Genomic DNA, 144,179 nt, shown 5'->3' with positions numbered 1-144,179 from the left:
TCGGACAGAGTTGGGTCAGTACAGATCTGTAACACCACAGTAGAAAGGAAGTAAGGGAAATCCAAAGAGAGAAAAGAGAAAGAAATAGAGAGAGAGAGAGGGACGTGAGGGCAGGTGCGTGTGTTGCTCCACTACGAGTCAAGCTTGACTGAGTTCAGGACACGTCCGAGTCAAGCCCAGGTAACTCCTTACCCTTCCATCTTCACCCGGTCATAGTACTGTAGTTGGGACCATTGTCGAAGCTAGGCCATGAAAGGGAATGAGATACGAACCGAAAATGACTTCTCGTTGGGCTGTGAAACCAGCTTCCTGCTGGTGTGAATAGTGGGCTGAAATCAGCCCACGTTTTGGACCAAAATCAGTCTAGAAGGGAGGGCTGAAAACACTCCTTAGTCGGGCTGAAAGCAGGCCGAGATCAGGTCATGCAATGAGCAGAAAGTAGGCCTATAAATGGCCATGAAAGGAGCTAAAATCAGGCCTTTAGTGGGTCGTAAATGGAGTTGAAAATAGGGCCTTTAGTGGGCCACAAATGGAACTGTACCAGGCCTTTAAATTGGCTTTCAACCTAGCTGAAAACATCCTTCAGCTGGCCCTCTATCTGGGCCCTGGAGTGGACTGAAAACAGACCCTTAACTGGGCACTGCAGTGGATTGAAACCAAGCTCTTAGCTGGGCTTTGCTTTGGGTAGCAATCTGGGCTGAAAACCAACCCAGAACTAGGCCAAAACCAAACCTCTATTGGCCATGCCACATGGCAACACACCACAGTGGGCCTCACCTGCAAACAGGTGGGCCGCACCCTCTAAAATCAAGTGGGCCGCACCCTGTAAAACCAAGTGGGCCACGTGTAACGCCCCGAGTCTTCAAGACCCGAGTATATGACCCGTGTCCCAAAAACCCAAGTGTTAACCGTAAAGGATGGTCAGATATAATATTTTTCTTTTATCAGAGTAAGCAAATGAGCGTAGAGTGGACAAATCAGCATAAAGGAAAATTGTAATTACATTTAGAGTATACAAGAAAGTGCCCATAATGACTTATACAAACCAATGTCTCCATTCTTACGAATACAAAATGAAATAACGTTACATGTGAAACAAAGTAAATTTGCAACAATCTTGAGCTGTGAAATCCTGCACAGCCCTTAGTAATATAATCATCCACCCTAGTCAATCATAGCCTGCTCCTCACCAATATGAATGTGAATATCATCAGGGCCACCTGTGCTACTTGTACGATTATATATTTGGTGGATGAGTGGCCAACTCAGTGTGAACTACCCTCAAGATTACACACCACCGCATTAGGTAAGAAATAGTATAAAACATCCAGGCAGCCAAAACAGAATAAATGCAGTCTTATTATATGCATGGATGCGTGAATGCAATCATTGTCCCAAGAAAAACATCTAGACGGACATTGGACTCGTCGCCCATGCAATCATTGTCCCGGGTAAAACATCCAGACGAACGTTGGGTTTAGCACCATTGCAATCATTGTCCCTGGTAAAACATCCAGACTGACATTGGGCTCGTCGCCCATGAAATCAGCGACCTGGAAAAAACATCCAGACGGTCTATGCCTAGGGTAAAGCATCCAGTCAGGCAAATATGTCGACCCGGGAAAAATATCCAGACGGTCTGTGCCTCAGGTAAAACATCCAGATAGACAAATATGTACGATGACAATATATGATGGTTTGTGCCCCGGGCAAAACATCCAGTCAGGCGAATCCGTATGTCACGAACGACAACAATAGATGTTGTTCTGTGCTATACATGCATGATTAGTCAACCCGTTATTAGTCCAATTGTAACTAGCCAATTTAAATAAGCTCACGGTCACTACAGGAAGCATATGGCCCAGCGTAGGGCAACGGCTTGGGCATAGTGTCTCATAACCACCATCCCCGGCCCATGAGACTACCATCTTAGGATGTTTAATGGAAACTCATCGATCAAGTTACATCCCAAGTAGGGGTGTACATTTATAGGTGGGGGTTTCCCACTAATGTATCAGTTTAAATTCCATAAGCAATCCACAAATAGTCCACAGGCATAAAATAAATATGCAGGATAAACATTAAGCAAGTAATATATCAATTCAATTACAACAGTTAACATATGTAATTATAGAATGGAGATATCAATTATAAATTTAAATAAAAACTATAACTTAAGCTAATGAGAAGATGGAAAGCTCAAGGGGAAGCATCATCACCTTATAGTTCGAACCGCCTACCAATGTTGCTAGAGAATGTGTGTTTTCCTTAGAACCAAACCCTACCATCAATTGTAAAGTTATACCATTAGATTCAAGCTTTATACGATATTCTTGGTCAAGGCCTTAACCTAAGGTTTAGATTGCCTTGGTTTTAGGGTTTTGATGTAGAACTAGGTTTTCATCCTAGAGTTTAGGCCTACGATAAGTTTTTAGGATGTGGATTGTAGTTGGCGTATGATAATTTACAATATTAATTTAATAATTGAAAAGTAATTGTTAGCATTAGTATATAATTAACATTAGCCAATTTAGTAATGATAATCATTATGATGCCACTAATGCTATGAGTTTACTATTAACGATCGTGCCCAAGAATGATAATTAAATGACTAACATTTAATAACGGAATTTTATTTGAAAACACTACTTATTAGCTTGATAATCTACTAACGGTTAGTGGTGTTCACAATTATTATGATAATAATAATAGCTATTAGTGGATCTAATCATGATAATAGATATTATAATCTACCATTAATGATAATATTTAAACATGATTAACAATCGCAGCAACAATAGTAATACCGATTATAATAATAAATCGAACGATTTACATAGGGAGAGGGAGTCAACTTACATAGGTTGTCTTGACAGCAAGTTGGGTTTGAAGGGTGGAACATGGTTATTTGGGCCTGCATTAGAGTGAACAGGCCCACTAGATAGTGATTTTAGCACAACCCGCTGGATTTCTCCACCCCGGAATGTGGGTTGTCTTTGGGATGATTTCAGCCCACTTTTGGGCCCAATGTAAGGTCTGATTTTTGGCCAGCTCATGACTCAGATCATGGCCCGATTTCAGGCCCTTTTTGGCCCATTCTAAGGGTCCATATAGAGGCCCTAGGTGTAGCTGTTTCTAGCTCCCCACATAGCCTGTTGCAGGCTGTTTTTGGGCCTGACTGAGGGTCCTATGGAGGGCTTTTCTCAGCCCAAGACATGGCTGATTTCAGCCCTTGATTAAAGCCCATGCAAGGACCAGGGAGGGCTTTTCTCAGCCCAAGACATGGCTGATTTCAGCCCTTGATTAAAGCCCATGCAAGGACCAGCTGCAGTCCCACTAACGGCCCAACAGGTTGGTCCCAGCACGTAAGGCGCATGATCAAGCCTGTCCAGACATTAGCCACGCCATTCAAAACAATTGACAGCCATTCATTTAATCAAACATGCATGTGGATGTTGAAAATCAGGTGGGCCACATATGTACATCAGATCCACCCCATCCACGAGGTGGGTCCCTCAACATTAGGTGGGACTAAGCAGAAACTCAGGTGACGCAATGGCTACAGCAACAGCAGCAGCGTTTCCCCACCACCTCTCTCTCCTTTCTTCTCGCCCTCTCTCTGTTTCTCTCTCTATCCGTTTCTTCCTTTTCTCCTCCTTTTCCTTCTGCATTTCTCCAAGAGCCAGGATTTCTGAGCTCGCCCTAACTCGAGCTGGCGCAGCAACTCAGCCCATTTCGAGTGAGACCGAGTCACGAATCCCAAACCCGACAGTTAGGTTTGGTGCAACAGCCGCACCACCTTCTCTCTCTCATTCTTCTTTCTTTCTGTTCTCCTTTTCTTTCACCTGCTGCAGGTCCAACGGAATCACGGGACCCCGGATTCGACCCGAATCGACTCGGTTTCGTGTGGCTCAAACGAGGAAGAAGGAGACAGCTCCAATGGCAGATCTCTCCCCATTGCTCCTCTCTTCAATCCGACGACATGGGAGTATTCTTAGGGGTCCAATAGAGCTTACGGATGCAGGAAACTGAAGGTCCAAGACCGTTTCATCGATGGGTTCGAATGGAAAAGAAACGGCTGTTTTCCCGGGTTGCTGTGGGAGATGGGGAGAGGTTACTGTTGCTCGATCCTTTGCTTCATATAGAGAGCCTTAGATGTTCTCAGGGCCGTTGGATTGGCAATAAATGAACCAGATCTGATCTAGTAGAAGTTGTTTTCAAATACAGCTGATAGAGCCAAAACTGGCCACGGCTTTGGTTTCCTGTGGGCGTAAAGCCTCTCCCACGTGGAGAGCCATTGGGTGGCTGAGATTGCTTTGGATGGACGTCTGAGATCGTGCTAGACGCCCCTCACGTGGATCGCTAAGCTGGCGTGTGGATGGAGAAACGGAGTTTCCGTTTTTGGAAACAAGTGTTAGTAGGGGTTGATTGTGTCAAGAACCGTGCGCACGCACACGTGTTTCCGCGTGCGGGAGAGTTGAGTTTTGGTCAGGACCTTGCTGCACACAAGATGGACCGTTCGGATCACCCCATAGAATCATCGTGGTGGCCCATGGATCAGAAATCATGGACGGCGTTTTTCAAACGCGTTACTGGCGGGAAACCCGCCCGTTTTTGGAAATTTCGAGTCAGTGGAGCTTTGACCACTCCTAGTAGTCTGGTGCATGTCCTGCACATTGGCTGAGGTGCACATGCACCTCAGTGTGGGGTCCATTGTGACGTTTATGAGAGATCCACTCCGTCCATGGTCCTCTGTGGGCCCATTTGGGCCATCTGACTGGAGCTGAGGTTAATACAAAGCTTAGGTGGGCCATGCCAACCAGATCTTGACCTTTAACGGACGGTTATAATTGTTCTGGTGGTCAGATTTACCCCAAATCGAACGTCAACAGTTAAAGTGCCCCTATGGGTCGTCTACATCTTCAAGACTTGTTACAACCCATATAATAACAATAATTTTATTTTATTTCATTTATTTTGTTATGTGTATATATGTATTTATATCATTTTGTATTATTATTATTATTGTATGCACACACATACATACATACATACATACATATATATATATATATATATATAAAATTCATGTTGTGGGCCACACTGTAGGTCATTAGGAGTTAGGACCATTATCTCATGGTTTAAACGATCCAACGATTGGATTGCCTAGTATTTAATTATCGATAACTCTAGGGGTCCTAATGAATGTTTAGGTGTAATTTGGGAGTTGGATAGGATGGATCTTCCTATAGGATGTTGTAGACCGATGAATGGTGGATCTTGTGATTTTGGTCCCTAAATTTGTTTCATATGGTTCGATTATACTAAATAGGCGTATGATGAGATGTCATCACGCTCAAGATTATAAAAATAAGATTTTCATTTATTTATATACGAGGTCAACCTGTGCCAGTCAAACGGACAGATTGATCTCAACTCTTATTATGATGTTGTGAGTTGTCATAGTCTAAAATCTAAGGGTTAGGATGGATAGATTAAGAGTCGTTGGATAGTAATGTGTACAGTAAATTATGTGGGTCACTACATATACGTAAGCCAATTTAGATCTACGTGGTGACACCCGAGTACAGAAAGTACGGGGTGTTACAATCTACCCCCCTTAACAGAAATCTCATCCCGAGATTTTCTATGTATATCCCTAAGTGTTAACATTACAAGCAGTAATTTCATTTTAATAGTGCATTCTATTTCTCACTTGTGCAATCACGTCCTGCACTATTAACAAGCCACATTTAAACGTACCACACCCTTAAGCATCTAGTCTTAGCATATCAATTCCTACTAAACATTTGGAACCGTCCTAGCATTAACCAATACTAAGGATTTGTTTAAAGGTTTACCTACATCAAATTTCTCATCGCACCACTAAGAGTTAGGCGACCACTAATGATAATATTTTACCTTTCTATTTATTTTCTTTTACTTCTAGTGATAGTGCCTAGCTATCCAAAGTGTATTACCAATCTCTATTTTTCAGCGTTCAGGGTAACACGAATAGATGGTCATAGTAGGTTTGAGCCCGATACATCGATCCTTTGCCTACGTAAAACAGAGGATTTTCTGTATCAATCCCTAATCCCGGTAAATCTCAATCTTCTGCCTGATCAAGGCATTGAAATCATTAGAATCTGCTAGGATGTGGGATTCGGATCAACCCGCGTACACATCGCATACACATGATTGCATCAATCCATGATCCCGATTATTCCAGACTCACGGGAAATATTATGAAATCTTCTATCCTGAAAATGAGAGCACCCGAAATCTACGTGAATAGATGTGAACGACCATCACGCTTCCAGCGCACACTCTGATCACCTAGTGTACTACCAAAGAGTTTCATGACCAAAATTTCTACGTGAAAGTTGAGTTCAACATTTTGCTAATTTTAGTTAAGATCTTAAATCTAGTTTTGATATGCTCAGCCTAGGGTTGAAATCTTACCTAAAAATTGTTCAACTTTTCTTCTAATTATTTTACGTGTTGGAAATTGTGGAAAATACTATTCCTAAGTAAAGAGACGTGTTATGAAATTCAAATTACAGTTTCTTGGAACGATTCCTTAGGTTTAGGAAGTGCGCATGGTTAATCTAATGGGTTAAGAAAATTTTCTATAATTGTAAGTTCATCTCATATGCTGGAGAATGTAATGGTGTTATTTCTAGCTAATGGAATTTTTGGAGGGTCGGGTTTTAGACTTCTTGAAATTGTTCCTTCAAGAGTCAAGTACAAGGAACGTCTTTGCCTAGTCATATGTATATCATGGTGGATATTGGTTTCCCTGCGGTACTTATGTTTAGTTTCTACGTCTAATGTCTAGACCTGAAGCTTTCAAGGGAGCCTAAGAACATTTCTAAGTTTTACAGTTATCAGAACAATTTTCTAAGGAACCTAAAATCTTGAATTCCTATATTGTCAATTTCTCTTATTCTAAGGGAATCTCACCCAAGTTCAAATGACTAAACCTAAGATGTTCAAAGGGGCCTAAGATTTTGAGTTCCTATATTCTCAATTTCTCCTAGCTACAGGGAAAGTTCACATAAGTTCAAATGGTTACTCTAATAATCTCTAAAGGGACCTATGTTTTGGTTTTTACATTCTCAAAACTCTTCTAAGTCTAAGGGAATTCACATAAGTTCAACATTCTAATTTCAAACATCCTAAATCGAGTCATTTAAGGCTTGTATAAGATCATTTCCCAAGGCCAAGTTTGTCCAAACTATGCTCTGATACCAACTGTAACGCCCCGAGTCTTCAGGACCGGAGTATATGACCCGTGTCCCAAAAACCCAAGTGTTAACCTTAAAGGATGGTCAGATATAATATTTTTCTTTTATCAGAGTAAGTAAATGAGCGAAGAGTAGACAAATCGGCATAAAGGAAAATTACAATTACATTTAGAGTATACAAGAGAGTGCCCATAATGACTTATACAAACCAATGTCTCCATTCTTACGAATATAAAATGAAATAACATTACATGTGAAACAAAGTAAATTTGCAACAATCTTGAGCTGTGAAATCCTACAGCAGCCCTTAGCAAATATAATCATGCACCCTTGTCAACCATAGCCTGCTTCTCACCAATATGAATGTGAACATTATCAAGGCCACCTGTGCTACCTGTACGGTTATATATTTGATGGATGAATGGCTAACTTAGTGTGAACTCCCCTCAAGATTACACACCGCCGCATTAGGTAAGAAATAGTATAAAACATCCAGGCAGCCAAAACAGAGTAAATGCAATCTTATTATATGCAAGGATGCGTGAATGCATTCATTGTCCTGGGAAAAACATCCGGACGGACATTGGACTCATCGCCCATGCAATCGTTATCCCAGTTAAAACATCCAGATGAACATTGGGCTTATCACCATTGCAATCCTGGTCCCGGGTAAAACATCCAGACAAACATTGGGCTCGTCGCCCACGAAATCATCGACCCGGGAAAAACATCCAGACGGTCTGTGCCTTGGGTAAAACATCCAGTCAGGCGAATACGTCAACCCAGGGAAAAATGCAGATGATATGTGCCTTAGGTAAAACATCCAGACAGGTAAATATGTACGATGACAATAGATGATGGTTTGTGCCCCGGGAAAAACATCTAATCAGGTGAATCTGTATGTCACGTACGATAGCAATAGATGTTGGTCTGTGCTATGCATGCATGATTAGCCAACCCATTATTAGTCCAATTGCAACCAGTCAATTTAAATAAGCTCACGGTCACTATGAGGAGCACATGGCCCAGTGTAGGCCAATGGCTCGGGCATAGTGTCCCATGATCACCATCCCCGGCCTATGAGACTACCATCTTAGGATGTTTAATGGAAACTCATCGATCGAGTTACATCCCAAGTATGGGTGTACATGTATAGGTGGGGGTTTCCCACTAATGTATCAGTTTAAATTCCATAAGCAATCCACAAATAGTCCATAGGCATGAAATAAATATACAGGATAAACATTAAGCATGTAATATAGCAATTCAATTCCAACAGTTAACATATGTAATTATAGAATGGAGATATCAATTATAAATTTTAATAAAAACTATAACTTAAGCTAACAAGAAAATGAAAAGCTAAAGGGGAAGAATCATCACCTTATAGTTCGAACCGCCTATCAATGTTGCTAGAGAATGCATGTTTTCCTTATAACCAAACCCTACCATCAATTGTAAAGTTATACCATCAGATTCAAGCTTTATACGATATTCTTGGTCGAGGCCTTAACCTAAGGTTTGGATTGCCTTGGTTTTAGGGTTTTGATGTAAAACTAGGTTTTCATCCTAAAGTTTAGGCCTACGATAAGTTTTTAGGATTTGGATTGTAGTTGGCGTATGATAATTTACAATACTAATTTAATAATTGAATAGTAATTGTTAGCATTAGTATTATAATTAACGTTAGCCAATTTAGTAATAATAATCATTATGATGCCACTAATGCTATGAGCTTACTATTAACGATCGTGCCCAAGAATGATAATTAAATGACTAACATTTAATAACGGAATTTTGTTTGAAAACACTACTTATTACCATGATAATCTACTAACGGTTGGTGGTGTTTAACAATCACAATTATTATGATAATAATAATAGGTATTAGTAGATCTAATCATGATAATAGATATTATAATCTACCATTAATGATAATATTTAAACATGATTAATAATCACAACAACAATAGTAATACCGATTAAAATAATAAATTGAACGATTTACATAAGGAGAGGGAGTCAACTCACATAGGTTGTCTTGACAGCAAGTTGGGTTTGAAGGGTCCCATGAACATGGTTATTTGGGCCTGCATTAGAGTGAACAGGCCCACTGGATGGTGATTTCAACCCAACCTGCTGGATTTCTCCACCCCAGAATGTGGGATGTCTTTGGGATGATTTCAGCCCACTTTTGGGCCCAATGTAAGGTCTGATTTTTGGCCAGCTCATGACTCAGATCATGGCCCGATTTCAGGCCGTTTTTGGCCCATTCCAAGGGTCCATATAGAGGCCCTAGGTGTAGCTATTTCCAGCTCCCCACATGGCCCAGTTGCAGGCTATTTTTGGGCCTGACTGACGATCCTATGGAGGGCTTTTCTCAGCCCAAGACATGGCTAATTTCAGCCCTTGATTGAAGCCCATGCAGGGACCAGCTACGGTCCCACTAATGGCCCAATAGGTTGTACCTTATTCGAATGTGGTTGGCAGTTTAATGTATACTATGGTCTGTACGAGACCAGATATTTCACAGGCAGTCGGTGCTGTGAGCAGATACATGTCAAACCCCTGCAAGCAACATTGGGAATCAGTGAAATGGTTACTTCAATACATTCGAGGTACGAAAGACTACGTCTTAACTTTTAAGAAGACAGGAGAAAAGTTAGTAGGATATGTGGATTCAGACTACGCAGGCAGTGTAGATTCCAGAAAGTCAACTTCAGGATACTTGTTTGTACTAGGTGGAGCAATTAGTTGGATGTCAAACTTCAGTATGCGGTAGCTATTTCCACAATAGAAGCAGAATATATAGTAGTGATAGAAGTGTTTAAAGAAGATGTTTGGCTCAGAGGCATGATAAATCAGTTGGGACGTCAGCAGGAGGTCGTGCCGGTTAACTATGATAGCGAGAGCGCTATCAATTTGGCTAAAAATTATGTTTATCACTCACGTACTAAACACATTGATATTTGTCACCATTTTAGCCGAAAGGTACTTGAGGAAGTATGCGTAATACTGAAAAAGATTCACACCAGCGTGAATCCAGCAGACATGCTCACCAAGGTCATTCTTACAAAGAAGTTTAAGTTCTGTGCAACTCTCTGGGCTTAGCGATGGCATAATAGAAGGACGAAGTATGCACGAGAAGCGTTGATGAAGCTATGATGCGATACAGAGATAAGATAAGAGGACAAGAAGCAGCACGTTTGAAGATTGAAGACATGATGAAAATTGTTGTTGTCAAAGATGTCTTAAATCTCATTTTGGGTTCGATAACATCAAACCAACTTCGATGTCATCGAAGCCAGTTCGATGACATTGAAGTCGGTCGATGCCATCGAGTTTTGTTCGGATTTTCTCCCCTGGTCACTGGACTGTTTTTGTCATTTTTCGATGACATCGAAGCTAGTTCGATGTCATCGAAGGTTTACGCAAATTCATTTGCGGAAATACAGATTCTGCGATTTTTGTTTCCTATTCCGGTTCAACTTGTTTCTAAAGCTATATAAAGGGTTGTATACAGAACTAGGAGGTATTCCAAGGGAATTCTAAGGCATTCTAAGGTTTCTAAAAGGTTTCTAGGGTTTCAAGGGGTGAAGACAATGAGAGGTTTGAGGATTACTAAATCCGGATAAGTCCTCTATCTTTGTAATATGTGCTTCTCATAGTGAAATTTCTGTCTTTGTGCCATGGTTTTTTCCTGCAAGGGTTTTCAACGTTAAATCTCTATATTTCTTGTGATTGCTTGGTGCTCTTGGATTGCTATCCTAGATCCATATTTGTGTAATTCTGCAACACAAATCCCAACACCGGGAGTGGAGTTGGGAAACTAAACCACTATACATGCTTGTGTTCGGGATTGTCATTTGCGCACTTATTTAATTATGCTTATATGACTAAATGTTTAAAAATATGAATGCATGATTAGATGAATGCCAGGAGTTGATAGTTCGCACATCCCACAGACACATGTATACCATCATGTTTATAGACTAGTTGCTTAATTAGTATATCATTTGTAGTCTATGTGATTGGACCATCTATCGGCTTAGAAGCCTTAAATTTGATTGACTTGCTTGGCTTAATTGTATGTTACCTTAAGTAGGCAATAGGGTATTAAAAGATGAAAATTTTTAATTGGTCCTAATCACCTCCCCTATAGGACATAACCTTCATTCTTTAGCTCCGCCAAGCTTCCACATGCGTAACCATGGTAATCCCATTACACCACTAGTGAATTTTCACGTTTCATTTAGGGAAAAGGTAACTCTGTTGATGAGTAGTTCAAAGAAAATGAGAGTGAGAAGCAGGATGAGATAGTATCTGCAACAATTGCATGAAGCATGATGAGATAATTTTTTCTATTTTCCTTATATTTGCTTACGATAAGTAACGATAATTTGACAGTTATTTTTTGTGAACTTGAATCATAATATTTGATGGGTGAATGGATATTTTCCATGTATATCAACTTATATATTTTAATTTTTTTAATATTTTTCCACTTTTCATTTATATTTTTGAATGATTTAATGTTGCTTAAATCTCCTCCAAAAGAAAATGCTTATTAGAGAAGAGACGTTGCCCCATGCATCCGCTTCCAAAACATGGGCCGAAGAAAATGCGAGACGGAATCTCCTGAGTGAGATGGTGAAGTATAGAGTTGTACATAAGTCAAGTTAGATCAGTCAGCTTGCTCGATTTGACTCAGAAAAGCTCAACTCGCCTTGGCTCGAGGTTGGATTCAGACCGAGTCGAGCTAGTTTTTGGAGCTCAAAAAAATTTTGGGCCGAGTTCGAGCTTGATCGAACCTCAACTTGAACGACTCGAATCGAATCAGTTTGGTGACTCGATTATTTTGATATTGATGTTGCGCGCAGTGTTTGACGAAATGACTCAATGAAGTGTTGGCGAGGAAGGAATGGATACGATGGGTGTTTGATTTTGATGTTGCTCGCCGGGTGTTTGATTTTGATACTACTCTTTAGATGTTTGATGAAATACTTGTAAAAATGTTGTTATTGTTTTGCATTCTTTGAGAAATTGAAGATGCATTCTACGTGTTTGAGAAAATGCCACACAGGTTTGCATTCTTTGAGAAATTGAAGATGCATTCTACGTGTTTGAGAAAATGCCACGTAGGCTCAAACTCGGCTCGAACTAGCCCAAGTTGTTGACCGAACCGAGCCGAGCTGGCCAAACAAGCTTGAGGACCGAGCTGAGCTGTAACGCCCCGAGTTTTCGGGACCCGAGTATATGACCCGTTTCCCAAAAACTCAAGTGTTAACTTATAAAGAGCCAAAGTCCACATATTTTTTTTCATCAGAGTAAGCAGATAAGCAGACAAATCAGACATAAAGGAAAATTTCATTTACATTTGGAATATACAAGAAGTTGCCCATAATGACTTATACAAACCAATGCCCCCATTCTTACAATTACAAAATGAAATAATATTACATGTGAAATAAAATAAATTACAACAATCTTGAGATGTGAAATCCTATAGCAATCTTGAGAACCGCATCGGCTCGCCCTATACCTGCATCAACTGTTATGGTTTGATAGCGTCAATGGCTATCACAGTGAGGAGCACCCTCTAAGATTACGCACTCATCATTCATAATTCAATATAGATCACAAGTCATGAAGTTAGATACATTAAACAGGGCATTTCATAGTCATACTCATACTTAAGAAAATCGCACCAATCAACAGAATTCATCACAAGCAAAATATAATGGCAGTAATAATACAAGAAAATATGTTCAAATAACCAAACAATCAAACATACGATTTTCTATTATGCCTGAAATCACATTATACGTGAACTCCACAAGATGGCTAGAAAATCGAGAAGCGAACTTCAACTCCACCCGGAAATCATGGTACAAGTAGAATTCGCAAGGTGAATAGAAAACCACCCTTTAAACCCCCACTTCATCCAGAAATTAGGTCGTACGTGAACTCCACAAGATGGCTAGAAAATCGAGAAGCGAACTTCAACTCCACCCGAAAATCATGGTACGACTGACACCGTAGATAAAGAGACAAACAACATACAAACCCTAAACCACCCAAAAATCATGTCGTACGTGAACTCCGCAAGATTGCTAGAAAATCGAGAAGCGAACTTCAACTCCACCCGAAAATCATGTACGACTGAACTCCGCAAGATGGGTAGGAAATAACGGATGTGTAAATGTAACCAGTAAACCACAAAGGGCACCAATGACACATCCAAGCCACAAAGGGCAAATGTGGACTGCAAGATCATAAGTCCAAGGTAAGTTCCATTTAGTTCATCATTCAAGCACAAGTGGTAGCATATAAATAAATTAATACATATACAATAAAGGATAGCATGTTATCATCGAACCAATCATGCATATTGTCATTTAAAAAAAACATTTATCATCCAACACATGAATTAACTATACCACAAGTTAGCATATTCTATAGTAAAGTAAGAAACTCAGTCAAGAGAATCATGCCATCATCTATATCTAGATTGATGAAATCAAGTGGGAAGCTCAAAGGGTGAGTCCTCACCTTGATTGAACGTTCCTCTTGATTTGATCCTTCCTGTAAGGTGAGTGTAAGAATTCCTAAGTCGAAGCAATGAGAATCAAATCTTATTCTAGTTCATGTAGGGACTATGGGTGACTTGAGATGGTTCTTTACTTACTTGATGTGAAATCGATTGAAGGGAAGTATTTTTCAAGGACCACAATTGTAAACAACACCTAAACAAGATCACCAAATCTCAGTGAGTTACAACCGAGTCAACTCGGTTGGGATTTTCAACTAACCAACTAGTTGAGTTGGATTCAAGTAGTTTACTATTGTAGGGTTAGATTATTGATCCATTGGATCAGATGCCTCCCAAATCATCCTCAGATGACTTTAACATCGAGTTAGCTTGACTCAGTTGGGGAAACTGGGCGAGTCAACTAGCCACCGAGTTAAGGGGTTACAAACTACCGGATGCAGAGTCTCGACCTGATCAGTGGTCGATTTGAGTGATTGAGAGGGTTTGGACGAGGAGTCCTGACTCGAGTTCGTCCAAATCAAGGACGCATAATCCTGGCCCAAACTCAGTTCGTTGGTAGCCTTAGATTTGACTCAGTTAGAATATTGGATTGAGTCACTAACGGATTGAAACAAAATGGTGACATGAAGGAGTTTTATCCTCATACCTATACTGGAGCAGGATTGTTTGCCGGTAACAAGAGGGTTTGGTTCTGACTGGCTTGAGTCGAGTCCGAGGGCTGTGACTCAGCGCTGGACTGAGTTGAACAGGGGAAGCTGATTCCAGACTTGTTTTCCAACACCTCTGAGTTAGAAGCCTGGTGCAGGTTCGGTACTAGAGAAGGTGAGCTAATTAACCTTCCAAGTAGTCAGCTGGAGGCATTCCTGGGGACATCATTCCAGCGTGTTAACACCGAGTTAGCTCGTTACTGAGCTGGTGTGGCAACGTTTGGTGCAACAGGCAGAAAGAGGACGTCGTCCTCTCCCTCTCTCACTGTCTGCTCTCTTTCTCAGTCTTCTAATATTCCTCTCTTCCTTTCTTGTTGCTTCTCTGACGGCCAGATGGGCTGTGTATTCAGCCCGAACTCGGTCCAAAAGACGCAAGTGCGGCAGCGAGTTGGTAGAAGCGGCGTCTCTGTTTTCTTCTTTTCTCTCTCTCTCTCTCTCTCTCTCTCTCTCTTTTTCTTTCGGATAGCTGCCCTAAAAGGGAGCTTTATAGGTTTTATTTCTCTTATTGTTGGTGGGTTTAAATCAAAAGCTAATCAGAGATTAGCTCACGGAGTCGGGAGTAAATCTGCGCTCAGCTTGAGATTCTCATTGGTTACTATGCTGATTTTTGCCACCTAAGCTTGTATGGTCATGATCTGGCCACGTGGACTGGCTTCTGGTAATCTCGGCCGTCGTCCGAACGACCCGGATTAACAAATGGGGTCCACATACAAGTGGTGGGTTCTTCAAACGGACGAGGAAGATGACTTCCATGTCTATGGCAGATTGTCATTGGACAGCTGAGCTTGTGATCAGCGGCGTTCTTGTGGATTTCCCCTCTGATGACTGTGGGGCCTTCCAAACGAACGGTGATTGGCGTTCTCTCAAGGCTTAGCTCCAACAGCGGCGGCGTGTTTAAACGCAAGCAACAGTGGAGAAAGCCCTACTTTAAAGGGCTTGGATTAATGATCAATGGACGGCTGAGATCCTAAGAGGAGCTTTCATGCGGATTGCCAACGTGGAAAGCAGAAAGAACGGATTTCTTTCCGTTTTAGGAATGTGGTTGTGTTTGTAGGTTGATTTACGGCTGCTTCTGTGTGCCCACACGTGTAATCCGACAGCTGAAACTGGTCATGGATTGAAGGATTTTTGGCCCTCTTTAATATGGACGGTTTGGATCAGACATGGGGTCTAAGGTGGTGGGCCACAAATCGTCCCAGATGGACATCGTCCGTCTGTCAGGCGCGGGCGGGAGATATTTTCCAAAAGGAAAATTTCTTTCCTTTCTCATATGTTGCGGGTCAGACACGGTTTGACTGGTTCCCCTGAACCAGTGCACGGCGAGTGCACGAACCCTGCGTGCACACGCATCAAGGGTGGGGCCCACTGAGGTATCTCTGACGGATCTTGCCTGTTCACCAAGTCATGTGGGTCTCTTTAGGACGTCTGATCAAAGGTGGGGTAAATCCAAGGCTCAGGTGGGCCATATCATCTGAATCATTGCCATTAAGCGCTAGTTATCATTGATTCGGGGCGGAATATGGTCCACACCCATGATCAGAACCATTCACCTAGCTAGTGAGCCACCCAGGGCCACTACCCATGTATATTTGTATCATCCCACATATAAATATGTATATATACATATATGTATTGCATTATTTTATATTTGAATATAATTACTAACATATTATATTTTATACTAATAATCATTTATCAATTTATAAGGTATTTAATTGGTAATATTATATATATATATATATATATATAAACATTAATTATTCAAAGTGATGTATATTTTACATATATAGTATAATAATATATAGTTAAAATTATAAAATGTAAGTGTTAATTAATGTACATCAATTATATGATAATGTGTTGGTATACAATTTATTTTATATATAGTTTAAATAATGTGAAATAAATAGTATACCTAATTTGAATAATTTAAGTAACATACGTATTATTTCAAATGATTTAAGTAACATATATATTATTACAAATAATTGTAAAATTATTTTGTATTATAATATATACATACAATTATATCCCATTTAAAATGAATTATTTCGTCTTCTTGGTAACACCTGAGTACTGAAAAGTACGGGGTGTTACATGAGCCGAGTTTGAACTAGGGTTAGCTATTGGTCAAGCTGTGCCAATCTTGACTCGGTTCAACTCGTGTACAACTCTACCGAGCATAGTCGCACTCCGAAAAAGGCGTCGTACTTGCTTGGATCCAGCTGTTGCTGGCCATCAGGTGAGATCACACGTGAAAAACTCATATTCCACAAAGCATGTTTTAAAGTTGTCCCTAGTACCCAACCAGGCCATCCGACGCGGATTTCTGGAAAGCCTTTTGCAGGAAGTTCCTGCTGTGGGATGCAAGGTGGTGCCCATTGTGATGTTTGTGAGAAATTCAAGTGGGCCCCACGAGAGGAAAAAGTGGGGAAAGAAATTCTTACTATTGAAACCTTCTTGGGCTCCACCTTGATATTTATATGCCATCCAAACCGTTTATAAGGTCATTCCCACTAGGATGAAGTGAAAATAGAAAAAACTTATCTTTATACGAAACTTTTGTGGCCATACAAATGTTTCAACAGTGATCACTCAATTCTCATTGTTTCCCCTCGTGTGGCTTACTTGAGTTTTGGATCCTGATCATTTTTTGTCGCATGTCCTAAAATGAGCTCACAAAATAGATGGACGGGGTGGATTTCTCACAAATATCATAATGGGCCCTACCTTGCATTCCGGCACTGGAACTTAAGGCTTTAGCAAGAAATCCCCATCCTAGACAATTCCTGAGCATACAGCCGAATCAAATTCTACCATGTCGGGTCACCAAGGATAGCTGGTCACCAAGCAATCCAGTGTCTGTACACAGTAGCTTGTACATCTGTGTGGATATCACCAAGTATATCCCTGGTAACCTTACGTAGTCAGATTTGATTGGGTCACATGCGCCCCTTGTTAGGGATGGGTCACACAAAGCATGTTTGAAAGTTGTTCGGTTGAGTAGGTAATCAACGAGACCTATCTATGATGCCGGATGACTAGGGATATTCCTCATAATTTAATCACCAAGTAATCTGCTTCCGGATGTTGATGTCCATGGGTGACTAGGGATATCCCTGGTAATTTGGTCACCAAGTAAACTGCTTCCAGATATTGATGTCCATGTGTCACAGGCTCCATTGAGGGGTCGTTTTGAGTCCATTGGCAACCCTTAAAATTCAGGATTTTGGGGCAGCTGGGAATGGAAGTTCAAGTTCTGAAACCAGTATCATAGTTGGCACCCTTGAAAGTCCTAATTTCAATTACAAACCAATTTCAAAATTCAGATTTTTGGCCGTTTTCCAAAATCTGGATTATTATTATTATTATTATTATTATTATTATTAATAAAAGCTAAGTTGCGAATTTCAGGACTTTCAATATTCTCCTGTAGCACTTGCTTGTATCAACCTATTTAATGGTCTATCATATTGCGCCCGTGGCTCGGTGTTCCTATTGTTGGTACCAAGCCCAAATAAATGAGGTTGCAATTAGATTGGCAGTCAACATCAAACTTACATCTTTACTTTTATACTCATACTAGGTTGTTCTCCAGGAACAATGCAGTTGCAACAAAACTTAAGGCTACAATGAGAAATAGGGAAGATGATGGTTTGCACCATGATGATTGGATACTAAAGCTTATATTACTGAAAAATATAAAGGTTATGCAATTAATATATGAGCCACATCATAAAAAATTGACAACCAACCATCAAATATATGAAACTTTGTTTCATTATGAAATTGGCGGGCTCATTTCTATGGGCTACAGATTGCCTTATTTTTTAGGCATGGCTAACTTACAATGGGCTTAGAACAATGATTTTTTTACATGTTGCAGATGTATATCATGCTAAAATATTTGAGACAAATTATTTAATCGCATTCATTATTCTGCGAATATACACACACTTTGCACCATGTGTTTGGAGAGCAATGCTCAACGTCCAACTAGTTTTAGAAATAAGTTACTATCCATATGGGAGATAACTTTTAACATGTTATGTTCATGTAATATCTAACCTATCTAATAGGTTGGCCACACCATGAGGATCACCTTATGCAAAAATCAGCCCATTCACACAACAGACAGACCACACTTGCATTTTGTTATTTACCAATGGCTCTAAATTATTTTCTATATCACAACCTACCTAATGAGTGTATGGGGTTAATTTTTGCACAAGGTGATCCCAATGGTGGTGCATTGAACTGGCTGGACATCACACATACACGATAGCTAGGAACTGATCTCTTGGATGGACAAATGATCCTCCAATCAATTGACAGTGAGCATTTCTCATGCTTAAATGGGAGAAAATTCGTGTAAACTGTTTACAACAATTAAAAACTTTGAACCAAAATCCACTCAACTGTTTACACTCGACAAGTTGTGTTTCAATTTGCATGTAAACTATTTACACCTCAACACTTTCTAATTCATAACAACGTTTTCCCAATACCCAAACATAGAAATTTGTTTACCTAGTAAATACTTTACCAATTAGCCAAACATGATAGGAAGAAAATATCAGACTCGGTGCTACCCATCAAACTGTTATTGATATGTGTACGTATTTATTCATTGGATCATATTGAGATTGTCCATTGTTTGAGTTTATATGTATGCATGCAATGACTTCATGATATTGTATGCACAGATTCCAGATTGGCCATTACAATGAGTGTGACCAACATTCATGGATTAAAAGCTAGGTCCTTTTCCCACATGGTGTGCTCAACTATGCAGGCATGCACAACAAAAACAATGCATATTAAAATGCATGCACATATAAAATGTACCTCCTTGATATATGAAATATGAAATGATCAGGATGAGATCCCATACAGATGGGCATTGATCAGCTCAAACCCAGTCAGATCGGTGCAAGCCCATATGTAGAAATGGAGATGGATCATTGTGTGAATTGAGCTGGACATACGGCAAAACCAATTACCTATAAGCAACTCATCAATCTTAGTCCAGTTGATATATAGGTATGTTAGTTTCATAGATGACTCGTGTCCTTTTTACTCTACCCTATGTGGCAAGGTTGCCATGAGATGGCACTACTTTTGTGTGCAGTCTCAAGGTCATGCACACAAATTCGGAGGGGTTAATAGTGGCTAGATCAAAATTGGGTCACGTAGATGGGTAAGAAGAAGATCGTAGATGCTCGCATGGTGGTGGTGATACACATGACACTTGTTGATGCTGAAATCTGGATCACCCTCCGCCGAGCTCCGCGTGCTCGGAGTGAGCCCTAGCCTTGCCCAAATGGAAGACAAATGTGACCCTGGCTAGAGCAGGGGACCCTCTGATGCCAAAGTCAGGCTAGGAAACCGAGTCTAAGTAGTGTAGAGTATGGTCAGAATATCAGATGTTGCATACTTGTTCCCGTAGAAATGTCTCCTATTTATACCTTTCATCTAAAGTAGACGTGTCCGTTATTCTCGGCACCTTATTAGGCCTCAACCACGAACAACAGAGGTCGTGCGAATGGAGATCATGCGGAAGTCGTGCAGGTGTGGGCGGTTAAGCAGTTATCCTGAGAACGCGACATCGGGGATAATCCGAGCACTGATGATGAACCGAGGTCCAACTCGAAACGGTCGTTGCGGCCAGTTCTCGCAATGGTGGCATCCAGATCGGAGGAGGTTACACCACACTGCGTAGTGCTCTACTGGCCCAAACTGCTCGAAGTATGACACGGGTTGACTCGGAGTGACATGTAAGATTTCCCATAACAGAAGCCTCCTACTCCCTGAGTCCGAGCTCAGATTTAGGGAGTACAAGACCTGGGGAAACGAACCGTCTCATTTCCTGTAACGTAGAGTCAACTTGCTCGGGTCATGCGTACGGTCGCATTTATACTGTTTCATCATGGAGGCGGCGCATTACTGCGTCCCTTCAAATACACGCATATCACCGCTGAACACGTGGCGACAGTTACAGATTCGAATCGCCAAGACCCGTGCGGGACTGCCGCGTGAACTCTCGGAGGTCGAGTCTATCACGCCCCAAACCCGGAAATCGGATTCACAGGAATCTCGATCGCCGAATCCGATGCCGACAGCCTCCACAGTACCCCATTCTCAGCTCCCAACGCCCATATGCCAGGTTTCAATCCTAGAATCTTTCAAGGAGGATTTTTCAACGTACATTTATCTCGTAAGAAGCACAACCACAAGTTTACCCAAATCAAAAAGGCGACATCATCATCACATATCCACTAATATAAACATTTGAATACAATGTTGAAAGAGAAACCAAGTATTCAATATAATGTCATAATCATACAATATCGGAAATACTGTTAAGATCATGAATTATATGATATCAGAGTAAGTAGAAATACTGACAAGTCCATAAAGATATCATCAACCCCATTCAGGATATGCGATGAAAAGACATAGCAAGCCAATGTCATATATTGAGAAAGTAATGTAAATCGGTTATGTAATGCGGAAATGTAATGAACCAGATATCAGATATCGAATATGCAATACAATATGCAATTCGGAAGAGTTACGAATACCATCAACCTCATCTAGATCATATAAATGCAAAAACATAGTAACCTAGAATGTCATATGCCGAGGATATAATGCAATATCAATATGTAATGCGAATGAAATGACCAATCTGCAGTGTGAATTCGGGATGATAGTATACGGTATCGCAGGCTATGGGGCCTATCACAAAGAACTTCTATCCAAACCAGTCTCATACCTAAATTTGGATAGATAGACTTAATGTGGTAAGCTCCTAATCTCAGGTTAGTCACGTGCCCCAACCGAAATCCTGGCCATTGCGAAAGTACACATAACGATTAGTTGCGCACCACTAGCCCAAGTGGATAGTGAAAGAATGAATGAATATAATACTGAGTATGCAACTCCTACTCCACAAATCAGTATTGTACATCTATGGGTTCATCACCGGGGTCTATTACACTCTATGCCAGCTTGTCGCCCATATCCCAGCACATGACTAGGCAAGTGGAAGAGACCTCACTATCCGCCTGCTAATATCGAGTCCGGCTCGTCGATAGTGGACCCATTCCTCAAGCTACTCAAACTCAACCTAGATATTGCCCCCTCACTTAGGCGGGTAAGGTCACACCCCCTCCCAACTGACTACGACACAGTGGGAGATGCGGCCTACTGGTATACGGCTCTCATGCACTCATATATATCCACTCGGTCTAAACGTTGGAGGGTCCTCTGGTACCAAAAGGGTTTAGAAATTTTCACCTAGGGTCATCTATGGCAGCCCGATGCTAATAACATATTTTCGGTGTCTCATCTAGCCATCCACGATATGCCTGTGGAGGATACGGCCCTGATGTCGCTAAGGCGTACAATAATTACAACACAAAATGTAATAAGCATGATTCATACAATCTAATCATGCATCAATCCTGCGTATATCGTGCGCTCATGTGAGATAACCTCTGCCTATCAGGGAGTCTCATAACAACCTGTCGAATGACATATGCAATGGTTAACCACATCTCATAACAAACATGCAGATGATGCGTATGAGCATGTATCATGATTTTATGCTGTCACATACTCATAATCGGTATCAATAACCGGCATCGACAATCGACCTCGACAATGTGGACATTTAACCAACATTGCCCCCATAAGAAATGCCCACATTAATCATAACATATAGTGGACCCATGACCTCACACAAGGGCCAAATATATAACACCATGGGCCTTACTCAAGAGCTTAATACACATCATGATGGGCCTCTCACATGGGCCTAATATACATCACAATGGGCTCCATCGCCTCGCCCTCAAATGCACCACAATGGGCCTCATCACATAGGCATCATTACATCACATTGGGCATTAAACACGGGCTGAATACACATCACAACGGGCCTCAAATACAGGCCGCATATACATCACATTGGGCATTAGACACGGGCCGAATGCACATCACAGTGGGCCTCAAATACGAGCCATATATACATCACATTGGGCCTCGACAATCGGAATCAGCCTCGATAATTGACCTCGACAATTGGCCTATACAATCGGCCTCAACAATCGGAATCAGCCTCAACAATCGGAATCAGAATCGGCCTTAATAATCGGAACCGAAATCGGCCTCAACAATCGGAATCGGTATCGACAATCAAAATCGGCCTCAATAATCAGAATCGAAATCGGCCTCGACAATGGGAATCGGAATCGGCTTCTACAATTAGAATTGGCCTCGATAATCGGAATCGGAATCAGCCTCAACATCGGCCTCGATAATCGGAATCGATATCGACAATCGGTATTGGCCTCAATAATCGGATCGGAATTGGTCTCAACGATCGGCCTCATCAATTGGAATTGAAATCGGCCTCAACAATCGGCCTCGACAATTGGAATCGGCCTCGACAATCGGAATCAACCTCGACAATTGGAATCGGTATCGATAATTGGAATCGACCTCGATAATCAGAATCAAAATCGGCTTCAATAATCGAAATCAGCCTCAACAATCGGAATCGGCCTCGACAATCGGAATCGACCTTAATAATCGAATCGAAATCGGCCTCAACAATCGACCTTGACAATTGGAATCGGTATCGACAATCGGAATTGGCCTCGATAATCGAAATCAGAATCAGGCGCAACAATCGGCCTCGACAATCGAAATCGGCCTCAATAATCGGCCTCGGCAATCGGAATCGGCCTCAACAATCGGAATCGGCCTCGACAATCGGAATCAGTATCGACAATTGAAATCAGAATCGGTGAGAATGAGCCTAACAAGGCCTAAGGGAAGGTCACAATATGGACATCCAACCATCATTGCCCATCAATGTGGGCATTCAACCAACATCGCTCCCAAGGAGTGGCCCTTATAGGGGCAAACATATAATGAGCCCATGGCTTCACACAAGGGCCTAATATACATCACACTGGGCCATAAATACATCAAATCGGGCCACATACAATCACAATGGGCCGCATGACATGGACCTGATACACATCTCAATGGGCTACTAACATGGGCCTAAAACACATCACAATGGGCCACATGACATGAGCCTAATACACATCATAATGGGTTGTATGACATGGACCTAATATACATCACAATGGGCCGCATGACATAAGCCTAATACATATCACAATGGGCAACATGACATGGGCCTAATACACATCACAATGGGCTGCATGACATGAGCTTAATACACATCACAATGGGCTGCATGACATGAGCTTAATACACATCACAATGGGCCGCATGACATGAGCCTAATACACATCACAATGGGCCTTGCCCATAGGCCACAAATACATCACAATGGGCCTTGTCCATAGGCCTCGAATACATCACAATGGGCCTTGCCCATGGGCCTCAAATTCAAGCAAGTGGGCCCCATCATATGGGCCTTAAATACAAGGGAGGTAGGCCCTATTACATGGGCCTCAAATATACATCCTATTGGCCTCATGGATGGGTCACACCAATGGGCCTCAAGTGGGCTTAGACTACACCAAAAATCATTTCAATAGTTGTCGGTGTAACATGTATATCACTGTACACTATCATTCAATGGGGCACATGGCCCACTAATGATGAACAGCACTATCCAAACATTGACCAAGTAAATCAGCACCATCCAACCACTCCCATGTAAATCAGCACCATCCAAACATTGCTTATGTAAATCAGCACCATCAAAACATTGCTTAAGTAAATCAGCACCATCCAAACATTGTCCAGCACTGTCCAGATAGTCTGTGTGGAATATCACATATATCATGGTGGGCTACACCACCATCCAAGTACGGACGGTGTGGATGGAGTTCACGCAGCGGCTAGGTCCCATATGCTACTGACGTCAATACAGCAGTTGTATAGCTTCTGTATGACACAGCAGATGCTGCTTCAAACAGCGCAGGTGGGTCCCATGTGGGGCCCACCACTTTATAATATAATATTATTTATTATTTATTATTATTATTTTATTTCTATTTTTTTTTTTTTTCACAAGCTAGCGTCTAGACCTGTGGTCTTCCTAATCTGGACGGACGGTGTGGATTATCCACATAGGGTCCATGTGATAGACGGCAGGGATGTAAGGCACGTACATTAGGTGGGTCCCATCCCACACGTGTAGCACATGTGGGATGGGCCTACGCCTCCAAATGGATGGTCGGTGGAGGACACGTACATCTCTGGTGGGGTCCATGTCCTCAGGACGTTGGGACCACAGAATTTGTTGATGTAAATGGGCAGCAGCCCCACCATCCAGAAGACGGACGACTAGGATCAACAGATACATCATGGTGGCCCCTACGTGCTACACTCCTCACGCTATCAACGTGGATCTACATGATCTGGACGGTCCAGATGGATACTCATCAAGGTGGCCCTACTATCATCAAAACGAATGGATGGTTTAGACATACAACGTATACATCAGAGTTGGGGGCCACAGAACTTGCTAACGTCCTTCTTAGCTAGTTAGCTGGCATGAGATACACCGGCCATTCCACTCCAGATGGGTGGGTCCCACGTGGGGCCCACCTCCCACATGTATATATATATATATATTAGTAATATATACTATTATATATATACACACACACACACACACACACACACACGCACACACACATGATAGAAGGGAATACATCATATGGGCCCACATCAACCTAGTATTACCATACGGTGGTACCGGTGCTACAGGAGCTCACATGTGTACGTGATGTCAAAAGTGCTTGAGCCTAATGTGGCTCAATCTAAACCGAATGCCTTTGACCTCAAGCTTCGAGATAGATGTAGACATCGTGGGTGGTCATCTATGACCAAGAACTAAGTAGTTCCCATCTATTTAACCATGTGTAAAAGGAACTAGGTGATTTGCTAAGGAGCAGATTCGTCTTTCTAATGAGTTCTTTTTCCCTTTCAACCAAAAAAACTATTTCTCACAGTGATAGCAGAGCTTGATTGATTAGAACGATGTGATAGTAGAAGGAACATAGTTGTATTTTATTTTTTTGAAGGATAGAAACTTACAAAAGAGATAATCATAGACGGTCCAACGTATCATCATAGACAGACTAAATAACACTACGAAACTAAAGTCAGTTCAGTATGGCAGCGTAAACTGACTGGATTACACCAAGCTAAGATAAGTCGTGTTAAATAAGATAAATAGGATAAGTCGTGTTGCACTGTAAAGTAAAGTTGGGTTGGGTTAGCAATGGCCCGAAGCTCTTCGATCTTCTTCCTATTTATAAAAATTTTAAACAATAGCTAAAGAGAGATCTTCGTATCCACTCCTCACAGTTGTTGATGTGAAAATAATCATTTGAGCCCATAGACGTTTGTGACTTATTATGTAACACCACGTGTTAGTCTCTTTTCATGAGTTGGCCATAAGTTGCACGCACATCTTAATAAAGCACCATGTGTAAATAATTGTTATCCACTTCTCTGCTTGAATGTGTGTAGTGGACTTTGAAAATCAGCAAATTTGGCATTGCCTTTACATTGTCACATATCTCCTCAAACAATTTTGACCGTGAAAGTTTCTATTGTGTAATATTATGGTGCATTGATCGAATCCATCACTAGTAACAATAGTATTTCTGTGGTTATCCATTGTCAACCATGACGCGATTATGATAAATAGTCAACTCTACCACGTGAGCGAGATATGTGACACATCCAGTGGCCAACTAGACTTATCCTTTTTGGGTTACTTATGACTTTTCAAATTCGGATTGAATTCAATCGGTAGGACAACTATAAAGATCATCCATTTGTCTCTTGTCGAGATTTGGCTATCACATGGCATCATTTGAGTTGCTAGATTTGACACACTCAAATCAAACATAAATAATTAAAATTCTCTTTTGGATCATCCTAGATATATGTCATTCCAAGTAGTACCATGAAGATGTGAGGCCCACATGATGTGCGAAGGCCATCCAACTTGTTCATTAGATACACCAACTCTTATCAACCCAAGGCGCCAAAAATCAGCTGGATCCAACATTCACGTGGGTCTAAACATAGGGAACAAAGTAATATGGAACGCCAGCCCTTGATTTACACGGGCCTACCTTAATTTCAAAACAGCCTGACTTTTGGCCCAACCCTTTACCCCCTTGATTCCAGACCAGATGAAGGTCTGAATGGCCTGGATTTCATATATACAACATGGTGAACCCTCAGTGCAAATCAAGGGTGGGTGTTCCCTTCTAACTCGTTCCCTGTTGTGTGGCCCTCCTGATTCACGTATCAGCCTTCGGGATCACATTTGCTGAAGTGTATGATGGACGGGTTGGATTCTTTGCATGCAACCGTGGCCCCTACATTTGCCTGGTACCACCGAGGCGTGCCCCTTTCTCTAAAGTTACACGCAACTTTTATTTATTACGATAATAGAAACAACTCAAAAGTATTATTGGTTGGTAAACATAAGATATTATTAGTTATCCACTTGGAACCAAGTTCTCTGCTAGTGCTCGCAAGATTTAAAAGGGGAAAAAAAATGTTATAAACACCCGTCTAAACAGGAAGGGTCACTCTTTAACTTGCGTTATATAAAGGAAAACAACTGTTAAATAATGGCCATCAAGTTATGGAATATGATGCTGTTTTCAGTAGAAACAAAAGATTCACCAGCCGAACCATTTATCTTTTAATGCTGGGCTATAATGCTGTGTAGCCGCTCTCTTCTGATGCTGGATTATAATTATGAACCCAAACAGTACCCCCATTTTTTTTTCTTGCTCTTTTAATGAATCATGGCCAGAATTTATTAAAAAAACTAAGAAAGGATACGACCATCCATCAAGGCAATGGATAAGTGTAGCCTTATTAAAAACACTAAGAAAGGATACGACCATCCATCGAGGCAATGGATAAGTGTAGCCTTTACAAAGAGAAGATCCATGGGGCCCCTTTCTAGCAATATTATTATTGCCCATTTCTAGCAATATTGTTGTTGTTATTATTATTATTTAATGAATGAAGGCTTTTGTACATAAGCAATGGTCTTGGACGTCACAAGGGCTGTAAATTTGAAAATCGAATCAGGTTTTTCCAAGTGATTAGGAAAAACGAAACAAACACCAAAGAAAAAGTCTCAATTTTCTTTTTCCTTTTATTCTTTAATCCCAATTTAGTTAAGGAAATTACCCAAGAAAGCATGACTTTTATGTTTTTATCTACATGTGGTCCTATAGATCAATTTCCAGTTGGGCTTCAATCTTGTTTGGACCAAATCCTATTTGCAGTCCATCATCTTAACGCTCATAATCTTTGTGGAAATCAGAATCATGTTTGAATAATATTGGAAATATTTGCAAGCTTGAGAAGGAAAGTGTCCCATACCTGATGAGAGGCTGACAGAGCAGCTAATCATCCACTCAAAAGATAACTTTGGAAGCTATGGGATGCTCACTAAGAAACAGGAATCAGTTTTGAGTCTTCAGGGAAGACTAGTGTAGAAGATTGCCTTGCCCATAGGAATCTGAAAACAGGAGGGTTCAAGAATGGCAACGGAGGTATAGTACAATCCCTTGATACAGTTTTGAAGTATACATTATATTGTATTGACATTAGTACAAAAACATTAGGATGCTAAACCTTCCTCTTGCAGATTCTTTGCTCATTCCTCGGTATAATCCAGCAAACCAACCAGAGAAGGGGGTGGGGGTGGATCATGGTAGGCTAATTAGCTTGTCTACATCATTAGATACTAATTAATATTTCATACCTTACCATTGCAAGTCCAAGTCTGTTGAGAAACTGAGAGTGTGGCATTCAAGATTCCTTATGTTCAGCTGCATAAACCAAAGGGGTAAAATGGTAAATAGAACTATTAGAATACAAAAGGTATGCAAAGAGAAGTTACAAACTTGCATGAATGAATTGTCGAGGGTAATGATCACTTTAGCAAACTAGTCTCAAAGTGAAAGAGTAGTTGGCTGTTAATAATTCAACTCTATCCATTTTGAATGGAAATCACGTAAAAATAAAATGAGAATGATCTTGCTCAAATGTTGTATACTTGGGGGCAGTGTTCGAAATATCAGTATCGCATTACACATTGCACCCTTGGGATACGGAAATGTATCGGTTATCACATGGGATATATCAGCTGCATCACGTAATGTACCGCTGTTGTTGGAACACTGCCCTAAATAGGTAGGCAGTTGATAGTCAAACTTTGCTACAATCATGAGAAAGCCGACCCTAAATAGCTGGGAAAAGGCTATGATGATGATGAATCAAGTTTTTCACAAATTTCTAAATCTAATATGAAACTCCGTCCTTTTGCAGTAGGCATGTGTCTTTTTGCAATAGGTGAGCTAGCTGGTTCCCAGGCAGGATAAAGAGGGTTGACGTCAGGTGGGCAGTTGGTAGTCAAACTTTTGACTACAATCATGAGAAAGCTGACCCCAAATTGCTGGGACAACCCTATGATGATGATGAATCAAGTCTGTCACTAATTTCTATATCTATATGAACACGTGTATTTTTGCAGTAGGCGTCTCTTTTCTTTCTTAATTCCCCTTCTCCTTCACAGAAGAAATTTTCTATGGCACCTTCTCAAAACCTTTTCTTCCTCTTCTCCCTCTGATGTTTTCTGCTAGTATTCTCCTCTTTTATTTCAACCTCCTACTTTATATCTTTCAAATATCATAGACTTGGTTTCCATTAAACTGACAGACACAATCATCTTTTGTGGAAACAACAGTTTCTTCTTCTCCTTAGACTAAAGAACTCAATGAATTTACTAATGGCTCCCTTTTACCTCCCCACCTTTTATCTTATTTCCATCCAAACCCAGAACTTCAGAAGTGGCATTTTGTGGATCAATTCATATTATCCTATACCAATGCCACCTGAGGAAGTACTTGCACATGTTATTGGTCAAACCATCTTTAAAATAGGGTGGGAGAGTAAACATCTGTTTGTGCACAACAGCTCCCCATGTCCATCTTCCAACGATCAAAGACAGCATCCACGTGATAATACATCTTGTTTATAAAACAGTAGTCCTCTTAATTTCTTGGTTAGTTTCCTTAAAATAAAGTGGTTTGTGTGAGGAAGATTACATACCACAACAGCAACTCCAGTCTCACAAAATCTAGGAATGCAGATGAGTCTCACCAACTGCCTCTCTGATCCTGCACCAAAGGAAAACCAGTATTCACTTCCCACAAACAAATCAACAGATCTTTATGAAGCCCTCTGAAGTTTAATACAAAAAATTACCCTGTAACAAGCGTGTTTCATATTTTTTCTGATTGCCAATAAAGTAAACATGGGGACAGCTTTCAATAAGGAAAGGATCCTTCTCCGAGAACGGATAACACCCTGCAGATGCAGCATAAGAAAGTTATATTAGAACTGTTCAATTGGAGTTATGATCACTCAGGTGGACTGGCTTGGCCTCATGTGTGGTCTCTTATATCATTGGGCTAAAATATGTGTTGGGGTAGAATTTAGGCCCATGGGCTTAATTTATGTAGTATTTGAGTAAAGTTGAGCAGTTTTGTAATTCTCTTTGATAATGAAAACCCTAATATAATAAGAGAGGTGAGTGGGCGTGTGAACATTTTGAGCAGCCCTTCTCCCTCCTCTCTGTCATTTTCTCTCATTGTCATTGCTTTCGCCTCCTCTTCAATTTTAAGGTAGGTGGTTCAAAATCTAAATCTTCTCTCAAAAACCCTAACCTATCAATCAGATTTTGGGGAATTTCCAAAAACCCTAAAGTGCTTTTCAAACCCTAAAAGAGAGGATCCTTCTTCATTTTTCACAGAAAACATGACGTTTTCTGCAATCATTTCAAGGAGAGTGCAGTCTTTTGCAAAGTGCAAAACTCGAACTTAGAAGATGAAAGTTTGTGAATTTTTTATATCAAGGTGATGTTGCAATTGTTATCCCTCAATTACTTTGCAGTAAAAGGCAGCTTTTTAGTAAATTTTTGTTATCCATGATCTAATCTGGATGTAATTGAGTGTGGATCTGATTATAAATCAATATTTTTCAATACTAGTTGAATCAAATTCATTAAAAGTGGGTTATGGTGCCCAAAATGTGTCATTGTTGGTTCTTCATCATTGGGTGAGAGTCCCAATTCCTCGTTTAATGCAGCATTTACATTTGTAAAACTAAATGAGCAAAACTACTTCACTCTAGACTAAATGAGCAAAACTTAATGCATCAGTCCTGCTTCCTCACGGAGACCAAACCTGAGGAATCCGATCCTCAATATAAGCAATGGATGCATGATGATGCTCAAATTAAGTCTTTGATTACTGCCAAAAGATGTGTGGGATACAATTTAACAGATGTACTCCTCAGAACATAATATTTCTCAGGTGTATGAATCGTATGAAGTATTAGTGCACTGATTTATGCACCTTATTTGTCAATCACGCAAGTCCATTGTGTCATGTAGTCAATTAAGCCCGTGGAAGCTGAAGACCGAAGACACAAGTGAAGGTGGAGCATCAAGCAACAAATAACAGGTAAATGTGGTGCTTTGGTGACCCTAACCCTCGACCTAAAACAACATAAACCTTTAGATGATTTAAACTTGATAGGTAAATCTTTTATTGATCATCCCTTAAGCCTTAGGAGCCTAAATAGATCATCCTTACATTAGCTTTAGAGGTCCCGTGTTGCTGGAAAAACTGCACAATTTCAGCAACCTTCAGGCCCACCAAACCCACCTTCAGGCCCACCAAAAACGGCTAAAATAGGACAGCGGGCTGGGGCAGAATTTTGGGTAATTCGGCTGCAACTGATTGTCACATTCGGTCTCACCGAAGACCACTTTCAATGCGACTAAAGACCATCTTCAGTGCGACTGAAAGTGCCCAAGTCTGTCTAGTGGCCCGTCCTGTCTAATTCAGTGTAACCGAATCTAAATTCGGTGCGACCGAAGACTAGCAGTTCCTACCCGTTTTATGACTGTTGGAACTCAATTTCTTTATATAGGAGATCTGGTCTTTGGGCATTTCCAAAATGTGGCATTAATTGACGCACACGATCTACGAGTGACGAGATTATAACACTTGTAACCCCGCTGAATATAAGAGTATCCCAAAAACACACACTTTATAGACTTGGGTTTAAATTTATCAGAAACATGGTCAAACTGATGTACAAAGCATATATACACCCAAAAACTTGAGGAGGAACTAAAAACGGTTGATGATCAGGATATATGACAAAAATAAATAAAATTACCACCTAAGATTGATGAAGGCATCTAGTTATGAGATAACATGCAACCAAAATTGCATCACCCCAAAACGCTTTTGGAACCTTTGGATTTAACAACAATGCCTTAGCAACCTCAAGTAAATGACGATTTTTACACCCTAAAACTCCAATCTGATGTAGTGTGTGTGCACATGATGTTTGATGAATGATGCCATAGGATAAAGGATAGGAATGAAAATAGTTCGATGTATATTCCTTAGCATTATTAGATCTTAAGATACACACTTCAATATAAAAATAAAAATGGAATCCTTCAAAACACGTAAATACATCAGAACGGTCTTTCATCAAATATAAACATGTCATTCTACAACAATCATCCACAAAGATAACAAAATATTTAAAATCCGATAAATTGAAAACATGAATTGGACCCCAAACATCTTAATGTATCAAGTAAAAGAGTTCACTACTTACTTTATCACCATGTGAAAGGAAAGATGCTCAATGATGCTTGCTTAACTCGTAAGCTTCACACTCTAGCCTAAGGGAGTGTTTGTTTTTTCATTTACACATATAATTACTGGTAAATAGATAATGATCATTTACCCATATAATTACGGCATCGTTCTCGAGGTTGACATTGACAATGAGCTTGTTTGAAGGCTTTCTATTCCAGTGCATTCAATTTGTATAATTTCCACGTATAAAAATCCTGGGGCCCACCATGATATTTGTATCTTATCCAATTCGTCCATCTGTTCTGCAAGCTCATTTAGGGCATGAGCCCAAAAACAAGGCAGATCTAAGCTCAAGTGGACCACACCATAGGAAATGGTGGGAATTGAACACCTAACGTTAAAAACTTCTAGGGGGCCTCAGAAGTTTTGGATCAAGTTGATATTTGTGTATACCTACATGCTAGTGTGATCTTCTAAATGGGTTGGGGATAATAGATACACGTTCCTGTGGGCGCTATGAAGGTTTCAATTTTGAATGGTGGACATCATTAACCCACTTGTTTCTTGTGGTGTGGTCCACTTGAGCTTCCAATCTGCCTCATTTTTGGGCTCATGCCCTATAATGAGATGGCAAAATGGATGGACAGTATAGATCACATATATACATCACTATGGGACCCACGAATTTGATGGTACCGAAGTTGTGTTGGATTTCATGCTACATGGCGTTGTTTTCTAGGCGAAATTATTGAGGTATCTCCCTGTTAAACAAACACCCTTCAAAAGTAACTATTGATTATTTACTCGTATTTACATACGTAATTGAAAAAACAAACACCCCCTAAACACATACGACAAAGGCAGGACAAGACTCAAAACTATTTAAAGATGGGTGGCCAGGTTTAGAATGCCATTGATGAGGAGAGACATTGGTCTACAGTGTGGCTCTAATTCATGTTATTCTACGATCAAGGTAATAGAATCCATTTAATTCAGGCCCTCCGCCAATCATCATCCATGTCTTTAGGTCTTGAAACTCACAATAAGAATGACAGAATTTGACAAAACAATTTAGGGCTTTAGTTAGTTTACTGACCGATAATAAACTTAAAGAAAACATTGGCATGTACAAAATTGAAGATATTGAGAAATCTGGAGTAGGACAAACAGTGCCCACCCTAGATACAAGAGTTGATGTACCATCAATTAGTGTCATATAAGAGATGGATGAGGATTGGACTAACTGAGACAGCATACTACACTCACGGGTCATATGATCGGAAGCACCAAAATCAATAATCCAAGGGACACTCTTAGAAGAAGTATAATAAGTTGTACATGACTGGGTAAAAGCCACAAAACTAACCGTAGAGAAAAAGGCATGGGCGGAGTGATCTCTCGAAAGTTTGGCACTCTTCCTCGGACATGGTAACTTTCAATTGCATGATTGTTAAGGCCACGGTGTGTGTAATGTCGATTACCACGACCAACACCAGAATCTGTGCCACGACTGTGCCCCAAGTAGTCTTTTCTCCAAACCGACCTCTCCCCAAGTCTCTACCTCCAAGCCGACCACCGCAACCACAAATGCCTCAGCTCCCCCCATCACCTCTACCAGATGCAGAGATAAATGCAGACCAATCAAATGATGAGGAACTTTGTGTGGACATACTAAGTATACACTGAACTCTGGCCAATGCCTCTGACCAATGGGATCTTCACTTCCTCTAAGAATCTGAGCTCTCACGTGTTCGAATTCAGGTTGAAGGCAAGAGAAGAATTTGGCGACATAGAATTCCTCCATCTGCCTTCATATAGTCTCAATGTTTGTTGACATCGGTTGATACACATTCAATTCTTCCTACATTCCTCATGGGGGCAGAATAGTACTCTCCCGCTCTTATCTCCCTACTAGAATGAAAATATATTTTGTAAAAGCTCATAAACATGAGTTCGGTTTTTCTCACTTGAATACATCTCTTTTAAAATTATCCCGAACTTCTTTGACAATCCTAAAGAAGATGACATTTGCATTGATATGTGGCTCCATACTGTTCCACAACAGTGCCCTAATTTGGGCATCTTCTACCACCCAATCATCATAGTTTGTCGTGGTCTCATTGGGTTTGGGCGAAATCAGATATTTCACTTTTCTTTTTCCTGTCAAGAAAACCTTTATAGATGTAGCACATTGTAGATTTTTTGTTCCATTCAATTTAGTAGATGTGATTTCCAAAGACATTGACTCAAATGGAGAAAATAATGATATTCTTTTATTCATTCGTGGTATCCATCTTGACAAAGGAAAGAACTTTGAATACACAATAAGGAAAACTTCCAACTAAATTGAAAGTCACACAAGTAGAAAAATGTATATATCCAACTAGATCATTACTTGCTTTATGGCTTTCACGCGTATACTTTTTCCAATCTGTACCATCGAAAACCTTCACACATAATTTGTCTTCAAATATGATTTTATCCCCCAAATCTAACCATGGATCCAACTATAGATGAGAGATGGCCCACTTTGACCCATCACACAGGTAGAACAAACAAGTGGGACTTGTACTCCTTTATTGAACATGATTACACCACCCACAAAGCGGTGGTACAACGAGGGAGAAGGATTAGGTTAAGTCAGCCCCAAGCATGTTAGGGTTTCCCCACAACGAAGAGAGAAAAATATAAAGAAAGAGAAAATGATATATATATATATATATATATATATAATTACATATATATATATAGAGATAGAGAGAGAGAGAGAGAGAGAGAGAGAGAGAGAGAAACAAGGTATCGGATCACTTACTCTCTAATACCATTCAGAAAATTATAGAGAAGGGAAGAAGAAAAGAAAAGAAAAGAAGTGAGAAGAAAAGGAGAAGGAGAAGGAGGAGGAGAGAGCTTAGAATGCTTCCCATGCCCCACATCTCTTTTATTATAATTAGGGAAATCATTTAATACAAGAAAATTACAATTATATCCCTCTGACTAAAAGAGAAAATAAACCAATAACTTACGGGCCTAAAGACTTTAGCCCAAACATATGAGAAAGGCCCAACATAAATCCAAACATATGAGGACCACATGAGTGGCCGTGGGACCACACATGGCTAGGGTGGCACACACGTGTGGTCATAATGCACCAACAAACTTAATTCAATTCAAGTTGTTATATAGTTGTCAATCGTGATTAGCCTCTCTTTCAGCTTGACAAAAAGAACGCTTTTCTGCATGGGAATTTGCAAGAAGAGGTGTATATGAAGCAACCTCGTGGGTATGTTGCCACGTCCTCTAAGGTATGCAAATTAAACATATTATCTATGGGCTGAAACAGCTACCTTGAGCCTGGTTTGAGAAATTCAGTAATGTGGTAATAGCATATAGTTTGAACATAAGTAAATTACTCGGATTTTTCTTGTCATACTACATTGGGTCATATTATGCTTGTTATATATGTGGATGGCATTGTAATTATAGGTGATGACTTGGTGGATACTGAAAAACTAAAGTTGTATCTTCACTCTTAGCTCCAGATTAAAGACCTTGACTTTACTATTTTTTGTATAGAATTGGTGAGGTCTAAAGTTTGGATAAATTTAGGGAAATATGTTTGTGATTTGTTAAAAAGGATGGATATATTGGGTGTCAAACCTATAGATACACCTATGGATCCCCATCTTATACTTAATACAGAATAAGGAGAGTTATTGACAGACCCTATTATGTATAGTAGACTCGTCAGCAAACTCATTTATTTAACCATTACTAGACCTGATATTGCAAGGTCAAGAATTCTCTGTAAGTTACTAGACCCTAGTAACTTAAACATTACTAGACCTGACAGACCCTAGTATTCTCTGTAAGTGTGGTTAGCCAATTTATGCAAAATCCTACAGCCCCACATTTAGTTGTAATTGTGAAGATTCTTAGATACTTGAAGTGTGCACTTGAGAAATGCATCATATATAGGTCTCATAGCCATAATAAAATGGTAGGGTACTCTGATGCAGATTATGCAATGTCAAGATTTGATAAAAGGTTGACTACAGGTTATTGTACATTTCTTAGTGGTAATGAAGTTATCTGGAAAAACGAGTAGAATATTGTTGCTAGGTCTAGTGCTGAAGCAAAATATAGATCTATGGCACATACACTTGTGAACTCTTTTGGTTGAAATCACTTTTCAAAGAGTTAGGATTTGCAGTCCAAGTTCCAATCTTTTATATTATGATAATTAAGCTGCTATGCATATAGTCAACAATCCACCATTCCATGAAAAAATCAAACCAAAACACAGAGAATTCGACTACTACTTCATTCGTGATAAGGTTTCTCATGATTAGATTGCAAATTTAGTCATCAAAGCTCTTGGGAAGTCTCCATTTGAAGAGCTTATTTCGAAGTTAGACATGTACGATATCTATGCTCCATCTTGAGGGGGAGTTGTTAAATGGACCGTTGTGATCACTCGAGTAAACTGGCTTGGGCTCATATGTCGTCTCTTCAGATAATTGGGCTAAAATATTGTTGGGGTAGATTTTAGATCCCTGGACTTAGTTTATGCAATATTTAAGTAAGGAGGGATAGTTTTGTAATTTTTTCTTTAATAATAAAAGCCCTAATATGATAAAAGAGAGATGATTGGGCGTGTGAACATACTGAGCAGCCCTTCTCCCTCTTCTCTCTCCTTCTCTCTTCTTTCCCTCCTATTTTCTTCTCATTTCTTCAGTTTAAGGTTATCTATGCTCCATCTTGAGGGGGAGTTGTTAAATGGACCGTTGTGATCACTCGAGTAAACTGGCTTGGGCTCATATGTGGTCTCTTCAGATAATTGGGCTAAAATATTGTTGGGGTAGATTTTAGGTCCCTGGACTTAGTTTATGCAATATTTAAGTAAAAAGGGATAGTTTTGTAATTTTTTTCTTTAATAATAAAAGCCCTAATATGATAAAAGAGAGATGATTGGGCGTGTGAACATACTGAGCAGCCCTTCTTCCTCTTCTCTCTCCTTTTCTCCTCTTTCCCTTCTATTTTCTTCTCATTTCTTCAGTTTAAGGTTTTACACAAACCTGCTGTAGGAAAATTGGCAGCTTGACTATTTTTCCTTGGGTTGTTGGCAGCAGTATTCGAATAATCTCCGATATTATCTTCATCTCCACCTTAGTGATACCGATAACACTGGTAGTGATACTGATAACACTAGTAGTATCAGAAATTCCAGGTATTAGTAATGTATCGCTTAGTCTCGCCAACATATCAATATCGCTAATGTAATTGCCAATATTTTTAACTACGTAAATTCTAGGTGTCGCTTGTATTGCCAATGCATTAATATCGCCAATGTATCGCCAATATTTTCGACTATGTAAATTCTAGGTAATGCTTGTATCATAAGTATATTAAGGATATTTCAATAGTAAATTTTTTCTTTCATGGGCACATGGTTGTATGTAGTATTCAATTCGTCATTAATAATATTGATAATATCTCGATATTATCGATATCACAACATGCGTGATATTGAGACCACAATCTTTCGTTTCCTTTCTAATTGTTGATGATTTCTGGGTGAAATATCATATGTTGTTGATATTTTGCAATATTGATGGATGTTTGGATGGCAGGTTAGATGGTTAAATAGATCATATGGGATGGTTGGACTAATTTCTTAAAACAGCACATGTTTTTAAGGCCCCATTAAATGGAAACTTGTTATGTTTGCATTCTTTTTGCAATTTTTTTATTTCTAAATATGCAAATATGTCCATTTTAACATCTCCTGAAGTTTCGCTGAAAATTCCACCGTTTTTCCCATGTTTCCCCGCATTTCCAGTTATTAGCGATATTATCAACAATATCGATATTGTTTCCATATCCCTGGCCAGCGGAACTTGTAGCGATACCAATACTTCAAACACCGGTTGGCAGAACATATAGATATTCCCGCCTCGCAATATATTGGAAGGAGATAACATGCAGCCTTGAGCTGAATATCTTATGGCATTTGGCTGGCCTCCCCCAGCCTAAATGCCCCCTCAAATCTTTTTTAAACTATTATTTAGTTTTCCATAAGTATCCCACTTGCAATATCGGATATGAGAAATCCCCGCACCAATAGGGCATGTCTGTATGAGATCCTCACCATTCATCATGTGGACCCTGCCATGTATGTGCCATGGCGCAAAAATAGACTGGTCTAGTCACCAAGTGGGCCAAAGTGTATTTAGGAAATGGACAGTTAATAGGAATTGATAAACAGTCTGCATTTGACATACACACGTGGTCTACACGATGACCACATTGGCATGACCTCTGGGCAGCGGTACACACACTGTGGCCCACCAGATGATGAGCCGTTGCACAAGCGTGAGTAGGACTTGAGATCCGAGCAAGTAGCGTAGTAGATTCATCCACTAATTCCAATGTGCACCAACTAACTTAATCAATGGTCAAGCACATAAGTGATATGTAAATTGAGAAAACAAGAAATAGAGAGGAAATTCTAGTGGCAGTTGAGCTTTACCAAGGGTGTTGGGTGCTGTTGGTGCCAGATGCCTCCACCTTAAAGTCCTCTCCATAAAATCAAGTTTGTCTTTTGCATCGGAATATTTCTCAAGATCATCAATGTTTTGACCAGATGTTCCAAGAAATCTGGAAAAAGCCACATGCCCATCACAGTAGTAAGCCTTCAATTGCTTCTTTATAAGAACCTCATTGACAAGACTCCAAACTTACCGAACATCATCAAGCTCAAACGAATGGGGGTTTGTACATGACATGAAAGTGTTATAAACAGATGTTCCAGGGAAAAGGCATTTATGCAAAGGCTGAAAGAAGAGAAGAACATGAGAACATAAAAACATAAAGTGGTTGTATGATCTTCTTATTTATTGAAGTGCCCAAGTATGGAGAACAGACCTGTTGAGGTAAGGAGAAGTTAGCTGGGTCACAAGGCCCTGGCATGATATCCACAGGCATAGCTGCTGCAAGCTGCAGACAAGAGGCAAATTTTCCAGATACAACAGTCAAGACAATAAATGATTGGAAACATTGAATCTACTTTATAGAACTCTCTGAGATAAATAAGAGGGAAGCTATATGAGGATCAAATACATGACAAAGTAGTAAAGCTCCAGACAGCCAACCTGTATTAATGAAATATCAAGCTCTTTGATTGGTTCAAACAGTTTGGACTGATCCTTCGAAGCCAGGCTCTGCAAGGATTCAGAAAAACACTCATTTCCATCAACAAGTATAAATCATAGTTCTAAACTCTCTGACTCGACTCGAAACTCGTCCGAGTCAGATCAAGTCAGTGAGATTCCGAGCCGAGTCACTGGGAATCTCAGAACCGGGCCTGACTCGGCCTAGACTCAAAGAGACTCGTCGAGTCAACTCAATGACTCCAGTCGACTCAACACGACTCAGCGTGACTCAAATCTCATGAGCAATTAAAAATAAAGATGGTGGGAGTGGGATTCACACACCAAACGTCAACCAAAGGAAGGAACACCCTTTTTAACCAGTGAGGTATCTGTGTTGTCGTTGGCATGAGTTACATTCCAGATTACTTATACCTATTTGAAATGTCTACTTACATTTCTAATATTTTTTATTTACAATAATTAAATATCAAGTCAAATCAGGTCGATTTTTTTAGTCAACTGAACCCAGCTGAGCATCAAGTTGAGTTTTCAGGTTTTTGATCTATGGTGTAAGTACCCACAGAAAGAATCATACAAATATCATGAATTTGCACCATACAAGGCAAGATCAAGATCCATCTCAAGAAATAAAGCTAACTTGTGACATTCCATGACAAAATATATGACCATGTTACCTGGCCAGTCAGAAATCCAACTGGAATTTCAACAGAGTTTCCAGCAATAATGACACGAACTATTTGTGATGCAATAGCTTGCTCCTGCTCAATTGATACGTCAGTTGTAACCCACATTAAAGATGCAGGTTTGAAGAGAAACCATCCATACAATTAAAAAGGCTACAAAATAGAACACCTTCTCATCACCCAAATGTCCTGTAATATGGTCTACAAGAAGCTGGAATTGCAGAGGGTTAGACTTGCTGTTCCCAACACCGAGTCCTGACACAAAAACCACATACTTGTCGTCTTCTGCAATGTAAATAAAGATAGTTTCAGAGAATAGTCATCCATGAAGAAGTGGAGCAGAACTGCACGGAAAGCCAGTACCAGGAGCAATGTTTGAAATCAAGGGATAGCAAGGCAGAAGAGCAATGTTTCTCAACTAGGGCTTACATGACTAGTTTGCACCATATTATGGTTTGCAAATGAGTTTATATTGGACTCATGGGTGGTCCAATCATAGATATGGACCATTCATCGAGTCCAACACTCTCTCCATGTGCTGTGAGCCAAAAATAACACTAATTGGATGAGTTGATCTTCTCATTAATGGCTTGCAAGATGGAGGTCCAGATCAGTTACTGCATAAAAGAGTCAGCCATCAAACCAGGCAATGCATCTGGTGAACCCCACACTTGATTACTTGTCTCTCACGTATCTTTTTTATCTGATGAATGTATGCTATAACAAAAGGCACCACTGATTGGATTCTTAGGATCATCTGATCAATGCAATTTTCACATAGGACCCATGAGAAAGGGCTGAACTGGATGGACAGTCTAGATTAATATTCTGAAGTATCCCCATATCCAATATGACTTATTTGCACCATAATATGGTGCAAGTTAGTCGCATAAGATCATTCCATATCGATAAAAAAAGGCCGAATCATAAGAATTACAGAACCTCTTCAAGCAGACAGCAGCTAAAAACTGTGGCTGATCCAAAAATCAGCGATACTAACATGAGATACAACATTCAAATCCAAAGAAAATCCAGAAAAGAGCATGTCATTATTGTGGCACATGATAGAAACTAAACAAAGTTCAAAACATTGTTATCAGTAGCTGAAGCATTCAGCTCAAAGCCTGCGACAAATGGGTGTATCAACCATAGTGGTGTCCAGTGTTTTAAATATTGACGATATCAACCGATATATCTTGTATCCCACTTGTGCGATATGAAATGCACGAGTAGTGACGATATATCCCACCTATTTGATCCAGTAAGAATTTTCAATTTTTGATACATGTTTTTGTTGTAAATCACGTTAAACAAGTGTCAAATGGTTACAAATGAATGATTCTTCACATTTTCCATGAAAAATCATGGATTGGAACTTCGATTTCGAGATTTAGGGGAGATGGGTCAAGTTTGCAGAAAATTGAGAAAAATCAAATTTTCTCAATTTCTCGCAAATCATTTGCAATGTTTGTATCCAAACACAAAATTAAACTTGTATGTAACCTGATATAGTGATTCTTCTTTTTTCTTTTGAATGTATTGCTTGTGTTGCCATACATGTCTTCTTGTTTATAAATTATATGAATAGACTTCGAATATACTTGCATCAGTTCAGTTGGAAAGCACATATATTAGGACCCCATATAAAGGAAACCCCTATTATGTGCACTTTTTTTATAATGTTTTGATTTCTAAATGTGTATTGATGTCTTTCTCAACAATCCCTAAAGTTTCATTGAAAAATTTTATCAATTTCTCAATGTTTCCATGTTTCCCAACAACAGTGATACATTACGCGATACAACTGATATATCCGATGCGATAACCGGTATGTATCCATATCCCAAGGGTGCGATACATTACGCAATAACGATATTTAAAACATTGGTGGTGCCCATAGGTGTGTGTACATGTGCGTATGAATGATGCAGGATGGATAGCCTAAACTATAATTATGCGAATGAATTAATAAACGTATTATTAAAGTAAATCAAAATACAAAATATTGCCAATCTATCACAAATCTAAAGAAATCAAGTAGTCAACTATGCTCAAATTCAATGCCAAATCACAATCCTGTAGATGGATCGTAAGATTAACGATCCAAAACAGCCCAATGGAAGGTAGAACTTCCATCTAGCATAGGATTCGATCTAAATTTGAGGATTCACATATTCTTTCTTAGGGGTTGACAGAATTAAGGTTTGAAGATTTTAAGGTTTACGGAAATTGGGAGATTATAATTTGAAATTCTAAGTTCTAAGGTTATGGGGTTATAAAGGGGAAGGATCAAGGACCAAAAAGAAGGAAAGAATGGGAAATGGGGCTGGCCGTATGGTTGTCATACGGACAGTAGGGTGGGGAGGGAAGGGTTTATGTCTAGAGGGTTTTGGGGATGGTGGGGATATGATTTGGGAGGATACAAAAGAAAAGGAAAGAAAATAGAGAGAGGGAAGAGAAGAAAAAAAGAGAGAGAAGATAGTTGGAATCACTCCATGGCTTCACACCAAACTCCAGCCACAGGAGGCTTTTCATTTGCTCAAAGCAACAAAGAAGAAAATTTTATTTTCCATCTCCCCCTAGGGCTGCACACACCCAACCCAACCCTTTAACAGTCTTTTTAGGGTGTTTTTTTAATATAAAAATACCCTTATTGCATATAAAATGTCGAAAACACCCTTATTTCAACTAAATTATAAAATAAACCAAAATACCTACAATAAATTAATAAAATAACTGAACTACGCCATCCCAATGGCTCCATCATGTCCAATGGATCCACGATCAAGATGATCCACGGTCACAATCCAATGAATGGTCCACGTGCAAAATTCAACAGGTAGGGTCTTCAAAGATGCACGATCATCTTCCTAGTGTAGGGTCTTCAAAAATGTACGATCATGCATGTGGGGTCTTCAACGAGTCTAGGAACTTAAATTGGGCCAACTAGGCACCATGCAATGATCATCTAGCCATAACGAAACTGGAGTAGCTCTCCTCCATCTCTGATAAACTCTGAACAATGCTTTAAGAGATCCGAGTCTAGTCTCTAAAGCTCGGTCTCTGTAATCCACGTACCAAGGTGTGCGGAATCGGTTACGTATCAGTCGTAACAGCTGATACATAATAGTAACGGTCGATACCGTTACGCGATACAGGGTCATAATGGTGACCTCCTGGATTTTAGAATTGTAATGGCCGTTACAGCCCATAACGGTCGTTACCCCCCAAAACATTAAAAAAAAAACGGCTTTTTTTTTTCTTTTTAAGTTATAATTTTTCTCATTTTGGCACATTTCTCTTCCAAATTCTTTTCTAAACTATTCTACTACAAATTCCGACCACTTTAGCTTGAATTTGAGGATCAAAACAAGTTATTTCAAGAATTTTGTAGAATCAAAGCTCTATGGGTTATTTTTCGAAAAATCTTCAAAAATAGGTATTTGTACCCTTTTTTTTATCCATGTCGTTATGGTTGAATATGATGTGTTATTCAAATTAGAACATAGGAACGTGCATTTTACATATTATGCAATTGATTTTATATTCTCTTTCTTTCTGGACTATTTTCAGCTGATTTTTAAAAATTAAGAAATATCATTTTTTTTTTTCAATCTTTTTCTGTTTTAATGGTTGAATATGGTGTTAATCACAGTAGAACATATCAATGCGCATTTAACATATTATGCAACTGATTTCCTTTTTTTTTGGGACTATTTTCAGCTGATTTTAAAAAAATATAAACAAAACATTTTTTTTCCAATCCTTTTCCGTTTTAATGGTTGAATATGATATGTTAATCATAGTAGAACATATCAATATGCATTTAACAGATTATGCAACAGATTTTATATTTGGTTTTAATTTTATTTTTTTTCAGATTGGTGACTTCATGTTTATATTTTCTAATTTTGGATAGGTTTTGGAGCTTCGTAGGGTTTAAAACGTAATTTCTTCTTTATTCATTAGATTTAGAAATTCGAACTTTATTTCATTAATCTATTTACACTAAGTTTCAAGATTTAATTAATTCATTCTCCTATAAAAACTGTATTTAAACTTAGAGAATCGAGTAGACTCTCACATATGCTATATCTACCTAAGAAGATGTCTGGGTCTAGCCAACAAGGAAGTGAGAATATTGGATGGCAACATTGTCAGAGAGTGAGCAGTACTAGGCACCAAATGAAGTGCAACTATTATGATAAACTAATAACTGGTGGAATTACACGACTCAAACAATATTTGGCATATCGAAAGGGTCAAGTTGCGGAATGGGAGTGCAGCTGGGAGTGCGACTGCATCTGCAAGTGACAGTAGGGGTAGGTTGGGTGGATTATGATGTATGATTGGTAGCCAACGGGAGGTATCTTCACGTGATACCCCCTGTACATGTGGAAGAAGTAAATGAGCCTAGGAGACCCTTTGTTGATCCAATCCTGTTTAGAAAAGAATCAACTAAACAAAAGAAGATATAACAAATGTGGATTAAAACTTCCATTGAGAAACTAGGTACGGCAGCAGCAAATTTATTTATACAAACCAGCATACCTCTTAACGCGGCCAATTTTCCGCATTTACAGGTGGTAATTGATACAACAGCAGAAGCGAGCAAAGGAATTAAAGCTCCCAGGGCTAGGGAGATTATGAGGAAATAGATAAGTGTAGAGTATGCGGAAGTGAAAACATACGTGGCAACCTTTAAACCCATATAGCAGGCCAGAGGATACAGGATCATGTGCGATGGTTGGACTGACCCAACCAGACGCAGCATAAATTTCATGGTGTACTGCCACTTGGGAATGGTGTACCATAAGTCAATTGATGCCTTGGCCGAAAAAAAAAAAAAAAAATGCTAATTATATTTTTTCCCTAATGGATAAAGTGGTGGATGAGATTAGAGAGGAGGATGTGGTGAAATTGTGACAGATAACGAAGCAACATATAAGGCTGCAGGACAAAAGTCAATGATAAAAAGATTATATATTTTGGTCACCATGTAATGCCTTTGCATTTGATCTTATATTGGAAGATATTGGTAAGAAGAAGATTGTTAGGGAAATGGTCGAAAGGGCAAGACAAGTGACAACATTTATGTACAACCATAATCAAGCAGTCGTAACAATGAGGAAGTTCATGAAGGGACAAGAGTTGTTGAGGCTTGCGGCGACTAGATTTGCGACAAACTTTATAGCTTTGGAGAGTTTATACCAACATAGGGAAGAGTTGAGTGAGATGTTCGCTTCCTAGGATTAACCCAACACAAAACATGAGAAGAAGATATCAAGGACACAGGTTAATGTTGTGAACACCATAAGGGATAACAAATATTGGAAGAAGGTCCAAGGAATCCTAATGGTGATGGAGTCACTAACGAGGGTACTCCGTCTTATTGAAACTGACAAAGCACCTACCACAGGCTTCCTCTACAATGCCATGGATAAGGCGAAGTTGGCAATTCAACATGATTGTACAAGCTGGGAGTCTTATTGGAAGATGATCGATAAAAGATGGGCAACATAACTCCATCACGATCTTCATGCGGCAGGTTACTACCTAAATCCTAGGTACAGATATACCCAATCATTTGTTACAGACAATGTTCGCAATATCGATACTAACAGCCGATATTATCGATATCGCTCTCTAGCGATACGAAACCATCCGAAAGATATTTAGGATTTTAAAAAAAAAAAAAATCAAGAAATTGTTGGTATCGATTGACATATCAGTAAATATCAACCGATAATACTACATATCGCACTTTTATAGCAATTTTTTTGCTACTAGAACCACCTACCTCCGTTTGTAGGTGAGTGAAATTCCTTCTCGAGCATCGAAAATGAAATCCCAAGCTTTCCGATGAGCATTTGAATGCCGATTTTCTCTGATTTGCAGGATTTGTGGGGATTTAGGGTTTCAATATCCCGAAACCCTCTCCCTACTCAGCTACTGCTTCTTCCTAAAAATAAAATGGGCTTCGACCCTTGCAATATCGATGGACGTAGACGCTATAACATCCGGCACGGCTATGATGATAAATTAGGTTCACCTTGATGTTTGTGAGAAATCCACTCCGTCCATCCATTTTTCGAGATCACTTTAGTACATGCGACAGAAAATGAGGGTTATCCAAAACTCAAGTGGGCCGCAACAGAGGAAACAGTGGGGATTCGGTCACCAACATTGATACATTTTAAAGGCCACAGAAGTTTTGTATCTGTAGTAAAGGTTTTTTGTTTTCACTTATCCCCGTGGGAATGACCTTATAAACGGGTTGGATGCCATATAAACATCATGGTAGAGCCCAAGAAGGTTTCAACGGTAGAATACTCTTTCCCTAGTTTTCCCTCTCATATGGCCCACTTGATTTTTAGATCCACCTCATTTTTTGAAGCATATCCTAAAATGATATTGGAAAACGAATGGATGGGGTGGATTACTCAAAAACATCAACGTGGACCCACCTACCAGATCAGCGCATGAACTTTGTGCGAAAGGCTTTCGCGTGCCTTTTTTACTGAAGCAGAGTGGCTGGTGTAGCGTGTATTGTACGACCAATGGTACCGAGTAATCTCTGTTGGGCCATATGTGGTTGTATTTGTCTTATCCATGCCGTCCATCCATTTTTCCAGCTCATTTTAGAATTGAGCCCAAAATTGAAGCATATCCAAAGCTCAAGTGTACCATACCACATGAAAGAGTGGGAATAATGATTTCCACCATTGAAACCTTACTAGGGCCCACAATGATATTTATTTGTCATCCAACATGTTCATAAGATCAAAATTGCATGGATGAAGGGAAAAAACAAGTATCAACTTGATCCAAAACTTCTTTGCACCCCAAGAATTTTTTCAATGGTAAACATTCAATTAATACTGCTTCATGTGGTGTAGTCCACTTAAACTTTGGATGTGCCTCATTTATAGGATAAAGAACAAAAATTATCTATTAAAATGGATGGAGGGAGTGGATAAAATACATAAATCAAGGTGGGTCCCATAGAGTTTACTCAGTACGCTTAGTACTTGAGTAAGCATACTAAGACAAAGTTACTAGTGCCAAATCCACATCCGTATGCCACACGCCACCTCTATTTAAGTCACATACCTCGAATTTTGGACCGTTAAGATTTTGGACTCACATCGTGTATGAAAATTCTCACGATAATTGGTGCGCATTGAGCATTTGGCTTCAAGGGAAATAAATAAATATTAGCTTGAACCAAAACTTATGTAGCCCCCAAATTTTTTTTAATGGTGGCCATTCAATGATCACTTTTTCGTGTGGTGTGGTCCACCTAAGATTTGGATTCACTTCATTTTTTGGCCCATACCCTAAAATGATTTGTCAAAATGAATTAATGGTGTAAATACATCATATTATGTCGAGGTGACCCCATGGTCAAGGTCCCACCATATTAGGTACCTCCTATGTTTGAAACCAATGGAATTACCGGCACATCTCAACCTTATTTTATTAAGGGAACTTTGTGGGCTCCACAATAATGTGTGTTATATCCACTCTGTGAGCCCACACAATCTGCCTCATTTTTTAGCCAATACCTAAAAAAATAAAAGTAAAGATGTTTAGGTGAGACCGGGACTCACCTGGGACGGTACAAACCTTACCGCGGGCCCACTTTATTGTATGTATTATGTATCCACGCCATTCATCCATTTTTCCAAATCATTTTAGTGTATTATCCAAAAAAAGAAGCACATCCAATTATCAAGTGGACCATACCAAAGGAAAAGGTGGTGATTGACTATTAATGGGCCACGAAAGTTCTGGATCAATCGTATATTTCTTTTTTCCTTTCATCCAGGCTTATCTGAACTTATCAATAGATTGGATGGTAAATAACACTACAAAAACATTAAGGTGAGCCCTAAGAAAGTTCTAATGGTAGGGCCTTCAATCTATATTGTTTCCTATTATTTCTTATGGCATGATCCACTAGATAATTGGATCTGCTTCATTTTTGGGATGGTGCCATAAATTAAGGTGGAAAAACAGATGGACAATGTGGATATACATGTCTTAATATATTTATAAATGTTATGCATTATATTTGAATATAGTTGCCTTAGTTCAATCAGACAATGCATAACCTAGGACCCTATACAAAGGAAACCTATTGTGTGCAGTTTTTTTTTAATGTTATGATTTAAAAGTGTGTATTAAGATCTTTTTTAACAATATCTGAAGTTTCATTGAAAAATTCAATCATTTTCCCAATGTTTCCCCATGTTTCCCAATAATTGCGATAAATTATGAGATACAAACGATATATCCCATGCAATAACCAATATGTATCTATATCCCAAGGGTGCGATACATTGCGCAATACCGATATTTCGAACACTGGTTACAGATAATGAAGTTCGTGTCAGGTTAAAGAATGTGATAAAGAGATTAAAGCCTAACTTAGATATAAAAATAAAGGCGTTGAATGAATTAGATATATTTGGAAATCGCCATAGTAGCTTTGGAAATACTCTTACAAAGCATGCAGTATCTAGGTTGTAACTGGCCGAATGGTGGATGATTTTTGAAGAGAGTACGAAGGCTCTCCAAAAAAATTACAATAAAAGTTTTAAGCCAGACATTTTTTTCTACCTGCAAAAGGAACTGGAGTTGTTTTGCACGTATTCATTCAAATAATAGGAATAGATTGTAGACTATGACGTTAGATAGACTTGTCTTCATGCACTACAATATGAGGCTAAGAATGCGGCGACTTCATAGGAGCATTACAGGCGCCGGTCACACAGACTACTGTCTAATAAACTTGGACAATATTTATGATGAGGACGACCCGCTTCTACCATGGTTGGAAGCAGGGGAAAAACATATTGAAGAGGATAGTGAAGAATTGGAAGTTAATGACCCAATAATACACACAACGCAGCAAAAGAGTTGTGCGGCTGTGATGGAGCCAGAAAAAGGGGCAGAGTTCATGCAAAGTCCAACTCAAGTTCAACGGAAGAGTACGAGCAGTAGTAGCAGTGAGACTGAGTCGGATGATCATGATGGTGGTGGTGATGACGCCCCTAATATTGGTCCCACTTCTGGTGTTGATCAACACACCATAGAGTTGTCTACAGATCGCGAGGCCGATGAACATCGACAGGGTACACAAGGTCGGACTTATGAGTGTACTGAGTCACAATACAACCAGCAAGAGGAAGCTAGGTCTAGTGGTGCACCGGGAGGTCCAAACATCAGCAAGCCCATGGTCCCGGGCATTATGATGGATATTCTTAAGGCCAATGGGATTATAGTTATACATAGCATGTTCCATCACATTCATGTTGGAGTAGTCCTCCCAATCCATGTCCATATGATTATAGATATTCAAATCCAAATCCAAGTTACTCATCACATACACATTCTCAATCTCAAAATCCTCAACAGCCTGAGTACGAGCACCAGTACGGCTACTGGACGAGCATTGGTGGATATCCTTACTCGGCATCGAAGTCGTTGCCTAGTCAGGTCAGTCGTGCTCTGGTTTCGTTAACCTAGCCTTTCCCTCTATCCCTGGATATTATGGATATGTAACACCTATTCCATAGCCGCTGCCTGATGATGACGATGACGTGGAGGTCAAGCAACCACAACAAAGCATATTTTCATTTTGGTGGTGACTCGTGAATTTTAATATGGTAAGTATATATTTTTATTATGGTATGTATTTCTATATACCCATTAGTCCATTACCCACACATTCACCAAGCAAGCACACACTTGACACTGCCGAACTTGTACTTAAAATAACTCCCCTGACAACCAATCAAGTTGCAGGGGAGTATATCAGACACTACTAACATATATATATATATATATATATATATAGAGAGAGAGAGAGAGAGAGCAGTGGTCTCCTACGAACCGTGCCGCATGAGACTTCGTGGGCACAAAGGCCGGCTTACTTAGACAGTAGGTTGAGGGTGGACCCCACCGTGATTCATTTGTGACATCCATTCCAACCATTATCTGGCTTGTTAAAATTCATGCACGGTAATGAAAAATTTATACGTATGTACTATTGATGTGACCACACCACATGAAAATGTAGTTATTGAATGCCCACCATTAAAAGAATTTTAAGGGCTACAAAAGTTTTAGAATAAGCTTGATATTTGTGTTTCCCTTCATCCAAGTCTGTATGACATAATCAACAAGTTGGATATCAAATAAACGTTATAGTGGACCCTAGGAAGTTTTTAATGGTCGGCATTTAATCACCATTGTTTTCTGTGGTGTGTTCCACCTTAGATTGGATCTAACTCATTTTTTGAGCTCATGTCATAAAATGAACTAGCAAAGTGGATAGACTTAGATAAAACACATGGATCATTGTGCGGGCCACGAGCTAGCACAACCAATAACAAGGTCCGTATTGGCGAAATTGGATTGCGTACTAAGTTACTCAGTACACTCTTATTTTACTAAGTAAACTCATTTGGGACCACCTTGAATGCATGTGGTCTATCCATGTCGTCCATCCATTTTTTTCATCTAATTTAAGGGGTTGAGCCCGAAATTGAAGCATATCCAAAGATCACGTGGATCATACCACAGGAAACGGTGGGGATAATGATTTCCACTACTGAAACCTTTCTAGATCCCGCAGTGATGTTTATTTGTCATCCAACCTGATAGTAAGATCTTAAAGACATAGATGAAGGGAAAAAAAAACAATTATAAGCTCGATCCAAAACTTACGTGGCCCTTTACAATTTTTAATGGTAGACATTCACATGCATAATGGAATCCACATCCTGCTAGTCCTGCCATCCTATGCCAATAGGATGTGTTGAGGATGCTCACCTCGATGTGTATGTGAAATCCACTCCAGCCATGAGGTGGGTGATAAAAAATTATCAGTAGGGATCAAACATCAGCATGATCCCTAATTTAGGTAGGGCACATTAATGGAAATAGTGTGGGAGGATGCTTACCATCCAAATTAATTCACTAGTTGTAGCCCACATAAATTATATATGTGCCTAATTTTTTATAACCATGCATGACTATTCATGAGACAGGCAATGGTTGGAGTGCATCACGGTGGGGCCCTTTAAAAATTCAACGGTAAGTATTCCCTTCTCCCACTTTTTCCTTTATTGTGGCCCCACCTAAATCATGAGTCTACCTGGGTTTTGAATTATGTGGCTAAATTTTCATCACAAACCTTGTGGTCATAGTAGATTTCACGATATTATTGTGTTGGGCCCACCCCTAGCCTACAAGCCAGTAAGCTGGCCTCGATGTGCATGAAGTCTCTTACGGCTTATGTGAATGCCTTAGTGCGCACGAAATCTCGTGCGGTATTGTTCGTAGGAGACCACTGCTCTCTCTCTCTCTCTCTCTCTCTCTCTCTCTCTCTCTCTCTCTCTCTCTATATATATATATATATATATATATATATATATATATATATATCTTGACTCGAGGATGACGGGATAGGAATCACAGGATAGGAGAAGTCTCTGACATGTTGAAGACTTTAAAACATAATGAACATTGTCATTTATGAAAGTCCTCACTCCGTAGGTATGTAATATAGAATAAATTATGAAAAATAATTGCAAACACCTACACACGTGAGATATTTTGATATTACATTCATTATAATATATCTATCATTGATATTTGATAGTTAGAAAATTAAATCTATGAGTTTTGTCGTCAATTCCAGGTTGTCGGGTTCATAAATTCATCGAACAGCCCGATACAACTTTCTCACCAAATAGTGGATCGTTTATACAAAACATGTTCAAAATCATAAATGAATGCATATTTGGAATATTTAGAATTTTTCAGATTTCCTGAATATTTTTTCAGATTTTTTTTATTTCCAAAAAAAAAAAAAAAAACCTTAACCGTTACAGGGCCCATATCAGCCGTATGGGCCATAACCGTATTGGTAACAGTGGGGACCATTACACCCACCATTACCGCAATGGTACACCTTGCCACGTACTATCTAACTTTGTCATGTTCTTCCACTTCACAATACACGTCTGGAATCATTTGTGTCTAGTAGAAACCACTTGTTCATCCAAGATACATTCAATCTCCTCTTCTAGCAGGTATGGATGGTAAAGAAGGCAAAGGCTAGTGAGAATAGTTTAGCAAGGACCATGGGTGGTGTGGCAGATCGGGCAAGTCGGAAGCACCACCATCTGGGAAGAATAGTCCGGACCCTTGTAAGACAGAAGATCTTCTACACTGAATGTAGAACTAATGCCCACATCAGGTGGAAGATCTACAACATACACATTGGAGCCCTATCTTTTCAATATCTTATAAGGTCCTACACTACAGGCTTGTAATTTCTTCACAACCGCTTGCGGAAACCATTCTACCCTTGTTTGAACCATCACATAATCTCCTACCTAAAATTGTTTAAACTTATGACGAGTCTGTTGGAGCATAAAAAAATATACAAACAAAGCGTAACAAATATGAAGATGGGTCTGTATTGAGGGGGAACTGACCGGATTAGGTAGAGAGCTTGTTGCGCGACCGTGCAATAGGAGTGTGATGCGCGACCGCGCAACTGATCTCCGTTGTGAGAAATTCTTTGCTCACACGTGTGGAGGCCTATAAATACCCCTCCCCTTATTATTTCATTCAGTCACAAAGTGAGGAGCTCCAGAGAAGTCAGAGGAATTTCAAAGAATCTTCAAGAGTTCGCTGCGATAGTCTGCAGGTATCTCGCGACGCGACATAGGAGAAGCAAGAAGCATGAAGAAGGAGAAGCAAGAAAAAGTGGGAGAAAGCCTTGTTGCACGGCCACGCAACAGGGACTGTTTGCGCGACCACGCAACAACCCTGCTCATATACACATATGTCGAATACTTGACGGTATCTTCCGCGAGACCCGGAATTTCCCGCGAACTAGCCTTTTATACTTATATTTTGAGCACATCAGTGCAGAACAAGGGTCTCAAACCTACACAACTCCTCTGTCATTGCGACGGACACTTCATAAGCCGAAATGCTGACGAAATCACTATTGAATTGCTTTCCTGTCTTTTCATTACATTGACGAAACGTACTTTGTTTCGAAATCAAGGGAAACATGAGGAATGTAATACGAATTCAAAATTAGTAAAATATGTGACGATGTTTGTTCTTCAATGCACCTTTGTTATTATTGAATGTAAGCATTCCAATCTGCAATACTTTATTTCTTGTCGAAACAAAGTCAGCAAATATTTTGTACTTTTCATTGCTCACATTAATCTGTTTCTTAATTTCGACGTGCAAATCATGAATGCACTATGCAAATGCATCTATAGACTCTAATGGCCAATGGGAGACTGATATAGGAATGAGAATTATAGGCTTCCTAAGTTTATAACTATGAACTACTTCAAAAGGACTCATGCCTATTGACCCATTGACTGAATTGTTATAAGCAAACTCTACGACTAGTAAACTGAATCCCAAGTCCTAACATGATCACCCACAAGACATCAGGTTTCCTAAGCTTTGATTAACCACTTTTGTTTGACCGTCAAGTTGGGAATGGTATGCTGACGAGAACTAGAGTCTCGTACCCATCATGTGCCAAAGTGTCTTCCAAAAATAACCCATGAATCTCACATCTCTATCAGACACGTCTTTTGGCAAACCATGCAACCGAACCACCTCTCCAAAGAAAAGCCAGGCATGTTGGAGGGGTATTAGACATTTTGGAACATGGGAGAAAATGGGCGATTTTCGAAAAACGGTCCACCACCACAAGGATGAAATCGTGCTTTATAATTGTCTTGGGTAGCCCAAGCACAAAATCCATACTAATAGATAATTCGATGTTTTACCTTTTCTGCTTTGCCAACTGACAAGTCGTACATTGCCCAATAATTTTTGGGCAACGTCTCACTTAAGACTAGGCCAATAAAATATATCCTTGACATGGGCAATAATCTTATCTTTACCCAAATGACTGGTTACTCCTCCAACATGAAGCTCCCAAACTAGAAAATCAAATAGGGAGGTGCAGGAAATGCGGAGTCTATCACCTTTAAATAAAAACTCATCGATTATGACAAATCCACTATCACTCCTCGACTGGTCATCCAAAAGTAGCATGTACACTATTCCAAAATCTGGGCATGCAAAATATTCTCCCTTCAATTGTTACAACCCAATGACTTCCATGTTCATGGATTGGAGTAGTGCCACTTGACAACTAAGGGCACCGCCAGGTTTGTTCTCAAACCTGGCCTTATGTTTCTGAACGAAGGTGTACTTTTGGAGAAACTCAACCCACTTGGCATGCCTTGGGTTTAATTTTTTTTAGGAGTTGAGTTATCACAAAGCCTCGTAGTTGGAAAACAAAATGAACTCTTGTGGTAGTAGGTAATGTTGCCAATGTCACAAGGATTGGACTACTGCGTAGAATTCCTTGTCATGGGTAGAGTATCGTTGCTTTGCCTCATTCAACTCCCCCTTCTTAATGCAATCCGTGATGGGAGCCATAATGGAACTAAAGCCTCGAATAAACCACCTATAAAAAGTGGTTAAACGGTTGAAGTTACACACCCATGAATGTTTTGCGGTTCAGGCCAACTTACTATAGCCTTGACTTTCTCAAGATCCACAAACATGCTCTCAGATGAAACAATGAAACCTTTTAAAAAAATAACTTTATAAGACATGAATGAACACTTCTTTAGGTTGCCATATAACTTCTCCGTTCTAAGGATCCCACAATTTTGCCTTAAATGGTGATGTTGTTCCTTGGAGGTATTATAAATAAGAATGTCATCGAAATATACCACCGGGAAATTGCCCATTAAGGGCCTCAACACCTGGGTCATTACTCTCATGAATGTACTCAGAGCGTTAGCCAAGCCAAAAGGCATGACTAGCTACTCATATAGCCCAACCTTCGTCTTGAAGGTTGTCTTCCATTCATCTCCTGAGCGAAAACGTATCTGATGATACCCACTTTTGAGGCCAATCTTGGAAAAGATTGTGGCATTGACCATCATATCCAATATGTCGTCAAGACACAGTATACGAAACCAATACTTGACCGTGATCTTGTTGATGGCCCGACTGTCCACGCACATGCACCAAGTGTCATCTTTCTTAGGCGTGAGGAGGGCTGGCACAGCACCTGGACTCAAACTCTCCTGAATAAAACCTTTTCTAAGAAGCTCATCAACTTGCTTCTTTAACTCCACATGCTCCGCGAGGTTCTAAAAGAAAGAAAGGTTTGGTAGAATCAACCCAAAGACAAGATTTATGACATACTAAATGTCCCGCATGGGTGGAAGTTCATCTAGTAGGTCCTTTGGGAAAGCATCGCTAAACTCCTCCAACACCGAAATCACTCAGGTGGCAATTCTACGCTAACCTCGGGTGTGACCTCTCTTGCCACGAGGGCATACACCATCGAATCAGACTTAGTCTCCCTTTCAAACTCTTTGGCGTTTATTATGTGAAGAGACTCAATTTGAGACTTCCTCACATCTTTTGGATCACCCTATTTAACGTCCTCGTTCTCCAGGGTGCTTTTGGGCGGAAGAGGATTTAGCTTTATTCTCTTACCTTCGTACATAAATAAACACGTATTCAAACAGCCAAATAGTGTCACATCACGATCATAAAGCCAAGGTTTGCCCAAGATGATGTAGCCTACATCCGTATGCAAAACATCACACCATAACGTGTCTTTGTAGGAAGCAAACTGAATGGGATAAGACACCGCTGAGAAACCAGTATCGAGGACGCATCAACTCATGCAACTCAATAGGGTTGGTGAGGAACGGGTTTCAAATCCAAAGGAGATATGGTGCTAGTAGAGACCACATTGGTGCAACTACCACTATCACCTTGCAGTTCTTATCACCACAGTTGACATGTGGAAAATTGAATTCATGTGTCAATCATCACTCTCTTTGCCCTGGGCTAAGGCACGTCCGACAACTGCAAGTGGCACAATCTCAACTCCTCCATCTTCTTCATCACTGGCGCTAATCTTGGTTTGATATTCTCATTCTTCGCAATCGCCCCGATCATTCGCATCCTCATCAAACTATCCAATTCTGAGGGTCTTATTTTGCTCTTTCGTAGGGCACTAGTATGCGAAATGACCATATCCTTGCCAGTAGAAACACCGTGTTTGCTCACCTCCCCTAGAGATGGTACTAGCTAGATTTTTATCATTCACATCCCTATTGATGGATTGAGTACTAATAGGGGCTCTAGAATGACTCCCAAAACTAGGCTTAGCTCCCTAAGGAGTGGTCTTAGCATTAGATTCACGAGAGCCGAATCGGCTCACGAATTGCGATTTTAGACACCGCTCAAGTTCTTGCACCACTTGAAAGGCATGCTCTAAGGTGCTGATGTCAAGAGAAATGAGCTCACATGATCTACGCTAACCCAAGTGCGGGTTTGCGAAGTATACTTAGTAAGACCGAAGTCGATCAACAGGGACTGTATGGTAAGAACACTACTAGAAAGCAATGAAAATCTAGGTTTTCCCGTTATGGCGAATTGGAAATTGCGAAGAAGGCAATAATAAATGACAACTAAGGCACTAGGGATCCACTTTTAATAAATCCTTAACATTAATTCATCAATTCAACACAATAATTCAAGTGGAATTAAATAAGGATTCCTTCCAATCGGAAAATGAAACAGTTAAACTAATCTAGAACATCCAATCAAGGCATGAATCTCAAATGATCGATTTCTCATGAAGAACTAAGTAATTGATCATGGGGAATTCCAAGCATCTATTGTACCTGGAGTTAACAACAGATCAAGGGATTTTATAGATCAAAACTTTCACCAATACTAAGAATTTAATTAAAATAATTTCAATTCATCAATCAAAACATAATCCTTGAATTAAAAACGAATTAACAATAAGAATCCACCAAAAGGTTCACCCCTTAGCCTTAGCTAAGAGATTAGCCAAGCATAGCTAACAAACTAATCTCAAAAGGAAAGAAAAACATTATTGAAAAAAAAAAAAAAAACAAACAATCAAACAAACAAACAAACTAGAACTAGAAGAAGAAGAAGAAAAACTAGAAGTCAAAGAAGATAGAGCTAGAGCTCCACCTTCGCTTTCTCTCTCATTGGAACCTTAGGTATGCTCTAATCACGTCTAGAAACCTCCTTATATAGCTTTTGCTTCCACGGACTTTGAAATCTTCATGCTTACACAACTTTTTGTGCACCGTCGATCGATACCTTCAATCGATCGAAACCAATCGATATCCTTTGATCGATAAAAACCTCCTGGTCAATCGAATCGAACATGTCCAAAACTGTCCAGCGAGCAAATTCAAAATTCCAAAGTTTTCTCAATCAATCGACATCGATCGATGGTCTCTCGATCGAATCAAAAATGTTGTCGATTGATCGAAAATCTCTGTCTTGTCTTGCAGTGCAGCTCTTGCTCGACAATCTCTTCCATGGAAAGTTTGTTGCTTCTTCATTGAGTTTCAACTTCACTTCTTCAATTCTTCAATTCCACCTTCATCTCCTTTGGGCTTTAATTCTTCATTATTAGCTCGGATTCTCTCGGATTTCCAAATTTTTCTGCATACTAAAAAATCATCTAATCGAGCCAGTTTACCATTCAAATGAAAGGGAGAAGTATGCAAATTTGATGTTAAATATGCAATATTATGCACTTATCATCATGCTAAAGTTCGAATTGGAGGCCCATTCTGAAACGAGAAAGGGTCACGAATGGGTCCTCGATGTTATAACGCATCATATATATTAATCAAACTTGGCGATGTAATCAGCCATGGGCATTGATCCCTGCCGATGGGTTTGCCACTGATCCAAAAGTTTCTGGCGGTTAGAGAGTGGAAGGTACTTCTCTTTCATCTCTACCCACAGTGAGACTGGGTCATCTCCAAACCTCTCCACCTTCCGCTCGGCATTCGTCTAAAACAACTTGGCTTAGCCCACCAACTTCATCTTAGCAAACCTCACCCGACAATGATTAGACATATCATACCGCTCAAAACAATGATCCATGTCCAAAAGCCAATCGAGGAAGTCCTTGGGGTCCAAGCGGCCATCATAACTCGGGGCCTCAATCTTCACACTCTTCATTAATCGCTCATAAGGATCATGGTGGTCTCAATATTCTCCAAGGGGTGGCTAGGTCGCACCCCACGACCATTACCTCAGCCATGAGCCCTCCTACATCCTCCAACTTGGTTTCCTCCAACTTCACCTCCTGCCTGAGATTGGTCATCTTCCCCATTGTCACGGGTTGCCTGGAGGAAAACTTCTAACTGGGTTATGCGAGTGTTAGTCATTGTAAGTTGGTTGTTGGTGGTCATACCTTGGGCCTTAAGGGTCGCAAGACGATTATTCATGGCATTGATAGCCTCAATAAGTTGTTCTAAACTCATTGTTGGGTGTACACCAAAACCAAGACCATATCGAGTGGGCATAAACTGCGGATCTGATGAGAAACCTAAGAACTAAATAGTTTATATGCAATGTGATGAAAATGGAGAGATTGCTAACCTTAAACTCGGCAATATGAAAACCTACCCTAAATACACTATAAAAACCCTCCCCTAATTTGAGGACGACACTAACCCTATGTTGAACCCTAGGCTCTAATACCAAAATTTGATGTACGACAAATAGCCTAAATTATAATTATGTGAATGAATTAATAAAAGGATTATTAGAGTAAATCAAAATATAAAACATTGTCAATCTATTACAAATCCAAAGAGATCAAGTAATCGACTATGCTCAAATTCAAGGCCACATCACGATCCCGCAAATGGATCTTAATATTATCGATCGGAAACAACCCAATGGAAGGTAGAACTTCCATCTAGCATAGGATTCGATATAAATTTGAGGATTCACATGCGCTTTCTTAGGGGTTGATAGAATTAGGGTTTGGAGATTTAAGGTTTACGGAATTTGGGAGATTGGGGTTTGGAATTCTAGTTTCTAGGGTTATAGGGTTTTAAAGGGGAAGGTTCAAGGGCCAAAAAGAGGGAGAGAATGAGGAATGGGGCTAGCCGTACAGACAAGGGGGTGGTCTGTACAGTTGGGTTGCGTTTAGGTCTAGAGGGTTTGGGGGATGGTGGGGATGGGATTTGGGAGGAAATAAATGAAAAAGAAAGAAAATAGAAAGGGGAAAGAAGAGAAAAGTGAAAAAAAAAATACCTTGAAGAGAAGATAGTCGGAATCACTCCATGGCCTCACACCAAACTCCAATCACATGAGGCTTTTTCTTTGCACAAGGCAACAAAGAAGAAAATTTTATTGTCCATCTCTCCCTAGGGCTTCACACACCCAACTCTTTAATAGTCTTTTTTGGGGTTTCTTTTTTTTACAAAAATACCCTTATTTCAACTAAATTATAAAATAAACCAAAATACCTAAAATAAATAAACAAAATAACTAAACTATGCCATCCCAATGGCTCCATCATGTCCAATGGGTCCACAATCAAGATGATCCATAGTCACAATCCAACGGTCCACGTGTGAAATTCAGTGATCCAACACTCCCAACTAAGCAATGCACATGCATCTTCCTAATGTAGGGTCTTCAAAAATGAACGATCATGCACGTAGGGTCTTCAACAAGGCTAAGTACTTAATTGGGCCAACTAGACCCCATGTAATGATCATCTAGCCATAACGAAACTGGGGTAGCTCTCCTCCATCTTTGATAAACTCTAAAAGAAGCTCTAATGTCCTCATCAAATATATATATATATATACACACACACACATACACACTCTCAGATCAATCATGAGTGATCTATGATCAGGTGCAGTAGAGACCAATGCACCGGGCAAGGTGGGAAGGCACAAAGGGACATGTGGAGGTAGTAAGAAAAGACTGATGAACCAGCTCTTAACTTAAAGTATGACCCTTGATAGAGTCGAATGGCGGAAAAGGATTCATATAGCCGACTCCAATTAGTTGGGATAAGGCTTAGATGATGATGATGATGATGATCAATCAAAAAACTGCAATCCTTTTTTTTTACTTCTTATTTATGCCTTTGCACGATATAGTTGTCGAAGCCAAACCATAAAATAGCTAAATAGCTGGTAGCACTCTTCACAAAAAGAAAAGGACAAAAAGTAATAAAAATAAAAATAAAAATTGGGACGACCTATGATGATAATGGCGTTATAATTGTCGAAATCAAGGTGACAACTCATCCTTCTCTCAAATGGAAAACTTAAAATCGACATCCAACAGCTTTTAGAAAAATGGAACTGATGTATCAATCTTAACATGGTTAAAGCTAACAGAGAGGAAAGGAATACATAAATTACCTGGAAAATACATAACAAAGACAACAACGATGAAGAGAGGAGAGGGATATGTATTCCTTCAGCCCCAGCTGAGATTGCCTCATTTAGGAGTGCCTCAGCCTTGTTTTAAGCATGATATTTAGGTGCTCTCCATATAAAATAATCCTATATCTTTTGCCTTCCAAACAATAAAAAATAAAAAATCCTATATCTTTTAATAATTCTCTTCCACCTCAAGCATGCTGTTAACATTCCACGTAAGGCATGAATCATAACTATAAATGCAAAAAAATTAACCAATCATTTTTATCCTTTAGGTCAAGCTTGGAATCTTGACCACAGTTGCGGAGTTGCGAGTAAGATGCAACTATGGGCAGATTATGGAATACTAACAGTGATGTAGTTGCTGGAGTTCTCCCAGGAAAAAATAATAGCTCTAGTAGCAAGTGAAAAATCAGCATATGAAATCCATACAAATTCCAGAAAGAGGAAAGAGCCTGATAATGCTTGAGATGACACAGCACTTCACCACACCATCAAAAGCATACCAACAATCACAAGATTAACTTCTCTTTGTATACCCAAAGAGAATAATGCACATCAGAAGCACATGCATAAACATATTCAAGAAAAGAAATCACATAAGTAGAAGGTATGGTGGTGGGACATTACTTGACCCCAGTGCCAGCGGTATCTGGGGTGGCAAACTGGCTTCCAGAATATCTTGAACCAAAAAGTCACCATCACCAGTTTCTTTTCCATGAAGAGCCACTACAATACCTATTGTTGCGAATAAACACATAGCATACCACATTGGTAAGATGCTTTCAATAGTATCTGATCAAGAAATTAAGTTTCCATCATTTAAGGGCATCAAACAGTGAAAGCCCCATGATATACATACCTGTGACAAATGCAGATGGGGCAAGCACATCACCTGCAAGTTTAACTCTTCCACTCTCATCTTCTAAAATAAGGTGATCATCAGGATGCATGAAATTGTGAGGATGAACAAGAGGGACTGCAGATCTCTGCAAGTGTATGTACTATTAGAATGGAAGGAAAAGTGTTTTCCTCTAAATAGAAATCACAATTATAGAAGAAATTCAATTCAGATGACCCTTGGAAAATGACCACCATACCTCCTTGGAGTATTCATCTAGAATGGAAGGCTTGAGCTTCATATGCTTGTACAAAGTCCCAACTATAATGCATTCTTTGCCTTGTTCAAGTCCCAAAACTGTATTTACTGCACATTGATAAAAAGTATAGAGCACATTTTCAAAGAGAGTAAAAATTTTAATTACACAATAAGTATATTCAATCTCTTGAGACAAATGTTCATGTTTCTAAAGGAGCGAAATAACTAGAGGGATTACTTCTGCCTAACTTTTAATGAAACGCATTAAAAATTTAATAGAGTCTGGTTTTACTTCTGTTGAACTCAAGAGACCATATTGCGGAAAACCTGGAGAGGAAGAAAACAGAGAAGAGAAGAAAATATTTTTCTTCATCTCTCTCCCTCTATTAGCTCTCATTAATAGACCATTTGTTATCAAAATAAATGGAAATGAGATATCAAAAGATAAACCATTACAAAGGTGAAGAAAAGAATAGGAAAGCATTAGCTGCTTAAACAATGGCAATCACAAAAAGATGTACAATGACAAGAATGCCCCTCTCACTTACAATGCAACACTCGGTGGGCTTAAAACCAAATCTAAATACATGGTTAGGCGTCATACATTAAAAGAAAATATTTGAGATCCAATGGTGGTCCACACAGTCACACGTGTGACACATACATGACATGAGAGGACCCCAAAAAGACCATCAACAACACTCCCCCTCAAACTGGAGCAAATATACCATGTATGCCCAGCTTGACAAAGAATCAATCTAGATGAGCACAACTTATAGCCTTCGTAAACATGCCTACCACCTAGTCTTGCGACTTGACGAATGACATACATATTCCCTTGCCAATGACCTACTCTCCAATGAACATGGTGTTCCGTAACGGTAATGGTGAGCGTAACAGTACCCGCCGTTAAAGATACACTGAATCGGTATAACAGGCATTACAGGAGGCGTAACAGGCGATATGCCCTTGTGTCAGTCTTTTCTTTTTCTTTTCTTTTTTCTTTTTTTCTTTTTTTTTTTTTTGCACCAAAAAATCTGGAAAAAAATCAAAAATCAAAAAATCCAGAAATTTGTAAATATTGTTTGTGGTTAATGTAACGGTCCAATCTTGGGTGAGAATGGTATATCAGGTTGTCTGATGGATTTATGAACTTGACAAACTGGAATTGACTGCAACCTTTTATATTTAATTTTCTAACTATATAATATCAATAAATTTATTATAATGAATGTAATACCAAAACATCTCATATTTGCAGATTTTACCATTATTTATAGTAATGGTGTATTACATACTTTGCACTCTCATACATTTCATTTCAATATACAGAGTCTAGGGGCTCTTATGTCATATTATGTAATTCATACACCAAACAATTTGATATCATTTCCCCCCAAAAACCTTAAGAAAAATTAAAATTAAATTTGGGTATTGTGTTGCCAATTTGGGGGACCTTCGATGCGCCAAATCGGTCTCAAATTAACGCAATCTATTGGCACTTCTTCCATTGATGGATTGGTGACCATTTATTGGACAGTGAAGAATGAAAAATATCAAATGGTCCTATTTCAAAAAAAAAAAAAAAAATGTCTGCAAATTAATGGTGAAAATTGTTCAAACAACTTAATTTTAGGATTGTGACTTGGCAACAATAGTCGCAAAATTTAATCGGTTAATTTTGAGTTGATATATGCCTCACGTACAATTTTTTAGGGCCATGTATGTGAGGCCCACTCAATGTATGTATTATATATCCTATCGTCCATCCATTTTGCCAACTCACTTTAGGGCATGGTCCAAAAATGAGGCAAATTCATATCTTAGGTGAACTACTAGTGGGTGAGGCGGGCCACCTCAATGTATTTGTATATCCATGCTGTCAATTTGTGTTGCCAAGTCATTTTAAGGCATGGTCCAAAAATTCAGGTAGATCTAAACCTCGAGTGGACCACTAGTGAGTGACGCCTTAAATGTGGAGCCTACCTCAGTGCATTTATTACATATCCATGCGGTCCATCCTTTTTGCCAACTCATTTTAGGGCAGGTCCAAAAAATGAGGCAGATCCAAATCTCAAGTGGACCGTTGACCACGCAGTAGGGTTGAATTCCCACCATTAAAAATTTATTGGGACTAATTTTTTATTTTTATTTTTTGGATCAAGTTGTTATTTGGGTTCTCCCTTCATCTAGGTCTATGTGACCTTATCAACAGGTTCAATGGCAAATAAACATTATAGTGGGCCCTAGGAAGATTTTAACGGTGGCATTCAATCCTTACTGTGGGGTCCACTTGAGATTTGGATCCCTTCATTTTAGGGACCGTGCCCTAAAATGAATAGGAAAAACTGATGGACGGACGGCATGGATATACCACACATAAATCAAGGTGGGCCCCACGCAGCAAAACAGTGCGAGCGCACTGAGCTTCACATGTTGCAGAGTATTTTAAACAAAAATTAAAAATAAAAAGTAAGTGTGTGGTTGTGAAACAGCCACACAATCCATTTGTTTTTTCTAAAGAGAGGGAATTGGAAAAAAAAAAAAAAAAGAGGGAGAGAGAGGACCGCACCACGGGGAAGAAAGAAGAAGAAGAGCACTACAGCAACCCAAGAAGAAAAGAAAAGAAAAGGGTTTTTTTTTTTTTTCTTTTGCCCCCTTTTTCTTTAACGTTGTTGTGCGTAACAACTGTTACAGGACCATAACAACCGTTATGCCCTATAACGACCGTTACGGCCTTGTAACAGCCATTACCATCCAAAAAGCTAAGGGTCCCCTTTTCGGACCCATTACGTATCCGTTGTTACGGCCGATACATAACCGTTTTTGCACACCTTGTTGATGAAGTGCAATCTACTTCAATGCGGCTCGGCTCGTACTTTCTTGGTAGACTGTATTATTTGCAACGTGAGTCACAACTTGATTATCACAATACAATCTCATAGGTGTATCAACCATGAACCCAAGTTTGCACGTTAATGTCTTCAACGAAATGAATTCACATGTCGTGTGGGTCATTTCTTTGTATTCCGCTTCTACGTTTGACCGTGCAACTACACTTCTTGTGTTTCCATGTAACTAGATTACCTCCAATGAAAGTACAATAACCTGGGGTAGACCATCTGTAAGAAGGGAAGCTAGCCCAATCCACATTTGAATATCCTTGTACTCTCTACATGCCCATTCTGTTTATAGAGAATACAATGGCTAGGTGCTCCTTTTAAATATCCGAAGATGCAAAGAACAACCTCCATATGGGAAGTATGAGTAGCCTGCATGAACTGACTAACGACACTGATTGAATAAATGATGTCTGGTCATGTAATCTTCAAGTAAATTAGTTTTCTAACAAGTTTGCAATACCTCCCGGGATCATCGAATAATTCTCCTTGACCTACATCCAGCTTCTAATTTATATCATGGGAGTTTCATCGGGCTTAGCTCCTGGAAGACTTGTCTCTTCCAGCAAATCCAACACATACTTACGTTGCAACAAATAAGTTTCCATCCTTGATCTTGCAACCTCAATACCTAAATGATATCGAAGATAACCTAAACCTTTGGTATAGGAGTGCTGCTGTAAAATTTTCTTCAACTCAGAAATACAAGCACCGCCACTTTCGGTAACAATGATGTCATCTACATATGCAACTAGCACAATGGTACCTACCTATGTTGCACAAAGACAGAATGGTTGGCCTAGTTACGCTTCATTCCAAACTCAAGCACCACATTACTAAATTTATCGAACCAAGTTCAAGGAGACTTTTAAACCATAGATCGATTTCTTCAAGAGACATACTTTGTTAGACTCCCCCTGAGCAACAAAGCTAAGTCGTTGCTCCATAAAAACTTCTTCAATAAGCTCTCCATAAAAAAAAATAAAAAATAAAAAATAAAAAAAATAAAGGCATTCTTCACATCAAGCTCAACATCCAATCAAGATTCGCAACAAGAGAAATGATAACATAGAGTAAAGTTTGGCCACATGGGAGAAAGTCTCTGAGTAGTCAACCCCTAAGGTTTAAGAATATACTTTTGCAACAAGACAAGCTTTTAAATGGTCAATTGAACCATCAGGGTTATCCTTGACTGTGTACACCCATAGGCACCCAACAAAATATTTTCTTGCAGGTAACTCAACAATTATCTAAGTTTTATTTTGACGAAGAGCGGAATCTCTTCCTCCATAACTCGCTTCCATTCATCACTATCAAGAGCTTCCTAGAAAGAGTGGGAAACAAATATGGACAACAAAGACAAAGCAAATTTTCGAAACAAATGAGATAAGCCATCAAAGGAAACAACGTTGGACATACGATGTTGAATACAAAAACGTATGTCCTTACAAAGAGCAATGGGAAAATCACCTTCAATCAAAGACATTGGGAAAGACTACAAAGAATGATGTTTAGACGGGATAGAAGGATTGATAGAGGACATGTTGGTAGGCACCCCATCTCCTGTTTTGGAACGTCTTGAGTAGACCTACAGGGGCAGATTTGCACGATGCACAAGGCCTTCTCCATGAATGAAGTTGTTAAAAAAACGTAATAACAACTGACACATAACATCTACAAGTCGGTTGTACATCTATAACCCCATTGAGTGAAGGAATAACCAAGAAACATGCACTTCATAGCTTTTGGTTCAAATTTGTCGGACGAAGCACACACAAACAAATACCTTAAGAGGGAATGGAAAATTTTGATGTTGGGGGTATAGAACAGAAAAAGGAGACTAACCATGTAAGACTGATGAAGGCATCCAATTTATCAAATAAAATGCACTTAGAACTTCATCACTCTAAAAAAAATTCTGGCACCTTCATATTTAACAACAATGCTCTAGTGACCTCAAGCAAATGACAATTTTTATGCTCTGCTACCAACATATTCAAAATCAGTTACGTAACGGCCGTCACATAACGGTAACGATCATAACCATTACGCGTTACAGGGTTGAAACGGCCGTAACGGCCGTTACAGAAAAAACAGGCCGTAACGGTCCCGTAACTGTCTTGTAACAGTTTTTTCAAAAAATAAAAAAGGGTGGTAATGGCCAATATAGGAGGCATAACGGCCGTTACGGCCCATATCATAAACCGTTACCGTTTTGGAACACCTTGTCTGTTACTCCATTCTATTGTGGTGTGAGAGCACATGAAGCTTGGTGAATGATGTCGTAGGATAGGAAATAGAAATCAAAGTCATTTAATATGTGTTTCATAGCATTATCTGACCTCAAAATATACACTATTTTATCACTTATTTTATCCTCGAGAGGAAGGAATGACACTCTATAATGGTTGCTTAACTCACAAGCCTCACAATCTAGCCTAAAGGCATAAGACAAAAAGGGGAAAAGACTTTTTAAACTATTTAAGGATGGCTAAAACAACGAGGGAACAAGACTCTTTAAACTATTTAAGGATGACCAAGCCTGAAATGCCATTGATGAGGAGAAACCTCAAACCACAATCTAGTTTCAACTCTGGATATTCTACTATTGAGATAATAGAGCCCATTCATTTCATGTCCTCCACCAATCATCCTCCCCATATTTAGATCCTGAAATTCACAATGGGATGGATGGAATTTGACATAACAATTTAAAGATTTAGTTTGCTTTCTAATAATAAACTCAGAGGAAACTTAAGAATGTACGATATTGTTGATAATGAAAGAGTTAGAGTATGGGGAAAAATATCCAACCCATAGACCCGAGTGAAATACCATCGGTTAATGTTACGGAAGAAATGGGTGAAGACTAGACTAACTAAGACACACTATGCTTATCAATTTGTGATTGGAAGCACCAGAATCAATTACCCAATGAACATACTCAGAGAAGTGAAATAAGTTATACCTACCCAAGCATAAGTAATTGTAGAGGATGAAGGCTAAGTGGAACGATCTTTCAAAATCTTGGCATACTCTTCCTTGGACAATAATTGTGTCACTTGCGATACTCAACTCAATATGGGCAAAAACAAACTTGGAGCCATGACCTTTAAAACCATCATCCGACGAGCAAACCTCAATCCCCCAAGCTAGCCTTCCACCAAGATCCCAACATGTGTCAACTGTATGATTGGTGAGGCCACAATGTGTACACGGTCGATTACCGCGGCCACATTTACGACTACCTCCAAGGATCTGAGCTCTTACAGGCTTAAACTCAAGGTAGAGGCCAAAGACGAATTTAGCCACACAAAATTCCTCTCTTTGTAGTCGCATAATCTCATAATCTATCGACAACGATTAATACCATTTAGTTCCTCCGATATGCCTCGCAAGGCAACGTAGTATTCTGCCTCAATCTTATCTCCCTGCTGAAAGGAGAATATTTTGGAGTAATTCATAAAGGTGGGTCAAGTTCTTCTCACCCAAATACATCTCCTTCAAGTTCTCCTAGATTTCTTTTGCAATCTTGAAGAAGATGACATTCGCACTGATATGTGGTTCCATACTGTTCCACAACAATGCTTTAATCTGATCATCTTTAGCCACTTAGTCTTCATACTCTATTGAAGTTTCTATAAGTATTGGGGAAGTTAAATACTTTTAACTTTCTCTTTCCCGTAAGAAAGACTTCTACAAATGTGGCCTAATGTAAGTACTTTGCCCCACCAAGTTTTGTTGATGTTATATGCAGAGCCATCGACTTAGATGGGGAAAATGCCCATCTCACTTGGCAATCGCTGAAAGATGTACAATGATATTATTAAAAAAAAAAAATGCCCCTCTCACTTACAATGCAACAACCCAAGGGCTTTAAACCAAATCTAAGTACATTCTTAGGCCCCATACATAAAAACAAAGTATATAAGATCCAAGGGTGGTCCACATGGTCACACCTGTGCCACATATGTGATAACTATCGACCCCGGAAAGACCACCAACAACAATTTCCAAGGATACGGTGCACTATAGGACAACTGAATATATGTGTACTCCAGCACTCAAATACACTACGCATGTACCCTAAAAACTATGTACTCTAAGGGGTTGTTTGATTTTACAAAGCAAAGGTGAAATTGTCGTATCTAACCCTGTCAGTGACTTTCCGCCGTTTGAATTTTACTGCAGGATTTACTGCAATACACAGGCGTGAAGTGATGTCTTTCCCTCCTGCAAACGGAAGGAAATCAACCATGTAAACGACCACCTGGGATATTTCGTAGCACCGCATGGGGTCCACCGTGATCAACACAGGAGATCCGCACCATCCATCCATTTTACAGGCTGATTTCATGGGTTGACCCCGGACGGTTTGGCTGTCCACAGTTGGGTCTATCATCTCCTTCAATGGTGGCAGTGGCGTATAATGGTCTTCTCTGTGTTGTGATCCACTTGGTACACTATGAAGCTTCATTTTTGGGTTGAACGCCTAAATCTTTATTACGGCAAAACTGGTTGGTGTGGACTGTGCTAAACACATGTATGGTGGGCCAAACTAAGATCACATGGTCCGTTTTATACGTTACAGCTACCATCCGCACTCGGCAAAATCGCCGTCTATCTTCCATAGGCATCATAACACCTATGACAGCGGATGGATGGGTTGAAATCCACCTTGTGTTCCACATGACTACAAAAATAGTATACCTTCAACCGCTACATGTTTATAAAAACTTCTGTGGTCCGTTTCAACCATCAGCTTTCCTGAATTGAGTTTCTGGTAGGTGATCCTGTCTTTTACTTTTCTAAGCTACTGGATAACAACGGCATATGACATCATCATCTTCTAATCCTTTTTCGTTTGAACAGGTAGAACGAGTTGGTGCAATCTACAGTTCTTCATCTTCTTAGAACGGTGCTGATATTTTGTGTTTTCTCTTTTTCCATGTGTTTTTTTAACAATATCAACAGGTTGGATTTTAAATGATCATTATAATGGGCCTTAGGATAGTTTCAACGGCTTGGATTCCAAAGATCATCTGGACCACCCAGGTGGGGCCCACCGTGATGTTTGTGATCCACCTGTCGCTTATCGTGCTCCTGCAGGTCATGTGCAAGTTGGAAAACAAACAGCAGCCCGTAAGTAATGACTGTATTTATGGTGCTCATGGAAGGAAACCAAACACGATCACCCAAGTACTATTTCCGCCGACAGTCTTGCAGGCGGAAATACAAATAATGATTAAAAACATTTACATGTATTTACCCCTAAGAAACGGAAATCAAACAGCCCCTAACACTCCCTCAAGCTGGAGTATGTTATCATACATGCCAAGCTTGCCGATGATTCTGAAGACCGCGGGAGAGGCTGACTGCACTTCTGATGGATATGGTGGCTAAGATTTGAATCGTAAGCACTTCCGGTGACTGGGATGTGACTCATGAGAATTTCCGGTGTTTGCAAAAGGACAAATTCTTTTGGCAGTTGTATTATGCAACAGCACTTCCGATGGTGGGATAACATTCCAACAACACTTTTAATGGCTGAATGATAATCCAGCAGCACTTTTGGTAGTTGGACGAAGTTCTGGTGGCACTTCCAATGGCTCGATGATGATCCGACAACACTTCTGGTGGTTGTCAACACTCGACAGGGAATGAAAAACGATAGAGAATGGAAAGAAGAAAGGTATTGTCCCTATAGCATGTTAAACTCAAGAGATTACATTGTCGAACACATGCAGAGGAAGAAAAGAGGGAACAGAAGAGAATATTTTTCTTCATATCCCCCTACCACTAGTAGCTCTTACTTATAGATTATTTATTACAATTGATAAGCTCAAAATAAATACAAATGAAATCTAAAAGGTACACCATTGTCTCTAAGGATATAGTGCACCACAAGACAACCAAATATGTGTACTCTCCCACTTACAACTTTTTAACTTTATAAGGTCATATGTATTGACTTCTAAAGCGACTCTTTTAACCATGGGATAACTCTCATATGCTCTCTTTGTGGTGAGACTCACATACTTATCCCCAATTTTCCTTTTTTTATATATATTATTGACTGCTTCTATCAGAGTGATTAATGCATGATTGAGAGCTTGAGGCATTGTAGTGGAAATTTTGTTCAAGTTCATAAGTATAATATTATTCTTCATGAAGATTTGAATTCCATCTTTGATTGTTTTATCAAATTGGTACCAAAGCAAGTTGTTCTTGGGAATTTGATTATTTTTTCTTCTTCTTTTCCAAAATTTGCCCATTACACATAAGGCCAAAATCTTAACCTAACCATAAGACTAGCTCTAAATCCACCCGAAACCCTAGCCTCAACCAAAATCCATTCCCAAACCCTAACTTTAGTTGCACGAAGAGGGAAGCGAAGCGGCAACAAATTCGGGTGCAGGAGTGGGGAAGCGTCCCTCTCAAAATTTAAACAAGTATAAATAAGTAAGAAGCAGGAGCAAGAGTGAGATCTCGAACCAGGGAGTTGAAGCGGGAGCGGTGCTAGTTAGAACGATCCTACAACTAAGGTCCTAATCGCATCCCTTCCTACATTAAAAACTCTAATTGTAGCCATTGTTCGTTAAAAAAAAAAAAAACAAACAAACAAACAAAAACAAAAAACCAACCGGGAACCTCAACCAATGCAAATAACCAAATTGCAACCCTCATTCACCCTCAAATACCTAAACTTACCCAAATCCAACCTTAATTACCAAGAACCCTAACCCTAATCCCATTAAAGCTTAACTAACGGCTTTGCTTAAACCCGAATCCTAAACCGTAATTCCTATAGCACCCCTACACTCAATCGTAAGCCTTATCAAGACTACACCCCAAAACACCAACCACAACCCTCATAAACATACAACTTCCAACCAACCATACATGTTCGGATAAGAGGTTGCAAATCAAGGACTTGTGCAAGAAGTCCAAAACTGAAATGTTAGCTCTCCAAGAAACTAAAATGGATGTTGCGGACCAAAAGCCGATGGGGCCTCATTATGGTGGGGTCGATGAAAGGATCGGGTCACATCACAAAAAAATTGGAGTTTTCCAATTGGATCATAAGTAACGAGATGGTAGATCTACCTATGAGGAAGGTGAAATTTACTTGATCAAATGGACAATCAAAAGTGGCAAAATTCAAGAAAGACCGGTTTTTGAACTCTTCTGATTGGGTGGAGAAGTTTCCGCTAGTCCATAAAAGAGACCCTCCATGGCCTATGTCTAATCATATTGCCCTATCGCTTTGGAGGCGAAAGAGGAGAATTCAGACTCATGCCCTTTTAGATTCAAGCTAGCATGGCTAGAGGTAGAGGGTTTTTCAAGTTTGATTAAAAAGTGATGGTCATCCCTTTCCCTAGAAGGTTCGTCAAGTTTTGCTTTGCTCCAAAAAATGAAATGCTCAAAAAGAAAATTAATAGCTAGAAGGTGGAGGTACTCGAGTATCAAGAAGTGGAGAAAGATTCTTTATTGCTCGATATTCGGGCCTTAGATATCAAGGACTTGGAATTATCGTAAGAGAAATTAGCTTGGAGGGAAACTTATAGTGCACAGTACAATACCAGACTTAGAGAAGACGAATCAAATGGAAGCAACAATCAAGGCCATGGTGTGCGTAAAGGCCGTTACGGGGCCATAAAGGCTGTTACATAAAGGTAACGGCAGCAACCGTTACATGTTACGGGGTTGTAACGGCCGTAACAGCCGTTATGGGAAAAAAAATGACCGTAATTTCCTTTAACAGCACGTTACATCTACTATAAAGGCCATAAGAGCCCCGTAATGGTCTCGTACTTTTTAATCCACATTACGAGGCAGATATAGGTTTTTCGGGGGTTTTTTCAATAAATAAAAAATAAAAAAGAGAGACCATAACGGCCGTTACAGGGCCGTAACAACTGTTATGCCCCGTATCGTAAAGGTAACGGTGGTGGCCATTATAACCACCGTTACCGTTACGGAACACCTTGATCAAAGCAAACCTAGTTCAAAGAAGGGGATAAAAATACAAAATTATTCCACGCTATGGATAGTGCCCAGAATAGAACCAACAAGATCTCGAGCGCGATGATAGATGGTGATAGGTTAAAGGACAAGTCTCAAGGTTTGTGTCGCAATCATAATTTACTTTTATCTCCAAAGAAGATTAGAAGAGGCTGAGACTTGAAAACTTACACTTATAATCGGATTTTTAGTAAAGAGGTCGATTCTCTTGAAAATCAGTTTTCATAAGAAGAAATTGAAGCACGAGTGGAGGATTTAGGTAGTGATAAGGCTCCTGGACTAGATGGTTCCCCAATTGCATTCTTTCATAAATTTTGGGTGTTGGTAAAAACAGATTTGGTGGGCTTCATCAACAAATTTTTCTAATGTGGTCACATCGCGTCTGAGTTAGGTGCAATATTCATCGCCCTTATTCCGAAAAAAGGAGCAGAATGTTTAAAGAATTTCACGCCAATAAGTTTATTGGGGGCCCTTATAAAATCTTAGCAAAAGTTTTAGCTTCCAGGTTCCATAAGGTGTTGGCAGGGGTGATCTCAAAAAGTCAAGAAGCGTTTATAGCAATTAGGCAGATTACAGATAGTGCTTTGATTGGGCATGTATGCATTAATGCTTGCCATAGGGAAGGGAGGAAAGGAGTAGTTTGCACGCTTGAGATAAAGACAGTGTATGATCATGTAGACTGGTATTTTCTAGATTACATGCTAGGTCATCTGGGTTTTGGGCAAAAATGGAGAAATTGGATACAAATGTGTGTGAAATCCACTTTGTCCTCGGTTCAAGTAAATGGATCTCCAAAAGGTTATTTTTTGAGCTCCAGAGGCCTGTGTCAAGGAGATCCTTTATTTTCATACGTGTTTGTTGCAGTGGCTGAGGCTCTAAGCAAGATGCTAGATAAAGGAGTAAAAGTGGGTCTGTTTTACAATTTTAGGGTGAACAAGGTTTGGGCGAATGGTCTTCACCGTAGGTTTGCTCCCTGTAGCTGAGGGTTCGATTCCCCTCCTTGGCTTTACCCGATAGACGTGGTTGTGGGTGATTGCGTGTATCCGCAAGGATTAGTCTCACTTCAAAAAGAGGTGGGGACACCCTGTGTCTTCAAATATATATATATATATATATATATATATATATATATATATATATATATATATATATATATATATATATATATATATATATATATATATCTTCAATATGCAGATGATATCATTCTCTTTTATAAAGCAGATGCGAGCAAAGTAGACTACTAGTACTTGAGGAAGATCATAATACGTTTCGAGGCAATAGCAGGTTTGAAGGTAAATATAAACAAGAGTTAGCTTTTAGGTGTCAAACTTTCAAAGGAAGAAACTATCAATCTCACAAATATATTTGGTTGTCATGCATGTTCATTTCCATCTACTTATCTCGAGCTTCCACTTTGTATAGATAAGCCGACAAATCGGACGTGGGACAAAGTTGAGATTCGAAGGTAAGCTTAAGAGGGAAAAGTAGATATCTTTCTATCATCGGTTGGTTGACGTTAATCAAATCAGCCATGTCTAATCTTCTGATCTATTTATGTGCCTTTTCAAGTGTCCAAAATCATGATCATCCAGGTTGGAAAAATTAAGGTGGGATTTCTTACGGTAGGGTCTTCAGAAGAGGTATACAAGCCGTTCAAGGAAGGAGCAGGTCTCCGGAAGCTAAAGCAAATGAACATAGCTCTCTTAGGGAAATGGATCTAAAGATTTAGGGCGGAAAAAGAAAATCTATGGAGAGAGGTGATTGAAAAGTATGGGATTCAAATAGGGGGGTGGTGGACAAGGGAGACATCCTTGTATAAGACTTCATCGGTGTGGAAATCAATAGCGATTTTAAGGAGACAGTTTACGAAGAATATGGGCTTTTCCATGAGTGATGGAAAGAAAATATGTTCTTACGAGGATGCTTGGTTGGGTGAGAAGGCATTGATCGAAGTTTTTCCAAGCTAGCAAGAATCTCTCGTAGGAAAATATTTCGATGGCTTGTTGCTTTTCTTTTAGAGGTGAGGAAGTGATTTAAGCTCCCCCATGTCATAGGAATTTGTCAGAGATAAAGGCGAAGGACTTAGTCTCTTCATGCTATTGCATAGAGCGAATCCAGGATGAGATGGTGTGGATTAAAAGAAAATATCAGTGTTTCCCAATGAAAACATGGTATAAGGCTCTAAGTGGGTCTTCCAAGGGTAGCCAATGCAACCCCACAGCTTCAGTTTGGCGTTATGGCGCTCCGCCCAAGTTGGTGGAGTTGGCTTGGCTTGTGGGAAGAAAAAAGATGCTTACAGTGGACAACGTTCACAAGAGAGGAATGATTCTCCCAAATGTTTGTGTGATGTGTTTTCGTAGTGCCGAGTCGGTAGATCATCTCTTTCTCCATCGCCCCTTAGCAACAGATATTTGGAATAGTGTTTTTTTTTTTTTTTTAATCTATTTGAGGTGGCATGAGTATCATCAAGCTCAATTTAGAGTTTTCTTTTGTGAGAAAGGTCGGCAACGAATTGTGGAGAATGGAGTTGGTGGCCGGATTGTGGTTTATATGGGGAGAAAGAAATAATTGTTGCTTTAGGAATCGGAGTAGGTGAATTCCGAAAGTGTTCAATACGGAAAATCTAATGTAATGGAATGGGCAATTGCTTCACATGTGTTAGCTGAATTTTTTGTTTCTTTCCTCTTTCTTGGTCTCTTTGTAATCTTGTAAGGCCTTGGCCTTTTTCTGAATAAAATTACAGCCTTTTAGAGAGGGGAAAAAAAAAAAAAAAGATAACAGGTAAAGGACAAAACGAGGTAGTGAAGAAATATATCCATGACTACAAGTAAGATACATTGAAGAAAACAAAGAATGGTGACTGATAGAAATAATGGTATCTTTAAATTTTGGGTTTTCTCATGAGTGTGGTGTACATCCAATTCGATGATACCTATTAACATATTCATTTGGAGTGACGTATTCGAAAGATGTGCAATGCAAGGTTACACCTATGGACTAGTGTCATCTGCTTGTTGGAAGACCATGGATGCAGGATAGACAACCTATCCATGATGCAAAGCAGAACACTTATTCACGAAAGGAAGGAAAGATTCATCACGAAGCCATGCCTACGGATTTATGTCCTTGAAGCCTCTATGAGAAAAGGAACATGGGAAATCCACGGACAAACCAAAAAGAATCATCAAGAGATAAAGAATCTATGCGAGAAACCATTGATGGATCGATGAAGGAACCTACTGGTGAATCAAAGTACAGTCCAATTGCCAAAACGAAGAATTCAGAGGAGAAGCGCCCAGGGCATCATTCATCCACTCTTGTTCTCACTTTGAACATTCAAGAAGCAGAACAAGAGAGAGAGAAACGAGACGCAATCTCCAGTCCAACATTCAAGACGAGCAAATCCACTACAACAAAAAATGGAAGCCACCATGGAGGACAAGGGCAAAACAAAGATAAAAGAGCAAGTGGCTTACTCTACAATAGTACAACGCCAACATATGAAGTTCTTACAAACATGGGAGTCCACATCATCAGCTCCTACCAAAGCCAATGGAGGAGCATGACAAAGGCAATATGTGGAGATTGTCAAGCACCAACTCATGGGCGAGTTCCTCAAAACCAGGGTGAATATTGACGCAGGACAAAGTTGGATCATCAATTTAAATCCACTAGTGGACCCCCACTGCTGCTTGAGGAAGATCAGGCCATTATTTGTGGTCTGGTTAGTCTTTAGAACCCAAGGGATCGATCAGATGGCTCAAATGATGGACCGACTGGAGGGTGGAGGTCCACAAGCCAACCGGCAGTTTCTTAGGAGCAATATACAAATGGCATATGTAAGAAAATGCGCTTTTATACAACCCTAGAAGCCAATGCAGTATAGTATAGATGGGAACTGTTCAAAAAAATGCAGCATACATGGGAATTTGAATGCTAGTTGAACTCCTTTTTTAAGATTTCCTCTTTTGGACTTTCCTTATCTTATTGAAAGCTTTTATAGGATTGGTTAACTTTTATTTATGAAAGGTTATGTAGACAAATAGGGTTTAATATTGGTCGCTTTTACTTCAAGGATTCGTATCATGATATCACCACTATATACATGGCAATATAGAGTCATACTTATGGACTTCAGAATAAAGAAATTATTTGATATTTTTCTTCTTTTTTGAATTAATGAACAACGAAATTGTTCCCAAAAAAATTGAAATGCAATGAAACATCTTTAGAAGCGAGTCCTCTAAAACCCTGAGAATGAGAATGTTATAGTTCCTCTTTGTGGTGAGACTCCACATACTTATTCCCAATTTTCTATTTTCCATTGCTTACTGGTGTCATTGGAGCGATTAATGAATGATTGACAACGGCCCAAGGCATCTAAGGTGGAAATTGTTTGTCAAATTGATGCATTTTTCATAATAATTTGAATTCCATCTTTGACTGCTTCATTAGGTAGGGATGCTTGTGAGCGTCTTCGGAGATGGAGGCTCACTTTTCATCTTTTCTCTAGCCTCCACACTGTACATGTGGAACACATCTAGAGCAATCATAACCGAGGTATTCAAAAATGGTTATGAAACAGTAATGGTGAGAACCATTACACGTTACAGCCCGTAACGGCCATTATGCAAAAGGCTCATAACGGCCATTATGTGGCCAATATAGTTTAGACACAAAAAGAATGATCATAACAGTTGCTACTGCCTGTATCATAATGGTAATGACAGTGGCTGTAACAATTATTGAATACCTTGATCAGAACTGATCATATCTCAAACATCAAATGAGATGAAAAACGTAGAAATCCAATCAATGCAATTTGCACCCATTGAATGCAGATCACTCTTTTTTTCCCTAAATCTTTTCCTTAACTATCCACTAGCAGGTCCTTCAATGACATCTAAGATAATCCAATCCTATTATATTTTACCTATAGTCCCTACGCACGATGATCCCCATATCAAAGGTTCCAATTGCCCTAAATTGTGCCACATTTGTGTGAATGCTACAGAGGAGTGAACTAGCCAAAAAACAATTATTCTCTTTATTTTATTTAGTAATTTATTATAGTATACAGTGGTGTCCTCATGTATAGTTATGTAGCTGTGATGGACACTTTAACACTTGGCACTTGTGCCCCTTGTCCAGGTAATACTAGAGAGAACCACCATCTTCAATAACAACCATAGCAAACCTCCTCTATTTACTTCAGATGCTGGATCTTCCCTGTTGAGGCACCGGATGAAAGCAATATAAGCTCAAAAACACACTTGTAAAAACAGTCCATGCAACTCTTTTCCACTCCCAGTCACTATAAGCATGTTGATATGTTCAGGAAGTATAACTCCACTAGGCGCCAATGTGAGAACCGGTTCCCAACCCAAGTAACGGATTCCATTTTGGACCAGCCCGATTAAGGAAGAGCACTTAAGGGCATTTTGGACCTTTCACATTACCTTAGGATTTAGTTATTTGTTTTCAGCCATAAATAAGCCCCTTGTTGCTAGCACGTTTTTTCTAGATCTACTTTATCCTCTCTTAGTTCTGTTCCTTTTTATTTTTCTTTTTTTTGGTGAAGAATCAAGAATGCCCTTCAAATTGGGATTTTTCTTTCCAAATCTCTGATTCAAAACTGTACTGTGGTTCAGGATCAGAGAATCAGGATTGTGAAAATCGAGATTTTGAATCAATCCGGCATTTGAGTCACATTACCACTCATTTAGTGAGCTTAGGATGCAACATGGCCCAAAAACCACACAGATCAGACAATCCTAACCCTCCAATTGGCAGCACGCTATGAGAAAAGAAATCAACAAGAAATCCCCTTCCAAGTCTAATGTCTAGGGGTGCATTTCGTTGCACTTGCACCCTAAACCTCAAAAATTCGACGGAAAAAAAAAAAAAAAAGGTTTCCAATAATGTAACAGCCCCCAGTATGATCCCAAAACCCATCCAACCAAATTGAACAAAAAAAAAAAAAAAAAGGAAATTGAGGAACAGAAGAAACTAATCGAACCGGGCAAATGGGGCTTCCATTTGGGGATGAGAGCATAGAGGAGATTTCTCATATTGTGGAGGCGAGCAAAGTAAATCTGACTGTATTGCTGCCCTTTGTACCTCTCTGTCCGAATCTCGAACTTCTCGTCCTGAGAAAATTTACCCAGAATTTAATATATATTAAAATAAAAAAAATTATAAAATAAAATAAAAAAAAAAAGTGAGAGAGAGGGAGAGGCTTGAAAAGCTGCATGGAAATCTCCCTCTCTTTTCTTGGCTCCAAAAGAGGAAGTGAAGAAAATTACGAGATCTGCCACTGATGGAGAGAGAGAGAGAGAGAGAGAGAGAGAGAGAGAGAGAGAGAGAGAACCAGAGAATGATAGATGGAGTGCTTTCTTTGGAGTTTCTGCTCTCCGTAGATTTCCATCGCTTCTTCTATCATGCTGGCAAAGAAATGTTCTGTTTTGGCTCCTCTCCCTACTTTTGTATGGACGGACAGATTCCCGTGTTAGTTTTGCACGGTTTATAAAAACGTCCGGGACTCATCCTACTCATGCCAGGGGCTGTGCACGAGTCGAGCTTGGCACAGCTTAGTTCAGCTCGGCCAGCAGCTAACCCCAACTCAAACTCAACCCGGCTCAGTTATCGAGCCTGGCTGTTCAACTCGACTTAGCTCAGTCAGCAACTCGGGCTAGTTCAAGCTTGTGCGACATTTTCTCAAACACTTACAATGCATCTTCAATCTCTCACAAAATGCAAAACAATAACGACGCTTTACAGTTATTTCATTAAAAACTCAATGAGTAGCATAAAAACAAGATATAAGGCTAGTTCTAAAATGTAATTTTTTTTAAATATATAGTGATTTGTTTCGTATCTATTCCTTCCTCGCCACCAACCGATTTTGTGAAAAATGTACCACGTGAAACAACACTCCGTTTAATCACTTCATCAAATACTTGGCGAGTAACTTTAAGATAAAAATAACCAAGTCACTCAGCTGATTCAATCCAAGTCGATTCAAGTTGAGGTTTGCGCCAAATTAAGTCAAGCGCGGGCAAACTAGAACTTAGCTCAAATTTTTTCGAACTCCAAAAACCAAGTCAACTTGGTCCAAATCCAATTTCTACTCGAGGCGAGTCAAGTGGCGAGTCAAGTCGAGTGAGTTGACTGAGCTAACTCGAGTCATGTAGGCTCATGTGTGGGGGAAGTGAATTGGCCGATGTACCACACACCACTGACCTAGTTGGTGTGGGCACGTGTCATGCAAAGAGGATTACTGACGCTCCTTGAGCTCCGCGTTTTGCGAACAGTACAAATGGATATCAAAGTTACCTAGGTCCCATAACAATATATTTATTGTATCCACACCCGTTCATCCATTCAAAGAGATTATTTTAAACCATGATCCAAAAATTAATCATATCCAAATCTCAACTGGACCACACTACAAATAAGACAATAATTCTCACCATAATGTTTATTTTCCATCCAATCTGGTCATAAGGTCAAGAGAGCGAGATGAAGAGGAAAAACAAATATTATATTAAGGGTTTGGATGGTAGACATTCAATCCCCTCTGCCTTTTGTTGTGTGGTCAACTTGATCTTTGGATCAGTCTTATTTTTAAGCTCAAGACTAAGGATGAGCTGGCCAAATGAAAGAACCGTTTGGATATAACACATAACTCGTGATGGGACCTATAGAACTTGATGATGTCAACACACCAGCCAGGTCAGTGGTGTGTGGTACAAAAGCCAATCCGCTTCCATGTGTGGGATGTCGTACAGCTATCTAGAGCATCCAAGTTATGGGTCCCATCATTAGTGGAGCATCTCTCTAAAATCAGACTGATTGAGCCATCATAACCATCTAATTGATGGTGTATAATGGATGGTTACAAGTAAAATATTGAGTGGTCCAAATTCGATGGAAAAGATGGGATGGTTAATATCATTAGTGATTTGGACAGTCTGGATTTCCTTACCATTAGAACACGGTTGCGGAAGCAGGATGCTTACTGAGTGAGTAACTCGTCTTGTGTAAACTCTGTGGAGCCCACAGTAATTCATACATTTTGTCCACTCCATTTATCATTTTACCAGATAAGTTTAGGTCTTTAGCTCAAAAATAAAACATATAAAAAGCTCAAGTGAACCACACCATCCAAACAGTGTTAATTGAATGTCTACTGTCGATAAGTTTTCTAGGGCTAAAGAAGTTTTAGATCAAGATGATATTTATGTTTTTACTTCATCTCTATGTGATCTTATGAACAAATTGGATGACAAAAAAACATCACTAGAGGCCTTAGAAAGGTTTCAATGGTGGAAATCAATACTTTCACCGCTTCCTTCGTATGGTCCACTTGAGCTTTGCATGTGCTTCAATTTTGGGCTCAACCCCTGAATTGATCCGGAAAAATGGATGGACGGAGTGGATAAACCACATGCATTCATGGTATGGCTCATTACGATAATATAGCCTACTGAGTAACTCAGCAGGCAATCCGATTTCTACCCTAACTGTGGTGATTGTATATCCACACCGTCCATCTGTTTTTCCAGCCCATTTTTGGATGTGGTCTCCAATATTAAGTTGATTGAAATCTCATGTGGACCACACCACGGATAAAGTGGTGATTGAATGCCCACCATTGAAAACTTCCCAGGGCACACCATAAGCAGATCCTTAATGTTTATTTAACATCCAACCAGTTGATGAGGTAAAAATGAAGGGAAAATACAAATATTAGATTGATCCAAAACTTCCATGGCCTAAATAATCTTTTAATGGTCATTAACCACTTCTTCAAGTGGTGTATTTCTTAAGGTTTGGAATAATATCTGAAAAAATGGATGTGGATTAACAACAACATGGGCTCACACGCGGCTATCGTGGCACACATGCCAACTGTCATGCATTAGACACCTTGCGGTTATTTTTTCAATTAAAAGAGCATTGGTATAATGTGGTTGGCCCGCTCATCAGGTGGACCATATTCGTAAAGGAAAATAGCGACTAAGATGTTGTAAAATATTAATTTTAAATATATTTTTAAAATAAAAAATTATTATATATTATAAAAAGTTGTTTTTTGCAAAAATTCACTTTTTTAGTGTTTTAAGAATAGTCCCACATTGGAAAAGATGAAAAAAAGTTGTGGTTATATGAGAAAGGTGGAGTATTACAATGTTTACTCACTTAAACAGAAGAGTATTGGACTTGCGTGTTTCACGTGCGCTTGGGCTCAGTCACGGGCTAAGTGCGAGGGCATGTGAGGCGGTGTGGCAGTGTGGTTGTAGAGGTGCTAGTGGCGTGCTTTGCACTCGCATGCATGGTTTTAAGGCCTTGGACTAAAATTGCCAGCAATCCTAGCCTATATATACAGAGACTAGATGGGTTTACAATTCATCACAAAAACACACTCCAAGCACACTCATACGAAAATCCTTTCTTACAAACAAGATACTCCAGCAAGACAGCAAGGTTTCATCCGAAGCATTACCTAAAGAACAGACCAACGTTGTGGTCTAGAACGGTTCATTTGAACCATTAGCTGAAGAACAGACCAGTGTGGTGGTCTAAAACATCTTTCTTTTTCTCTTATTTTGGGATTCTTCCTTTTCTTATTTTTGCCAGACATTTGTGTACAAAAGTTCCATTGGTGGATCCTCTTACTTGCTGAACACATATCCACACCAGGCTCGTCATATCCTAGAAGTAATTTGCCTGAAACCTTTCAGCATACTCAATCTATTTGAATAGGGGCAAATAACGCTTTTATAACAACGTTCTCATACATGCTTCCGCCTGTCCTAATTTCTATTTTTCTGTTTACCTACTTTACAAAAAACATTTTTTCTGTATTATTTCTCGACATAAGAAAATGACCCACTCCATATTCCACATGCATGTGTGACCTACCTAATGAGCTAACGTGGTCATTGTGCTCACTGACCCAGCAGACCAGGCCCGCCAGAGTTTTTAGAGCAGGTTTGGGCCGACCATTGAGGTTGCTAGGGCCAACTAATCGAATGAGATGGACATGAACTCACATCTTGTCTGGTTGGCCCAGCCAGCTTGACGTATGTAACGTTGGTGCACTGAGAATTTGGAATTTCGGATGGTAGCCGAGTCAAATCACCTGTTCAACCCCACAAGTCGAACCCACTTGGACAAGTAGATTCAAGCCACCAAATTTATTAACCATATGGTATTCATAGCCAGGTTGAGACCATGTTGTTCACCTCCATTATAGTCATTCCTCATGAGAACCATTCGGAGTAGAACCAATCGGAGCAGGATACGTGTAATTTGTATGGATCTGCATGGTGTATTTGAAAATTTGTAGAAGATTTCTTGGTAATAATTGTTGGAACGTATCGAATAATGTCATGTCATTGTTTAAGTCACTTATGGAAGAGCAACCATGAAGGAGTCATCACAAGACAGATGGCAAAAGGAGAAACAAACGAATTCAAGTAGTGGTAAGCGGTTATGGCAACAAAACGTGAGAAAGATGTAGATAGTTGGATAAAAGCTATAAATAGCAAAGAATTCAACATAAAATGTTCGTCTAATATCAACCCAATCAAACCAAACATTACATTTCAATTATCCTTTTAATTACCAGTCAATTTACATTGCATAATTTAATAATTTACCTTTCATGCCAAGAAAATTACATTCCTTAGTGTAATTCTTTACTTTCATCCTATTGTAGTAATCCATAGTGTTAATCAATTAACTAGTAGTTTTAGCTGTAATTTGAGTCTACGCTCGCACGCTGAATTCAGTTCTTCACTCGAAAAGGTATTTTATAATTGTTCCTCATGACCGACTGTAAGAATCCATTTTCTCATTTTACTTATCTATATTGAAAAATCCTTTCATATGGAAGACAAAGGTGTAACCCATCATTGAGGATGAACCATACCCTCTAAATATTTCCTAATCATGTTTACACACAGAACAAGTGACTGAATAGGCGACCGATCTTATCAAATTTCGGTCATACACCACGTGTCTACCTATCTTGGCGCTTAGGGTCATATCCGTTCGCTTTGAATTGAGCCGCAATTTCAATATGGCATGCCCACACATATACAACAGAAAACAGAGCACCAACAGTTTTTGGCACGCCCGGTGGGACCTCGTCTCTAATTTACTAGCATAATATTGCCAAGTATGAATATAATAAGAACTCGGATTATTGGGATTGATCCCTATGCATTGACCACATGACCTCTGGTCAAGGACGTGCCAATTCAAGCAGCTCCTAAAGCGTTGAATCTAAACAATAGCCCAACGCTTGGTACCAGGGACCAGGAAGGAGCCTTAAACCTTTCAGATTGTTCCTCCAGACAAGATAGTGATTGTTCTTCAAGATGTACAGCTAAGTATTCAGCATGTATAAGAATATGGAAGAGCCTAAGTCGAACAATTCTGTATTCAAACTGAAAACACTAATAGATACATGGCCAACGGGGCTGAGGCCATACATCGATTAATGGCTATGATGGCTAAGCGAATGCCATCGATGATGCAATATAATGCCAAAGGAAGTTCTATTGGCAACGCAGCTCCACTGCCATCCATGTCGCCTCCACAAAGGAATCCACCACCGGTCCCAGTTCAAGAGATGCGAAATGTTCCGCCTCTTATGGAACTCAGACGACTAGAGCGAGAGGCTAGTGTTGGAGCATAAAAAATTGAAGTAATTATAAGCAAACAAAGAAATTGAAGAACAAATATGACGGATTCACAAAGTTGCGCAGGAGCATAAGTTGCGCGGAGGCAATAGAGTTGCGCGGGTATTTAGAGTTGCGCGAGACCGCACAATTCGTCATAATTGTGCGGGTCCGCACAACTTATCATTGAGATATTCGTATTGAAATGCACAATAATGCAAAATGAGCCCCATGGCACAAGATTCGAGGTTACACGTGTGAAAGCCTATAATACCCCCTCCCCTTCATTTGAGGGATTGGATTTTATAGAAGATTGATACCTCTGACAAGTATTGAAGAGAGGAGAATGAGAGAGCAAGGCAGAACTGCGCAACTCACATCGAGTTGCGTGGGCCCATGCAACTCCTCGAACTGCACAACTCAACATGGAGTTGCGCGAATGACTTAAGGGGTAGCATGTATATTATATTATATTTTTGGAGTTTTTCCAGGACATTTCAACATTCCTTCATAATATTAATGAAGGCATATGTATGAAAGAAGATCCGCATAACTCTTTTCTCATGAAGACTTGAATGATATGAGTCGAAATGCTGCCGAAATTGATATTAAACTGATTCAATACTTGTATTTTTAATCATAAATACTTTATTTTAAAATCGAAGGATAAGAAAGATGTAAACGAATTCAAAATGAATAAAATGTGATGATTATTCTCTTCATTTTTTCTTTGTTACTATTAAATGAGATAATTTCAAAATCTGATACTATTCGTTTCTTATCGAAACAAAATGACGACTTTGTTGGGGAATTATTATCTTACTTGATATTAACTTAGAAACAATTTAAAGAATGCCATAATAGTTTGGTGTCATATAGATGCCAAAATGGTGACTCTCAATGGGAACATCCTCCCTTTCATCTCCAAGGTAAAGTGTACCTTCAATTAAATACTAATTGATATCGTTTTGTGTTCTCTGACAGAATTACCATACAATACATACGTTCAGGCTGCAACCAATGGTAATCACTTCAAGCAAAACAATTTTCTACTTCACTTCAATTGGATTTGTAGTGAAGTATGCTCGTAATCAATCTCCGGGTTCGAAGAATCAGCTGATCCCAAAGATGTCAACGTTGACTAAAAGCAACACTTTGTGAGCTGTCATCGGAGTGATATTTGTATCACCACTCACACAAGATAGAGGAGACGAATGGATCATCGTTTCCAATCGGAGGTCGAAGGCCCAATCTCATGCAGCCACCAAATTGACTCCCCCCCACAAATGATCAGAGGTCCAGTGACGAGAAACGTAGCTAGAAAGAATCCTGTGCTTGCTCCTCCAGCACTTTACCCGGGGAGATCTCCCTATTCCCTAACATCGTAAGATTTTCCAACCTTACCCGTCGTGAACATCCGATCGACAAGAAAGAAAAGGGTAAATCGCCTATAGAAGACTCTTCATCCTCTGTATCTCCGCAAGTTACGCCTCTACTAGTTACATCATAATCAGTTGAATCTTGTGAAAATACAAGGGAACTTAACAAAAATCCTTTCTTATCAAGCCTTATCACTCTGATGCGCTTATATCCCACCCCAATGACAGCTTCATCAGGGAGTGGAGACGCCACCATATATATGGTAGGAACCAGTCAGGGTCCGCCACCAAATGTTGATGAGCGCATGGTCGAAATGGCACAAACTCAAAGGACGCTAATGGAAGAATGTCAGAGTCTTCGAGAAGCCTTGGCCACTCTTACTCACAATGTAGCTCAAGTTGTAGCTCCACCAATGATGGCTACAATAAATGGAAATGAACAACGGCCTTAAGGTTCGCAGCCTTCGAGAACAGGATGACACGGCTCCAGCCCTACTATAAGAGCGATAACCCAAGAGGAAATGTGACAAGTGGTTACAGAGATAGTCAGAGAACGAGAACATACCGGGAGGTTTCATTATAGAATGTCATATCCGACGGAAGTTAAAGATATACCATTCCTGGTAAATTTCAAATACCCCGACTTCCAGAAATTTAATGGGGACGGATCTCCAAAGGAGCACCTTATGCACTTCATCACGGTGATGGGTAATTTCTCCTCTGTCTCACAATACTGCTTTGCGGTTGTTTGGTTCCTATTTAAAAGGAAAAGTATTCTGATGGTATTCCAATCTGGCACCAGAGTCAATACGAACTTGGGAGCAGATGCACGACGCTGTTATGTCAAACTTTTTCTCATCAGGCTGAGATGTCAGTATTACAGAACTGGCTTTCGTACGACAGAGAGAAGGTGAGCCTATTGAAAAATTTATAGACGGATGGAAGACTCTAGGGGCTTCATGCAGACTACCTAAAGAAAAAGAACAAGTAAAGATGTGCTTAAATTCTATGGAGACTGGAATTGCATTCGGCCTCACCAGTGTTGACATAAGAACCTTCTGCGACATGGCTACAAAAGCACAGGCATTAGATCTGATGGCCAGGAAAATGCTAGTATTTCAAAATAAAACAGAAAGAAGAGTGTCAAATAGATCAATGTAAAATGTCATTGATCGAGAAAAGAAAAGAGACACCTTTCGCAACAAGCGAGAAACGAGAAGAAAAGAAGATTCAGATCGTTACAAAGGGCGTGTAAATGATAAACGATCTCGACTATATGACTCTCATAAAGGATATGTTTTGAGAAAGAATATATTTTGTTGATGATAAAGCAACTATTAACTGCTGGAACTATCAAGTTACCTCAGCCCAAATATCCAGAAGAAGTTGAGATGACGAAGGTAAAGAATTATTGTCGTTATCATCGTTTCTTGGGACATCTTACAGAAGATTGCTTCACGTTGAAAGATATTTATCAGAAAATGATAAACCAAGGTGAAATAGTAATAAAAAGGGATGAAAAATGAGAAAGAAAAGTGACTGTAAATGTAATGTCTGTAAGGGATCCGACAAAGATATGGAATGACAAGGGGAAACTTGTTATGACAAGAAAACCACCATTTTCTATATCTCCTACAGTAAGTTTCATTAGAAATATTCATTATTATTATTCACAGCTTCCTAGGTCATCTACTGAAGAAATCAGTCCAAACGCCTTAACTTCTATTTGCCAAAGACAAGACGAACCAATCAAAGAATTCATCGATCGATGGAGAATACTGGGGGCATCATGCCCACAATTGGTGAAAGAAGAAGAACAAGTCAAGCTATGTATAAATGCATAAGATCAAATATTGCCTATCATATCGAATAAAGGAACTTTGATGAAGGAAAATGAGCAGTTCTATAGCGGAGAAAGTACATTATTTTTCGGGGTTTTCCCTAAGGCATTTCAATATTCGCTTATAATATTGAAGACATGTATGAAAGAAGATCCACACAACTCTTCTCTCATGAAGACTCGAAGGATATGAACCGAAATGCTGCCGAAATCAATATTAAATTCATTCAATAATTGTATTTTTATCATAAAGACTTTATCTTAGAATCAAAGGATAAAAAGGATGTAAACGAATTCAGAATGAATAAAATATAATGATTATTCTCTTCATCTATTTTCTTTATTATTATTAAGTTAGATAATTCTCAAATTAAATACTTTTCATTTCTAGTTGAAACACCGAAGATCTAAGGAAACCAATTGAGGAATGAAGAGAATCCAAGATTTGAAGTGTTGGTCGGCTAGCCCGAGTTTTGGTTCGGCCAGCCAAAGAATTCGACCAACATGAGAAAATTCGACTGAAAATCTAGCAACATGTTCTTCTAGAATTTGGTGGAGTTCAGCTAGCCCGAGTGTTGGTCAGCTAGCTGAAGCTCTGCTTAGGCTAGCCTAAGGTTACGCAAATTCTATGCGGACTGCATAAATTTAAGGTGGTTTCCGAATTCTTCCAACTCGGTACGAAAGTTTGAGTTCCCCAACTATAAATAGGAGTTCCTAGGATGCTCTAAAGCATCTTTTAGGGTTCAAGGAGTGGAGCAAAAGTGTTGACCGCTGCTTGGGAGTTTTTCTTCTTCTTCCTTAGTTGATTTTTTTTTTTTGTTTAAGAGTTCTTAGTTCAATCATGTCTATGATTGGTTAAACCTTATAGCTAGGGCTAAGAGGTGAAGCTTGTAGTATGATGTGGATGTTTACTTTGCTTTGATTCTTGTTTATGTTGAACTTCATTGATTTCTAGTTGATTTTAAAGAATATTTTCAGTTTTCAATGGTTTGTTATGACTCAAATTATAATAGATCTGTGATAGCTTTAGATATATTCTTTTCTTAATTGAGATTGTGGGATTGGTAAATCCTGTTGTTTGCCATCGTCTCCTGGGCATGGTTGGGTGACGAAATCCCTTCCAAATCCTCATAATCCTCTTCCATTGAGGCTGGATCAATGAGAAGTTCAGAGATTTGATCATCTCTCTTTCCAATTGGATAAGATAGGACTCTGATTCCAGTTGGATCTCTTGAATCAAGCAAGGTAGCATCTCAATTGCTACAAGTGGATCTTTGGCACCCTAGTTCCCACTTTTAATCAATAGTTTACACAACATTCACAATTACTTCCTTTATTCTAGATTTTAGATTTACATCTTCTTCTAGTTCTTTTCAGAAACGTAAAAGATTAGTCCTTGTGGATTCGACCTCAGTCTCACTGAGATTATTACTACATCGCGAACCTACACTTGGGGTTGTGAACAAAAAACACCTCATGCCTTTCCATGATATGTCATATCGATCTTGATGCATCTAAGAAATTGATAAAAGAACAATTTATTTAAAGATGTTGCTGGTCATCAACTGCATTAAAGGAGAAGAAAGAAAGAAAGAAAAAAAAAAAGAAGAAAAACATGAAGCGATTGAATGACTCAGGTCATCTTGATTTTCATTTCCCCAAATTTCTCAAGGAGAGATTGCATATCCCTTCTCGATGATGAATGGAAGAAGGTGAGGCAGTTGGTCGATGCAGATGATGTTAGAAGAAACCCTGTTCTCGGCTTTTCTTTTTCCATTGAGACTTATCTTTCGACCGCATCTGGTAGTTGGCGATTTATTCATCTAGGAAAGAAAGGTCTTCTAAGATGACTAGGTCTTTAGCAAAAAAAGTAATGCTCTCATTCCTTGAGTTCCTCTATTAGTCCAGATGATATGCTTGCAATGAAAGAAGTATGGTTCGTTTGAACTATTGTGTCTAAACCCAATATAATCATTCATGCCAGGCCAGCTCATGAGCTTCACTTACCCCTGCATAATCTTCTTTGGCCGAGGCTTGTTAGTGGAGATATCCAGCTAGTTGTTCAGAATTAAAAGTAAGCTCAAGATAATGACACCCGATAGAGTACATGCACTTCAGTTTTTGAAGTAGTTCTTGTTCACAACCCTAAGTGTAGGGTCGCGATGTAGTAATAACTCGGTAAGACCGAGGTCGAATCCACAGGAACTAAACTTGTACGTATTATGAAAATAATTAGAACTAAAATTAGAAAAAAAATCTAAATTGAAATATGAATAATTGAGAGTAATGGTGAATAATGTTGATTAAAACTTATGAATTTAAAGGTGGGAACTAGGGTGCCGAAGATCCACTTGCATCTATCAAGATGCTACCTTACTTGATGCAAGGAACACAATTGGAATTGGAGTCTTATCCTATCCAATTGGAAGATAAAGTAATTTAAATCAAATCTGAACTTTTCATTAACCTAATTCTCAATGGAGGATAATTGTGATGATTGGAAGGGATTCCATCACCCTACCATGCCCAAGAGACGATAGTGAATAACAGGATTTACCAATCTCACAATCTCAAAATAGGAAAAGAAGAGATCCAAAGCCATCACAGCATCTATTGTAATTTGAGTCATAATAAATCATAAAAAACTGAAAATATTTTTTTAATATCAAACTATAAATCAATAAGGTTCAATAAGAACAAGAATCAAAGTAAGATAATCATCTAAACACGCTACAAGCTTCACCTCTTAGCCCTAGTTAAGAGGTTTAGCCAACCATAGACATGATTGAAACTAAATCTCTAAAACAAAGCATAAAAAATAAACTAGGGAAAAAGAAAAACTCATTGATGGCTGCTCAACCCTTGTGCTATGCTCCTTGACACCTTTCCAAACTCTAAAAGATGCTTTGAAGCATCCTAGGGAGTCCTATTTATAGTTATGGAAGTCCAACTTTCACACCCAGTTGGAAGAATCTAGAAACCACCTCAAATTTATGCACTCTGCGCAGTTTCCTAAAATAGACTTCCAAAACTTTCATTTTTTAAACTTGGAGTTTTAGAATATATTTTTTCAGGACAATTTTCAAAAATATGTTTTTGTTAGGACAATTTTCAGGATTCCTTTTCTTTTTATTCACTTCAAATCTTTGATTCTCTTCATTCCTCACTTAGTTTCTTTATATCTTTGGCATGTAAATTCTTCATTAATGACTTCCAAATCTCTAAATCTTCATTTAGTAATCTTTTGAGCATAAGTATTCCTTTTGACATCAATTTCACCTTAAGCTCTCGAAATCACCTCATATATGAAAACATGCATAATTAGATTGATTAAACCAGGGTATAAATAGGGAGAAATATGCAATATTTCACTCAACAGTTCTCCCATCACTGCCTCCAATTCGGCTGTTGTTAAAACCTCCTTAATAAATTAATTTGCATCAAAGAGTAATGAAGATTAACAAAATTTTGCCAAACATCAGTCAAAGATCTCCTTTAGGTTGCTCTCAGCACCGACAATGAGAGAGGAAGAGTTAGAGGCCATGGAAACAAGGTGGGATTATACAAACGTGGTTGGTGTGAATCCAAGTGGGGATCAGAGCAATTTAAGTAGGTGTTTCAAGCACCCAGGACTAAGAGCAGTTATAGTGGGAAAGATGTTGCGTGTTCTAAGCAATCAGGACTTGTAGTTGTTAAGGCTTTAAATTCGAAATAAGCCCATGATGTCTTGAATCTTAGGGGCCAAGTAAGTAGTTAGTTACAAAAGAAAAGAAAAGCCAAGACATGGGAAAACAAAAAGGAAGTTCGATGATCGATTGTATTGATAAGTTTTTTTTGTTACAGAAAATGGACTACAATTTAAAAGAAGAAAATTGCTGGATCAATACCCCATTCCCTCTAATCGACTTCTCATCATGTGCAAGGCAACTTCATCTTTGATGGCAACTTGACGGAGCTAATTGATAGTTGCTGTTTGAGCCTGAGCAGACACCGTTAAGTCCTTGACCAATCTTTTCCGACGACCATGCTTAGTGTGCTTTTTTGCATAACTTTTCTTCATATTTGGTACTTTCATATCCAGAGGTACTATTTTGACCTTCGTCTCATCTAGCTTAGCCTCGGACGATTTTAACTCGATAGCGCTGGTCGAGAGCTTATTGACAACATCTCTAGCAGAAGCCAATTGAGATTCTTTCGTGGCATGTTTGAAAAGGCCGAGCTTATGTCTTAGGGGGGGGGGGGGGGTGAATAGGACTATGCCAAATTTAAATTGATAACAACGAAATTTAAACAATAAGATAACCTTATAAATAAATAAATGAAAGATAACACTTTAAACAAACCACAATACTGAAATGTAAAGCAACCTCAAATGTATGAGTATTGAGAAATTGATACAAATGTTGTTCTACGGACAACCTTACATCAAAAACCAAGGTTTATGGTAGGACAACCTGATTCCTAGAAAGGTCTTTGTATCAAAAACTCAAACTAGATACAGAGGAATAAATAATACAGAGGAATAAATAACAAGGAAACGAAATCTAATCTATTACAACATTCCCCACAATGCTTGAAATGTAAAAGATTACAACATTCACATCCACACATACATCCCACAATATTGAATGATAAAAGATATAGAAAATAAATCACACGTTCACAATACACAAAGAATTATAGTGGTTCACCTGTGTGTACACCAACTGTTAAACAACAGCCACACAACTTGCTACTCCACTCTTAATATCCTCACATAGTGGATATTAGTATTCACTATGAAATATGTTTTTCTCGGGTTCACCTAAAACCCTCACAATTGTGTCTTTCAAGTGGGCTTACACAATTCAAAAACTCCACACTCTGAGTTTTCTGGATCTCCTCAGATAACCAAAATAATGAGATTTTTCTGGCTTAATCTCAAAAGAAACCAAAACAAAAGATTTACACAAATGTAAAATACTGGATTTCTCCTTTTGTTGCCGCCCGGAAGAACCAAATCGGAGTAGAAGTTCGAATAGAAGTTCAATGTCCAATACTCACTTATGAAATAGTTCTAGATTCTAAATTGATTATAAATTAAACCAAGTTGGGCTAGCTCTATTTGATTTTGATTCTAAGAAGTGGAATATCACAATTCCTCTTTCAAATCAGATTGGAATGCAGAAACAAAATCAAATATAAAAAGCTAATAAAAAGAGAATATCAAATGAACACAATTTAGCTTAAAATGAATACTAACTTATCTCTCAGAGTGATGCCTTGATTTTACTTGAATTAGATCTCAAACTATGAAAATCGTGCTCTATTTATAGTTGCAGAAATCACATCTATGACTGGTCTTGTGGACACTACGACTAGTTGTAGAACGAACTAATTTTTGAAATTTTGAGCGCGATCGGATAAAACCGTTCCACGATTGGTCGTAGGCACTTCACGACCCGTCGTGAGGCCTCCACGACTAGTCGTGAGGAGCCAGGAATAGTTGCTGGAGTTTGAGTCGTAGCTGCTGGACTGGTCGTGAACGAGTTGTGCACTATTCACACAACCGGTCAAGCAGTCTCCAGGATTGGTTGTACTCAACCAAAATTTTTTGAAAATTTACAACAACTTAGGACTGGTTGTGGAATTTCTTGGACTAGTCGAACAGAGTCCAGGATTAGTCGAACAGAGTCCAGGTTTAGTCGAAGAACAAACCAAACACTTATAAAGTAATTTAATTTGAATTATGTATTTAAAATGACCTACCCTAAGGTCAATCTAAGGTCTTTCATACCTTTACTATATTATATGAACATGGAACCTTCTTTTCTTCAGATGATAGAAGATCGTAGAAGTTCATGAAGCTTGTACTTGAGATCTTTTGAAGCTTGACTTTATAGTACTTGAATCATGCTTCACTTTGAGTCTTGAGTATGAACAGTTGACTTGTCTCTTGATGTTAGTTTAAAATCATTGAACTTTGAAGCTTAAAGGTGAATCAATGTACTTGATCTTGCATTTCTTAAAGGAGATCTTTGTTTTTGACTTAAAGCATTGTCCTTGTACTTGTGATACATTGACTTGAACATATATATATATATATATATATATATATATATATATATATATATATATATATATATATATATATATATATATATATATATATCAACGTGCTACACAAGACACATACTGTGGTTTTGGCACAACAAAATTTGACAATCAAAGGAGCAAATAACCATAGCACTTACAATGTTCTGCTTCAAGACGACCAACGACAATGTATAGCTTGTGTTTCTCTTTAACAAGTCTTAAGAACTCATGGAGGGTTGTTGATTTGTTCATAAGGCCAAGGCCTAAGAAAGAGAAGGCATTATATGACTCGACCAATTGGTCAAGTTTGTCGATTATCTCGACTGTTAAGGTTCCAGATAGCATTGTTTCTGGGAGGATTTGGAATTCTTCTTTGATGTTTGTAGACTGGTCGAGAGGGATGGTCACTCGGCCACAACGAGATCCTTGGCTAGAGCTCATTTGAGAGAAGAGAGAATGTCATTTATTAGAAGCACATTTTCATCAGAAGTAACAAGAGTCAGAGCATCGACCACTATTGATGGTATAAAAGTAGGTAATGGATGAATCGAGCTCACGAACATCAATCACAACAATCTCCTCTTCCACGACAATAGTTCCCTCGCAAGCCGAAAACTCTTTAAATGTGGGAGGAAGTTGTTCGTTGGGTGAAGAAATTGTTGGTTGGGGAGATGATCTATTGCCAGAATAGTGAAGGATGGGTGGTTCTTCTTCTTCTTCTTCTTCTTCTTATCCTCGATCGACCGCAGTAGGAGGCATCGAGGGTTGGTTGACCCTGCACTCAAACTTTGACGAGAGTCATGATTTCGGGAGAATTGCAGGAAGGAAGGGCCTAAACACTGACCGTATTATCAGAATCGATGGTCTAGACATCAACGATTTCAGGAACATCGATCGCGGGTTGGCGCTGTTGCAACGGTTTCGCCACAATGACTTGTTTTTCAGTGCCTGATAATTCTCGAGTAACTACAAGAGAAATGTATACTCAGTCAACAGGAGAGGTAAGAATATTCAGAATAATTATATATAGGTAAGTAATTTCCACCTAAATTAGAACAAGTGATGCAGGTGATGAATTTTCTATCCACAACCTGAGGATTTTTTATAATCATCACCAGAGCTCGCCTCGAAGTGAGAAATAGTGGCGGATTGGGATGATAGGGAGTAATATATTTTTCATCAAAAGGGAGATTAAGATCATTCAATCGTTCCCTATCCTGCCACCATTTATTCCAACATTTATTATAATGAGCTTCCTGGTGACGTTTCAAGCCTTTCTTGATTTCTTTTGAATAATCGATGATGGAGAGACTTGGCCAATACTTAGTTTTGAAATATTTTTTAAAAGAAGATATGACCTCGTTCGAGGATGTACCTGATGCCTATCGTAGCCTCAATGAAGTTGAAAATGGTTGATCTACAATTGTTGATTGGGGAGATGGGTTGACACGTTTGAGAATCAGGACAGGAGGCTGACGAGGTACAACAAGTGGAGCTCCCAAGTCGAGGATTCTCCTTGGAGCTGATGGAAGTTGGCGAATTAGTGGAGGCGCTGAGGCAACAGAAATCTTCGCCACGATCTTTTGACACTTCTATGGAGCAACTACTGTTTTGGTTGGTGAAATATGAGGGGATGTCGCGCCCAACTTGGTCTTCAACTTATTCGTCCTTCAGCTCGGTGTACTGGCCGATGAAGATTCGGTTCCTTTCTTTCCTTTAAGCTCAATTTTGGAAGAAAGTTAAGCTATAATCTCTTCTTGAAATGTATTCATCAATTTTTGATAATGGTTTTCCCACTAAATGGTGAAAGTATATATTGCTTGTGGATGATTTAGATAGCAAGGAAGATCAAGAGCCAGGCTAGCTTCTTAAAAAGAAGAATGGAGAGACTGGTAAAGTTCGGCATTGTCAGCAACAGCTGACTAAAGGGGGGTTGGTTGCAAGTTTTCTAGGTGAATGGATACGGGATGGATTGAACTAAACCGAACTACTGAGCAAGTAAATTTGGACAATACTGCTCGATCCCAGCCTTAACATTTTTGTCGGAATCGATCATACCTTTGTAGGGAAGGTCTCGGTTGATGAGGTAGCTTTCCCAAGCCAAGTGTGTCTAGGATGCCTTGTGGTCGTTTTCTTGTGCGAATCAACTAATAAACTAGCTAGGATCGTATTGTCCATCACGAAATGGAGTGAACGACCGATTCCGTTTGTTTCTACTCAAAGAAAAATGTAAATTGCTCATATAAGCAGAAAATGATTAGATTGATTGAGGGGAATTGATGATGCGTTCACCATAGGAGGAGTAAGCAACTTCAGAGTGGATGGGGTCACATATGGTGGAAGGATAAAAGTACTTGTAGACCCACATATGAAGAAGCCACATCGGTCCTCTTCTAAGAAATAGACCCTTAGTGGTAACTTCGTAAATACCCCTATACAAGTGGCTAATTACAAAAGGTGCCAAGGCAAGTTTTCGACTTTGAGCAAGGGCCTCGGCTAGATGAATGTATTCATTGGTGACTTGTAGGGCATTCACGTAGAGTAGGTGATGGCAGATCCAAAGCAGAAGAAAAGCAGTATGTTTCTTGTAATCGACTAGTCCACTGTGATTACGGTAAGCCTGTAGAAAGTGAGAATAAGATTTACCAGCTTTATTTAAGAAATGCTTGGTTTCTTTCTGTGTGAAACCTAAAAAAACGGCTTCACGAAAAGGAAGAAATTGAGTTAAAGCCGTAACGTCGAAGATGGTCGAGCTCATGGGGTCGCAACCAAAGAAGAATATGTCGGTAGAAGAGCTCCAGAATGTCGAAACTACAACGATGATAGCGGGATATGAAGGATAATCATAGACGGAAAGCTTGATGTACTCATAAATGCCTGATTCTCTCCATATTGTCTCGTATTGAGATGAGACACGAGAAAACCAAACATCCCATTCAAGAAGGGATTTTGGCCATGATCGAGGGTTCTTAAAAGCATTAGGAAGATCAATGATGATTTTCTGACTGGATCAACAGAGATTCGTAGGGCAAATTGGAAACAAAGCATCCATCATACTGACTTCATCAACGCCCATGTAGGAGTGAATGCCGGGCCTATACAATAGTAGTCTCCGATGGGTGATTGGAAGATTATTTTGTCGATGCATTTCTCAGCGAGAGCATCCATCACTGTGACCATATCGTTTTGCTAGAATAATAGGTAGAAGATGAGAAGGCAACCATTGCTTGAGGAAAGGTTGAAGTTCAAAGTTACTTTGAAGAAGAGGGAATGAATGTGTAAGAATAAAAATGATTTCGAAACGACGCTTATATTGGCCGAGGTAGAAGAGCATTTATTAGGGTATCATTACAATTTTGTGGGAAACGATGTAAGAATACGTGTCGGCATGGGGTTCGACTCTTGCTTTAATAAAGGGCGACCGTCCTTGACGTATTACAATGAATCGGCTGAGAGCGGTTATTAGCTTGCTGCCACGTGTAGATAATAAATGTTGCATTAATGAGGAGTCTTACGTCGCTTTCACCTTTTTCTAAAAGCGAATCGACGTGGGAATGTTTATTCCCATTATCGCCATTCCTCATGAGAACTAATCGGAGTAGGATACATGTGATTTGTATGGATCTACATAGTGTATTTGAAGATTTGTAGAAGATTTCTTAGTAATAACAGCTGGAACATATCAAACAATGCTACGTTATTATTTATGTGTTCAATAAAAGAGTAATTGTGAAGGAGTGGTTATAGGACAAATGGCAGAAAGAGAAATAGAGGAAGTCAAGTAGTAGTAAATGGTTATGAAAATTGTCAGAATGTGATAAAGATCTAGATGGTCAGATAAAGTTATTTATAACAAAGGTGTTCAACATAGAAAGTTCATCTCATACCAACCTAATCAAACCAAATATTACCTTTCAATTATTAGTCAATTTACATTCCATAGTGTAATACTTTACCTTTTCTGCCAAATAAATTACATTTCTTAGTGTAATTCTTTACTTTCAATTTGTTGTTTACATTCTGTAGTGTTATCCGTAGCGTTAATCAAGTAACTGGCGGTTTTAGATGTAATTTGAGCTTACCTTCGCACACTGAATTCAGTATTCACTTGGAAATTTGTTTTACAGTTGTTCCTTGCGACCGACTATAAGAATTCCTTTTTCATTTTACTTTATCTGTATTGAAAAGTCCTTCCGTATAAAGGGCACAAGTGTAACCCATCATTAGAGGACAAACAGTACCCTCTGAATATGCGACTTATCTCATCATATCTCAGTCATATACTACGTCTACCTATCTTGGTGCTTGGGGTCATAGCTGTTTGGTTTGAATTTAGCTGCAATTTCAATTCTAGCACACGGGCACACATACAGCCAAAAAAACAGAGCACCAACACATGTCACCTTTAATTCATGGGCTAGACTTGTATGTGTTTGGAAAATTAAATAATCAAGTTGTTAACTTATTATATGTAATTTCATGATACTTGGTACAACCAAACGCACCCTAAACAGTGAAGCTTGATTTTCAATTTAGCAATAAGTACATTTTAATACTGTTGACTTGTTTCAAGTGTTCCAGAAGTATCAGTGGACAAATTTTTTTAGTTGGGTCTGGGTTATAAAAATATCCAGACCGACCCTTGTTCGATGTGAGCCGAGCCTGGGTCTGGACATAGCAACATCATTTCTTGGGAAGTTCTTACCAATTCAGCAGATAGATGAGAGACATAAACACATATAATGTTTGCAATCGATGTGAGCCCGTCTATTTGTTTCACGCCAACGTGCTGTATGCCAGATGTGCATCGATTACTGTCCCACCAAACGGGCTACATGATCCTTCCAACTTTCGCCTTTTTGTCTAATTAACTAACTATGATTTCACAATTCCCCTTTGACATAAAACGCTAGTAACTAACTACTTTTCTGGGTTGAGTCCATCTTAAATGATCGAAATTCAACCGAGCCGATTCAGGTCAGGTCAATTTTGGGAGATCCCAGATCGGAACATGACAGCCAGTGAATCTTTTAGCCTTTTTCTTGGTTGAATGTAAACAACTGCTATAATTTCTTTCTTCAACCATTTATTTGCTGGCAAAGAAATTGAACCTTTAAAGACTTTCATATATGGGAGATTAGTGGTGGGGCCATTGGGTTGAGAAATTACAACAATCTTGGCCCCACTTGCACTAACTGAAAACTCTTACCATACCTTCCCTACTCTGACCGAGGCATTGCAAGATAGAATGAGGAATCATACGACTCTGGACCAATGGTTATGACAACATTGTTCCGTTGCATCCCATCATGGATTGACCATGCCTCAAATCTCCTTCACAGGATATCTTTAAATGCTACTCGCATGAATTAAATGTGTGGATGGTCCATAACTACTTCGAGCTGATGGGGCCACCATGGTTTGCCCAAGGAGGAATGCCACAACATGGCACATACATGTACATCAGACCAGCTCCACCATCCGGGGTCCATTGGTGGATGGTTCACACGTGCTGTGCATGTATATGGGCAAAAAAAAAAAAAAGAAAAGCCCTAGGACAGAATGTACGTGGCCTTTAAAAAAAATAAAAATTGCATGTGGGTTAATGAATACTATTTGCAGTCATGCATCAAATTAAAAGGGCTACAGCTCAAGCGGATTGAGGGTCAACCCGTGCCCAACTCCAACTCAAGAGGACCCAACCCAAAGTGCCCCACTGAATTCATATTTGCTCAAAACCCTAATCCAAGCTCATTTGAAATCAGGTTGGAGTTTTCCAAGCCTAACGCAACCTGATGAGCCTGATAACCAGTCCCAACCCGACCAAAACTCGGGTTGGGTCAGTTTGCAGCCTTAATGAGACTGAACCAGACTCACGTTGCGAGTTTTCTGAACTTTTTTGAGATGAAGCCTCGGCATCATACAAACCATGCATGAATCGACTGGTCCATAGAAGACATGAGGCTATTATGGACTGCGGTTAGAAGGTTGGTGGAGGCACCATGATGTTTGTGAGAAACCCACCCCATCCATCCATTTCACCGGCTCATGTTTGGAAATGAGCCCAAAAAATGAGGCAGATAAAATTAAAATTAAAAAAAAAAAAAAAACCTACTCCCAGTGTGTTGCACAATGGGAAAAATTGGGCATGGAAATATGCATTGTTAAAACCTCCCTGGGTCCACTGTGATGTTTATATCCCATCCAAACGTAACATAAGGTCATTCCTATTGATATGAACTGAACATACAAAAGATTAGCCTGATCCAAAACTTCTATGCCCTACGAATGTTTCAGTGTTGGACATTCAATCCTCACTATTTCCTGTGGTATGACCCACTCGGGTTTTGGATCTACCTCATTTTTGCGCTCATGTCTTAACATGGCCTTGCAAAACAGATGGACAGAGTTGATTTCTCACAAACAACACAGTGGGCCACACCCAGCTTCCGACTGCAGGAAAAATTGGCTTCCTATGGACAGGACGTGCCAAAATCATACTAAACAGATATATTAAGCATCATTCTACAGATTTTCTTTCAAAATAACTTCATTTTGCTAAACATTATCAAAGGGAACAATGGAGAGATGAGAAAATCTAGCCCAAGCATTGCGCACTGATATCCATGAGGTAGACATCCTAGCAACATACAGTGGAAAAGTTGGTGCAGTATTGGGTTTTTAGTTTGTACTACAGGCTATATTCTGGTGACCCAACCAGTTGATATTAAGGGCTCCACCATCATGCCTATGCACTCCATATCTCCAAGAAAGAATCACAACCCTTCATCAGGTGGTCTACAATAAACGGTTAAGAAATGCAGCAATGGTTAAGAGCCAAAAGTGGGAAGCTAGAGTCGCCCATAGCATCAACGGTTCCAATCACCAAACCATGGGCCCATCATATCAACAGTTTGGATCACCAAACCATAGGCCCGCTTATACAACCAAAAACCGAGAGGACTGCACAGCTATTCAGATTCTCGACCACAGCACTGGATAACACATTTCCTTCTCTGATGCACCACTCAAATTCAACGTGTAGCAATTCATGACCTAGTCTGTCCCTTATTGGGATTTGCATCCTGGAAAATTCACTTCATACATGTTAACAACGAGCAACAAATCAAAAGTGTACTGCCAGAAAGATTCTTGGCAACGCCCAAAGCATTAAAACAGAAAAGGCCCACAAAATGGCCAATTGGATTATCCAACCTGTGCAATTTGCAAATAGCGGTCCCAACTAGTGTAGCCCACTCCGATGAACACTACACAGAAGTGGTGTCATGTGTCCAATACAAGATGTTCCGTATTCGTTATGATACAGGTATAAAGACTAATCTGTATAGATAATGGCCATGACCATTACGCGATATGAGACTGAAATGGAATTGTTGATTGTTTTGGAACCAAATCAACCGTTACGGGAGTTGTAACAGCCGTTATGTGGCATAACGACCATTGTGGAGGTAATGGTAAAAAACAATCACTTTTTCAATTTAAATTCAGTTTCTCATTTTCTCATTTTTCACTTTTTTTATTTCAAAAACTTTCCTAGATTATTCTACAGCAGATTTCGGCCACTTGTATTATAGTTTTTAGGATTAGAACTGTACGTAGATTGAATGGATTGGGTAAGTAGAAGCTCTGAGAGCCATTTAAAAAAAAATTAAAAAAAGGTGGTATTTGTGCCCTTTTTTCATTCTAATGCTTGATTGTGATATATATAAATATTAGATACACATAATCATGTCCATGAATTCACTGGACAACTACATACAACACTCTCACGAAAGAGTGAACTATTACGCTACCATAAACATATTCAAAACAAAAAAAATGAATGCATATTTGAAATATTTACATTATTTTGGATTTTCTAAATATTTTTTCAGAATTTTTCAGGAAAAAAAAAAAATTCAATTGTTACGGGAGTCGTAATAGTCGTTACGGCCAATATCCATTTTGGTAATAGTCGTGACCATTACTGCCACCATTACTGACACAGAATACCTTGGTCCAATATGAGATCAAAACACCAAACAAGGAAGCCAATGGCATTGGGCAGCAATTAGATTTCCACAGAATGTTGTTTCAATTTTAACCATATGCTTCTCTCATATCCATGCATCTGTCAATACCACGAAGTGTCTAGTAATAATAGTACAATAGAGGAATAACCACATTCACAGTGGGGCCCAGGCCTTTGAATGGCTTAGATGAAGTGTCTAGTAATAATAATACGATAGAGGAATAACCACATTCACAGTGATAGTGTGTGGATGTTAACTGTCTATTGAGGTGTATGTGATCATTCCTCAAGAAAATCAAGATGTAGAGAAGCTTCTAGGAAAAAAAAACAAATAGATGCTGTTTGCTTCAAGCACAACTAAAAACTCCAATATTATTCATTTTGAGAACATAAGGCCACAGGTACCAAGTCCATACAGATCATGGGATAGATCAACAAAAACAACTTCCATGTAAGAGTAAAAGCTAAGTTTATTGCAAACCAACAAGCTGCTCATCGAATCCATGTGCTCTAGATGGGTGTTCTATGCAAGCGATGAAGATTTCTGCATCAAGAAATTCATGATTAGATACAATAATAATGATTTCATAACAAGGTTCTTCTTCCATTAGGATAAGTTCATGGTAGGATTTCAACTGGACACAAGCCACTCTCTCTAGTCAAAGCAAAGCAAATAATAGATTTTTGCATGCTTTGATATCATTAGCAGTTGAAGGGAGATCCACTTGTTCAAACTTTAACAACATAAAATTGCAGATAGAAGCAAAAGGTCTCTTGTTCGAACTACCCAATACATGTAACTAACGAATAGAAAAAGAAAAAAGAAAACAGATGAGAGTTTTGGAGAGAATGCAGAATTTAATGAGATTCGAGCCTGCACAAACTCAATACATGTATTTAACAAATTAAAAGGGAAAAAAAGAGGAAAACAGAGACGCATTTTGGAGGTGATGCAGAAATTAATGAGATGCCTTCCAAGGAATAACTGATGGCCAATGACCATTGGATGGTCATGATCAGCCCACGATCCCAACATCAATTATATGATAACATTTTTTTTTTCTTTTTGAAGGATGATTATACGATAACATATAAATGACAATATGACTATATTTACAAATTTAGATCTTACCTTATGTGCTGATTGCATCAAGATTAGCATCAAACAAATCAAATACAAAGCATCACACCTTGTATTGAGCATCAATGAACTTTTGCCGAGCAATCACGAATATTTCTATTTCAAGTTGGCTTAACATGATTTGTAAAACTGACCATGTATAGTAGCGACAAGGTTATGATAATCGATGAGAGGGATTGAATAGGATGGGCAATTAGAGGCAACATGAAAAAAAGGGTAAATGTTATGTGAATGAGAAGATGAGGAATTGGAGGCAACCTGTGAGTAGTCCCAATTGGATATAAAATGATGAAGCAAATTGAGATGGTTCGACCATATATAAGAAAACCAGAGCTTAAAGGATGGAACAAGTTAAAGGTCCTACATGTAGGATGAGCTCAAGATTTAACACCTAAAAGTGCTTGGATAGAGGTCAAGAAGGAGTATGAGGGCTCTTTTCACTTACCAAAAATACAGACTTCGATGGGAATAGTTGGCAAAATATGATTCATAAAGCTGATGCCAAATAGCTGTGACAAGGCTATAATGACGATGACAACATTCATACTTGTAGACTAAAATAGAGAAGAATCAAATAAGCAAGTAAATAGTTGCTACGCCAAATAGCCGTCCATCTAATATACTTCAACAAAAATTCCACAACTTTCCCCAAGGGCCTGTTTGGATTTATGGAAAGCATAGGAAAGGACTTGGCCACAACTTGGTCTTATGAACTTGGATTTCCACTGAAGATGGAAGTTTGTGGAGAAGGTTTATTGCTTGTACATATTGGGTGAATGATGGGGACATCTCGCGCACATGCACGCACCCCCCCCCCCCCCCTTGTACGCAAGGAGAAGGAGGGCCACACCATCGATTTGGATCGATGACGACGTCTAGGGATGGCCTCCTAGTTAGAGGGTTGCATTTTGGTTCGTTGGAGTGGATCTGATAGTCATGTGAATCCCACCATGTGTTCTCATAATCGTGACCCACTATTCTAATTAATCTAATACTTTGGGTTTTGCCTATTATTGTTATTAGGAATATCATGGATGGTTTAGATTGCTTTGATTAATTGTTATTTTTTAATACTTCATCGCCAAGTAATAGGTTGCGCACATGGCGGGAGTTTTGGAGTATATGGTTTATTATTAATAGGCACCCCTTGTAGTCTTTTTCATTCAATGAAGATTAATAAAATTTCTGCGTTTTTCTGTTCCTCTAAATTCCTGAGTTGTGGAGATTCAATTGGGTGTGAAACCCTCCCTTCCTTGAATGGTTGATTACTATGGTGTGAAGCCACACCTATCCTGATTCGCTCTCACCTTCTACCATCTATATTTCTCCTCCTACAATCATATACGCTTCAAATCCATCCTCTATAGCAGCCGTTTTTCTCTCTACAGCAGATTTTCAGAATTTGGAACTTCAGCGGAGCACCACGCACAAACCGTGCATCGGATCGAGCTGAAATTTAAGGGGTTTTGGAGTCCACCCCTGGCCAACCAGAGCCAAGGTGGCCTTTTTTCTGAATAGTGGGCCCCACACATGTGCGGACGAGATCATACGCACGTGCGTTTGGGCCATTGTTGCTGTCCATACGTGCGGTACTTCTTTGGTTCGTCTCTCTCCTCTCTTTCACCCAAAATCCTTAAACCTAACCCTAAATTACTCAAATCCCCAATTTTATGCCCTTTATTCAACCTTAGGGTTCCCCGAATTGAAATTTATGAATTCCTTGGATCGGGGAATTATTTCTGTGCATGTGTGGATGAATTTACCCTCCTTTGATTCTTGTTTGGTCTATAATTTTGATTAATCCGGCCCTAGCATGTGTAGGCCTGGACCTGCATAGATTCCCCTTGATTGAATGCTTGAACTTTTGTGTGGGAAATGGAATTTTGTGTAATTGTTTTTGAACTATCGTGATCTAAGGCCTGATAATCTTGCACATCATATTTGAATTTCATGTCCTGCATCAAATTTGGTATCAGAGCATAGGGTTCTTGTAGGGGAATGCATTGCATGTTTACGGTTTAATTTATTTGTGTCCATTATGCAATAAGTAACATCATATAGAGTTGTTTAGAGGTCCATAATTTTTGATATAGGCTGCTGAATTTTCTGCTATCAGAAAATCTGCATATCTCTTTGCTGGATTTTCCTTTGACAGATTTTTTGGATAGATAGGTTGCTGGAAATTGAGTAATATTGTGTCGTTTTCTCCATATAGAGTTCTATAGGAGCATTTAGTCCTATCTAGGCGCATATAGTCGTAGTAGAAGGTCCTTAGATTGAGTTAGTAGTTGTATGCCCACACGTATGGGTCGTGGTTTTGGCTTGCACCCTACATTAAACATGGAGCAATTGCAAGAGTCAATTAACACGTTGACTTAGCAGTTTGAGTTTTTGGGTAGGCGCTTGAAACAACGTATGGACCAACGCTTTAAACAGCTTGATGTGCACATTACTTAACTAGAGACCTCCATTAGGGCAAACCCCGCCATTGGGGAAGATGCCCAATCTCAGGCAGGTGGTTAGGAGGATAGACCAAGGAATGGAGGTGACTTAAGAATCGGTTATGGGTGCGCACCCGTGAACCCACCCCGTGAGGTACATCAAGACCAATATGACCTCGATGCGCAACTTCCTAAAGGAGTTAAGAGTAGATGCCTTTACGTTTGATGGCCACTTGGACCTTAAAGTTTTTCAAGATTGGTTGGTAGACATGGACCACCTTTTTGAGTTGTATGATATGTATGGCCTTGTGGCTAGAGAGAGTGCACCAGAGGCTAATGTAGAGTTATCCACTGAGGCTATTTCAGTAGTGGATGAGTTTCGTGATATCTTTCCTAATGATCTACCAGATGAGTTTCCCCCTATGAGGGATATACAGCACACCAGGACGTGGGATACCGTACTATATATAGCTGAGTTTGCGTTTAATAGTTCTGTCGATAGGTCTACAGGTCGAAGTCCTTTTGAGGTCGTTACTGGTTATAAACCTAGGAAACCTATTGATCTTTTCCCTATGTCATTTTCCCATAGGCCATCAGAGTCTGCAGAGTCTTTTGCGAATCACATTCATTCATGGCATCAAGAAATCAGGCAGAAGATCATGATTAGTAATGAACATTACACAGTTTCTGCATACCAACATAAACGTTTCAAGGAATTCAATGTAAGGGACTGTGATGGTCCGCATCAGGCCAAAGTGGTACCCTTAGGGAGCTGTTCCTAAATTACACGCCCGCAGCGTTGGACCATTCAAAATTATAAAATGAAACGATTTCAATGCGTATGTGGTAGATCTTCCACCTTCCATGAGAATTAGTTCCACATTCAATGTGGAGGATCTAGTTGCATTTCAGGGGTCCACTGATACATTGTCCAGCCTGTCGCCTAACCATCCTGATTTTCCAAACCTTTTCCTTAATCTATGGCCCCCTCCCGACCCATCTTCCCAGCCTCTACCTCCCATACCTACCCTTCCCACACCCAGAGATAAGATAGAGGATATTCTGGACCATCAGATAATACCCACGTCGAACAGCCGGTTTCAAAAGTTCTTGGTCAAGTGGAAGTCACGCCCAGCTTCAGACAGTACGTGCCTCGCTGAGGAGCTTTAGAGACTTGATCCTTACATCTCGGAGCGGTCCAGGAGTTTTGTTTCACCAATGGCGAAACCTTCGTAGCTGGGGAGAATTGAGGGGAACATCTTGCGCACATGCACGCCCCCCCTACGCACGTATGAAAGGAGGGCCTCACCATCGATCTGGATCGATGACAACGTCCAGGGAGGGCCTCCTAGTTAAGAGGGTTGCGTTTTAGTTCATTAGAGTGGACCTGATAGTCATGTGAATCCCACCATGGGTTCTTATGATCGTGACCCACTATTCTAATTAATCTAGTACTATGGATTTTGCTTATTATTGTTATTAGGAATATCATGGATGGTTTAAATTGCTTTGATTAGTTGTTATTTTTTATTACTTTGTCACCTAGTAATAGATTGCGCACATGGTGTGAGTTTTGAGGTATAGGGTTTTATTATAAATAGGCACCCCTTGTAGTCTTTTTCATTCAATGAAGATTAATAAAATTTCTGCATTTTTCTGTTCCTCTAAATTCCTGAGTTGTGGAGATTCAATTGGGTGTGAAACCTTCCCTTCCTCGAAGGGCCGACTACCGTGGTGCGAAGCCACACCTATCTCGATTCGCCCCCACCTTCTACCATCCATATTTCTCTTCTCCTGCAGTCATCTACGCTTCAAATCCATCCTCTATTGCAGCCGTTTTTCTCTATAGCAAATTTTCAGAATCTGGCCCTGCAGGAGGGCTGAAACTTCCGTGGAGCATTATACAAACCGTGCATTGGATCGAGCTGAAATTTGAGGGTTTTGGAGTCCACCCCTGGCCGACCAGGACCAAGGTGGCCTTTTTCTGAATAGTGGGCCCCACACACGTGCGGTCGGGATCGCACACGTGTCTGAGCCATTGTTGCTGTCCACGCGTGCAGTACTTCTCTAGTTCGTCTCTCTCCTCTCTTTCACTCCACTTTCACCCAAAATCCCTAAACCTAACCCTAAATTACTCAAATCCCCAATTTTATGCCCTTTCTTCAACCTTAGGGTTCCCCGAATTGAAATTTCTGAATCCCTTGGATTGGAGGAATTATTTCCATGCATGTGTGGATGAATTTACTCTCCTTTGATTCTTGTTTGGTCTATAATTTTGATTGATCCAGCCCTAGCATGTGTAGGCTTGGACCCGTATAGATTCCCCTTGATTGAATGCTTGAACTTTTGTGTGGGATATGGAATTTTGTGTAATTGTTTCTGAACTATCATAATCTAAAGCCTGGCAATCTCGCACATCATATTTGAATTTCATGTCCTGCATCAGTGAATGAGAGGGGGTGGGAAGTGGAGTCTTCATTATATCATATGCTTCTAATGTGTGGAAAACGATTTCCACAGTCAGGCATCTTTTCATTGGGGGCATTTCCTTCTCCTTAGGAGGTGCGTAACGTATTGGTTTCTGCCCTCTACAAGAAGATTTCCCTTCCCTAGTTGGTGTTGCTTTGGATAGACAAGTCTCGGTAGTGGGTTGTTATTCCATGGTGGGGAGGAATGTGGTGTGGGCTCCGTAGTGTTACTGCAACCTTTCAGATGGGGAGATGGAGCTTGTGGAGTTGTTGTCACGGCTGAAGGATATGGCCCCTTTGGTCCATTCTAATGATTCTATGCTTTGGAAAGCCCACCCTTGCGCTGTTTCTCAGTTCGATCTCTCTCTAAGTTTATATCCAATCCCTCTCAACCCAACATCTTCCCTTCTTTTGGTTTGGTGCTCCTCGAGTTGCGGCGTTCGCTTGGCTTGTGGGAAGAAGGTGCTCACCATAGATAATTTGCAAAGAAGAGCTTTGCTCCTTTTGAACATCTGCTTGTGTATGGTGGTTGTTGAATCAATGGACTACTTATTCATTCATTGTGTGGTAGCCAAGTCAATTTGGAATCATTTCATTCAATCCCTCCACTTTGAGTGGGTTATGCCGAAGACGTGTCGGATTTGATGTAGGCTTGGCATGGGGGAGGAGTGGGGAAAGCAAGGAAGGCAATTGGGAGACTTATTTTACTTGCAATTTGGTGGTTGATTTGGGGAGAGCGAAATAGACGTTGTTTCTGTAATAGGAGTCGTTCTCAACGTGAGGTGATAGGGGAGATTACTTGTAATTTAAGGAGTTGGGCGGTGTATGTAATGGAAATTAGCCGGGCCAATCTCTCACTTTTTTTAGGGGATTAGGCGTGGTTTGCTTACTTCAGATGTCTCTCCTCTTTTTTGAGTTGTAGAGGTGGGATTGTTTTAGCCTTTTTGTTTGTTTTTGTGCTTTGGCACTTTTCTAATAAAGTTGCTATCTCTCCAAAACAAAAAAGGAAAAGAAATGATGTTTCTTGGGAAACCTTATTTCCAAGAACTTATGGGAAGGAAACATTGTTTTACTTGTTTGTTCCAACAAGATTTTTCTAGAAATTTAGGATCTATTTTCAAATTTGTTGTTTGGCAAAACAAAGAATTTTCTTGAAAAAAAATTCCGGGTAGTCACTAGCATGTACCAAATTAGAACTTATGCCACACATGGGATGCTTGGAGATAGATAGTGGCACGTGTAGCATACACAACATATGTGGGCACTTGAAGCCAAATTGTGGCACTTGTGTTACATGTGAGGTGCTTGAAGCTATATGGTAGCAACTATAGCACAAGACGCGTTGGCACATTTGGCACATGGGCACTTGAAGCTAGATGGCAAGACTTGTGCACATTGGCACCGTTGGCACATATGGCAAATTTGGAGTGATTGAAGATGGACGATCACACATGTGCCACATGTAAGGCACTTTGCACGTGGGGTGCAAGAGAAGATGAATGGTGGTACATGTGTCACATTAGCACATGTGGGGCACAATAGAAGATGAATGGTGTCACATTAGTTGTGGAGCGCTTTACATACACGTGAGGTGCAAGAGAAGATGGATGGTGCAGATTGGCATGTGGCAGTGTAGCAAATCTGGGGCATGATCGAAGATGGACAATAGCTCATTTGGCACATGAGCACATGTGAGGCGATTGAAGATGAATGGTGGCACATTTGGGGTTAACCCTTGAGAAACCCAATTTCCTTCCCCATGGCAAATAAATTTGTTTATTTTCCAACAAAGATAGAAAGTGGGAAATGGTGCTTCCCACAAATTCCTATAAAGAAAGGTTTACCAAACAACAGAATGGGGGCGTTTGGATCGTAAGTTACTTAAGCTAAGCTACTTATGCCTTAAGTAGCTTATTTTGATTTCTACTTATTAAACCGAACTCATTAGGTAACTTTAAATAAAAAAGTTACTTATAATCGATCATAAACCAAACTTATCTCAAATAAGTTGCTTATCTACTGCTGTAAGTAGAAAAAGTAACTTATTTGGTGGTACCAAAAGGGCCCAAAGTGAGTTTCATGGGAAACAATATTTCCTTTCCTTTCCATCAATCCCAACAGTCCTTTCCTACAACGTTCTTACTATTTTTAGTTACCAACATTAACAAACTTCTAACTAAAGCTTTACAACTAAGTTAAACAATCATGCCATTCATCTAAAAAATCCACCTACCCATCTCCATACCATTCTCTTAAAAATACCCATAGACTGGCCACAACAATAGGAAAATTAGAAAACCATAGAATACTGGCTCAAAACCTATAACTCCCTCTACAAAATTGCTTTCGATTAAAACCCTAACAAAAAGGATGTAGTTAGAGGTGTATACGAGTCGAACCGAGTCGAGCTTGGCACAACTCGATTCGGCTCGGCCACTTGCTGACCCCAGCTCGAACTCGGCTCGGCTCGGTCCTCGAGCCTGACTGGCCAGCTCAGCTCAGTTCGATCAGCAGCTCGGGCCAGTTCGAGTTGAGTTTGAGCCAAGATCGACCCAGTTTTGTTTGTGCGGCATTTTCACAAACACATGATCTGCACTTTTAAAATCTCACTGTACATAAAACATCGACAATGGTTTTACAGGTATTTTATCAAACACCTTGTAAGCAACATAAAAATCAAGAAAAAAGGGTTTTTGTTTCATATACGTACCTTCCTTGCCACCAGCTACACTTCATTGAGTCATTTCATCAAACACTTGGTGAGCAACAACAATATCAAAGTAACCGAGTCACCGAACTGAATCGATCTGAGTCAAGTCGAGCTCGGGCAAGCTTGAACTTCGTTCGAAATTTTTTCAAGCTAAAAAAATCAGCTCGACTCAGCTCAAACTTAATTTCGAACTGAGTCGAATCGAGCTTGTTCGAGTCGAGTCGAGTGAGCTACCGAGTTGACTCTGCTCGTGTACAGCCCTAGATGTAGTGCCGCTCCCTCTTTGAATCATGCTTTGGAATCACACCGCTACTCCTACTTCCTAGCCTTTTACACTTGGTAATGTTCTGAAACATATGCTTCCCCTCTCCTAAACTTGAATACGTTGCCGCTTTGCTACATGCTTTGTGCAACTATAGGGACTACAACCTAGACCCATAATTTTATTTTTATTTTTCTAAAAGGCAAAAATAGCCCTGTTTGAAAAATGTGTAAACAAAAAACCTTTAAGCTTTTTCATCCTACTGGGATGGACATAGTGCCGAAGTTCTTCAAAAGATTCTCTTGATCATCTTCCAGCTTGTTGGCTCCAAACTTTCCTTGCGTGAATCCCGTAGTATTCCTTGATCCCAATACAAATCATGAAGCCAGCTAAAAAAAATTATCCTTCTAGATTTCATAGATACTCATATCAACCTTTTGACTACATCAATCCACCCTGGTTTCTTCGGCCCTCCTACAACATAATTGTTCTCTACTCAATTTGTCAACAGGAATTTTTTTCTCCACACAGCAGTTCTTCAAAGATCTTTTCAACCTACAAACAAAGAGGGCTGAATAACATGCCAATTGCATGCATGTGGGGCACATGGTTTGGTGATCCAAACCATCGATCTGGTGGGTCCCAATGTGGATAGAGAATGGCCTTAATATCTCCCAAATTGGAAGACCCTAACTACATTCCGCCTGAATTGTGAGGGAAGCCAGGGTTAGGAAGCAAAGATAAAGCACTATTACATTCTCAGGATATTACACACTACAAGTGCTCAAGTATGATTGGGCCCTGCAGTGGTAGAACCTGGTCAACCTAGCATACTCCCTCTCTTCTCTCTCCTGACCCCTCACTTTCTGACCCATTCTAGGCCCATTTATCAACCCGCGCAACTAGGTGGCCTACAGATGGATGATTGAGGAGGATGTAATCTTTATGAAGTGTGGTAGGGACTAGGGAGGGGTTGATTTTCTGAATCACCATTAAGAAGATTAGTGTAGGTTGTTTGGACGGTCTTTCTCAATTCTAGTGAATGGCTTGCCTGCTGACTTCTTCTCTAGCTCTCGAGGTATCTGTCAGGGTGATCCACTTTCGACTCTTTTCTTTTCTATTGTGGCAGAAGGTTTTAGTTTGCTTATGGAGAAAGCATTGGAGCGTGGCATAGTCAATGGTTTTTGGGTTTGCTGCCCGGAATTGTCTTTCAGTCACCTTCAATTTGCAGATGATACCAATTCTGTTTTCTGAGGCAAATGCAATTCATGTGGCTAACATTGAAGGTATTCGGAGGTGCTTTGAGGAGTGTCGGATTGCAAGTAAATCTCAGGAAGAGTGCCATGGCAGGTGTGGCTATTGATGATGAGATGGTGAATTTGTTAGCTGAACACATAGGTTGCAAGGCTGTGAAGCTCCTGTGTGTTTACTTGGGTCTCCCCTTGGTGGAAACACAAAATCAACAGCATTTTTGGACGCCCATGGTAAGTAATGAAGCTAACGAATTGGGTGCTAAGTGGAAAGAGAAAGACTTGTCTTTTGGGGGGAGCATTACTCTCATCAAGGCAGCCCCACTGGATCTCCCAATTTATTCCATTCTCTTTTTAAAATTCTAAAGGGACTTCCTGCGGGAAGGAAATCAAGTCAGTCATGAGTTCCACCTTGTGATTTGGAAGGAAGTGCAAAGCCTGCGTCATTAAGGGGGCTTCGGATAGGAAACATTAGGGAGAAGAATTGAGCAAACTTGGGTAAATGGTAGTCGCAGTTTGGGGAGGAAACGAATGCAATCTGGAAGAGTGTCATAGGGAGGGAAGCATGGAATGTCGAATGGTGGATGGTTCCCAGGTTGAGGTGACAGATCGAACAATTCAGCAGCCTCAATAAACATCGGCAAAATTGGTTGTCAGGCAAGAGGCCATTCATGAGACATGGTAATGAACATAGGCTCCGAGCTGAGACAAGGTCTTCATTTCTTGGTTGGAGATGGTGATAAAATCTGGTTTTGGATGGATGTGTGGTTGGAAGACATTCCTCTAGTGATGTCATTTTAGCCATTACTTGCTCTTGTTGTAAATAAGGAGGAAACAGTCAAGGACTGATACAAGATGCTGGGGAATGGTATCATTTGGGAAGTTAGGTGAGAAGGAATCCACTTGATGAGGAATTAGAGTCGTTCGAGCTCTTGCTTAAAAGACTGTCGGAACCACAGGCTGATCATCCTCTTGTGGTAGATAGTAGGCATGGTTGTGAACACCAAATGGCTTCTTCTTTTTTCTTGGCGAAATTGATACTATGAAGGCTTTTGGGTAGGTTAGAGGCCTCTCTGTTTTCTTTGGCGTGGAAATCCCTCGCACCTCCAACAGTTAATGCATTGGTTTGGACAGATTGAAACAATAATTTTTTTTCTTTAATTTTTTTGAAAGATTAAGGGCAGCACTGAGAAAGTGCAAAATACGGCTAAAACAAAATAGCTACAAAAAAGAATAAGAAGGAGAAGAAAGAAAAACAGCTTAAAAAGGAAAATTACAATACTTCAACCCTGCAATGCAAGATTCCCATTCCACAATCAGTGTTAAATAGCATTGGTAGCGTATGCTACGTAGTGCACCTAAATAGTGTAAATCCCCTGTCGTGTACGCTACAGGGGTCATAGCATGTAACACAGGTAGCGTGCGCTACACTGCACTTTAAAAAACAAAAAAAAACTTCCCTTATTAATAATGGTGGTAAACTCATATTTTGAAAAACCTTATATTGTAAACCAACAACAAATACCTACCCTATTGATTTTATTCTTAAAGAGTTGTGTTTATTTGATATAATGTGTTGAACTCACACTAAAGGAAAGTCATAAAGTTAATTTAAAAGAGAAATCGAAAGAGGGTTTTTGAAAATCCTTTTGAAAGCCCTAGCTGACACAAGTTCATCTCCCCCTCTTCGAATCTTTCGATCCAAATGCCCATTGAAGGGGCTTCTTATGTTGATTGTTGGACCCTATAAGGTGGTCCATTTGGAGATGAAATGAAGGAGATATCAGATTTTCCCCTTTCCGGTTCCGGACGGCTATGGAGCTTCAATTTTCATAGTTTTCATGAACTGAATCTCCTCTTGAGCTTGCAATAGGTACAATTTTGCCCCTTAATGAGTTTCTTTTCATGTACAATGAAAATCAATTGGTTATTTTTAGGTTTTTTTTTTTTTTTCTTTTCTTTTTAAAATGCCGGTTACTATGCATTTTTTGTTTTTTATCATTTTTTTTTCAATTCTTTTTCAATATGTGTGGCTATGCATTGTTTTCTATGGTGTGGTTCACATGGGGCCCCACTGAGGTGTGTGCATGGGTGGATGTGCGTTGTTTGAATGTTTTCCATAGTGTGGCCCACATGAGGACCACTGTAGTGTATTTAATGCTCTTACCTATGGGATTTTTATTTTGAAGAATGTGACATATATAGGAGGGTTGAACGCTATGCAAAACACTGCTGCTATTTAAAACACTATCCACAATATAGCCCCTCGCCCAAAGAAAAACCCAATTAGCCATATTACAAAATTTTCAAAAACATCTCCCATTATGTTCTTCCCAAATCGCCAACAAAATTGCCAACAAGCTAAGCCACCATAATGCCTTCGACTGTTTACCAATCTCCTGCCACGCCAAGCCTATAAAAAAACTTCCTATTGAACTTGGCATGACCTGATATATCTGGAAGGTCCTAAAAAGACCACCCCACACCTGGAAGGCTAGTGTAAAATGGATGAAAAAATGATTAATTGATTCAACAATTGTCATACACATCAGACAGATGTTTGGGAGCATCGTTTCGCGTCTCTGGAGGCTATCCACAATGAAGACCATTTTGCTTCCTATTTACCAAGCAAAGGCTGTAATGCAAGGGCATTTTGCGTGACTAGGACATGGAATTTTCCTTCAATTGCTTACAAAACAAGCAAATGAGCCCAGGACCCCTAAAGATTGCATGCCCATGTCTGTGTTCCATAGGCCTTCAGAGTTTGCACATGCATCCACACAACATATACATGACTTGCATGTGGAGATTAGAAAAAGAATCAATATAAGTAATGAAACATACAAAATGATTGCTGACTCACACCATAGGTTTAAAGAGTTCGTTATGGGTGATGAAGTCATGATTAAATACGTCCAAAAAGGTTTCCACAAAGAATCATAAAAAAATTACACGCACGTAGCACTGGACCACATAAAATCTTGAAAAGACGGGGTTCGAATGCTTACTTGATAGATCTTCCACCTAACATGGGTATCAGTTCCACATTTAATGAGGAAGATCTTGTACCGTTTCATGGACCTTCCTCTAACCCTCGCATGAACTTTGATGATGATGATGCCCCTGACCTGTCCCAAGACCCATGGCCATTACTTGACCCATCTTATCAACCTTTACCATCTGTACCTATGAGAAGAAAGGAAATGGAGGATGTCTTAGATGAAGAAGTGATTTCCACAATGCATGACAGTTACCAGGAGTACCTTGTCAAGTGGAAGGGCAGACCAAAGTCAGACAGTATGTGGATCACGGAGGCAGAGCTTCAGCGACGAGACCAAGATCTCCTTGAGCATCACTGCAGCTTTATTTCGCCAGAGGCGAAATTTCCTCAGCCAAGGGGAATTGATGGGGACATCGGAGGACATACTCGGGTGTACCAGAGACGGAGACGACCATCCACATCAGCGCAACTTTCTTTGTGGATGAGAGACGAGTTCTAGATGGGGCCCGCCAGGCCATTTTGAAGAACCCACATGCATTGAACGTGCATCAGGAAGACCCCACCTTGAGATGATGCATGTGGACTACTTAGGAGATCATTTTAGTCATATGATTGCTATTTCGTGTCGATCCGACCATTGGATCTTGTCGATCAGGCCACCGAATCTTTTAGATATGGGCCCCTTGGACTCTGATCTTGTTTTCTTTACGTTTCTTGTTATTTTTAGGATTTATTTGATGGTTAAGATTGATAATAAATGTTTTAGTTTTCTTATTTTGTACAATAGGCCACTTCACTTAAGTGAGTGACATAGTTGTAATTATGCTGAATTTTTAATAATAAAAGCACATGGGGGGTGGGGTGGAGTTCTAACCCTATTGGATTTTGTGATTTTAAAAAAAATAGAGAGAGAGAGAGAGAGAGAGAGAGAGAGAGAGAGAGAGAGAGAGGAGCTCTTGCTTTCTTCCATCTTCATGCGATTTGAAGATTCTTCCATGTGATTTGGAAGGGAGATTGGTGCGAGGCTAATCTTCATCAACGGAGGTGCGAGGTCTCCATCTATCTCCACACCATCTTCTCTTTTTTCCTCCATCAAGGTATTTTCTTTGATTCCTTTGATTCTCCCATCCTAAGCCTTCATATTTTCATAAACCCACTTTCCTTTGCCTATCCACAACCCCAAACCCTAACCGACTTAACCCATCCATCCCACGCCACACGTGTGACCATAGACCACACATGTGAATCCTTCAAGTTGGCCTTACAGCCACACCTTGCCCCCTTTGGTTTTCCATCATCCTTATATCAAAACTCCTTTCTTCCATCCCCGAAGCCATAACCTTAAATTTAGAAATCCCTAACTTTCCAAAAATTTCCCCAATTTCTAAAAAAAACCTTAATTCTAAAATTCTCAATTCCCATGAATCCTAATTCTTTAAATTTCAGATTTTCCCCTTCCTAACCCAAATTATAAAACCTACAAATCTATCTCTTGAGTGTGGAACATGCCTATGTTAAATTGGAAGTTCTATCCTTCCATCGAGCCTAGTTTTAATTGATTTATGTGATTTCTTAGCATGCGGGCATGTGATTTAGGTTAAATCAGATTTCATTTCCTATTATTTACTCTTAATTACTTGGTGGATTAGCATCTTTTGTTAATTGAATTACTTTATGGACTCGTTCATAATCTCCATGTTGCATGCTAGCATTAAATAATGTGTCTTGCATCATCCTTCCTTGTGAAGAATGTAATAGAAATACCGAATTGAAAAGCAACAAGAGCTATCCTCACCCCATATCATCCGATCCCGCTCCCCACTTGTCGAGTGATAGCACTGGGTACGCTCTAACAACACAGGCAATTCCTCCACCTCTTCCTACCTTAGGTATGAGAAACATGGGGGGACCACACCACAACCCTACAACACACCAAGAAACAACACTACCAAGATATTGTAGGCCGTGGATATACGAGCAAATCTCGAAAACAACGCTTGCAAGGATACTTCCTTGACCCAAACGCCCTCCTAGAAATGAATGTTCTACATGTTCTGAAGGGTGTAGCCTATACTTTTAGCAAGACTGGACTTCATGGAAGAGATCCCTTTACATATAGCCAAGGCTCTATACATGGAGGAATCCTCACAAAACAACCTCCCACAAAAAATCCGTACTTCATATCTATTATATCTCTCCACATTGCCCCAACCTCCATCCCAAATCTCCATAACCATTTGCCCAACAACACTTTGTTCATCAAATCCCAAATCCATAATTCCTACTTCCTCTTCATGGGGTTTACACCCCTCCCCACAACTTAGGAGGTCGTACTAATTCTTCCCTTCCGCTCCTTGCCATAGAAAGTCGCGTGCACCTCAACCTTTTCAATCTAATCAGCAAACAAGATTCTCACAGTGGATAATCTCAAAACATAACTTTGTGCTTCCTAATTGACGCATCATGTGTGAATAAGAGAAGTTTGGCTCTTTCCTAGATAGATTTTAGGATGAATTGGATGTTCCATTTGTGGGACACTTCTTCAATGGTTTTAAGGTCCCTCCAAATGTTGTAGGAAATCTATACGGATTATTTTGTTGTTTGAGATTCTCTGGAGGAATGGTAATGGAAGACAGATAACCTATCGTAAAATGATGCAATGAGATCATTAACGTATTAACTAGAATAATTTGAAGCACAAAATAATGTTAATCAATCACAAGCTTAATGAATTCAAGTATTTAACTAAGCTCAGATTCAAGACTAAATTACAACCCGTCAGTTAGCTATTATAAAACATGATTAGATATGACATATGGAAGGTAGGACTTCCATCGAGCATAGGTACTAATCATCATTCAAAGGAAGTACTTGCTTTTGTTAGGATTGATAGGCTAGGGTTGATTCAAAGGTTTAAGGAATTGGAAAATAAGTTTATATTTTCAGATTTAGAGAAAATAACGTTTGGGACTTTGGGGATTTTTGGATTTGAGAATTAAGGTTTGAGGTTTTAGGGATCTGGGGTTTTTAGGAAACTAGTTTTGGAATTTGAGATTTGGGATTTTAAGGATTAGGGTTTGAATAGATAAAGCAAAGGATGATAGGAAGGAAGCAGGCCATACAGACATCCCTACAAGTCTGTTCGTACGGTTGTACAGATAGGTGGGTATGGCCTAGTATGGCGGTGTGGTTGTATGGTCAGGTGAGGTGGGTTGGATGGGAGTTTGAGATGGGTTAGGTTGTAGGCGTATGGGTTGGGGAAAGAGGAACAATGATAGATGTGAAGATAGTTTGTTGGAGGGGAAAAAAGAGAATAAAACTAGAAACAAAGAAACAAAAACAGAAACAGAAAAGAGAAGAAATACATTTTGATGGAGGAGAAAGAAAGAAAATGATAACTAAGAATCATTTCATGGCATCACACCAAATTGCTCCAATCATAGGAGGTTTTACTTCATCACAAAGCAAAGAAAAAGAGATTATTATTATTATTATTATTATTTTTAATTTCATATGCAATAATGGCTAGGGTGGGGATGTCCAACCCTTATATAGTCTCAAAAAAAGCTTTTTACAAAAAGACGCTCTCAGATAAAAAGTTTCACATAAAGATGCTCAATAAAATAAAATTTGTTCTTAACTTCCTAAACTCGATAAAAATATAAACTAAACAAAAAAATAACAAGCACATAAACAACTAAATAAACTAAACTATTCCTACGATCAAGATGTCCAATGACGATCATCCAATGGTCGGAAGAACCCAACTAAGTAGCCCACATGCATCTTCCCAATGTGGGGTCTTTAAAGATGCATAATCATGGGTCTTCAACGAGTGAGACTCTCGAATTGGGCCCGCGGGGCCTCACGTGTGCATCACCTAGTCATAAAGAAACGAGAGTTCTCCTCTTCCTCTGGTATAGTCTAATTGGTGCTCGAATGTCCTCATCAACTCCCCTTGGCTGACAAGAGTTCGTCTCTGGCGAAATAAAGTTGCGGTAATGCTTGGAGAGATCCAAGTCTAACCTCTCATAAACGTACTCGGAGCATTGGTCAAGCCAAAAGTCATGATTAACCACTCGTATAACACATCCTTCATCTTGAAGGTCATCTTCTATTCATCCCCTAAGTGAATAAGTGTACGATGATACTCGCTTCTGAGGTCGATCGTGGAAAAAATTGTGGCGCTGGCCATCATATCCAACATGTCGCCAAGTGCCATCTTTCTTAGGTGTGAGGAGGGCTAGCATGGCACATGGACTCAAACTCTCCTAAATGAACCCTTTTCTAAGAAGCTCATCTACTTGCCTCTTCAACTCTGCATGCTCTATGGGATTCATTCAATAATGAGAAAGGATTGGTAGAGTCGACCCGAGGATAAAATCAATGGCATGTTAAATGTCCCGCATGGGTGGAAGCTCATCCGGTAAGTCCTTTGGGAAAACATCTCTAAACTCCTCCAACATCGGACTCACCTCAGGTGACAACTGTACGCCAACCTCGAGTGTGACCTCTCTTGTCACGAAGGCATACACCATCGAATCAACTTTAGTCTCCTTTTTAAACTCTTTGGCGCTTATCATGTAGAGAACTTAAATTGGGACTTCATCACATCTTTTGATTCACCTTTCTTGACATCTTCCTTCTTCTTTGGGGTGCTTTTAGGCAGAAGAGTGTTGAGCTTTATTCTCTTTCCTTCATACATAAATGAACACGTATTTGAACAGCCGAATAGTGTCACATCAATATCAACAACCAAGGTCTGTCCAAAATGATGTGGCCTACGTCCATAGGCAAAACATTGCAACACAACCTGTCTTTGTAGGAAGCAAATTGAATGGGTATAAGACACCGCTGAGAAACCTGTATTGAGGACACATCAACCCATGAAAAGCAATAGGGTTGAGGGTGAGGGATGGGTTTCAAACCCAAACGAGATACAGTGCTAGCGGAGACCGCGTTGGTACAACTATTGCCATCAATTATTACCTCGTAGTTTTTGTCACCACACTCGATATAAGTGTGGAAAATCGAATTCCTACATCAATCATCACTCTCTTTGACCTAGGCTAGGGTGCATCTGACAACTGCAAGTGGCATGGTCTCAACTCCCTCGTTTTCTTCATCAACAATAGCAATTTCGGTTTGATATTCTTCTTCTTCGCAATCACCCTGATCTTTAGCATCCTCATCAATCTCGTCAATCACGAGGGCCTTATTACGTTCTTTCATAGGGCACGTGTGTTCAAGGTGACCATATCTTTGTAACACCGCGTTTGCTCGCCTGCTCTCCAACTGGTACTAGCTAGAGTTTTACACTTCACATCCCTATTGTTGAATTGAGTACCAGTAAGGGCCTTGGATTGACTCCCAAAATTAGACTTAGCTCCCTGGGGAGTGGCCCCGACATTGGATTCACAATAATCGAATTGGCTCATGAATTGCGGTTTCAAATACTGCTCAAGTTCTTGCACCACTTGATAAGCATGCTCTAGGGTGTTGATGCCATGAGGAATGAGCTCACGTTGAAGCTCAGGTCGGAGGCCCATCCTGAAATGAGAGAGGGTCATTAATGGGTCATCCTCGACGTTACAACGCATCATGTATTCATCAAACTTGGCGATGTAATCCACCACACGTATTGATCCCTGACAAAAGGATTGCCACTGAAAGGGAGGAAAGTATTTTTCATTTTTTCCTTTAAGATTTCTTTCATCTCGGCCCATAGTGAGACTGGGTCATCTTCAGACCTCTCTATCTTACACTTAACATTTTTCGAAAACAACTTGGCTTAGGCCACCAACTTCATCTTGGTGAACCTCACCCGACAGCGATTGGATATATTGTACCACCCGAAATAATGATCCACGTTCACGAGCCAATCAAGGAAGGCCTTGGGGTCCAAATATTCATCATAGTTCAGGGCCTCAATCTTCACACTCTTCATTACCCGATCATCAAGATCATGGTGATCTAAATACTCTCCAGGGGGCGGCTGGGTACCCCACCATGGCCACGGTCTCTTTCACGTCCTCCAACTTCACTTGCCGCTTGAGATTAGCCATCTTCCCCATTGTCGGGGTCTGCCTGGAGGGAAGCTTCCAACTAGGTCATGCAAGTATTGGTATCATTCCTGGGGGTTGTCAATTGGTAGCTAGTGATTCTACTTTAGGCCTCAATGGTCGTGAGTTGGTTATTGATGACATTGATAGCTTTAGCAAGCTATTTTGAATTCATTGTGGGGTGTAGAGCAAAACCACACCTAGTACGAGTGGGAAACCTAAAGGAGAACCTAGGAAATAAAGACTTTAAATGCAATGCGATGAGAATGGGAAGACTACTAACACCAAACACGGTAATATGAAAACCTAAAGTAGATGCAACATGTGAATCCTATGCTAAACCATATCTAATACCAAAAATTTGACGCAAGACGGATGATGGCCTAGCCTAGAATGATGCAATGAGATCATTAACAGATTAACTAGAACAATTTAAAGCACAAAATAATGCTAATCAATCACAAGCTTAATGAATTCGAATTCAAGTATTTAACTATGCTCAGATTCAGGACTAAATCACAACCCGTCAGTTAGCTCTTATAAAACATGATTAGATATGACCTATGAAAGGTAGGACTTCCATCTAGCATAGGTATTAATCATCATTCAAAGGAAGTACTTGTCTTTGTTAGGATTGATAGGCTAGGGCTGATTCAAAGGTTTAAGGAATTGGAAAATATGTTTAAATTTTCAGATTTGGGGAATATAACGTTTGGGGATTTGGGGATTTTTAGATTTGAGAATTGGGGTTTGAGGTTTTAGAGATTTGGGGTCAAAGTTTTAGGGATTTAGGGTTTTTAAGAACTAGGTTTGGGATTTGGGATTTTAAGGATTAGGCTTTGAATAGAGTAAGCAGAGGATGAAAGGAAAGGGGGAGGTTGTTCGTACGGTTGCACGGATAGGTGGGTACAGCCTGGTATGGCTGTGTGGTTGTACGGTCAGCTGAGGTGGGTTGGATGGGAGTTTGTGATGGGTTAGGTTGCAAGTGTATGGATTGGGAGAAAGAAGAATAGTGATAGATGTGAAGGTTGTTTGTTGATGGGGAAAGACGAGAACGAAACTGAAAAGAAAGAAGAAGAGAAATGAGAAGAAATACCTTTTGATGGAAGAGAATGAAAGACAATAATAATTAGGAATCACTCCATGGCATCACACCAAATTGCTCTAATCATAGGAGGTTTTGCTTCATTGCAAAGCAAACATATATATATATATATATATATATATATATATATATATATATATATATATATATATATATATATTTTCATATGCAATAATGGCTAGGGTGGGGACGTCCAACCCTTGTATAGTCTCAGGAAAGACTTGTTACAAAAAGACGTTCTCAGATAAAAAGTTTCATATAAAGATGCTCAATAAAATAAAATTTGTTCCTAACTCCCTAAACTAAGCAAAAATATAAACTAAACAAAAAATAACAAACATATAAACAACTAAATAAACAAAACTAATTCGTGGCTCACGATCTAGATGCCCAATGACGATGATCCAACAGTCGGAAGGGTTTGAGTAACCCACATGCATCTTCTCGGTGTAGGGCCTTCAAAGATGCATAATCATGCATGTGGGGTCTTCAACGGGCTGGGCACATGAATTGGGCCCATGGGGCCCTATGTATTCATCACCTAGCCATAAAGAAACAAGAGCTCTCCTCCTTCAGTATACTCTGACTGGTGCTCGGATGTCCTCATCAAACAGGAAGGAAAGGAAATAGTAGGCCCTTCAATGACAAATCATGCTCCCTGGCTTTGTTAAAGAGGAAGATCTTGCGAATGACAATAAATTGGGCTTTAACGTCTCAACAAATCAAAGGGGCTTGATGGGAGATTGGAGGGAGACTATGGATAGTCCATGATAGAGAGGCTATTGCCTTTGTATTGCTTATTTGTTGCTGTTGTTTTTTGGTTTATGTTTTCTGGTCTTTCTGGTTATTTTTTTCTGCTTTTGTGGGGAGGTGAGGTGATCAGACGGTGAATGCCAGCTTGATTTGTTGGTTTTTGGCTTTACTCTGGCGAATAAAATTTGTATATCTTTCAAAGAAAGACAAAAGTTGAGTAGTTGGTCAAGGGGAGGTAAGGACCTATCCTATAAGGTGGCAGCAACATTCCCCAGTTTTCTTGTTTGAAAGTTACCAATACCAGGGATTGAACCCTGGATTACTCACACATATTCCCCAGTTTTGTTCAGCCCTTCTCCAACATATTTTCTCTGCTCAATTTGTTGATGTAATTTTTTTTTTCATTGAGTGGTTCTTCAACAATATTTTCAACCAACAAACAAATGGGCTGAATAGCATGCCAATTATCATTCATGTGTGGCAGTGGCTGGTCAGCTGATGGACTGAATATCTTCAAAATTGGAAGAACGTAACCCAATGGCCTAGAGATAAATGATTCCAGAGGGATGTGATCTCTAGAAACTACGGCTGCAAGACATCTGCTTTCTAGTTTCTTCCAATAACACTTCATCCAGAAAACAGAAGAAATTTTAGTGCCAATCCACATTTCATGGGAAAAGACCCAAGATTCAACGATTAGATCTAACAATTTGGGTGGGGCACCCTCCATCCACATTCAGATCCATCTGATCAATTGCTTGGATCACTGAACCATGATGCCTATAATTTCTCCATCTATGAGATGAAAAAGAAAAAAGAAAAACGAGAGCCCGTTTACATACTTTATGATGAATCTTTCAAAAAAACATACTTTATGATGAGGACTGGACGTACCCAATGTTTTAAATATCGTTATCGCGTAATGTATCACACCCTTTGGATACAGATATATGTCGGTTATCGCATGGGATATATAAGTTGTATAGCGTAATGTAACACTGTTGTTGGCAAACATGGGAACATTGGGAAATTGGTCAATGTTTTAATGAAACTTCAAGGATGAAAAATACATCAATACACACTTAGAAATCAAAACATTACAAAAAAAAAAAAGTGCATATAATAGAGGTTTCCTTTGTATGGGATCCTAATATATGCGCTTTCCAATAGAATTGATGCAGTATATTTAAAGTCTATTCATATAGTTTATAAACGTAAGATGAAATGTATGGAAACACAAGCAATACATTCAAAAGCAAAAGAAGAATCACTAGATCAGGTTACATACATGTTTAAATTTGTATTTGGCTACAAAGATTGCAACTGATTTGCAAGAAATTGAGAAATTTAGATTTTTCTCAATTTTCCACAACTTGACCCATCTCCCCAAATCTCGGAATCGAAGTTTCAAATCCATGATTTTTCATGGAAAACATGAAGAGTCATAGATTTGTAACCATTTGACACTGGTTTAATGTGATTTACAACAAAAACATGGATCAAAAATTGAAAATGCTCACAAGATCGAATAAGTGGGATATACCGGCACTACATGTGCGTTTCGTATCGCACAAGTGGGATACAAGATATATTGTGGGATATATCGGTTGATATCGTCGATATTTAAAACGCTAGATGTACCAAGCAGTTCATATCACTTCAAAGAACATAGAGTTCCTACAATCCCATCTTTACGGTAGACAGCTAACAATTTCCTATGACAATCACATACCGTATCTTTGATAAACCACGACCACATGAAATGCCTTCTTGCTAGAATCTTGTAGGGTCTTGACGACTATAATCCATCAAATCATCGTTCTCTAAATATGGTTAAGAAAAATTGGAACATTGCAGATTTAAGAGTGTTTCAACACATCAGAACAACATCACAAGACTGAAAAGAGTTGGGGCGAGCATCAAAAGGATGAAAACAAGAAAACTAAACTCTTGTTCCCCAATCCTCGCTACTTATTTCTAAGGCTCCAATGGAAGACCAGTTTCCTTCATTTGTACCCAACATAAACCTCCCGATACAACTTACCCTTCCCCTAAATCTATGAACTTCCAAACACTCAAGTTCTGCAATTGATTCCCTCAAAGTTTACACATCCATGCTTGTCATCAATATACGAAGAGGGTACCAACTGATCCTCCATGGAAAATGCTATTATCAACAAATATTCAACTCAATTTGGTAACATTGTGATGATGATGAATAAAAGGTTCCATTTAAAACTCCATATTGTGTTTGAATGGTACCTATCCTTTTCCAAGTTTCATCCAACATTTAATTCCCCATTGATCAAAGTAGCCATGATACAAGCATGCGTTAAATATTTCATAATGGTTGAATAACGATTTTAATGGACATCAAATGCACCATTGTATATTTAACGAAAAGATGGATCATCCAAGTGAGCCCCACCCACTAGGAGAGAGAGAGAGAGAGATGGGATGTGGTGGTTATAGGGTAACCGACTGCCCATTACTCTGCCAGTTTCGGAACTGCATGAGTAGTTTTCTCCTGTAGTTTGATAACCGCCCTGACTGCTTATATATATATATATATATATATATATATATATATATATATATATATATATATATATATATATAGAATGAGCCAAGGACTCATGACGGAGAGAGAGAGAGAGAGAGAGAGAGAGAGAGAGAGAGAGAGAGAACTAATAGATTTCGAGCACCAATTCACGTTACAAAGAAATCAACTGCGAAGGAGAAGAAGTCGGATTCCATCGCTGCCACACGATTTACAGTGTGGATCTTGCATGAAGAAGGGTATTCCTTTAGACCTCTTCTTACGCCAGTGAAAGTGGTGTGACCTACTTCCGACGAGTTGAGATGCATTCGGGAAGATCCAACATTCGAGGCCTTCATCTTCCGTACATAAATGTGGTCTTGAAAGCAATTGTAGTCTCTACCTCTCATTCTCTCTTTGTTTACAGTTATAATTTTTCGATGGGCAAAGATGCAACCTTCGAAACTGAGAATTTTCTATGCAAGATATCTGATCGCCTCATGCAAGGCTGAGACGCGAATGAAACTGATTATGGATTCCTGTTAGAAAACATGACAAATCAGAACAGGGATTGTTGAAAATCTGTAGAAACTTTGTTGAGCCATAATAGAGAGTACAATGATGTTTTTCTATACACCTTTGTTTGAACCCATTTGGCATTTGTTTGAAAGAGATGGTCATTTTCGAAGAAGGGGGGTGAATTGGACCAAGGCGGGTGATTTCGACCAAAGCGGATGATTTTGACCAAAATGGCCATTTTCGTAAAACAACAGTATCTGTAAACGAATAATGCAACTATACTTTGGGTGCGTTGCTCCGAACCCCCACCAAGGGGGAGCTCACCTAATTCCCCCAATTTCGTTATGGATGGACGACATCTATATGGGGCCAAGCGGGTCACTTTGAAGACCTCATGAGCATGGTTCGTGCATTTGGAAGACCCCATACTGGGAAGATGCATGTGGATTGTATCAAAGGAGTATTCAACCATTGGCCCATTATTATTGGAAAAAAAAAACTCTTTCTTCTTCCTATATGCATGGGATTTGTAGGTGAAGATTTCAAGCTCTCTAGGGATTGGAGAGGTGTGAAGCCTAGAGGGCGATACTCACTTATCTTTCCTTCTTCTTCAAAGGTATTCCTCATTCTCTTCCTCTTTTACTTCTCTTTCCATTCAAACCTTAAAACCCCTTTTCTTTTCTCCTTTCCTTCTTCTTTCCTTCTCCTAAATCCACCCAAACCCACAGTCGCACCACCATCCCACGTGGTGGTATGCACATGTGCATGTACGGATGTGCACGACAACTTCGGTTGAAATCTAGCTAGTTAAGCCTGATTTTCTGATTTGTGGTAGAATACATGAGTTTTATGCTCGATTTGATTGTCTTAATCTGAAATTTGATCTCATTTACCACGTTAACTCAGAAAAACTTTCATCTTGCATCATAACATCATCTTGTGATATTGTGAGCTGCGAATGTGTGCTTGGATTATGAATGTAATGAATTATATCTCTGAATGTAGTGATTATGGCATCCAAGAATGTCGTAGCCGACCTGAACAAGGGTGAGACGCTAGATGGGAATAATTATGATATCTGGCATCACAAAATCCAATATCTTTTGGATGAACAGGGGGTTTTGGAAACCCTAACTGAGAGCATGGACCAGTGTATTAAATAGCGTCCGTAGCGTAGCGCTACATAGCGTGCCAAATAGCGTAAACCCCCTGTAGCGTAAGCTACGAATGCGTAGCGTGTAGCGCAGGTAGCATGCGCAATATTGCACTTTTTTTTAGCATTTCTTTGTTAAAAATGGTGGTGAACTCACACCACTAGAAGTCCTAAACTAAACTTAAAAAAGAGAAAAGCGAATAGGGATTTCGAAACCCCTTGGAAAGCCCTCGCCAAACGCAACTTCTTCTCCCTTTCCTCCATCTTGCAGTCCAAAAGCCCACCGAAGGGGGTTCTTTGGCCAATTATTGGAGGCTATAAGGAGATCCATTTGGTGCCGTTTCATGTTTATTGGAGAAGAAATGAAGGAGAACTAGATTTCCCCAATTCCGGTTCTAGATGGCCATGGAGCTTCAAATTTCAAAGTTTTCATTGATTGAATCTCCTCTTGAGACAACAATAGGTACGTTTGTTCCCCTTAGGGAGTCTCTTTTCATGTACAATGAATGGCCTCCCACCGCCCTATCCACTTGATTTTGTGGCACGTGTAGATCTCATGGATGATACACATGCACTTTTAAATTTCATGCATGGAATGCAAATAGTTGAAAGTAAACTACCCAAACTCTAGATCCCAGCTCGGATTTCAGCTCCCACAATGTAAATCCTAAATCAATGACAAGGTCACAATATCTAGACCCCCACCTGTAATTCATTCATCAATACTGAGACAAAACAGCTCGCTAAGAAAGTTCCGGTAAACTGATTGTGTGGTTGACTGGTTGGGTTGATGTTTGAACTTAGACTCATAGTCGTATATCAAACCTGACTAACAAAGCTTAGACAGTGCTCCTCCCAAGCCTGCATACTTGCTCAATCCAAATCATGCATTTTAAATTGCACCAACTCATCTCCCCAACTGTTCACTCCATCCACTGAAAACATGGAATCACATCCCCCATTAAATGAGCCAATGCTAGTGAGACCCTTTGGTTCTCAGGAATCTTATCGACTATTTTTAATTGCTCTACCCTGAAAACCCATTCTACATGATCTCCTTCAAATTTCAGGAATTCAATCTGAATCTAGGCCTAGATGGTTGTTCCCATTGGTTTTTCATTATCTAGCTTCACAGCTTCAGATTTGAAATCTGACTTCGAGAGGGCCATCATTTGTCGCTGTGTTTCTTTCATATCCTTCAGATGATTGAAGATTGGCACCAAAGCCTGCTCACGTTTATCAATCCACGCTGATAGTTTTTCCACTCCATTCCTGCTTAGGTTGTGGCTAGCATAACCCATTTTGATCCTTATGCTAATACTAAATGATACTCTCCCATACATATTGAATGGCCTGATTAAATTTCTTCAGATTAAATTTCTTCAAGGGAAATTGTGCCTCCAAATTCAATTATTCATTCCTGATGAAAAGAAGTAAACAATATCTACATAAATGGGAGAAGAGACTCGACCCACAAGCATACAATAAGCCTAGACAACCCACCCAAATCCTCTAATCTAATACTTAATGAAAATAAAGACAATATAAATATAGGGAAAAAAACTCATTCTAAAAATACAATGAGAGAAGGGATCAATATATCTTGATCTTCGGTGTATACCTATTTCTCCCTGAACTTTTCTCACACGACTGAAAATGCAAACCCTAGCTTCATCACCTACTGTTGAAGAGGAATGATAATGTGCAGTTCAATCCTCGTGGTACAAATGTTGCAAATCAGCCCGGCAATCAGTAAGGCTCTTCTCGTGGGCCACTACATCGATAAGGCCACAAGTCAAAAAGACAGGTGAAGCAGCAGCCTGGATTCAGTGTGTAAAACTCACAACGACCAGATGAGATTTTTTTTTTTTTATACTACCTATAGCCCATCCGCATGGTGGGCCACCAGATCAATGGTTCCGATCACCAGAAGTGCTTGCTATGTGTGAAATCAGGCAAACAGGAGCAACAGGTGGGGCACATGGGTAGGCGTGGTCAATTTCTCTCAGCCGTTCATTTGTTTTGTACGTGTGTTGCTCGCCTGGTGATGAGAAGAGCCTGTTTCCTTCAATAGGGCATCTACATAGTGAGAATGGCAGAGAGGAATTCTGATCTGGCACATGGGCCCCTCGTGTCGATCTGTGAGCTGAATGAGCAAACCTAGCTTCAACATCATCCATCAAAGAGGAACGCTAACACACGGGTTGCAAATTGGCCTGGCGAACGGAAGGCTATCTCGTGGCCCACCACATCGATAACGGTTGGAGCAGCGGTCCACAATCAACGAGCGGATGCGATTTTTTTACCTGTAGCTCATCCACACGGTGGGCCACCAGATCAACGGTCCCGAAAACCAGTAGTGCTTATCAGGTGTTCGTCGAAAGAAACCCTAGGTGGAGGAAGAGATAAAAACCTGGAAAGGATGAGAAGGATGGAGGAAGAAGTCAGGCAGAGGAAGAGGAAATCTTCTTCTTGTTGGGATGGTCTTCGGGGCAGTAGTAAAGGGCGGCGAACATAGCGCCTGGGAATACTATGTATTGAGAGAAGGTGGAGAGCTTCGAAACGAGAGGCTCTCCTTTCGGAAATATGCTTCCGATGAAAATCCTCGATCTTGCAAACCCAGCCATTTCTTCCTTCCTCAGCTGCTTCTTTCCTTTCGCCCAACGTCTGCTCGCAGGGAAGGCACTGATGATCGTGATTGGGAAAGGAGGGAAAGGAGAGGGAGGCTTAATTGCCCCGGCTCCTGCCTCGCACGTGGAGACGAGTCAAGCGTGTCAATCAGGCAAACAGGATCCCGTTGGTTTGTTTTGGAACGTGGATTGGGTACTGCCCCTCGAGGACCTGGCTAAAGACTGACGTTGGTGTCAGGGCCTCTGGAGCCCACCATGATGTATATATGTTTTATCCACACCGTCCAACGATTTTGACGGATCATTTCAAGGCATGAGCTAAAAAAGTGGTAAATTAAAGGCTCAAAGGGACCGCACCAGAAGAGGCGATGGGAATTGAAAGCCTATAATTCAAAACTTCTCAGAAGCACGGAAGTTTGGGATCAAGCTAATGTTTATGTTTTCCCATGGTACATGTTTATATGACCTTATGAGCAGTTTGGATGGCAAATAAACATTTTGGTGAGTCTACAATTTTTTTCAACAGTAAAGGTTAAATCCTCATTGCTTCCTGTTGTGTGGTCGACCTGAGCCTTCCATCTGCTTTCTTTTGGGCTCATTCCCATAAATGATCTTTCGGAATAGATGAACAGTGTGGATAAACCATACATATTAGTAGGGCTGTACATCGAGCCGAGTCGAGTCGAGGTGGGCCAAGCTTAGCTCAACTCGTCTATGCTGTACATGAGTTCGAGGTCAAGCTTGAGCTCGAGCTCGCCCTCGAGCTCAACATTGAAGCTTGGCTTGTTTGCCAAAGCTTTTGAGTCGAGTTCAAGTCGAGCTAGTGGTTCGAGTCGAGTCGAGGTTATTCACCTACCTTTGTGGTGGCCGAATGGGCTGAGCGGGCCTGAGATGAGTCACCGAGTCGAGATCGGGTGCAGGTTGCTTGAAGTCACCAAGTAGGCTGCGTGGATTGCTAGGAGAAATCAGGAGAATGAGAGAAAAAGAGAGATAGAGAAGGGCAGCGAGTCTCAGGTTGTCGTGTTCGCTGCGGCCATGAGGGTTGCGGCGTGCTGGTTGCTCGTGCTTGGTAGGGTAAGGGAAAGAAAGAGAGGGAATACATAGATAGATATATATATATATATATATATATATATATATATATTACTCAAGCTCGAGCTTTAAGTCAAGTCGAGTTAAAATGCACCACGGTCGAACTCGGCTCGAACTCAACTCAAGCTTTAGAAAACAAGATTGACTCATCCCGAGTCGGCCTTTCAAGCCGAGTCAATCCGAGCTAACTCGAACCGAGTTGAGCGAGCTTTTCGAGCTAGCTCAACTCGTGTACATCCCTACATATTAGGGCGGGCCTCATATAAACCCCAACAGGATGTCCTCTCAACTAGGGTTATTACTCAATCCGTGTCCTTTTTTTTTTTAGGGGTGTAGCCCACTTGTAATGAGACAAGCTTTTTTTTAGGGGTGTTTCGTGTAACGTCTTGAAAAAATTCGTACAAAGACCCGAGTACCACCTCAGACAGAAATCCCTAAAGACCGTATACTGTGGAAATTAGACGAAAATTAATTACGTACTAAACTAAATTAATCGGTGGATTAGCTTGAATCACTATCTATACAAACTATAAGACCCAAAACCATTAAAATCGCTAACTCAACATTACTTGAAACCTCGGGGAAATCCCAAAACCCAGTTGCTTTCAGGAGTACATTGAAACTCTGTATTAGACCTGGACCGCACGTCGAAAGTCCGATGATAGTGAAACTTTAGGGTTGCGACCGCCTTATTGGGCTTAACAACCATTGCGAGAATCGAGCCCAGATAGTATAAAAAAATGCACAACTTGAGCCCTGAGCAAAGTGTGTGAGAAACACGAATATCTTTAGAAAATGAACCAGAACTTAAGTGAATTGGACCATTCGCTTATGGGCGAAATTGAAGACTTTAGACCGTCAGTTTCTGACTAAACTTCACCCATGGATCAGGGAAATTTCCCTGCACATATCAGTATATTTGTGGCCCTGATTGAGTGACAACAACCATTTATCTGATGTCGGTCCGTCACGGTCGATCGACCTATCCAATCGGGTTGAAACCACATCGTTGCGTAGATCCATCGTCAGGGGACTTACCCTATGCCGTAGGTGAGTAATAGACCTCCAGATGTGTCCCGTTTGCCCGAAACAGGCACCCTTTGGCTATAACCTAGTATACCATGGCCCTGGGGCCATTTGCATCACTTTTAGGCCTATATATAGTCCTTAAACCACCCCATTCCCATTCCATACAAAATTCTCTAACCCTAGGTGGGAGAAGAGAGAAAAGAAGAGAAAAGTGTGAGGAGAGAAGAGAAAGAGTGGAAGATCGTTGCTGGGATTCTCTCCCGCAACTCCACGTCTCAATTCACCTCCCCACCTCGCTACACAATCGTCTCCGGTTACAATTTGGGTAAGAAATCCTAACCCTAATCTGATTTAGAAATCCAAATAGAATAATCGACAAAATAGCTAACCTATTTCATCGTATAGGTGTCGTCGTTCTGTTTTCAAGAACGTTGTATTGGAACCGAGTTCAAATCGGGTATTCTGACGAAAGGTGCAGACTATAAATGTCACGCCCCCAACCCAGAAATCGGATTCACAGGAATCCCGATTACTGAATCCGGTGCCGATAGCCTCCGTAGTACCCCATTCTCGGCTCCCAGCACCCATATGCTAGGTTTCGATTCTAGGATCCTACGAGGAAGATTTTCTAATGTACATTTTACTCGTAAGAAGTATAACCATAAGTATACCCAAATCACAAAGGCAACATCATCATCACACATCCACTAATATAAATATTTGAATACAGTACTGAAAGGGAAATACATATATAAAAAATCAAAGCTCCAAAAGACGGCTGCATGCTCCAAGCTCGATGTTGCTGCAACCCTATGCCACCTGCACGCATCTATCATGCATAAGCTTATAGAAAGCTTAGAGGGTGGTGTAAGTGTGTGCGCAAGGTAAGTGCCAAGGATCCAATACAATGCCATAATCATATAATATCGGAAATACTGATAAGATCATGATTCATACTATATCAGAGTAAGCGGAAATATTGACAAATCCATTAGTCAATCAATATCAAATTACGTAATACAGATCAGCTATGCAAAATGAGGAGTCATAAAGAGCCAAATATTAGATGTCAAGGGTACAATGCAATGTGTAAATCCTGCTGAGTTCACGAATACCGTCAGCCGTATCTAAGCCATATAAATGCAGAAACACAGTAATCCAAAATGCCATATGTCGTGGATGTAATGCAACATGCAGTGTGAATGGGATGACCATGCTGGAGTGTGAAGTCGGGATGATAGTACGTAGTATTGCAGGCTACGGGATCCACCATAAGGGACTTCTATCCAAACTAGTTCCATACCTAATTTGGATAGTCAGACTCAATCTAGTAAACCCCTGATCTCAGGTTAGTCACGCGCCCTAATCGAAATCCTGGCCATTGTGAAGGCACATGTAACAAATAGTTGTGCACCACAAGCCCGAGTAGATAGTGAATGGATGAATGAATGAGTATGCAACGCCTGCTCCACAAATCCGTACTGTACATCTCTGGGATCATCACTGAGGTTTAGTACACTCTACATACAAATTGTCGCCCACTGACGCGCGACCATACAACTAGAAGAGACCTTACTATCCGCCTGACCAGTAGTCAGCCAATATCTACTCGGCACGTTGATAACGGACCCATTCACGAGTTGGTCAAACTCAGCCTAGTTATGCCCCCTACTCTCGGGCGGGTAAGGCCACACCCCCTCCCAACCGACCACGACATAGTGGGAGACGCGGTCTCCTGGTATTCAGTACTCGGGCGCTCATGATTCCACTCAGTCTCGACGTTGGGGCGTCTCCTGGCCATAGAGGTTTAAGGACTTTAACCTATAAACATCCAAAGTGTCCAGATGTTCAAACTAAACATTTTTGGTGTCCCATCTAGCCATCTACGACATACCTGTGGAGGCCACAACCCTAATGTCGTTAGGGCATATAGTAATCACAATCACACGATGCAAGATGCATGTGTCATGTAGTCCAATCATGCATCAATCCCTCGCATACTGTGCGCTCATGTGGGATAACTCCACCTATCAGGGAGTCCCATAAACCATCTGTACTATGGCATATGCAATGGTCAATCACATCTCATAATAAACATGTAGATGATGCGTATGGGCATGTACCATGATGGTATATTGTCACATACTCATAATCAGTTTCAATAACTGGCATCAACAATCGGCCTCGACAACGTGGACATTTAACCAACATTGCCCCCAAGGAATGGCCCACATAGAGCCTAACATCTAGTGGGCTCATGGCCTCACACAAGGGCCAAATATACAACATCATGGGCCTCACTCAAGAGCTTAATACACATCACAATGGGTCTTTCACATGGGCCTAACATACATTACGATGGGCTCCATCGCCTGCCTCTCAATGCATCACAATGGGCTTTATCACATAGGCCTCATATACATCACATTGGGCCTCGGCAATCGTCCTCGATATCTGGCCTCGACAATCGAAATCAGCAATCGGTCACGATAATCAGCCTCGATCGCTAATCGGCAATCGGCCACGACAATCAGAATCAATCGATAATTGGCCTTGATAATCGGAATCGGTAATTGGCCATAACAATCGGAATTGATCGATAATTGGCCTCGATGATCGGAAATGGCAATCAGCCACAACAATCGGAATCGATCGATAATCGGCCTTGATGATCGAAATCGACAATCGGTCACGATAATCAGCCTCAATCGCTAATCGGCAATCGGCCATAGCAATCGGAATTGATCGATAATCGGCCTTGATGATCGGAATTGGCAATCGGCCACAACAATTGGAATCGATCGATAATCGGCCTCAATGATCGGAATCAGCAATCGGTCACAATAATCAGCCTCGATCGCTAATCGGCAAGCGGCTATGACAATCGGAATCGATCATTAATCGGCCTTAATAATCGGAATCGGTAATCGACCATAGCAATTGAATCGATCGATAATTAGCCTCGATGATCGGAATTGGCAATCGATCATGATAATTATCCTCAATCGCTAATCAGCAATCGGCCACGATAATCGGAATCGATCATTAATCGGCCTTGATAATCGTAATCGGTAATCGACCACAACAATCGGAATCGATCGATAATCGGCCTCAATGATCGGAATTGGCAATCGACCACAATAATCTACATCGATAATCAACCTTGACGCAAGGCAGAGTACATAGATGGATGACCGATGATGGATCAACGAAAATCAATGGGGCCCAAGCGTTTGGGTTAACCCACTAGAGAATGATGAGGAAGGGCCTAACAAGGCCTGCGAGAAGGTCACAATGTGGACGTCCAACCATCATTGCCCACCAATGCAAACCTTTAACCAACATTGCTCCCAAGGAATGACGCTCGTAGGGTCAATCGTATAATGGATCCACGGTCTCATACAAGGGTCTAATACACATCATCATGGGCCTCACTTAAGGGGCATATACGCATCATATTGGGTCTCACTCATGGGCCGATATATATATATATATATATATATATATATATATATATATAACATTGTGCAGTATCAAATGGGCTGACTCAAATGGGCCGAATCAAATGGGCCAATTCAAATGGGCTGAATCAATGAGTCAAATGGGCCAATTCAATTGGGTCCCCAAATACATCAAATCGGGCCTCATCAAGTGGGCCTCAAATAGATCAAATCGGCCGCATCAAGTGGGCCCTTAATACATTAAATGAGCCATAATGGGCCGAACCAACTACACCCTTCATCCATTGTTAGAGATCATTTTAGAGCATTACTTAAAAATCATATCCAAAGGATCATCTGGACCATACCACAATAATAGCGGTGATAATGATTCCCACTGTTAAATCCCAGTGGGCCCACCATAGTATTTATTTTCCATCCAATTTGTTCATAAGGTCACAAAGACCTGGATTAGAGGAAAAACAAATATCACATTGGTTCGAAACTTCTGTAATCCCAAGAGTTTTAATGGTGGACGTTCAAACCCACTGTTTTCTATAGTGTGGTCCACTTGATAACTGGAACTGTCTTAGTTTTAGTCTTAAGCCTTGAAGCAAGCTAGCCAAATGTATGGACGGTTGGATGAGTCTCATACATCAAGGTGGGGTCCATATACGTGGCCCACCATAGAGTTGAATCTGCTTCTTTCACCAAATAGGATGGACGGTTTGGATGCAATATATGCATCAGTGGGCCCCACGGTATTGCTAACCAAATACAGCAACAATAGCTACTGGGTGGGTTAGCTGGCCACCGCGCCTAATGGATGGGCAGTGGGGATATAACACTTATCTCACGGTGGGGTCCACATACGTGTGACCCACCAATTAAATGGACGGCGTGGAATGCAAAACGTGCATCAAGGTGGGATTCCCCAAGCTCGCCCAGATGGAATGATTGGATGGTTTGGATATAACACATGCTTCATGGGATCCACATCTAGATGGATCAACGAATGGACGGTGTGGATAGGGTCCACACAGCAGCTGGGCCCTACATGCTGCAGATGTCATGACGATGGGACCCACAGAGCTTGGTGGCGTCAAGCACTAGCTATGACGCTGGTGTAAGGTGGTTGGAATCCAGACCACCCGTTTCCAACGGATGGGTGGGTCCCACGAGGGAGTGGCCTACCAAAAAGTAATATAATATAATATATTATATTATATATATAATATTAATATATATATATGTGTGTGTGTGTGTGTGTGTGTGTGTGTGTGTGTGTATATATGTATATATGTATATATATATATGTATGTATATATATACATATATGTATATATATACATACATACATATATATATATATATATATATATATATAGATATATATATACAGACATAGATCTATATATAATATAATATAATATAATATAACAATATATATATAGATTATATTAATATATAATATTAATAGATAGCTCTATATATGTATAAATTAATATATAAGATTAATATATATGTATATATTAATATATAATATTATTATATATATATATATATATATATATATATATATATATGTATATGTATGTATATATATATGTATATGTATATGTATATGTATATATATATGTATATGTATGTATATATATATATATATCTGTATATGTATGTGTATATATATATATATATATATATATATATATATATATATATATATATATATATATATATACACATATATACATACATACATATACATATATATAGATATGCATAATACCTGAGTATGAAGATTCATGATCAAAATACCCCATACAATCGGAGAGAGAGAGAGAGAGAGAGAGAGAGAAACGATGATGGAGGGACCCCGCCATTATGGGCCCCTCATGATTATAACACATACATCATAATGGGTCCCACCTATAAGTGGGCCCTCAAATGCAAATCGACGGTAGATCACCCACCTATGGCCTCCTTCTTTACCTCCTTGGACTCCTTGGCTCTTAAGCTTCAACTTTTATGGAGGATGATGAGATTTGAAGGGTGAAGATGGGAGATAGAGTGGTAGGGAGTGGGCCACACATAAAACTCTCTCACTCCATGGAAGCCATGAACGTTTTCCTCTCCATGAGTTTGCTTGGAAATAGTTAAAGAATGAGAGAGAGAGAGAGAGAGATGTGAGGAGAGGGATAGGTGATGGGTGTTGTAAGGAAGGGATGGAGAGATATGAGTGTGTTTGAAATTTTGAAAAAGAGGGATGGGTAGGGGGAGAGAGAGTTGACTTAGGGAAAAAGAGTGATGGTTGCTTGTACTTGTGGTAGGGTGAGGTGGCATGGGGTATGGATTTGTGTACTTGACTTGATTTGATGTGACATGTCGTAGAGATTCTCTCAAAATTCGCAACCCGCGGTGTTTCTTTGAAATGAATGTGGGCCCACATCTTCTAGCCCAAGTATCGGATCGGTGCGCGAGTCACGGCGTTAGAACCGCGGCGACGACGTGGTCGCTAAGATACAAGTGTCAGGTTGAGTCGATTTTGGTATGCAGGACTCGGCTTAGGATTACGTGCAAACGTCGGATACAGCTCGAAGGTTGCCAGAATTCGACTGGAAGGACCGCGGAAGCCTACGAAACGGTATGGTCTAGGATATGGGTCTTACAATAAACATTTAGGTTATGGTTTTCAAGACTTTCAATGTCAGCTAATGATTTATGTCTGACTTGATTGCTACCATATGATCTTAGTTATGACGTTTTCCATATATTATACATGTATGAACTATGTTGGACAAATATGCATTTTTTGTATTTGTTGAAATGTTTGAATGAACTTAAAATTATGATTTGTGCTTGCCCTGACTATTAACCTAGAATTCATATTTGTTGTGTGTATGACAATCTCCTTGTGAAAGGATTTGCCATAATATATGCCGTAACTAATTTAGTCTATGTATGTGGTAATGTGTAGTCTAAGTGTTTAATAAAATGTCTAAATGAGAAAATTGTTGGTGAATTGTAATTATTAAGGGTATTGAGATATGATTATCAATTACCTTATCTATATATATAGTTTCCTTCATGTAACTTAAATTCCAATTATGCAGTTTATGGATGAAATGCAATATTTGGTGATATGTGAATGTGTTCGATAAAATGCTCGAATGAGATTCGTATTGGGAATGTTGTTAAATGCTTATATGATTACCACATATATCTATTTAATGCATCTAAGTAAGATTGAGACTACAACGTAGTCCAGACAATCGGTAACAATTCCTGTTTGGGTGGCTGAATTAGTCTCGCCACATTTGATACGTTCAGTGAATCCGGGTCGTACGATGATTGTCGATAGTGGTTAGGCCACAAGGAGTGCTTATGTGCTCCATGTCGATCAATTCAGCGTGTGCTTGTACCAATCGAACGTGTTAACTAAACCAATTAGCCTATCATGTGTTTACCATGTATGGACGCTACTGCTTGAATCTAAGGTACCACTTACCAATGTAACAGCCCGTTTTAACCATGGTACCACGATCCGCTAAGACTCATGAGCTGGGCATGGTGGTATGGGACACCGTAGTCGAGCTGTCGGCCTATGCTAGGGTGACGAGCCTCCCCGTAGTGACCAGTGAGCAACCCAAACTCGTGAGCTGAATACGGTGGTATGAGACACTATATTCGAGCTGTTGGCCTACGTTCAGGTGACGAGCCTCGCATAGTGACTTTGAGTATAAACACTTGAATTTGCCTATTCACTGCTTTCATTAGGGGTGATGCCCTACAACTTGCCTATCGTATGTGATTAACCGACCCTAGATGGATCCCCGCTTGGATTAATAATAAAAAGGGAGGTACCTTAGCTTTCCGAATCTGCTGAATGAATAAGCCTAATTAAATACTTGGCTAACACGACCAAGCATTGCATTGCATGTACTTTGGTGAGGAAGTACACGTTTAAGGAGTTTGTCATGCGCGAATGGTTAATGAAGTCGCTTGAGGGAGCTTTGTTGCGAGGGCATACATCATTATAATATACCATCCCTGCATTAACAAGAGTACTTAGGACATTATTGTTAAACTGCTTTATCATTACTGCTTGACTGAATTGATAACATGTTAACCTTTGCCTTATAGTACCACTGAGTTGATCATTCACTCCCACTCTGGGACGATGTTTTAAAACATCAACTAGACTCTGTTATAGATGCAGGTGATGAGGATATATATGCAGCGGAGTTGGACTTCGCAGATGAGGAGGAAGAGTTCTCCTATGTTCAGCTCTTTCCCAGGTCTACGTAGACCTCGTGCTGCTTCGATGGGATTATAGGGATACACGGATTAACTGAATACTCCATATTTTGATATTTTGTTTAGTTTGAACCAATACATGTATAAATTTTAGCCCTATTATATGATCATACTCTGGAGGTTGTAAATCGCTTACTTGTTCAAATATGCATGTTAAAGTCTTTCGCTTGCTTAATCAAATTACCCCTGGAGTATGATATGCCATTTTGGTGTAATCCCACTTATGTTTAATGCACTAATATGGACAACATTTAAACATCATTATCTATGTTGCATAAGTAATGCGTTGGATCTCGAGGGTTGAGCTTTGTTCGACCCTCGAAATCCGAGGCGTTACATTTCGATTCAAGCAAAGTTAGGCACCGGTTATCCAAGTCTGCACCGGCCACAAATTGTTTTATTTTATTTTTTATTTTTTAATTTGCCAAGCACCAAGATAATGGACTGTCGGATGGTGGCAGAGGACTTTAAGATGAACTGGGGCACATGTACACATGTTAGGTACTCGAAATTAGCAAGTATGAATGCACATCAAACTAAGATAAATAGTTCCATCATTTTAGTAAAAACAATTATATGTCAATTGACAATTATGGATAAGTTCTTTTTTTTCTTTTTAATGTCCCAACCCCACTTGAATTCACAGGTCTCCTCTTTATGATGGTTCATGGGTGGACTTTAAGAATTTGTGAATGCTATGTGTAAATATTCCATGTGGTGTTTAGATAAGAGGATTACAACCAGCATGCAATTGAAAAGCATGATGTTTGTAAATTGCATTATCTATTTCTTGAAAGCATTTTCACTTAACTAACATATCATGTGTTTGGCTTACCTATGTAACTATATCTGAAAATGTAAAATGGTATTGATCACATCAATCGAAGTGCATATAAAAAGTAGATAAGTTCCTTCGAAAAATATTATGCCCATCAAAGTTGCACATCTAGTAAAACCTTTTTATAATGTTTAAATTACTAAATGATGACAAATTATGAGTTCCATGAGTTACCATCACATGGTGGTCTAAGGTGCACATCTATTATAAACCGCTTATAGTGTTTGGATTGCCATTTAAATTGATAAATTTTGAGTTCCATCATATACCACCACATGCACACCTAATATGTAGTGGTTTACATGGTGTGATTGAACTAGCTACTTACATAGTGATTTACCTTGTTCCACAATGATCACTTTGGGTTTCAACCAGCAATCTAAACAAGCTGCAAGCTTAACACATCTATATATTGTTTTTGTAGATAGAGGCAGATTTATCCTTATTTCAATGGCAGTTTCCATCCACTCATCTCTAATCGTAAAAACGCTCTATGCACAAAATGCATTGCAATTAATAAGCAGTACACAAACCTTATCTCTGTTGCACAATTTATCAACTTCCATTGCAAATTGCGAAAAGCAAAGCATATACATACAGAAATATCCCTATTTCATGGTGTTCTTCAATCATGTCATCAATACATGCGAAAATCAACGGAGTACAAAATCCATTAACATCAAGAGCTATAAAAGTTTATAAGAATAATGGTCATGGAGGATGAAATCATTGTCTTATACGCACATTCTACCAAACATAGAAATATTTAGGCTCCACAACAACAACAACATAATAATCAAGACTCAAAAATTACCAAGGCAAGCATAACCTTATGTCGAAAGTGCAACCAGAACCTATCAATTATTTACTACAAAATACAATAACATAACCACAATGAAGATACCAACAAGAACACTGGGTAGGATTGGACCCCTCCAGTAGTGAAAGTGCTATTTGCAAAGTTTTTTATCATGAAACAAGCACATTATGAAAACTCATCACATAAGGCATATACATTTTCACATGGTATCACATAAGAAACATTGAAGGTAGACCATGCGATTAGCAGTTCCTCATACGAGCAGTAATATCTGAACCTAAATTCATTGTACCTTTCTACTTACACCCAACAATCCTCTTAGATCACGTAAATAGTGATTTGTCAACCCACCAAAATGACATATTATCTGGCCATTGGCATATGAGACAATGAAAATATCAACTAGCACAACTGATCATCGTATACAAAAATAAGTGATCTACTTTGAACAAACATTATAAATTAATATTGTAACATCCTAAATTTTCATGGCCAGAGTTTATACTCATACCCGAGAAAACCGGGTGTTAATAATGTAAAACTTAGATGCTTTGAAAAGCGCATTTTTTTTTCATTTAGATCACATCCAGATACATTTCTGAAAGTAACATTCACAAGAATAAAATCAACTGTATTGATTATTTCATTGGAGTAAAAGAATTCGGTCAATAATCAAATGCTTTCTCAATAGAAGTTTATTACATCATCAGAGTTCGTAGCGGAAGTGTAGATCTAAGTCATAAAAACTATCTTCTTATTCTTTCAGTATAATCTTCCATATGGAGTTTGTTCTCTAGGTCTTCAATTTTTACGTCACCTGCATAATCTGTACAGTTGGGAGGGGGTTAACGCCCTACTCATAGTGATGGTTATCCTTTAAGATTAACAGTAATTTAAGAGATTCATAAAAGTAATGTAAATGTTCTGATACGTCTCCTACTTCACAACTACAAGAGGTATCAATATGCACAAGCATTCTACATGAGATGCATGCCTAACAAAGTATATGTGGTTCATCACATTTAGTGATAGCCACAATGTGGAATATAATTAGAGTATCCGACTCGACCTGCACTCTCACTATACGGATATTCGCCGGCATGTCCCATGTTTAACATGAATTTATATAATTACCCCAAGACAAACACAACACATGAATGGATGATTTACGTGACACGATTTGTTCATGGAGCGACTATTTGCGACATCTAATCCTGGAAGTAATGTGACATTGTATTTGTATGTGCACCACTACCCATAAAACATGAAATTACGTGTCGCCTCAGGAGCTGCTACCAAAAATGCATTACGTCCATGATGTTTATTCAATCGCTAGAAGAGGGATTCCCAACATAGTACTTGCACTTACAGAGAATACAAACTAAATCATGAAGGTTTTGGAATATCAAGACACATGCCCAAGCCTTTTGAAGATAGATAGCACAAGGCCAATATAGAGAAGAGTGATAATGGTCAACTCAAACAGTGGCAATGGCCAACATAACAAATAAAAGAGCGGCAACAACCGATTCTTTAATAACGAGAGTGACAATGACCAACTCAATAAATAGAAGAGCGATAACGGCCAATTCTTTAATAAGGAGAGTGGCAGGGCCAACTCAATAAATTTGGTAAGGCAAGGGCAAGGCTTGTATCCAGGCCCCACATAAATTCAGAAGGATCACTTTGTAAGTAACATTATATTATAATCTCAATGGGCAAATAATTGATAGTAAAACATATAATTGAAGGAGAATTCGAGTAACACGAAGACATGTTAGGGCAAGGTAGAAATAACATGAAAGCATGTAAAGGCAAGATAAAACAAAAGGATGACATGTAAGGACAAGGTAAATATAATAACTTCAATTAGTGTAAGCTTAAAGGATAAAACCCTCACCTCTTGAATCCAATCACCCTCTACGTTGCTAGATCCTACCAGTGCAACCTGCAATTAACAAAATATCCTGGTTGAGTCAACTCACTGAGTCACCTCGGCTCAACTCTCCTTTCCTTCCTTTTTCTTTCTTCTTCTTTTCTTTTCTTTTCTTTTCCTTTCTCTTTTTCTTTTCTTTTCCCTCCTTTCTCTCTTTCTTTCTTTCTCATTCCTTTTTTTTCTTTCTTCCTGATCGGACATCACTCCTCCTCCCTTTTCTTTCTCTTTGGTAATCTCTCTCTCTCTCTCTCTCTCTCTCTCTCTCTCTCTCTCTTTCTATTTTCTCCTTTTGCGGGACGGACAAGCTATTTATAGCTGGTCTGAATGCGAAATTCTTATGTAAGATTTCCTTACGCATGGAGGAAATTTCTTTATGCAGCTGATTTTTTTCTCGAATTCTCTTGTAGAAGTTGGCTACATAACGCATGCCCTGTTCTTACGCATGGTAGTAAGATCGGTCCCTGTTTCTTTAGAATTCCATCATCTTATTCGTCTGTTAGATTAAGACATCCCATCAGCATCATGTGTTTTGAAAGACTGATCGGATGGCCCATCCAGATGACACCTATCTTGATCATAAAACGATCCCGACACCCCTTAGCCGTGTTTAGTCGCCTACAAGTGGGTCGGATTGGTTGTCCGACACCTCTTAATCCTTCAGTTTGTGGCAAAGATCAGGATCTTGGCTTTATTGTGTGGAGATTTCCACCATAAAATGAGTGATAACCAGAGATTGCACCGTGAAAATCGGCGAGGTTTGTAGGTTGAAATCTCTGTTTAGTCACCTACAAGTGGGTCGCAGAACAACTGCCATTTGCTATAATGCCTGCGCGTCTAGCGTTTACAGAGACATCCTCACCATCGGTTCCAATGGTGGCCACTGATGGATGGTCCAGATCTTCCCTCATATGTGTGATGAAGGGCCATAACAATCCGTAGTGGAATGGTGTCCGCGAAACGTGTGAAACATGGCATGTGGTGCGGGAATTTCCCTGGAGATCACGTTCTGTTTCGTGATGAAACTGGAAGTGAAAGGGGTTGTGGTCTGGTTGGTTTTTCCCCTGATCGTGATGGACGGTTTGGATTGTGCAAACAGGTGCTCATGGTGGCCCACAACTGATTCTAATTGGCGCTGTTGGTTCGTTTGGTGGGGTGCCTAGCCTTCTTGCGAGC

The 144,179-nt window shown here is 39.7% G+C and overlaps 1 protein-coding gene and 2 long non-coding RNA genes across 4 annotated transcripts; all 3 read right to left on the bottom strand.

The window, feature by feature from the left end:
- Nucleotides 1–28,086: 28,086 nt before the first annotated feature.
- On the bottom strand, nt 28,087–79,011 carry LOC131243128 (DNA polymerase delta small subunit). Of its 2 annotated transcripts, none has more exons than XM_058242242.1 (14): nt 78,852–79,011; nt 78,501–78,630; nt 61,555–61,661; nt 61,317–61,443; nt 61,085–61,192; nt 40,267–40,382; nt 40,089–40,172; nt 39,394–39,462; nt 39,167–39,238; nt 38,984–39,075; nt 38,772–38,899; nt 29,823–29,924; nt 29,667–29,734; nt 28,087–28,384 (listed from the first exon to the last, which is right to left on the bottom strand). In XM_058242242.1, the coding sequence occupies exons 1-14, from the start codon at nt 78,921–78,923 to the stop codon at nt 28,319–28,321; spliced, it is 1,341 nt and encodes a 446-aa protein (XP_058098225.1). In that variant the 5' UTR covers nt 78,924–79,011; the 3' UTR covers nt 28,087–28,318. The 2 variants fall into 2 exon arrangements, with proteins under 2 accessions (XP_058098225.1, XP_058098226.1); XM_058242243.1 differs by having other exon boundaries at nt 40,267–40,352.
- Nucleotides 68,291–72,239, bottom strand: LOC131243129 (uncharacterized). The gene is made up of 2 exons (XR_009169887.1): nt 69,757–72,239; nt 68,291–68,546 (listed from the first exon to the last, which is right to left on the bottom strand). It is a non-coding gene; the product is annotated as an uncharacterized LOC131243129 (long non-coding RNA).
- Nucleotides 79,012–101,836: 22,825 nt separating the features above from the next.
- LOC131243127 (uncharacterized) lies at nt 101,837–129,802 on the bottom strand. The gene is made up of 2 exons (XR_009169886.1): nt 129,318–129,802; nt 101,837–102,044 (listed from the first exon to the last, which is right to left on the bottom strand). It is a non-coding gene; the product is annotated as an uncharacterized LOC131243127 (long non-coding RNA).
- Between the last annotated feature and the right edge of the window lie 14,377 nt (nt 129,803–144,179).

Source organism: Magnolia sinica, chromosome 4 (genome assembly GCF_029962835.1).
Source record: "Magnolia sinica isolate HGM2019 chromosome 4, MsV1, whole genome shotgun sequence".
NCBI classification, from domain to species: Eukaryota; Viridiplantae; Streptophyta; class Magnoliopsida; order Magnoliales; family Magnoliaceae; genus Magnolia; species Magnolia sinica.
Note: the sequence above shows the minus strand (reverse complement) of the source record. Positions and strands in the feature narration are given on the sequence as shown.

Excerpts from the sequence above, each read along its gene's own strand:
- LOC131243128 (XM_058242242.1), bottom strand. The coding sequence starts at position 78,923 with ATGATAGAAGAAGCGATGGAAATCTACGGAGAGCAGAAACTCCAAAGA. Across the intron at positions 78,631-78,851 it reads ACTCCATCTATCATTCTCTG|GACGAGAAGTTCGAGATTCG; the intron begins GTTCTCTCTCTC and ends AAATTTTCTCAG. Across the intron at positions 29,735-29,822 it reads TGAAACACGCTTGTTACAGG|GATCAGAGAGGCAGTTGGTG; the intron begins GTAATTTTTTGT and ends CCTTTGGTGCAG.